Genomic DNA, 144179 nt, shown 5'->3' with positions numbered 1-144179 from the left:
CGGGGCCCGTTCCACTGAAGCTAACCTGGGGGAGCTTGGATTCAGGAAGAGAAACACAGGGTTGAGACAGGGCATTTATTGGCACCAGATGTGGTGGTGATGGACACCATCTCAGAAGGTTCCCCAAGGGGATTGCGCATGTTCATGGAGATCTGAGCTATCCTTGGCTACTAACTTTAAACACCTTGCACCATCCTGGAATCAGTCACTGCCCATAAAATGTCGCCCATGGGGGCAAAAAGGGGGCTGAGACTGCCATGCCCTTCCTAGTGATCCTGGTGAGCAGTTTGGGTTGAACACGTATTGTATTGTATTGTATTGTATTGTATTGTATTGTATTGTATTGTATTGTATTGTATTGTTGTATTGTATTGTATTGTATTGTATTGTATTGTATTGTATTGTATTGTATTGTATTGTATTGTATTGTATTGTATTGTATTGTATTGTATTGTATTGTATTGTATTGTATTGTATTATTTGTATGCTGCCCTTCTCCGGGAGGACTCAGGGCGGCGAACAATTCAAGGGGGGAAAAAGGGGAACATAAAAAACAAAATACAGATAATTAAAATAAGCAAGAGTCGCACAACCATACATGTCGAGAGGGGAGGAGAACTCATCACCCCCAGGCCTGCCAGCAAAGCCAGGTTTTGACGGCTTTCCGGAAGGCCTGGAGAGAGGTGAGGGTCCGAATCCCTGCGGGGAGTTCATTCCAAAGGGCCGGAGCTGCCACAGAGAAGGCCCTCCCCCGGGTAATAGCCAGGTGGCATTGGCTGGTAGACGGCACCCGGAGGAGGCCAACCTGTGAGATCTAATGGGTCTGTGGGAGGTAATTGGCAGCAGGCGGTCTCTCAAGTACCCAGGTCCAATACCATGAAGGGCTGCAACCCAAAACTGCTCCAAGAAGATTAGTCTCAACTTGGTTTTCACCGAGCCGCCGACGGCGCGTCAGGAGCTGCCATAAAACTCCCTTGTCCTCGCGTGGCCCGCGAATACCACGCTCCCATCCAAGCTCGGGAGGACGGCTCTTCTCTGCCACATTCGGCCTCCGCCGGAAGATTCATATCCCCCCAGCCACCGCTTGAGAGTCATTTACCAGAGAGCTGTTATTCTACCATTTGTGTACAAGGACGTCTCGAACATCTGTTTGCGCTTAATAGCTGAGGTAGGTAGGGCGGAGGGGAGCGTGAGAGAAAGGGACCTCCCCTAATTGCAGTTTTCGTATTTTGTCTCCTTCTTCCAGCACCAAACGAAAGAACAGATGGCTCGCCACAATCTCCAGCCGAGGATGGACGGCGCAGGGCAACATTAGCGGACTGCTGAGATGTCGTTTCCACACCGCACGTGGCTGGACGCCCGTGGAGGCTTCCCAGACTCAAATCCAGTCTCGGGATTTGGGTCACATGGCAGCTACTCTCAAAACGAAACGGGGCTCGAGAAGAAGCTTCCTCAGACGACCTCAGCAGACCCGTGACCCGTCAAAACCGCGGTCCACTAAAGCGCGCCCGATCAAAGCGCGTACGTGACGTCATCAGCAGCGCGACAAATAAAATTAAAAATAAATTAAATTAAAATTAAAATAAAATTAAAGCAAGCCGATTCACGTAAAGGTAAAGGTTAGGGTTAGGTTTAGGGTTAGGTTAAGGGTTAGCGTTAGGTTTAGCGTTAAGGGTTAGGCTTAGGGTTAGGTTTAGGGTTAGGTTTGGGGGGGTTAGGTTTTAGATTTACGCGTTCATTTTAAGTTTACCGCTCACAGCGTGCTGTTTTCGTCGCGCTGTGATGACGTCATGTACGCGCTTTCGTCGAGCGCGCTTTAGTCTACCGCGGTTTTGTGGTGGAACCAGCAGACCAGCCTTCCTTCAGGGGGGGATTGGGTGGGCTGCTCACACCAGGAAGCAGGAAGAGAAGAGTTTTAGGGTCTCCCCTGGGCTCCTGCACCCTCTTCCTGGCTCCCTCCGGGGGTGGGTTGGTGCCGCCGTTGCTGCTGGTTTGCTGCCTCAAAAACTTTGCGCGCACATTTGCAAATAAAAAGGCCTGTCCATGCACAAAACCTTAAAAACGGGGGGGGGGATTTTTCCCACTGAAAATTGTTCTCTGCATGTGCAGAACTGAAAAACAAGATGGTGGTCCCGTAGGAGAACCGGTTTGGGGCTGTGCCGGTTCCAGAGACCCAGGCCGCCAACCCAGTTACTATCGGTTGGGCTGAACTGGTCTGAACTGGGAGGAAACCACTTCTGGCTCCCTCCCACTGCAGTTCAAAAAGGGGTTTTCAGTGGACAGGCTCAGCTGGGTCCATGTTGTCTTCTCTTTGGAAATGAGCTTTGCTTTAAAGCAGAAAGTCGACTTCTGCACCACTCAGGAAGGAGCTTCTGGGACATCCGGTTTTAAATTATCCAGTTAGAAGGTGATGCCTCCTTGCTCCGTCGCCTTTTCCCATCTGGCAGACTTTGGAGAAGAACACAATCGCTTCCGGGTTGGATAGAGGGATCTTCGTTGTCAGCCATTCCATCCTTCAGCTGCACAATTGCAACGGTCTCCTTTAGAACAGGGGTCCCCAAAATTGGCAACTTTTAAGACTTGTGGATTTTAACCTCCAGAATTCTTCAGGCAGCTGGAAGTTGTCCACAAGTCTTAAAGTTGCCAAGTTTGAAGACCTCTGCTTTAGAGAGAGGCAGTCAAGTCTTGGATGTTCCTTGTGCAATTATTCAAAAAGCAGAAAATCTACTCCGTCGGTGTCTCCCGAAGGGTAAATGCGAAGAGCGTTTCCTGGGCTTGCCAGGAAAACATTCTCTGATCAATCGATTTAACTGACGAAGGTTCAAATTCTGCAGCCCCAATTATCTTTTCTGCCTGGAAGGCTCAAATACCTGTTGTCTAACTTCACAATACCCATTAATATCTGTGTTCGCTCTTGCCGAGCGGGGCTGCTGCAGCAGCGCCCCCACCTCCCCACACACCCCCACCCCCGGCCCTCCTCCCCAGCCACGAACCAGACAAGGAGTGTTTCTTGGAAAGGAATCTTCGCCTCTCCTCCGGGCCAAGATGGGGCCTCCGCATCATCTCAGCCGCAGCCAAGGACATTGTTGGTGACAAAGAAGCCATCCGCGGGCTGCTGCCTCTCTCCAGAGAGGTGGCTTCGCCCAAGATAGTTTTCGACTTTGGCTCCCTCCTGAAACCGGAACTGGGCCTCTGCGGGGAAACAAAGCCGTAAATAACACTGAAAGCCATCAGCAGGCCAAAAGGAGGAAGATTTCTCTGTCGTGATGGGGGAAGATCGGTCCGGCTCCCATCTGTTCCTTTCTGCTTTCAGGGTGAGGATGAGGCTCAGCTGGGTGCTTCTGGAAGCAGAGCCAGGGAACAGGGGCTCCGTGGGCTGAGAAGATGCAGCAGCCATCAGCAGAAATCAGGTCCTCTCGTGGGGTAGGAGTGCACCTGCGCACCTGCGCTCCTCTTCAGCGTCTTCGGTGTGGAAGGACAAGGAGCAGCTGCCCAACGAATGGAGCGCTAAGAGTTTCCCCGAGGAGACAATTTCAGGGGCCGCTGCCTTCTTCTATGGGGCCTGAACACCACCCCTCGTAGTTAGTCTGTCCGTCAATTCCATGTCCTTTGGTCCTTTTCCCCAGTGGGCGGAAGAAGTTCCCAGAAATGGGTTTCAGTGGGGATGTGTAGAGAGTTGGAAAATAAACAGAAATGGTTCCTCACACAAAAAGGGCTGAAATATTTTTTAAGCCAAGAAGTATGAGATAACAACTGGGCCAGACAGACACCCCCTTAATTCACCAAAGTATAAGAAGGGGGAAAGGGGTGTTGGGGGGGAGGGTGGAGGGAGGGAGGGATATATATACTAGGTTAGATACGATGTGCTAGATTTCAATGCAATGCGACTTCACATGTATACTGTTTTTCTTTAATGTCTCTGTACAAATAGGATAAGTTAAGTACATTGACATATAGTGGAAATACACCAAGGGGAGGAGGAGTGGGATAGAAGAAAGATGGGTAGAGAGAGGATGGGAGGGAGGGTGAGAAGGAAGGGAGGGACTTGGAGAGAGGGGGAGGGGAAGTAGGGTAGAGGGGAATGATGGAGGGAAGATGGAAAGTTGGAGGGGGGCGAAAGAAAGAGGTGTATGGAGGGTCGAAGAGGTATATTGGGTTTCTATTTTTTGGGCTATTGTTGACAAGAGGAATTGCTGTGATTATTGTTTAATGTTGTATGGCTCCGGCTATGCACAGTATATATGTGAGTGTATGAAAATGAAAAAATGGAAAATAAAAACCTTTTTCAACATAAAAAAAAAAAGAAGGGGGAAAGAGGTTCGGCACAATCTGATTTGTGAGATTCTGGCAGCCAATCGCAACGGAAACGGTTTCAGCTTTCCTGGGCAGCTGATTTCCTAGTCTGATCTTCCTGCTGGGGTTGGCAAGCTCACCTCCAGCAAGGGAGACGTCTGCGCTACGGCAATCCTGCATCTTCCAAAGTCTTCCTCTGCCTCTGGAAAGCTAAGCCCACCCTCTGGAGACCCCACCGGTCCGACGAGGGCAAGGAAGACTTTTGAGAAGGAACCCAAACTTTGGGGAAACCGTTTTTCAACCGGAGCTCCTTACGGACTGTTTGCGGAGAGGGACAAGTGGACAAAGGAGGCCAGAAGTGCTTGCAGCAGATGTTTCATTGCCCCCACTAGGTAACATCTGGGAGACTTTTGCTCATTTTTTTCCAAGAGCCATTCAGATCCCTCCAGGGGCTTCCTAGAGCTAAAGGAAATCCACCTGCAGACGTGTTCAAAGGGAAGTTGAAATTGGTTCTTAATTTGCATTTCTTCCCCTGTTTCCATTCCCAGGAAGATAGCTCCTCTGGAATCAAGACAATCATCTCAACTGCCCAAAATCTCCTGACCCAATGCTTTATTTATTTATTTATTTGTTTGTTTGTTTGTTTATTTGTTTATTTATTTTGCAGAGACATCCGTGGTTTCCAAGAGCTGGATAGCAATAGCAATGGCACTTATTTCCCGCTTTATAGTACTTTACAGCCGAGGTAAGAGCCGAGGTGGCGCAGTGGTTAAATGCAGCACTGCAGGCTACTTCAGCTGACTGCATTTCTGCAGTTCGGCTGTTCAAATCTCACCGGCTCAAGGTTGACTCAGCCTTCCATCCTTCCGAGGTGAGTGAAATGAGGACCCAGACTGTGGGGGTGATATGCTGACTCTGTAAACCGCTTAGAGGGGGCTGAAAGCCCTATGAAGCGGTATATAAGTCTAACTGCTATTGCTAACTGCTATTGCTACTGGTTCGCACCAGTTCAGTAGAACCGGTTCGTCAAATCTACTGAACCGGTTAGAAGAGGTTCCACCAGTGGACCCGGAAAGCAGGCCACACCTACAGAAGAGGTTCCAAAAATTTTTGAAACCCACCACTGGTCCTTGGATGTGATTATTCTACACTATCATGCTCATATTTATAAAACTCAGGGCCTCTGTGAAAGGTAAGGGTGACACATTGTTTGTGGTGCAATCAGAACATTGCGTGTTGTTGAAGTTGTTTTAATGCAAACCAAAGATGCCTTTTAAAAAACAAGTTTACATCATATTCTTATGCATGCCAGTGCTGTGTGTCAGGTCATTTAAGGTGGTTCTGACAAGTGTCGTCGGCATCTTCATATCCGGTCACATGGGCGGCAAGCCACTCCCATCCTATCACATGGGTGGCAAGCCACACCCACAAAGGAGGCCACACCCACAGAGTAGGTTCGAACAATTTTTGAAACCCACCACTGGGTCACGTGGTTGTTAGGTGAATCTGGCCTCCCTTTTGATTTTGCTAGCTGGAAGGTCACCAAGGGGGGGTCAGAGGACCCCGGGACACACGTCACAAATAGGAGGCAGTCACCAAGTGCCTGGATTTCGACCACATGACCCTGGGGACGCTGCGATAGTCTTGTGTGTGAGAAACAGTTCTAAATCACTTTTTTCCCCCAGTGTCGTCACAACTTCGAACAGCCACTGAACAATGGTTATAAGCTGAACAATGAGCCGAGGTGGCGCAGTGGTTAAATGCAGCACTGCAGGCTACTTCAGCTGACTGCAGATCTGCAGTTCAGCTGTTCAAATCTCACTGGCTCAGGGTTGACTCAGCCTTCCAACCTTCCAAGGTGGGTAAAATGAGGACCCAGATTGTTGTTGGGGGCGATATGCTGACTCTGTAAACCACTTAGAGAGGGCTGAAAGCCCTATGAAGCGGTATATAAGTCTAACTGCTATTGCTATTGCTATTGCTATTGCTATAAGTTGAGGACCACCTATATAAATTCTAATTTCGGAGGAGGTAGAAAAGCCGAGAGCCCAAGGCTTCTTCACCCCCCAGTTGCTTAAGGGCTGCGAAGGAAGCGGCTGCCGGGAGCCTCTTGGAAGGAAGCAAAAGTGGGAACTGAACAGGATCCACACAGCAAACGCTTTATTTTCTGAGGCAGAAGCCCAATTTCATTTTGCTGTAAATCAAGGGCCATAAAAATTAACTTTGAGCGGAGAAGCTGTTGCCAGATTGGAAATTTATTCTTATTTTTTCAGGTTGCCAATTTTTACTTTTCTAACTGTCTGGAACAATTCTCAGCTCAACGTGGTCTGCGTTCTCTCCACATACGCAGGGGGACACACAAAGACAGACACACACAGGAATCCCGAGTTACGTCCCTTCTTTTGGTTCATTTCTCCTTCTTAACAACCCTGGAAGGTAGGAAGAAAAGCCTAAGCCAGTAAATAAGCTTCAGGACTGGAAAAGTTTAATTTCCATTAGATTGTTGGCTTTTATTATTCCAACACGTAGCCGGACTTCTTTCTAAAGGTGAAAAATATAATAATTGGAATGAAACTTTAGGTTCAAGGCTGTCCAACCATAGTTACTTGTGGACTTCAAGCATGGCTGGCTGGGGAATTCTGGGAGTTGAAGTCCGAAAAGAGCCGAGGTGGCACAGTGGTTAAATGCAGCACTGCAGGCTACTTCAGCTGACTGCAATTCAGCAGTTCAGCGGTTCTAATCTCACCGGCTCAAGGTTGACTCAGCCTTCCATCCGTCCGAGGTGGGTGAAATGAGGACCCGGATTGTTGTTGGGGGCGATATGCTGACTCTGTAAACCGCTTAGAGAGGGCTGAAAGCCCTGTGAAGCGGTATATAAGTCTAACTGCTATTGCTATTGCTATTGCTCTTTAAAGTTTGGAGAGCCCTAGTTTAAGTGGATTTTTAATGACGGGACCAAATGTTTAAATGTCTAACCTTTGGCTTCCCAAGAGCAGGCCAAAGTTATTTTCGGCGTTAAATCCAAAGTACTACCGAACTCCCAAGCGTACGACTGAGAAATAATCATATGGCTTACATTAAATTTTAATTAAGCGGAAATAGAAATGAAATTTAGTTTAGTCTTGGTCCCACCCACTGCTTGTGAATGGACAAGCGCCAAGATGTCAGCCAAAGGCCCCATGCAACCACCAACTGGAAACAGTTGTGCACCTCCAAAAGAAGAAGGCAAGCAGGGAAGGGAACCAGCGACCGAAGAGGAATCTCGACAGGCAGTGAGAAAGGCTTGTATTTGGCAGACAAAATTCAGAAAGTGTGTGTTGGGGTGTGTGTGTGTATTTAAGGACCTGATGGAAACCTGTTTAGAAGGCAACGGAGTATAAATTGGTGCACAAATCAGGGGGAGAAAATGTCAAAACAGGAGACAGAATCGACCCGCGATTTCCTTATAAGAAAAAACCGTTATCTAAAATGGACAACTGGGCTCAAAATAATTGAGGAAAAGTCTTGATCTAAAAAAAAAACACAAGAGATGCAGAACGAGGCAAACGTTCGTTCTGCATCTCTGTGTCTTTCAGATCTAGATTTTCCCCAAATTATTCTGAGCCCACGAAAAAAAGAATTGCCCGTTCCTGTTTTACGTAAGGCATTTGGTAAGCCAGTGTTTTTCAACCTTGGCAACTTGAAGATGTCTGGACTTCAACTCCCAGAATTCCCCAGCCAGCGAATGCTGGCTGGGGAATTCTGGGAATTGAAGTCCAGACATCTTCAAGTTGCCAAGGTTGAGAAACACTGTGGTAAGCGATTCCCCCCAAGACCAGATTTTGAACCGAGGGTCCCAATTTGTGCCTAATATAATTTTGGAAAGCAAGCATATCTGCCTGTGTATTTATGGCCCTCTGGCACATTGCTAGTGATGCTTAAAAAAAGACTAACGTGATTATTATTTATGAACACCCCTTGCCTCTTTTTGCTTAGGTGGAAGGATGAATCAGATTCTCTCTCTCTCTCTCCTCTGCTTGCTTTGGTTCCCCTCAAATATGCTCACACCAGGAAATTAAGTTCCTTGCCGTTCCAGCTGCTTGTACACATTATGAAAATCCATCCTGCAGCGATAAACGGTTCCAGAATATGGAAGTCCTCTATCATTAACAGCGCAACTCCCCAGTCAAGAGTTTAATGGCACAGCCAGGCCATGACATGTCTACGAAACTAAACCTTTGGCAAATCTCAAAAATATTAGCAGCCAAGAAGTCCGGCTAATTCGTCCAACGGGAAATCAGTGGACATTCTTGTGAAGCCACATGTCTGTTGCAATGCAGCACACAAGAGGCGGTTTTAAGCGGCGGAAACGTCCGAGGGAGGCTGATATGTGTTTTGAGAAAGGAAGCAGAAATTGGCAAGCTGGTAAGAACGACGGTTGAGTTTCTCTTGCCAAGCAGATAAGAAGGAAGTTGGGACCAAAGTAGAATTTTTTCCATCTGAAAAGCCAGCAAACTGGCATGTTGCTGCTTCCCATCCTAAGCCACCATCCGGAGACGAACGGTCTTAGCAATAGCAATAGCAGTTAGACTTATACACCGCTTCATAGGGCTTTCAGCCCTCTCTAAGCGGTTTACAGAGTCAGCATATCGCCCCCAACAACAATCCGGGTCCTCATTTTACCCACCTCGGAAGGATGGAAGGCTGAGTCAACCCTGAGCCGGTGAGATTTGAACCGCCAAACTGCAGAACTAGCAGTCAGCTGAGGTAGCCTGCAGTGCTGCACTCTAACCACTGCACCACCTCGGCTCTCTGCAATTAGACTTATATACTGCTTCATAGGGCTTTCAGCCCTCTCTAAGCGGTTTACAGAGTCAGCATATCGCCCCCAACAACAATCCGGGTCCTCATTTCACCCACCTCGGAAGGATGGAAGGCTGAGTCAACCTTGAGCCAGTGAGATTTGAACAGCCGAACTGCAGATAACAGTCAGCTGAAGTGGCTGCAGTACAGCACTCTAACCACTGCGCCACCACCTGGCCTGGTCCCAGAGCAGGTGAGGAGATGGTGCCAGGGCCCTTGGCTGAATGGGTGCCCAAGGGGGGGCAGGATCTCTGAGGGACCCATTAAGGAGGCAGGGGGAGGCCAGGGATTCAAGCCACCGGGAAGGAAAAGTGATCAGGCAGTGTCATCCCTCGTGTTGCAAGCCTGTGGGAAAGCGAAAACGGCCGTGTCATCTAAGGCGGCTGTCCTCATGTCATCGCTGGGAGAGACGAGGCAGCCACCCCCACCCCCCGGCCAAGTTCCCGTCACTTGCAAGTCGTAGATTAATACGTCTTTTAATAGGCAGAGATATTCTGGCCTCCCTCCTCTGCAGTGTAACCCAGCTAAGAGGCATCGTTGGGGGAAAAAGACCATTGCGAGGTGCAATTTAGGGTTATTAAATCAAGAAGTGTCATGAAAAATAACACAAATGACTTATTGTTAACTTGCTCCTTTAAAAAAACAAAACTCCCTCTCTTCTTGAATAGCCGGAAAGTTTGCCTGCGGAGCATCCGCGTATGGAGAGGAAGATGGAAGACGTTGGCTGAAAGCTTGACATTTTTGGGAGTCGTATCTTCAGGGAGGTCCACAAGGAGTGGTCAAAGAAGAGAAGCTGGCTAGACTTCCACTGGAAACAGCTGTTTGAGGCCCTGGGGGTGTGGGACTGCAGAGACCCCCTGCTCCCAACCCACCTGGACTTCCTCAGCTATTAAGAACTGGGCCCTCCCCTTTGGGTGACATCATTGGGAGCTCTTGAAACCCCGCCAAATGGGAGAAGGCGGACTTACCCTTCCACAATTGGCCCCGCCATCGTACCAGCGTCCCCCAGTATCTCCCATCCATGCAGAGACACGGGAGAGGTCCCAGCTTCACCGCTGACGCAAACGGTAGGGCCGAAGGAAGGGTTTGTATGGAAAGAAAGAGATTCGTGAAACGCTCCCAAGACAAGCGCCATCGACTCAGAGCGGATCCTACCAGCCAGGCTGGGGGGGGGAGCTGGGGGGGGCGTGGGAATGAAAGTCTTGCAGAGTTGAAACACGCCGTTTTTTTTTTGAAAAAGGTACTTTGAGGGATTAGCCTGCAATGAAGTGATTTTGCAACGAGCGATGCTCCTTCCCGGATTTTTCAAAGTTTCTTGTCCAAAACTTTCCGCCTTACTGAGGACAACAAAGGGATCACTTAGGAAACTAAACACGTCTTGCAAGTTTTTTTTTTAAAAAAACGCGAGAAACAGAGACACACAAACTCTCCCTCCGCCTTCCCTCCCTCCCACCCCAAAGAATATTTCCGATCAAAGGATAAAATTAAGTTGGAAAAGATTTCCAATTTTGGCACTCTCCCTCCTCATCTTTTCCATCTGTCCTTGAGGACTACAAGATAGAAAAACGCTAGTTGGAATAAGGACAATATTTAAAACCCAATATAAATATAGTTGACATTCCCTGCGATGCCTCACTCACCGAGGCGAATGCGCTTCATATTAATCATCTCCCTGCTCTTTTGCCAGGGGTATCTTATCTTGGATCGCTCCCTCTGCTCACCAGAGAGGGCCACCTGTCCCCGCCTGCGGTTGCCCCAATAAAATATGAATCCAACTGATAAATATTTAACGGATGGACACAAAGCACGTGTCCCCAGGGGCCGGATTTCTGCTGCACACAACAGCCTGCCTTGCCTTTTAGCAATAGCAGTTAGACTTATATGCCGCTTCATAGGGCTTTCAGCCCTCTCTAAGCGGTTTACAGAGAGTCAGCATATCGCCCCCAACAACAATCCGGGTCCTCATTTTACCCACCTCGGAAGGATGGAAGGCTGAGTCAACCCTGAGCCGGTGAGATTTGAACAGCCGAACTGCAGAACTGCAATCAGCTGAAGTAGCCTGCAGTGCTGCACTCTAACCACTGCGCCACCTTGGCTCTATCTATCTATCTATCTATCTATCTATCTATCTATCTATCTATCTATCTATCTATCTATCTATCATCTAATCTATGTATCTACCTACCTACCTATTTCTATTTATCTATCTATCTATCTATCTATCTATCTATCTATCTATCTATCTATCTATCTATCTATCATCTAATCTATCTACCTACCTACCTACCTATTTCTATTTCTCTATCTATCTATTTAGCAATAGCAGTTAGACTTATATAGCGCTTCATAGGGCTTTCAGCCCTCTCTAAGCGGTTTACAGAGTCAGCATATCGCCCCCAACAACAATCCGGGTCCTCATTTTACCCACCTCGGAAGGATGGAAGGCTGAGTCAACCCTGAGCCAGTGGGATTTGAACAGCCGAACTGCAGAACTACAGTCAGCTGAAATAGCCTGCAGTGCTGCATTTAACCACTGTGCCACCTCGGTTCTTGACCTCTCCCCTCCGTTCTGCCTAGGAAATTCGGCCGGGGGGTCGGGTCAATCTCAACAGCCCCACCTTTGCACCTGTGGGCTCCAAGGTATTTCTGAGACGGTGCAGAAGAAGAGAACCCTGGATCTCCAATTTCGCAAACCTCAAGAACCCTGAAAAGGGTTATTAATCCATCCGCGTCTCAACCGCCTCTCAACACATCCAGGCTCTGCGCGCGGAAGACAGGACGGGTTGCTTCCTAGATCTCAAGGGGTCTCCCTGAGATTTGGGTGGTCATTGGAATCTTGGCAAGAAGCCTTAAGAAAGGGGAGCCTTGCTTTCCACGCTAGGCCCAACCTCAAGCTTTTCCATCACGTTCTACGGTCCAAGGGGAGAGTGTGCCATTCAAACTGTCTAAACATTGCAGTAATTATTATAAACTGTTATGCCACAGACCATCAGCCGCCCCCCCTGCTAAAACAAACATAGGAAACGATCTTACAAGCAAGCCGAAATCTGTTTTTAATATTCACCTCACTTCAGAGGAGGGGCTCTTCCTTCTCCCCGGCTTTGACAAATGCAAAGCCCTCAGCATGCCTCCCTCCAAGCTCGCTCCGTGAGTCAAGTTCGGAGGGAAGTCCTTGACTTACGGCCACCATTGAGCCTAAAATTTCTGTGGCTAAGTGAGACTCTGGCTCAGCGGATTTTGCCCCATGCTGTTGGCCACAGACAGTCGTTAGGTGAATTGCCGCAGTTGTTAAGTTAGTAACACGGTTGTTAAGTGAATCTGCGTTCGGACAGGTTTGGAGAACAAGAGTAGAAAGGAATGGGGGCAGAGGTGGGTTCCTACCAGTTCGCACCTATTCGGTAGAACCGGTTCGTCAAATCTACCGAACCGGTTAGAAGAGGTTCCACCAGTGGACCCGGAAAGCAGGCCACACCTACAGAAGAGGATCCAAACTTTTTTGAAACCCACCACTGGTCCTTGGATATGATTATTCTACACTATCATGCTCATATTTATAAAACTCAGTGCCTCTGTGAAAGGTAAGGATGACTACTGCGTTTGTGGTGCAATCAGAACATTGCGTGTGTTGGAGTTGTTTTAACGCAAACCAAAGATGCCTTTTAAAAAAACACGTTTACATCCTATTCTTATGCATGCCAGTGCTGTGTGTGACGTAATTTAAGGTGGTTCTGACAAGTGTCGTCGGCATCTTCATATCCGGTCACATGGGCGGCAAGCCACTCCCATCCGGTCACATGGGCAGCAGGCCACTCCCACAAAGGAGGCCACACCCACAGAGTAGGTTCCAACAATTGTTGAAACCCACCACTGAATGGGGGGGACGGAGGGGGATGAACCAGGATGGTTTCAAAGCCAGAGGGGAGGGGGAAGGGGGAGCCAGCATTGCTAGGACGAAGAACCAAAAAGTCTTCTGCAAGGAACTATCAGAAGCTGATTTATCTCAGCTTTGAACTTGACGGCCATGTTTGAAAAAAAATCCACATGTTGACGAGGAGAAAGCTTGGTTCTAAGCAGAGTTAAATAGAGACCTTCAGAGCTGAAGAAGCTTCTTGGATGAGACGCGAAACGTCTTCAAAAGAAAAAAAACAACAACAAGAAAGTCCAGTTGTCTCCTGAAAAAGCGCCTTTGGGACAAACCCTGACCTGGAGGACTGAGAATCTCTACAGACTTTTAGCAATTTGGGATGAAGACCCTTGGAATGGGGGGTGGGAGCAGGAATGAACTTCCAGAGGAAAAATTTGCGGACTACGGGAACCATTTGCACCACTCAGGTGACCCTGAAGAGACAGAGAAACCTCCAAGTGGCCTCAATGACCCTCTAAAAGGATGCAAACAACCAGCTGTCTGAAAGGAGATTAAATCCTTCCTTTCCCCACCATCCAGTCAGAGCTGAAGAAGCTTCTTGGATGAGAAGCGAAACTTCTTCAAAGAAAAAGCAAGGAAGTCCTGTTGCCTCCTGAAAAAGAAAACTTTGGGACAGCCTTGGAGGACTGAGAAGACTTTTAGAGACCTGGACGTTGGATACAAAACTGTAGCATGCAACATCCTTCCTAGATTTGGAGCCCAGAGTGCTTCTCAGCAGGAGACCAAGGAGATATTTCTAGGAGGAGCCGTTATGGTTATGTTAAGACCCAGAGACAACGGCACATCTGACATCTGGAAGGAAAGTAGAACAACGGCTCAACATTCCAGAGCATTTATGGGACTAGCAGATGTTCTGCAGGTCTGCAGTTGATGGGTTGAATCCGTTCCTTCTGGACTTCCTGTGTTGACACAACAGCGAGGATGCTACCTGACCTTCCAAAATGCCTAAGCACGGTGGAGCAAGGTTTGAAAAAGGCTGACTGGGCTAGCCTGAGCCCAAAACCTTTCTGTTGCTGTCAACGTCTTAAGATTTCTTCAGAGAACAATCAAGTCCTCCGAAAGTTTCATCGATATTTGGTTGACTATTCTGGAAACAGCCAATCCGAATCGACGTTAATTCTGTTGGGTAACAAGATTCCCCATCATTATTCAGTAGAGGAAAACCAGATTCCCATCTATCTGAGAGCCCTTGACTTATCTGCACCCCTCTCCATGGGTTTCGGAGCCTGCCTCTTGAAGATGGAATGGAAATGATCCTTTGGTCACTTAAGAGGCTGCAAATGAAATGCATAGCAAATTAAGTCGCTCTGTCACTGTCAGTTGAAGTTCATCCTCGGAGGGCATTCCAATTCCAGCAGTCCATCAAGAGAAGCGGAGAGATTTATTTCCACGGGTACTGCAAAAATATATATATATATATATATTTTAAAAAAACAGACCTTCGTGCTTACAATGGAGAAACAGAAGTAGCATGGCCAGTGAGAGGGGAGATTGGGGGAGGCACATTGGCTGCCCTTGGTGTCCTCTGATGGAAGAGGTCATCGGGTTCAACCTTTCCAACGTAGTAAAATACAAAAATAAGCTCCATGTTGACCAAGCTCGGTTAATAAGCAAAAATTAAAATGGGAAGCTATTTTTTGCTTGAAGTTCCGAACTGTGCCAGCTCCGCTTTTCATCTATGGCAGTGTTTCTCAACCTTGGTCACTTGAAGATGTCTGGACTTCAAATCCCAGAATTCCCCAGCCAGCAAATGCTGGCTGGGGAATTCTGGGAGTTGAAGTCCAGACATCTTCAAGTGGCCAAGGTTGAGAAACAACTGATCTACGGACTTAAGAGTAGCATAAATAGAATTCTGGGAGTTGAAGTCCAGACATCTTCAAGTGGCCAAGGTTGAGAAACAACTGATCTACGGACTTAAGAGTAGCATAAATAGAATTCTGGGAGTTGAAGTCCAGACATCTGCAAGTGGCCAAGGTTGAGAAACACTGATCTACGGACTTAAGAGTAGCATAAATAGAATTCTGGGAGTTGAAGTCCAGACATCTTCAAGTGGCCAAGGTTGAGAAACACTGATCTACAGACTTAAGAGTAGCATAAATAGAATTCTGGGAGTTGAAGTCCAGACATCTTCAAGTGGCCAAGGTTGAGAAACACTGATCTACGGACTTAAGAGTAGCATAAATAGAATTCTTCACTGAAGAAAAAGGTTTGTAAGGAGTCTTGTACTTTCACAGATGCATCGTAAGAGGCACGCTGCCTGGCTAATCAATAATACATCCATAAAAATGTCTTTCTTCCCCAACACCGGAACAAAGAGGAGGAGGAGGACAGATCGGGATGAGCAGAATTGATCTCTTGTCTGCCTTTGACTTTGGGTAACGCCTACATTCTCTCCATGCTTGGCTCTCCAGTTGCTGCCTCAGCCTTGAACTCTTCGCCTGCCCGGCAATGGAGTCCAACTCTCTTGTGTAAGATAACCTTGATGAGGTGCCAACGGCATCATGGCGAGAGCTGGGGGGGGGGGGGATTAATACCGCAAGGTCCTTTGGGAAGGGAGATCTCCAAATATTTCTTCTGCCTTCCGTCAACTGGGGATGTCAAGAGGAGAGAAGATGGGCTTGGTTCGGTTGCATGAGTGAACATTTGGACGCGGGAAGCAGCCCGCGGAGAGGGGGAGAACCAGCAGATTCCAATAAAGTTGCACAAGAAAATAAATTGTCAGCCAAGGGAGAAGAATCAATTTCATCTGCTCGGTATTTTCGATGCTGCAAAAGGGCGCACGCCTCCCCCCTTCCCCTTTGAAGACCCCACCCTGGGGCCCGTCCTTGTGCCAGGATCTAAAGCAGCTTCACCAACATCTGGAAACAGAGCCAAAAACCATTTATGCCCGTGCCTGCCATATTTCTCAATGGGGTAAAAGCAAGGGATGACGTCAAAGAGTCTTCTGCTTGCGGGAACCTGCTCCTCAGTGATTTTCAACTTGAGGTGCTGATCTTAAAAGGGGAGAAGAGTGGGATTGCATGATGTTCCTTCACAAGGGGATTTCCCCCATTTTAAGAGGCTTGCTTTGAACGTGAAGCTTCGCACCCTTGGCAGGGAGTCTCTCCTCTATTTTACAAGCCAACCAGGCTCAGGGTTGAATTAAGGGTGGCTACGGTTTACCACCACGGAAAGAGAGGATACGCATTGAAGGAGCGAAATCATAGAGATCTCCCGGAAGAGGGATGCGTTACAGTCCTTGACAAGAGAAGAACAGACACATTCCCAACGGGGATTTCAACAGAGACGGGGAGATAAAAGTCAGAAGCTGCAATCCCTGCAGCCAGAGGAACTGCTGAGCAGGGAACTTGTGAGGGCAAGGAAAGAGCCAAACACGTGGCCACCTGCTGTTGCAAGACCCGATGGAAATCAAGCCACTCCTTAACGCAAGAGCAGGCTGAATTGAGAGATGATTCGGGAACAGTCAGGATCACGGCAAGGATTCCAAGCAACAGCCAAGGGTATCCTGAGCCATCCGTGAAATCAGTGATGGAGATCTAGTTATCTCTGCTGGTGGGGTTTGGGGGGAGGGTGGGGGGTGGGAACTAAACATTTGTAAAAGTTTGTGTTTTTTCTTTTTTCAAAAATGTTCAATTAAAAAAAAAAGACTAGCTTGCACCTGCAAAGACTATTACAATTTCTTGCTTCCCATCTCTTCAACTCATGGCAAATATTTAAGGGGGGAGGACAGACATTGGCATAATCTATCTTTTTTTAAAAAAAATCTAATAGATACCTTTCACCCTGGCTTCGCTGATAACGGATAAGAGCCTGTGGCCTAATGGCTAAGATGTCTGCCTAGTATGTAATATAGCCCAGGTTCAAATCCCAGTAAGGGTATGGCTAGCTGATGAGAGCTAAATAGCTTGAAATAGATCTATACTAGTCTCCCTTTATTTATTTATCAGCACAGATATATATATATATCTTTCAGTCTCCATCACATTTTGTGTCCAAGCTGATCAAGTGTTTGGCTTTGTAGAGAGAGGAAGAAGGTAGATCTCCCGACAAGCCCACATAATTAAGCCCTCCCCAGCAGTGTTTACGCTGACCCTTTTATAAGCCTGGTGCTCTGAGCCAAAGAACAACGCAGCCAGCCCAAGAAGGAGGTGGAAACACAACCCAGCTCACTCCAAGAGGTTTGACGAGCCTCAATAAAAAACGATATCTAATCGAAAACACCTCAAGTGTGACGGGAGCTGGATTAGCTGGGAGGGAGAAGCACAACCTGGAAGGGAGATTTTCTAGGCCGGCCCAGGGCCTCAATCGAAGGAAATCAATTACAGCCACGGAGGTGCCAGAGAGAAGGCAACAGAGCATGACCAGTGAATCCGGGCAGTCACACAAACAAACAGACACACAACCTCGGCAGAGTTCCTAGGATGAACAAATGTAACCCATGCAACGCTATTGTGTGGCCCACTTGCCAGCGCGTCTTGTAGGAGAGCCAGAAATGTGGCTCGCATCTATGGAAGCAGCCAGAATCGTGTGAGCGAATGTGCGAGGCGTCGTTTTGACTTGGAAAGGTTGTGGCTCCAAAAGTCAGCCATGCTGGAGCACCAAAGGGCTTCCTTGCGCTAAACTATCCCACAGGGCATCCTAGAGGCCTGGAGTCTTCGGGCTTGAGGCCCTTCCGAAGGTTTCCAACCCATACGGCCCTGAGCTTTCGTTTGCCAGTTGGGTCCACCATACTTGCTGATGTCCAGAATGCAGCCGCGCGAGCGATCGTGGGTACACCTCGGTACATGCACGTCACACCTATCCTCCGCGAGCTGCACTGGCTGCCTATCGGTCTCCGGATACGCTTCAAGGCGCTAGTCGTCACTTATAAAGCCCTTCATGGTATTGGATCTGAATACTTGAGAGACCGCCTGCTGCCAATTACCTCCAACAGACCGATTAGATCCCACAGATTAGGCCTCCTCCGAATTCCATCTGCCGGCCAATGCCACCGGGAGGAGGGCCTTCTCTGTGGCTGCTCCGGCCCTTTGGAACGAGCTCCCCGTGGAGATTCGGACCCTCACCACCCTTCAGGCTTTCCGCAAAGCCCTTAAAACCTGGCTGTTCCGGCAGGCCTGGGGCTGATGAGTTCCCGTCCCCGCTCGAATGGTGTGCTTGCTGATTGTTTTTAAATTGTTGTGTTGTTTGTCCGTTGTCTTTTTTCCTGTTTGTATCCCCCCCCCCCCCGCCTTACTTGGTTTGTGAGCCGCCCTGAGTCCCTCTGGGAATAGGGCGGCATAGAAATACAATCAAATCAAATCAAATCAAATGATGTGGTTGATCCATCTTGTTTCAGGACTCTTTCACGGATGCTTTTGATCCAGTGGGATCAGTGGTGAAATTCAATTTTTTTTCCACTACCGGTTCTGTGGGCGTGGCTTGGTGGGCGTGGCAGGGGAAGGATACTGCAAAATCTCCATTCTCTCCCCACTCTGGGGCCAGCCAGAGGTGGCATTGGCCGGTTCTCCAAACTACTCAAAATTTCCACCACCGGTTCTCCAGAACCTGTCAGAACCTGCTGGATTTCACCCCTGAGTGGGATCCATTCTATGACGGCCTTGGTCCACCAGCCCTCAGTTCTTCTTGCTATGAGACCAGCCCGTTTCCATTTAAATTCTTTCACTCCCTGGACGGCATCGTATACTTTCGCTTGTTCTCTAATCCATGTACAGTTCTTTCTATCTTGCCTTGTAATACCAAGCATGTATCTTTCCATGACTCTTTGACACACACACACACACACACACACACACACACATCACCACCATCATCATCATTAATACCACTTTATAAGGCCTTGGTAAAGCCACACTTGAAATGCTGCATCCAGCTTTGGACACCACGATGTAGAAAAGATGTGGAGACTCTGGAAAGAGTGCAGAGAAGAGCAACAAAGAGGATCGGGGACTGGAGGCTAAAACATATGAAGAAAGGTTGCAGGAACTGGGTATGTCCAGTTTAATGAAAAGAAGGACTAGGGGAGACAGGATAGCAGCCTTCCAATATCTCAGGGGCTGCCACAAAGAAGAGGGAGTCAAGCTATTCTCCAAGTCACCTGAAGGCAAGACAAGAAGCAATGGGTGGAAACTAATCAAGGAGAGAAGCAACTTAGAACTATTAGAACAATTGATCCATGGAACAACTTGCCTCCAGAAGTTGTGAATGCCCCAACACTGGAGGTTTTTAAGAAGATGTGGAGACTCTAGAAAGAGTGCAGAGAAGAGCAACAAAGAGGATTAGGGCACTGGAGGCTAAAACATATGATGAACGGTTGCAGGAACTGGGTATGTCTAGTTTAATGAAAAGAAGGACTAGGGGAGACACGATAGCAGTGTTCCAATATCTCAGGGGCTGCCACAAAGAAGAGGGAGTCAAGCTACTCTCCAAGGCACCTGAGGGTAGAACAAGGAGCAATGGGTGGAAACTAATCAAGGAGAGAAGCAACTTAGAAGTGAGGAGAAATTTCCTGACAGTGAGAACAATGAATCAGTGGGACAGAAGTTGTCAATGCCCCAACACTGGAAGTCTTTCAGAAGATGTTGGATAGCCATTTGTCTGAAACGGTGTAGGGTTTCCTGCCTAGGCAGGGGGTTGGACTAGAAAATCTCCAAGGTCCCTTCCAACTCTCCTATTGTATTTGTATTTATATCTGTATCATCATCATCATCATCTTATTTCTAAATTGCCCATCTTCCTTTCCTATCCTGATCCACATCAGGGGCTGAGTGGCGTTTTATCATCTGTTAATAGACAACACAGAGGCTCATTTGCATGCCACATAAATCATTAGGCACGCTCTTTTAATATGATCCCTACCCCATGCCATTGATAAAAAGCCATTCAATCTGGTGAGACTTCCCACCATGACTAACCCATGAAATGGATTCATTTCGCCTTCTCCACATGTACACAGGCTTCAGGGGAGGAGGGAGGGAGAGAGAAAGAAAGAGAGAGAATGCGTGCAAAAAAATGCATAACTAAATAAATATTTGGGAAGAGGACCAGGATAATTGGGAAAGCCTCATTTCTTACAGACCTGTCTGCTAACGCTTGATTGTTGAACGTTTGTCTAACGCCACACGCGCGTGATTAAGTGCACCAAAGTTGTCGGTGTCCCCGCTTTGTATACGAAGGAGAAGAGCATGGAAAAGTTGGCCATTAAAGGATTTTTCCTCTTGGGCTCCTGTGGAAGCTTGTGGGGACGGAGGCCGCAAAGCTTTACACGGTTTGATTTTTGACTTAGATGATAGATCAATCCAGCCACTGAAATTCGCAAATCGTAGATTACAAGAGTGCTTCTCAACCTTGGCTCCTTGAAGGTGTGTGGACTCCAACTCCCAGAATTCCCCAGCCATTGGTTTACGACAAATGGATTTAAGGTGCAAGGAAATTAGGAAGCCGGGGATCAGTCCAAACGCATGAAATAAGTAGAATACACCCCATGTGGAAATTTCCTATTTTTTTATCCTGAAGATGGCGAGGATATGATGTATACACTTATGCCCATTTTTGTTCTTTTCCTATTTCAATATGGCGGGCAATTGTTATTGACTTTTATCATTTACAACAGAAGAGGCTCCCCCCAAAATTTAAGGGACTCCTATGTGTCCTGGGGGGGGGTGTATGCTCAGAGAGACCCCAACCTTACCCTGTGTGCATTGAGTGCTACATCGGACCATTGTGGTGTGCCCCACAAGCCACCAGCTTGGCAGCGTAGCTTGGTGAAATGTGCAAGAGCCGAGGTGGCGCAGTGGTTAGGGTGCAGTACTGCAGGCCACTTCAGCTGACTGTTATCTGCAGTTCAGCGGTTCAAATCTCACCGGCTCAAGGTTGACTCAGTCTTCCATCCTTCCGAGGTGGGTGAAATGAGGACCCAGACTGGGGGGGGGGGGCATATGCTGACTCTGTAAACCGCTTAGAGAGGGATGAAAGCCCTATGAAGCGCTATATAAGTCTAACTGCTATTTCTATTGCTAAGCTCACATCAACTGAGTTAAACTGACTCTGCATTCTGGCTTGTTGACTTAAGAATTAACAGCCAATTTGTATCATCACTGCGGACGGGAAAGCTTTTAAGTTTTGGGAACGCATCTGCTGTCTTTCTGAGCTCCGTTTCATTTCCATCTGGACGGAGAGTAACACAAACATCAGATTGTAAATAAAACGAAGAGCCTCTAAAATCATTTGGAAACATTTTACATCTCCATGACGGAAACAAGACGCCTCTCTTGAATCTTTTCCTGCGTCCCCCAAGGAAGACCACACCGAAGGGAGCCTCCCCCGACCATCAATCTACCTGCTTTGGTGCCGCCTTCCCTCTTTCCCTTGAAACATCCTGCCGAAATGAATAATTTTGAGGAAGGGGTGGGAGGGACATATTTAGGCTCGGAAAATGTGACCGTCCTTTTGGTCTCTCTCAAAGCTTTGTAATGGAAAACAGGCGCTTAACTCAAGCAAGATGGAGCAGAGAGCAGGGAAATCAAAACCAGGCACCACACTGAGAGAAAGAGAGAGAGAGAGAAAGATGCTGAATCTTGAAAACAGAACAATTATGGGAAATGGGCAGAACGTGGTACAATCAGATATCAGGAGAGGCGCAAGTGGCAATTGGAATTTTTTGGGGGGGAAGAAGGGGTTTTAAAAACATAGTGGTGAGAGGGGCAGGCGGGGAGAATTCTACCAAGAAAACCTCCAGAAAAAATTATTGTGGGAAGAGACGAAAAGTGCTGAAAAAGCTTCTGCCTTATCCAGCCAAAGCAGCATCTAATGGGGCATCTTGGTTCCACACCAGGAAAGCAAACCTGTGCCAGAAGCCCTCATGCAGGAGAATCTTGGGAATTGGCACAGAATCCCACAGTGCCTTCACTTTCAGAGATTCCCAGGAAGAGATCCTGCACATCTTGACTCTTAAATTACTAAAATTACGAAAAAACAACAGCGTGCTAGACAAATTAGCACAAGCCTATTCGTTTGCTTCCTCAAATCAGAAGGAGGGCCTCAAAACAACACCCCCACACACACACCTTGTGCATAGTCTCCCATGTTCCTGACCCTTCAGTAGGTTTTTAAACCTGCCCATTTTCCGGTCTCCCTTTGCAGTTTTAAGGCTTGTCCAAATAATCCTTCGTTCTGGCTGAATATGGAAGAGAGCGAGGGTTTGGGGAGGGGGGGATAGCATCCCAAGATTAAACTCCATCAAATGAGACAAAACAGGACAGCTTGCAGAATGAATTTAAATGATGCTGAAACTGAACCCCTCAATAGATCCGAAAGAGACCCCTAGAAATGAACAGTTCGGAAATGAGAGCATCAATGCACTCAAGAGACGTGCCCACAACTAAACCTTGGTGCACATTTCTGGAGGCGTGTGCATCAGGGTGGAGAGGAGATGCTAACATCCTTTCCTTCTATAGGATGATGAGCAAGATTTTCCCCTCCCTCTCTGGCGCTTCTTCAGACGGCACATGCACGCCCATCTCCATCACTCCCCCCCCTCCCCACCATCAAGGATGATGCCTTGCCATCATCTCCCCCTTCCAAGGAGATGCCTGGTCATAAGCAGAAGATTTCAGCTCACAGAGCGGCAGTGCCTTCCCCCACAAACCAAAACCATCCGAAGCTTTGTGGAGAGATGGCCAGGACACGCACAGATTAAGGGGGCCTTGCTTTTTCCCCACTTTCTTTCTTTTTAAATTCCCAGCAAGTGTCAGGAGCCTGGGCTGCCAGAGGGCCAGAGTGTTTGTGCAGAGGGCAAGGGGGTTAAAGTTTTGTGCTGGAGCCACAGATGCCACACAGCCTCCGCTTTGAAAGCTGTTTCCTCCCTCGCTGGAGGGGCCCAAAGAGAGCCGCATGTTTTGGCTCTTTCTTTTCTTGCAATGCTACTTCAGAGACTGACGCGTTTCCTACTCACCGGCGTCGGAAGTGATGGCATTACATCTCTCTATCCTCAGCGGTGCCGCAGCCCTCCTCGGTGCGCCTTCGGCAGGCTTCCTTTGACCCGGCAGCCGAGAGCAGCGAGGAGGGTTGTGACGTCCGCCCGCATCTCTCTCTCTCTCTCCCCGCTCTCAGCTGGAAGGTCTCAAGTTCCAGAATAGGGATTCCCTTCCTCTTCGCACATGTTTAACCCTCCTTGGGCTGGGAAACAAACAGGAAACACCCTCTTGTCCATTTCCAAAGAGGAGGAGAAAGGACCAAGATCTCCCTGCTTTGCGAATCCGGCCTCTCCAAGAGAAACGGTTGGGTTCTCCACGGCTGGATTAAATTGGGTTGCCGAATTAACCCATCTTCTGCATTCATATATTCAATCGGACCCTTACGGGACCAAATCCGCTCTGATCTCAAGTTACATCATAAGTAACCCAAAACTCAAGGTTCGCCTTTTGTACAAATTTAGCTTTCGGCTCCTTGGCCTGAATTTGAGACAAATATCTCAAAAACTGCCTTGAAGTCACAGCAATTTTTGTTGTTGTTGTTGTTGGCAGTCCCAGGAACAAAACCCCTTCCCGCATTGTAACATCTGCATTCTTGTTTAATTTTGCAGCATCTTTTTTGCTACAAACTGTAAGCTGGTGTAAAGGAGTTGTAAACCGGGTTGTAAGAACAGGACTAGGAAGGCTTCCCAGAGAAGGGGAAAAAATGGGAGTTCTACGAGGGGAGTCCTGAGTCCATCTTAGCCTGGCCTCTTCTGGATCCGTTTCAGGAAAGAGAGAGAAGCTTAATTTGGATAAATTGATTTCCTTTCCAAAGAAAAATATGGAATGATTAATCACAGGTTAAGGAAAAAGCTTTGGAAAGAGAGAGAAAATGCCAGATGACCAGATTCTACCATAACTTGAAAGAGCCGAGGTGGCGCAGTGGTTAGGGGTGAAGTACTGGAGGCCACTTCAGCTGACTGCGATCTGCAGTTCGGCGGTTCAAATCTCACCGGCTCAAGGTTGACTCAGCCTTCCATCCTTCCGAGGTGGGTGAAATGAGGACCCAGACTGTGGGGGCAAGTTGCTGACTCAATTTGCTAAAAAATTTGTAAACTGCTTAGAGAGGGCTGAAAGCCCTATTAAGCGTTATAGAAGTCTAATAAATAAATAAATAAAATAAAATAACTTTCTGAATCTTGCCAGCCATCAGGGGATTTTTAACTGTTTCCAGGATTCTGGGGTAGCTTTTTCAAAGTTTTTTCCAGGTGATGTTTTAGGGAGCATCACCTGTGTCTTGATTAACTGAAGCCTGGTATTCTTGATACACCCTTGTTGTTCACACAACCAGTTCAGGTAGATCTCAATCTACAACAGTTCATTTAGTAAACCGTTCAAAGTTACACCACCACTGAAAGAAGGGACTTATGACCATTTTTTCAAACTTACGACGGTTGCAGCATCCCCAAGGTCACACGATCCAAGTTCAGACAGTTGGCGAACTGACTCACATTTATGACGGTTGCAGTATCAGGTAATCCCGCTTCTGAGAAGCAAAGTCGACGAGGAAGCCCGATTCACTTAACAACCGTGTTCATAACTTAAGAACTGCAATGACTCACTTAGCAACTGTGGCAAAGGACGTCGTAAAATGGGGCAAAGTACCCTTAACAAGTGTTTCGCTTAGCAACCGAAGTTTGGAGCTCAGTTGCAGTCGTAAGTCGAGGGCCACAGAGCAGACCATGCCTCACTTCCGTTTCAAAGAAGAGGATTTTGAGTCCTTGGGGGAAATGGTGGCATCCCAGATCAAACAGAGAGCCGAGGTGGCGTGGTGGTTAAATGCAGCTGACTGCAGTTCTGTAGTTCGGCTGTTCAAATCTCACCGACTCAAGGTTGACTCAGCCTTCCATCCTTCCGAGGTGGGTGAAATGAGGACCCAGACTGTGGGGGCAATTTGCTGACTCTGTAAACCGCTTAGAGAGGGCTGAAAGCCCTATGAAGCGGTAGATAAGTCTAACTGCTATTGCTATTGCTAACAGGAAAAGGCACACCTGGCAGAGGGCGTCTCTTTATCTCGGCTTCTCCTAAATTAGGGTTTTTATCAATCCTTCAGATTGGCTCCGTCTGATTCCTCCACTGAAAACAGAGTGATAATTTATGACGGAGAACCCTAGGGGGGAAAAAAAATTAATCACCACAGGGCTGCCAAGCCCTGGACTTAAATTTTCCTTCGGTCAAATAAATTTTCTGCTTGATTGCAATTTCCCCCCGCATTTATCTGCACTTAAGAGCTAAGTGTTTGCACAAAAAGAAGGAAAACTATCTCCTAGCCAAAGCGCGGAAGACAACACTAAAAATTCCTGAGATGTTTTTAGAAGGATTGGAGGGGGTGGGTGGGCTAATTCGGGCCTTCTGCTACCTAACGCTCCTTCGCCCTGGCAGTGACGTTTCCTTTGCAACGTTGCCACCGTCATTCCACCACCACGCGTGACACAGTTTGGTGCCAATTCATAGCCTTGGCTACCGAAATAATTAGCCTTGCTGAAGTAAGGAGGCTGGGATGATGCCCCCACCGAGCTTTGCTCCCTCATTCCCGTCCGTTGCAAAGGCTCTCGGGTTCCAGGACTCGTCCTTTGCATGCGTGACTATTTCTTGTTCAGAGCAAACAAAAAACAAAAAACTCAAAGCCAAAACTCCTATTTAACAAATTGCCTTGGGAACGATAGAAGCGAGAATTGATTTGGAGCCCAAGTTGAGGATCCAAGTTCTTCTGTGTTCGCAAGAAACCTTCTCCTCCAGAATCACTTTGCATTAGGGTATTTCCTGCCGTTTTCTTCCTCTTCCTCTGACATAAGAAAAAGACAAAGGGGTGCATTGCCCTAAATTAGGGTTACGCTAGCTAAACACTCCCCTTTTCATGACCCTGTAATCCCCAATATGGAAGGACAAACAAACCAGGATAACCCTTAGCACGGTTTCTCCCCGCAGCCTGTCCTTCCCTCCCATCGCTGGTTCTTTAGAGAGGGAAGCGAAGAAAGAGGCAGTTGGAGAAGCCCAGAAAGGATCTAATGTGTGTCAAGAGAAACAAGCCGTGTGAGTTGTGTCAGGGCAGGCTGAAGCTGCCACGCCTAAGGACGGAGCAGGTACATAAGTGGGGTGGAAATAAAAGTCGGGGTTCTTGTCTAAGAGGCTCCTCCGGGCTGGCGCTTAAGAAGAAGCCAAACTGGGAAGGAGACAAAGACGTCACCTGAACCAGGAAAAATAAGTCGCACTTCAGCACACAGGAACTTCCCGCTCAAGTCCCGTCCACAAGCTACCAATCTTCTCAATCAACAAAGACAGGATTTGAGGGGGATAAAAGGGCCCGCGAAGCCCACCACCAACTCTTAAGAGTCATCTTTGGGTGCAGGCTTGGTGGCTTCCATCCCACAGGAACACACAGAGAGAGAGGGAGGGAGGGAGGGAGGAGAGAATGGATGAAGAAAGAGAAAGAGAGGGGAGAAGAGAGAGAGTGGGAGAAAGAGAGAAAGAGAGAGAGTGTGTTAGGGAGAAAGAGAGAGAAACACACACACAGCCAGAAAGACACAGCGAGACACACAGAGAGAGAGGGAGGAGAGAATGGATGAAGAAAGAGAAAGAGAGGGGGGAAGAGAGAGAGAGAGGGAGAGAGAGTGTGTTAGGGGGAGAGAGAGAGAAAAACACACACACAGAGGGAGAAAGACACAAAGAGGGGGGGAGGGAGAGAATGGATGAAGAAAGAGAAAGAGAGGGGGGGAAAGAGAGAGAGAGAAAGAGAGTGTGTGTTAGGGGGAGAGAGAGAGAGAAACACACACACACAGAGGGAGAGAGAGAGAGAAAGACACACACACACACAGAGAGGGAGAGAATGGATGAAGACAGAGAAAGAGAGGGGGAAAGAGAGAGAGAGGGAGAGAGAGAGATGTGAGAAAAGTGAGGTGACTGTGATTGTTGACCAGAGCTGTGGGTGTGTTGAGTGAGGGACCATAAGTGTGTGTAACACCTCAGGGAGGAATTTTCAGAATGGTCTTCATAAATACACATTTATTTCTTTAGAAATGCATAATTACAGTGGTGGAGAGCAGTTTTTCCCCTTTTAAAAAAGTAGTTGGAAGAAAACCCATCCCCCCCCAAAGAGGCAACGTTTCTGCTTGTAAGTTTTTTTTCCTTTTTTTTTAGGATTACACTGAAATGGGAAAAACCAGCAGCAAAAAAGAAGCTAACATGTATGATCCTGGGCCTGCCTCCCCCCCCCCTACTTCCATTTGTTTTGTTTTTTTAAATACATCTTTCTTTCTCTCTCTCTCTTTGTTATTACAAACATAGCAAATTAAAAAAAAAAGACCTCTTTCCACAGCAAAATATATTTGCACTCGTGATTCTTTCTGAGTAACAAGGTTTGCGTTGCGGGGAAAAAATCCCTGTCTCTGAGAAGACGTCTAGGGACATTTTGCAGGGGGGACTCTGGGAGGAGAAGAAACGGTGGCGCATTACATCACTCGAAAGAGTCGCGAACGTTAGCTGGGTTCTTCCCTCCCGCAAGGCTGATTTTTCCCCCCCCTCCCCTCAAGTTAAACCACGGATCCCAGGAACGGAGTGGAAGGATGGCATTTCCACGGCGCCACGACTTGGTCCAAGCCATCGGATCGCCCAGCGGCTCCATACAAACCAGGTCGGAGGAGACCGACCCCACCCAGAGATGTGCAGGAGAAGGTATCTGGAAACGTCCTGCAGGCTGAGCAGAAACGGCTGAGCTGGCTCTGCGACCGGCATCCTTAGCTGTCGTCCACGGATTGAGAGGGTGGCGGCCACATCCCCTCCTCCTCCTCCTCCTCCTCCTCTTCCTACTGAATCTGAATGGCTCCGTGCTCTATTTGCATTTCTGGCTGGATGGCTGAGTGAAGGGAGTCTGTGTTCTGCACGAGAGCGAGACAGAGAGACAAACACACCAGAGTTTACCACCACCGGAGGGCTGGGCTGACCCTTCAGGGGTCGCGGCTTTTGGCTGGCAGGGCGAATAAGCAACCACACTCTAAACGAAGTTCAACTGCCATTAAAGAAAGGGATTCCGTGCTGAGTCTGAACCAAACTCTCCATGCGAGAGACAGAGAGAGAGAGAGAGAGAGAGGGAGGGAGGGAGGGAGGGAGGGAGGGAGAGGGAGAAGGGAGAGAGAGAGGGAGAGAGGGAGAGAGGGAGAGAGATGGGGAGAGAGAGTGAGGCAGGCAGGGAGGGAGGGAGAGAGGGAGGGAGAGAGGGAGAGAGTGGGAGGGATGGAGAGAGAGGGGCAGCCAGGGAGGGAGGGAGAGGGAGAGAGATGGGGGAGAGAGAGAGGCAGGCAGGCAGGGAGGGAGGGAGTTGGGGGAGAGAGAGAGGCAGGGAGGGAGAGAGAGAGGGGGGGAGGGAGAGAGGGGGCAAGCAGGGAGGGAGAGAGAGAGGAGAGAGATGGGGGAAAGAGAGAGAGGCAGGCAGGGAGAGAGGGAGAGAGAGGGGGAGGGAGGGAGAGAGAGGGGGGGCAGGCAGGCAGGCAGGGAGAGAGGGAGAGGGATGGGGGCATGGAGGGAGGGAGGGAGAGGGGGAGGGAGGGAGAGAGAGGGGGGAGGGAGAGGGAGAGGGAGGGAGAGGGAGGGAAGAGAGAGGGAGAGAGGGGGAGGGAGGGAGAGAGGGGGAGAGGGGGAGAGAGAGGGAGGGAGGGAAGAGAGGGAAGGGAGAGGTAGGAGAGAGGTAGAGAGAGAGCAAGAGAGGAGAGGGAGAGAGAGAGAGAGAGAGAGAGAGGAGAGAGGGAGGGAGAGGTAGAGAGAGAGGTAGAGAGAGAGCAAGAGAGAGAGAGAGAGAGAGAGAGAGAGAGAGAGAGAGAGAGAGAGAGAAAGAAAGAAAGAAAGAAAGAAAGAAAGAAAGAAAGAAAGAAAGAAAGAAAGAAAGAAAGAAAGAAAGAAAGGAATTGCTAAAATAAATAGTCCCTCCTCAAGGGCTGGGTTAATTATCCCACGTTTAACCAGATGTGGAAGGCTTTAAGAGGCAAACGTTTCCTCTCTTGCAACGGTTTCAGCCGAAGGAAGGAAAAACAAATCTTGGGTGGCACTTCAGTGTTATGACTGTAATTTAACATGTCAGGGAGCATTAGAGGATCTGGAGGGGAGGAATGCAATCAGCGCAAGAAAATAAACATCAGCGGAGGTGAGCCCTGGCACACCCTTTCGGCCCAAGGCCCTCTGGGCTGGCCCTGCCTCCCAAGGGTGCTACCTGGTAGCCATCCAAGGACCTCACCTGGGTCCAACCTCTGCTCCTCGGGAGGCTGGGCATCGCTGCGCAGGAGAATCGTACCACCAGCATCATGGTGGGAGATCCTCAGAGCTGATCCCACCTTCCTGGCATTGTAGCATGAGAGGGCAGGTGGTCCTCAATTTACAACCGCAACTGGGGTCAGAACCTCCATGGCTAAGCGAGGCGGGGGGTTCCCGGAGCCGTGCCCAGTTTTATGATTCCTTTTCCCGCATAGTAAAGCGAATCGCTGAAGTTTTTAAAGTGAAAAATGGGGCCGTTAAGTGGATCTGGCTCCCCCTGATTGTTGGAAGGTCACAAGCGGGGATCGCACGACTCCCCCAAAGGTGCTGCAACCATGCCGAGCACCTAAATTTGGATCCCGTGGCCATGGCCAGGCCGTGACAGCCATAAGGGTGAGGACCAGCCCCCTATTTCAGTGCACTGTTAACAATTGCTAAAGGAAGGGTTGTAAAATGAGGACCACCTACATCATCCAGCAATCCTCCGTCAGCATGGAGGCATGGAAGCCTCTGAGCTAGGCAGCATTGCCTGAGTAGCGTGGCACGACAAAACCGCGCTCGACTAAAGCGCGCCCGATTAAACCGCGTCGCTGACGTCATCAGCAGGGCGACAACAGCGAGCGCGGAGAAAGAAGGGCGCTTTAAATAGCGCTTTGAAAGCAAGCCGATTCAAGTTAAGGTAAGGGTTAGGTTTAGGGTTAGGTTTAGGGTTAGGTTAAGGGTTAGGGTTAGCTTTAGCGTTAGGTTTAGGGTTAGGTTTAGGGTTAGGTTAAGGTTTAGGTTTAGGGTTAGGTTTAGGATTAGGTTTAGGGGGGTTAGGTTTAGGTTTAAGGGTTAATTTTAGCTTTAGCGTTTACAGCGTGCTTTTTTCTCCGCGCTGTTGTCGCGCTGTGATGATGTCAGCTACGCGGTTTCGTCGAGCGCCCTTTAGTCGAACGCGGTTTTGTGGTGGAACCCCTGAGTAGCACAGGGGTGTGCTAGCCACGCGGAGAGCTTTGTACGCAAGCCTAGTCCTGATCTCTCACAGCAACTGGATCTGATCTGAGCATGGATAACTGGATGCTTCCAGCTGTTCACCACCTGGGCACCAAGCACAGGAAGGAACGAAACACACTGCGATGCTTTCTCCCAGGAGCTTCCCGTTCGCTCCATCCTCAAACAGACTTCCTTTTTATGCTCTTGTCTTCCTTCTTCCCTATTCAGCAATCAGTCAGATCAGCTCCAGTGTCCCCCCCCTCTCCCTCCCTCCCTTCTCTCTCTCCCTCCCCCCCCCTCTCATCTGCAGTTTTGCGTATCCTCGTCCGTCCTTTAAGTGCCAGCATTCCTATAGGCTGATCCTGCAGCATGGCATGAATCTCTGTGGTTAACCACAATATTAAAAGCTAACACGGGGCAAAGTGTCTGAAAGGGAGGCATTCCATCCTGGCTGCCAAGAAGACGTAAAGATTTATCGCTGGGCTCAACACAGAAGCTCCCGTTCAATGCGTGCGGGGAGAGGCCAAAGGAGAGGGGGTGGGCAGTTTGCCTCCCCATGGAGGAAAGGTGTGGCAAGAGAGGCGGAGGGCTTTCGCCAGGAGGCCAGTGCTGTTGCTGTGGCTATTTGGTTTTAACAAAAGGAGTGGATGCGCTTAGAAGAAGAACAGAGAGTGCTGGGTCTTGTGTCATGGAAGCTGTGAGGTCCCTCTGCCCATCCCCCATTCATGAACAGGAGTGGTCTACGCACTGGATTAGCAGCCGAGTGGTCTGTCACGGGGGCCAGCTGGACGTACTGAACCTGGATATCGCTCCCTTGAAGTGGGGATCCATCGACACCAGCAGCTGCAGGATCAGAAGAAGCAACTGCAATCAGCTGGGCACCTTGAAGCACCTGTAGGCCAAGGGGGAGAGAGAGAGAGGGAGGGAGGGAGGGGGAGAGAGAGAGAGAGAGAATGCATCATCAGTTGGCATCCTTGCAAAGACATAGTCACGAAACATTGGTCACAGATCCGTCCACAAAATTTCCCTTTATCCAATTGTCAGTGAAACTACTGAAGTGAACAAGATTGTCTCCAGAAAATACCAAAGAAATCAAAATGTGTTTATTTGATGTAACATTCACCTTGGAAGGAAAAAAAAAAGGCATTCTATCCCCCTTATTGTAACGTTCCCGTGGTTCGTCCATGAGGCCAATGTGGAGAAAAGACAGGACATGATCTTTCTCGGGATGGAGCAACCCAGATTGGGGGTCTGAGAGCCCCTTTTATTGAGATAGGACAAAGGCAGGAGGAGCAATAGCATGTGATTAAAGACAGCCTGTAAAAGTACAATTTCTAATCTACTGCTCAGGGAAGTTCTGTCTATATATGGTCAAATCCTGGGCGTCATTGGTAGGGCACATCTCAGGATGTTATGTTATGCACTATCAGGATGTCATGGAGCACTATCAGGATGTTATGTTATGTAGGAGTTTGTTTTTTCCTATGTGGTTCAGCGTGGCTCTGCATGCCCCGTTATGCACTGGGCCATGGGTGACCCACACCTACACAAGGAGTTCTATTACAACACCTTATGTTGCTTTGTTCTTAAAGCTAGTGTATTATAACGTCCACATTAGGACATTTAACAAAGTAGATTGCTGAATGGGGAATTCTGGGAGTTGAAGTCTTCTCCCCTTAAAGTTCTAAAGTTGAGAAACTCTGCCTTGGATTTCCAAAAGCCAGACCAGCAACTGAGTTGGTGGAATTTGGAACGCTACTTTGTGTTAAATCAGCAGAAAAGACGTGTAAAATATATTTTCCCCTTCTCATCTGCCACTTATAACTGCACAGGTTCTTAACAAAAACCTCTCACCTAAATCTATTCCCTTCTCAAGTATTTTTAAAACTTGGTCCAACCTCTGAACTAAGCAAATTCTCTTAGACATCTGAGGAAACAATGGCTAATGACCTTCTCTGCAGAAAATAACCCAGCTTCACACTTTTCCCACTGAGTATATCTCTGTAGGTAGGTGTTGATTTTATCAGTCCAACTTTTATTTAAATTCCAAAAGGCCAGGAAGATTATTAAAGTAGAAAATAGAGATCCAATTTCCTTTTATGGTTTTTTGTTTTTTTAATGAAAAAGAACACGAACAGACTCTCTTTTGTGTTTAGCCTGGCAAAAGAAGCAAGTGTGATTGTGACAGTTGCACCATCTCTTGTCTAGGGAGAGGAAAGGTGTATTCTATAAACCAGGGATGTCCAACCTTGGCAACTTTAAGACCTGTGAATTTCAACTCCTGTTGTGCACCATTGAAGGATGGTGGTTAGGGAAAAACTTCGTCTAGGTGTCAGTAAAAATCAATACCGACTTGATCGCACGCAATCCATCAATTGCATTACTCTCGAGGAAGAATCTATTTTCCATAGCAACAGCTTTCCCTTCGCGTGGCCATCCCTAAAGAATGGATCGTGAGCACCGTCTTTGGAGATATGCAAATATTTTTTTTAAATTTTATTTTATCAATTTCATATATACATTCACAATTATATGATCTCATAACTGTTATTAATAACATGTATTTATAACAATTTTTCCCTACTGTTGACAATATACTTGAAGATTGCTTTTTTAACATCCCATAGATCCATCTTATCTTACAACGGTCCTACTTCTTCTTCCCTCCCTCCCTCTTTCCTTCCCCCGTTTCTTCTCTCCTACTCCCCTTCCTTCCCTCCCTCCTTCCCCTTCCCTCCTTCTCTCCTTCCCTCCTTCCTTCCCTTTCTTTTCTCCTTCTCTCCTTCCTTTCCCCCTTCCTTTCCTCCTTCCTTCCCCCCTTCCTTCTCTCCTACATTCCCTCCTTCCTTCCCTCCTTCCTTCTCTCCTTCTCTCCTTCCTTCCCTCCTTCCTAAATATTTTGTTGAAACACAACATCCCAGAGCTGTTTGTAAGCACCACAGAACAAGAGAAAAATGCCGAGAATTGCTTGTAGATGTCGCCCACTCCCTTCCCTCCACAAAATGAATTTGCTCCCCGGCTGAAAGTGTTTACAGTTTTTTTTTCTCTTTTAAATGGCCCAAGAGTTAGGGAGCATGAAAAGCAAACCCATCGTAGAGAAAAATAGATGGATGGATTAAGGGATCCAAATGAGGTTAGAGGAGGAAGGATTCAGGTCTTCAAATTAAATTTAGTCCAATCTGGGTCTCGGCCGCATTGTCGTCCGAGCTTTCGGATTCATGCTGGAGGGAACATCTTTCTATGCTCTGGGCTCTTCTGTGTATGGCAGTGGTTCCCAAACTTGGCAACTTTAAGACTTGTGGACTTCAACTCTCAGAATTCTCCAGCCTGGGAGTTGAAGTCCACAAGTCTTAAAGTTGCCAAGTTTGGGAACCACTGGTGTATGGTGTTGATAGGATGGCTGTTGTGTGATGTGCGATTTCTCCGTGGGTCGCCCATGAGGCCAATGATGAAGGAAGACTCGGAGGCAGGTCTTTCTCGGGATGAGACGACCCAGAGCATAGTCTGGATGACTCTTTTATTGAGCATACACAAAGAAAGGGTGGAGTCACATGGTCTATGTGGACCAATCATGGTTGTACAAGTCTATGGTATATGTAACTCATTTACTACCATGTAGACCTCTGAACCTAGAGAATGCCCATAGTCAGCAAATAAATCTTTTAGTAGCATGCAAACTTCTGACCCCTAATTAATACTGCAAAGTCAGCATGCAAACTTTTGACCCCTACTTAGTGCTGAGAGTTAACAGGTTGTGACCTCTGAGCCAAGGTGGCGCAGTGGTTAAAATGCAGCACTGCAGGCTACTGCTAGATCAGCAGGTCAGCGGTTCAAATCTCACCGGCTCAGGGTTGACTCAGCCTTCCATCCTTCCGAGGTGGGTAAAATGAGGACCCAGATTGTTGGGGGCAATATGCTGACTCTCTGTAAACCGCTTAGAGAGGCCTGAAAGGCCTATGAAGCGGTATATAAGTCTACTGCTATTGCTATTGCTCTGACCTTATGGTAAGTGATTACTGCTGATTCGCATAGTGTTCCAGCATACCTTTGCATGCCTACACTTATGTTACAACATGATGCTTTTTAGATGTAGATCCAGTCATTAACTTAATAGCCTGTTAGCAGCACCGCAGTCTAAAAAGCAACACACACACACACACAACACAGATTGGATCCTGAAACATTATCCTGGGACGTGTGTATTTGCCTTCATTCGTAAAATAAATCTCATTTATTTAATAGCTTCCATTCAAAACGACCGTCTCGCCTGGAGAGTTATTATCAGACGAGATAAACACGTTGGTAAACAACAGAGTTCTTTCCCCTCCAACTTGTTCTTTTAAAAAGAATCTGAAAAAGAAGCCAACGGAGAACGATTGTGTATTATTTTTAAACGTTCTTAGTCAAAGCACGGGCCAGCCCAGGCCACATCACATCACAACTCAGTACAGTTTGCTTTCTCTCCAGCTGGCTTTTTTTATCAACCAACAAACGGGATCCAAAACCATCACTTGACCAGCCAGACAACACCAGTCATCTCTGGGTTCTGCAAAGAAGTTTATCCCAATAACCCATTTGCTTCGCTCTTCATCCTAAAGGCCAAGGGTCTCCAAAAAAGGTGGGGGGGGGGCAACTTTGAGGCTTGTGGACTTCAACTCCCAGAATTCCCCAGCCAACGTATTTTCTACCACCCATAAAATCTTGCCACGGGCCTGAATTTTTTAAACTTCTACAGGCGGGTCCTGGATTGGCTGGCAGGTCATCTCGGAGGAGTGACATTTGCAGAGTAAATAAGGGAGCTTATAGAGCCGAGGTGGCGCAGTGGTTAGGGTGCAGCACTGCAGGCCACTTCAGCTGACTGTTATCTGCAGTTCGGCGGTTCTAATCTCACCGGCTCAGGGTTGACTCAGCCTTCCATCCTTCCGAGGTGGGTGAAATGAGGACCCAGATTGTGGGGGGCGATATGCTGACTCTATAAACCGCTTAGAGAGGGCTGAAAGCCCTATGAAGCGGTATATAAGTCTAACTGCCATTGCTATTGCTAGCTCAGGCGTTGCAAGGGTGGAACGGCAGCTACTGGATTTGCTATCAATTTTTCCATTTTCCAGCTGATCATTATTCCTACCATTTTGCACGTTGAGGGGGAGGGGAAAAAAAGACAATGAGTGAAAGACATCTACAATCCACTCCTTCCCTCCCCCCTTTTTCCCCCCTTTCATTTACAGAGAAAAATGCAATTCTCAGCCCTTTCCCCAGCTTTCCTCCATTCGGGAGGCCAATTTTGAGCCTCCGCAGTAGAGCAATTTCTGGCATGCCCACCTGAATGATTTAACTGGGATTAATTTTAGTGCTTTTAATGTTTTTTTATACTACTGTAAGCCTCCCAAAAGTCCCTAGAGAGAGTGAGATGTGTGGTGTATACATTTAAACAAACACACAAACGTTTATCCCAGGCAGCTGAGAGGTGAATCCCACGCTCTTCCCTTTTCTTGCAAAAAGGAAAAAATGCAAAAATGTCCTGTTAAAGAGCCACAGCAAAGGTGCTCCATTCATGCACCTTTGCACACGCTGCTCGTCGTGGGAAGGTAACACACCTGCTTCATGAACTTTGCATCGCGCACAAGGGTTGTTAGTGATACTTATTCTGCTCTCATTCGGCCGTCAAGGTTCGCCCTGTTTTAACAACTTGCATCGGCAACTTGAGCCGAGGTGGCGCAGTGGTTAGGGTGCAGTACTGCAGGCCACTTCAGCTGACTGCTATCTGCAGTTCGGCGGTTCTAATCTCACCGGCTCAAAGGTTGACTCAGCCTTCCATCCTTCCGAGGTGGGTGAAATGAGGACCCAGACTGTGGGGGCGACATGCTGACTCTGTAAACCGCTTAGAGAGGGCTGAAAGCCCTATGAAGCGGTATATAAGTCTAACTGCTATTGCTATTGCTATTGTGTGTGTAGTGGAAGTGTTGGGGTGAAGAGAGAGGGAGAGGGAGAGAAAGAGAAAGAGAGAGAGAGAAAGTCACAGGAAGGTTGAAAGAAAGAAAAAAAGGAAGGGAGGGAGGAGGGAAGGAGGAAATGAGAAGGGAATGAGAAAGGAATAACAGGAAGGGAGGAAGAGAGCCAAGGTGGCACAGTGGTTAAATGCAGCACTGCAGGCCACTTCAGCTGACTGTTATCTGCAGTTCAGCGGTTCTAATCTCACCGGCTCAAGGTTGACTCAGCCTTCCATCCTTCCGAGGTGGGTAAAATGAGAACCCGGATTGTTGTTGGGGGCGATATGCTGACTCTGTAAACCGCTTAGAGAGGGCTGGAAGCCCTATGAAGCGGTATATAAGTCTAACTGCTATTGCTAATTCTATCTCCCAATTAGCACTTCATTATTATAGCAGGGGGGGGGGGACTATTAAAAGATTTTTCCCCCCTTTCTTGTGCCCATCCTTTTTTCTGCCCCTCCTAAGGCGTAGAGTTTCCAAGCTCAGTAAATTCTCAGGTCACATTCTTCCTTCATTACCATTTATTGCTCATGGTTGATTTTCCGGAATTCGCCGTCTCTATGGCTTACGCTTGACATTAAATATTTTCCATTCCGGAAAGTCTTTTCAAAAAGCAAAACCATCTTCCCTTGAAGTAGAGAGATTCTTCCAAGGATACCGTGAAATAGGCTTTGATTTACTGCCATTCGGGGTATTGGTGTGTGTTTAAGTAATTAGGGCTGGGCAAATCCTAGGAGGCAGAACGTTAATTTCAAACTGACTCTGCGCGCAGAAGGGCTGTTGACCAATCGGTCGCTGCTAAAATACGCTGTCCTCTCACACTCAGAGGATGAATGCAGAGCATTCGAAGGAAGAAGCTGTTGTAAAAGAAACAGGAAAATACTGTGAATTGCCAATTTGATTAGGGGACCTAAAAAATTGATCCTCCCCTATCTCGAATGGTATGATTGTTGCGTGTTTTAAATTATGTATTGTTTTGTGTTTAAGAGCCGAGGTGGCGCAGTGGTTAAATCTAGATCAGCAGTTCAGCGGTTCAAATCTCACCGGCTCAGGGTTGACTCAGCCTTCCATCCTTCCGAGGTGGGTAAAATGAGGACCCGGATTGTTGTTGGGGGCAATATGCTGACTCTCTGTAAACCGCTTAGAGAGGGCTGAAAGCCCTATGAAGCGGTATATAAGTCTAACTGCTATTGTTAATTTGTCTGTATCCCCCTTCCCTGGTTTGAGTAGTGAGCCGCCCTGAGTCCCCCTTCGGGGGAAAAAGGGCGGCATACAAATGAAATAAACATTCAAACATTAAACATTCATTCGAATGGGAAACGTTCTTCAACAAACAAAAAAAAACACCAGCTCTCGTTGTTAGTAAGATTCAAGTGCTGGATCCACGAAACACCCACATTTTGAGTTAAATGACCGCAACCCAATTTCTTTCTCTTCCCTCCTCAAAAAGGGCTACCCTGAAATAACCGGAAGTGTCCAAATCCAGCGGTTGGGTGGGAAACATCTGTGACACGATGAAGCCAAAGGACTGAAGGATGACATCATATTCCAAGGTCAAGGAAAGGCGATTCTCCTTGTATATATATATATTTATATGCGAATGCCTCCTAAACCAATAAAAAGCGAATAACGGGCCAGGGCTTCATGCTGTCTCGCTAATCGGCCTCTGGAGAGGAATTCTTGATTAAATTAACTCCATCGGAGTGCGAGGAACGTGAACGCCTGCCAAAAGTGCTGTGCAAAGTTCGGGAGGGAGCGTCCCACCAGCAAAAACCTATTACACACATCTGATGGGAAGAGAGGAGAGAGAGGCAGCTCGGAGCCAGGTCTCGGTGGCTTGGGGCCAGGAGTTCCTAGGGCAGACCCAGGTCAGATCCTCTCCTCAACGAAGGAAGAAGAAAATGCAAGGCAGAGGTGTAGCACCACAGGGTTAAAGCCCGGCTGCGAACCAGCAGAAGGTAGAGGACAAGGATCCCAAATTAAGTTTCAGGAAATCTGTGGATTGTCTCCCTGCCACTCAATGGACTTTTTGGCAAATTTAGTTTTCTCTAGATAGCTGTAGCACGGTTAAAGAGTTCATTGAATAGCATAGTTCCAAAGTAATTTCAGGAAAAGGACTTCAAGTGACTGGTCTATTTAAATATCTATCTGTCTGTCTGTCTGTCTGTCTGCCTTCCTGCCTATCTATCTATCTATCTATCTATCTATCTATCTATCTATCTATCTATCTATCTATCTATCTTCTATCTATCTCCCTCTCTATCATCTATTCTATCTATCTATCTATCATCTATTCTATCTATCTATCTATCAATCATCTATTCTATCTATCTATCTATCTATCTATCATCTATTCTTTCTATCTATCTATCTATCTATCTATCTATCTATCTATCGTCTATCTATCTCCCTCTCTATCATCTATTCTATCTATCTATCTATCTATCTATCTATCTATCTATCTATCTATCTATTATCTATTATCTATCTATCTATCTATCATCTATTCTATCTATCTATCTATCTATCTATCTATCTATCTATCTATCTATCTTCTATCTATCTCCCTCTCTCCCTCCCTATCTATCTATCCATCTATCTATCATCTATCTATCTATCTATCGTCTATCTATCTTCTATCTCCCTCCCTCCCTCCCTCCCTCCCTCCCTATCTATCTATCTATCTATCTATCTATCTATCTATCATCTATCTGTCTGTCTGTCTGTCTGTCTGTCTGTCTATCTATCTATCTATCATCTATTTTAGGAGTACCCAGGTCCTAGTTAGTATTAAGAGAGAAAACCATCTCTCTCTGCTTCTCTTTCCTATGTTTCTTGATATACTTGTGTCATGTCACTTCTTGCTCTCCAAAGTCAAGGGAGAAATGTGCTTCAGCTAGTTCCACATTTCTTACTTTTTTGCTTTGGAAGACATCCAAATTGTGTTTATTTTTTCCTGCTGGGCCTTCCATAAAGAAATGAAAGCACCTGTCATTCGCTGAATCTACTTAGAATCCAGTTAAATTTTTACAACCCAGAGTTGTGTCGATCTTCAAAGGGCCACTAGAATCGCTTGGGTATAATGTCCTGTTTTGTATTCCCTGAGTTTATATTCAAAACATCCCTTCTTTGCCAAATCCCATCACTTTTGGGGGAGGCGGGGGACAGAAACAAATAGTAAAACTAAACAAACTTTACGAATGTTTTAATTTATGATATAACTCACAGCAAGAGTTTTTCCAAAAAGGAACTGCAAGCAAAAACGTGACTTTTGTTGCCAAAGTAACAAAACATTGTTGTAACCCCAAGCTGCAAAACTTGGAAATGAGTAGAACTATGAATGGAGAAAAGGACTGATACCGTTACAGATCTTGCACTAAAACAACAATAACAACAGATTAGGGGACGGGCCTCCTACCCTTTCATGATCAAGATAGACGAGATCGCATTGGCCCCTGCGCTTCATCGTCATCCTTCCAGTTGAGATCTTAAGAAACAAGCCAGCTTCACTGACCAGACCACAATGTAGAGACAAAGGGCTATCATAGTCTACAACAGTGTTTCTCAACCTTGTCAACTTGAAGTCCTGTGGACTTCAACTCCCAGAATTCCCCAGCCAGCTATGCTGGCTGGGGGATTCTGGGAGTTGAAGTCCACAGGACTTCAAGTTGACAAGGTTGAAAAACACTGGTCTACAAGACACATTTGGCTAAAAAAACCCGAGCAGTTACAAAAACCACGAACCCAGCAAGTTATGGCTTCCTAAACACACCCATGTTTCTTAGATTAAGGCACTGTTTGTTTCTAATTACCAAACATTTAAAAGCTATCTCTCTCTCTCTCCACACATACCCTCCTTGCAATAATGAAAATGGAGCGGAGCAGGATTTATTAAACCAAATCTGTGCTTCTACATTTAGACTTTCCTTCTCAGAAGGTTCTGACGGTCCTTTTAATCAGGCAGAACGAAAGCAGAAGCACCTAAGAGACTTTAACATTCCAGGCTCAGGATTTTACAGGGATGGTGACCACAAGCCCGAAATTAAGAGTTCTTTTGCTGCTTGGGATAAAGGCCACGACAAAATGCGGATGTGCGCTTTCACTGTCAACGCAGGCCAGGGCTTTCTAAGTTTCGAGTTTTTGCCAGTTCTCAAAAGAAATGAGCAAGAGTGGATCCATAGCCACCTCCACTAGTTCCTCCAGCGCCCAAAAATGTAATTGATATGGTGTTAGAGACTTTAATTCTTTTCATTAGTTCTCTTCTACTCTTTCACCTGGCTGTCCTCATTTCAGCTCCCTCCTTCTCCAAAGGGCTTAATGATGAATAGAAAAGAATAGAATAACAGAGATGGAAGGGACCTTGGAGGTCTTCTAGTCCAACCCCCTGCTTAGGTAGGAAACCCTACAGCACTTCAGACAAATGGTTCTCCAATCTCTTCTTGGAAAACCTCCACTGATGGAGCACCCAGAGCTTCTGGAGGTTCCACTGATTAATTCTTCTAACTGCCAGGAAATTTCTCCTTAGTTCTAGGCTGCTTCTCTCTTTGATGAGTTTCCACCCATTGCTTCTTGTCCTGCCCTCAGGTGCTTTGGAAAATAGCTTGACTCCCTCTTCTTTGGGGCAGCCCCTGAGATATTAGAATACCATCCTCACGTCTCCCCTAGTTCTTCTTTTCATCAAACTAGCCATACCCAACTCCAGCAACCGTTCTTTATATGTTTCAGCCTCCAGTTCCCCTCATCCTCTTTGTTGCTCTTCTCTGCACTCTTTCTAGAGTCTCAGCATCTTTTTTACATCACGGTGACCAAAACTGAATGCCGTATTCCAAGCGTGGCCTTATCAAGGCCTTATAAAGTGGCATTAGCACGTTACGTGATCTTGGTCAAGCCTCCATTTCCCTCTCAGAGAAGACCGTCTTTGTGGAAAACCTGCCATTCCAGTCTTTCTCTGCAGCTGCAGGAGACCCACCAGGGTTAAGGGCTCCTCTGCGCCATCCCAAGGACAATCGTGGTGTGCAGCTCCACCTCATTTTACTATAGGCGTTTTGCAGTGATCAAATGACAATCTCGGTCAGCTATTCCTGCCCTGTGGCTGACCTTCAGATGTCTCCTCTCTACAGCAATATATTTTGCTACCAAGCTGCAGGAACGGGGCAGCCAAAGTCCACTTTCCTCTGCTCATCCTTACAGCGTCCTGCACAAGTGTTAACTTTCTCTACCAGCAGATGAACTTGCTTTTAAAAAAAATGGTTTTTTGAATGCTGCCCAGTTTCTTTATGGGAAGCAAAGACGTTTCTTTATGGTGTGTAAATCTCAATTTATGTTAAGTTAGGGACCTAAAACATTTCATTTTGAGTACACATCTGGTGTCCCCAGTAGACTGCCAGTTCTATAACTCCGCTGAATACCCTACTGGGAAATCTGTAGAGCTATAACCCCAAATCGTGTCTGTTTAGATTTGAGCAATGCTTCCCAGCGCTTAGCTTCACAAACTAGGTTTATCTTTTCTCACGAAGGCTGTATCAATGAAAATAAACCTGGGCCACATCATCCATAAAAATCAGAAATGGAATCTAGGAAACGTTTTAGCAAAAGACAGCCCAAAAAGAAAGTGTCAGTCCCAAGGGTGCTTTTTCAAAAAGCAACTGGACTTTTCCCCCCTGTTTTTCCTCAAAGATGTTTCGCTTCTCATCCAAGACTGAATCGGTAGATTTGACGAACCGCTTCTACCAAATAGGTGTGAACTGGTAGGAACCCACTTCTGGGCCACTCCTTCCAGGCTGAATGGTGGGAACTGAAGAAGCTTCTTGGATGAGAAGCGAAAGGTCTTCAAAGAAAAACAAAGTCCAGTTTGCCTTTTGAAAAGACAACCATGACCTGGATGGAGGACTGAGAAATTCCCTAGACACCGTCCTGGGAAAATTAGATTTAGAAAATGAAAGAGGAGAATAAATGCAAAACAAAAAGAAAGCCTTTCCAAACTGAAACTGAGAATTGCTAAGGAGATCATTAACTGGAAAAATAAGTCATCTTCGGCTGGCCTCAGCTTCCCGTACGTGTCAGAAAATATTATGTTCTTTAAAGCAATTACAGCTCAATGAAAATTGAATTGCTGTTCATTCACGGTTATGAAGTTTAAGGATAGACTTCTTTAAAAAAGGGGGGAAAAGCTGATGTTAAGAATGAAGACACATTTACGTGTCCCGGAGTAAGGTTGCAGGATCCAATCTGGGTCGGTGACCAAGACCAGAATTTTAGTCTTCCGAGTGTTTGGACTCGTGCTGGAGCCCATCCTCAGGGAACGCGGGAGGGGGGGCTCCTTATGTTCTTCATGCTCTTCCTTAGAAAAGATGCTGCTTCCAAAGGGTTCTGCTTTTCAGGAGCTTCTGCTGGCTCGCTTGGTACGTCAAGGGCTGCATGAAAGGCCTGGTTTCTGGTGACTGCCGTCTCCGACATCTGGAAGGCGTAATCATGTTCCACCTCATGGAGTGGCAGGAACAAGCACAACACTTCATAAAAGGGCCTCCGAGTGATATGTGCTACTAATTTTGAGTATATGGCTCCTGAGGAAATTCACCATGCATGAAACTCTCCTTTATAGTTCATGCTTTTATGACTAAGGCCTCTCGCAAGTTTACGAATATTTGACACGTGGGACCTTCTGGGCGACTGTGATTATTTTAACACTGCATTTCATCTGCTTCCCTTCCAGCATCTGCTTCCCACGTGCAGCATGGATTCAGGGATGGGCCCCTGATGGCTTTTCCCTATTCGCTCCACCAGTTATCGCAAGGTCTTCTGTCCACGTAACTTGAAGAAAAACGCCCTAGATGCGCTCTGCCCAGGTCAGTGAAGATTCCCAGTCATCCAGGTAGAGTGGTCTGGAAGTGGAGTCATGGACTTCTTTTCTTGTTGGGTTGAAACATTTCGCTGCTTATCCAAAGAGCTTCTTCAAGCCGAGTAAGTTGGTTAGGAGGACCCCCCCATATGATGGTGTTCTCCATTCAGTCGTGTCTGACTCTTGGCGGTTGTGGTGGCCGTCTCTCTCTCCACATCTTCCAATCTTTAATTGCATCTTTGAGTTGTTCTATGCTCCGAGAGACCGCCTGCTGCCAATTACATGGACTTCGGACATTCAGCTTTGGGAGGCTTGGACATTATTTCTCCGGCCTCCTGGATTATGTAATTGCTCGGACTACGCAGACCCATAATTTTTTATACACCTGTAATACACCTCCCCTCTTGACATGTATGGTTGTGCGACTGTTGTTTACTTTTATTATTTGTATTTTGTTTTTTATGTTCCCCCTTTTTTCCCCTTGAATTGTTCGCCGCCCTGAGTCCTCCCGGAGAAGGGCGGCATACAAATAATAAAATTCCAATTCCAATTCCAATTACCTCCAACAGACCGATTAGATCCCACAGATTAGGCCTCCTCCGAATTCCATCCACTGGCCAATGCCGACTGGTGACCACCCGGAGGAGGGCCTTCTCTGTGGCTGCTCTGGCCCTCTGGAACGAGCTCCCCGTGGAGATTCGGACCCTCACCACCCTCCAGGCTTTCCGCAAAGCCCTTAAAACGTGGCTGTTCCGACAGTCCTGGGGCTGATGACTTCCTGTCCCCGCTCGAATAGTGTGGCTGTTGATTGTTTTTAAATTGTGGTGTTGTTTGTCCATTGTCTTCTTTTTTTTCCTGTTTGTATCCCACCCCCCACCCCCTTACTTGGTTTGTGAGCCGTCCTGAGTCCCTCTGGGAATAGGGCGGCATAGAAATACAATTAAATCATAAATCATGATTGGTGTCAACTTTAATGGTGTCCAGCCACCTGGTTTCCTTTTACCGCTAACTCTTCCCAACACCATTGCTTTCTCCAGTGAATTTCCCAGCATGACATGGCCAAAATACATGAGATCCCCATATATGCCTGCCTAAATGTCCGGAGGATAACATAAAACAGAGAGAAAGCAGGGCAGAAGGTGGGAGGATGACTTTAATCAATCGGTTGGCTAAATAGAGCCAAAGGGTTTGAGACAGGAATGAAAGGCCTTCACTACTTGAATATTTAATCCTTTCCAAACGTTGAATGATTCTTTTTAATGTACAACATGGAAGATATACAGTACATGCAGTGCGAACTATCTGACTTTTCAAACATCTTTGGTAGAAGCAACACCGCTTAAGTCCCGGGTATGATATAGTAGGGATAATGTAGAATTAAAGTCCCTATTTTCTTCCATTAAGAACTAGAGCAGTGTTTCTCAACCTTGGCAACTTGAAGATGTCTGGACTTCAACTCCCAGAATTCCCCAGCCAGCATTCGCTGGCTGGGGAATTCTGGGAGTTGAAATCCAGACATCTTCAAGTTGCCAAGGTTGAGAAACACTGAATTAGAAGATTAAATGAGGGTTGAAAAAAACAAGTGTTTCCCACACAATTGATGTCATTTCTTGATTGCCACACAGAGGACTCTCACTGAAAGTTGGTCCAGCCCAAATCCTCTTAATGATGAAGAGGAATTCTGGGAATTGAAGTCCAGACATCTTGAAGTTGCCAAGGTTGAGAAACACTGAACTAGAGGATGGGTTACCATTCCTGCACATGGTACGTGGGCCTTGCCATGGAAAAACCTAGCTGTAGCAAATGCCAACAAGGGACACATTACAGAATGAACCTTTGAGGACCTCTGATATTTCTGCCCCGAGTTCCAAATTTGCCCAAGTGTTAATTCCCACTCGTACGCACACTTTCTCTCTGTCTGTGCAGATAATTGCGCTCTGCTCCTAGTGACATTTACTGTGTTCTCACAAGGGCCTGCTCCACGCTCACGAAATGCTTTCTCTACATACAAAGAATGCCTTTGATAGCAGAAGCCAAGTTGCACGGATTTGAAATGCTTTTCAAGTTAAGGTTTCAACATGGAAAAATAGGGCCCTCGCCCTTGACGTTCAAGAAGGACGAGTTGATCAAAACGTGCATAAAATGTTATGGAAAACAATGCAGACGGGATGCAGTGGAGGATGACAAAAGCAGACACAATTGGTTGGGGGGGGGAAGGAGGCATTCCAGATACGTTTCTCTGCATTTTGCGCAGCAGTTTTATTCCGAGATCTGGAATTAGGAATGCGAATATACCGCAAATATATCATCATGTTTATGAACACAATTTGGGATTATTTGAATATTTTTTTTAATAGCAGTAGACTTAGCAGTAGACTTATATACCGCTTCATAGGGCTTTCAGCCCTCTCTAAGCGGTTTACAGAGAGTCAGCATATTGCCCCCAACAATCCGGGTCCTCATTTTACCCACCTCGGAAGGATGGAAGGCTGAGTCAACTCTGAGCCGGTGAGATTTGAACCGCTGAACTGCTGATCTAGCAGTAGCCTGCAGTGCTGCATTTAACCACTGCGCCACCTCGGCTCTCGTTGTCCTGAATGGCTTAAATTCTCCTAAAATTAATTCAGGTTAGCAAACAGAAGAGTCGTAGATATCTCCACTGAAATGAGATAAAATGCAAAAAGAAGTTTCTCCCAAGTAAACTCAAAATTGTTTCTCCGCAATGTACAAATATGTACAAGGTTGGAAACAGAATCACGAGAGAACAAAATCTTGATCTTGATGCGATCGTAGATAGCTTTTCACATCCAGATTATCCTCCTGCTGAGAAACAAGAGCCATCTGAGGCATGAACGAAGCCAAAGTCATCCAGCCTTCTGGTTCTCTCTACATACAGGGACGATAATGGGAAACATGTGTACATCCCCGATTCTTTTTTTTTCTTTTTAATTTACAGGATTTCCCCCCCTCATTTTCCAAAACAATTACCATGACAACAAATCTCACTGAAAAGAGTAGGAAGAGGCAGTGGGCTGCTACTGGAGCCTCGAAGAGCCGAGCCGCCGGCTGATAATGGACATGATTATTTCTAGCACAATCGGTTCAATCAACTTCCTAGTAGGCAGATGTGTCTGTAATCCACATCTGCAAGCACAAAAGACACCGTTGGGAGTAGAGGAAGTTTACACAGACTTCACATCCCAATGTGCAACACGCCTTCACAAGCCATCCCAAGCTTTGGTTGAAGCCAAAAGAAGTCCTATAGAAATGGATACCGCACTGATATGGATGTGATTTAGAAGGATAGATAAAGCTTTTAAAAAGCTGAGGTCTTTTAACTCCTCTCATATTTATGTGCTGTGTTTTCTTTACTTCATTATTATAGAATTTGTGCCACTTCAGATAAAATAAAACCCAGAGTAGCTGAAAGGTTCAGCTATAAGGATCGCACATACATTTGGTAGTTTATTGCTCGTTATTACGCACTTTATCCCACCCTGCCATCAATTGCTTCCTAATGGACAGAAATAAATTAAATCCGTAATATTATATCTATACTTCATGTTAGGTTTGGGTTGTCATTGAGATTCCCAAAGGAACTTTCATTAGCTCTGGGTCTAGAAGCATAATTACACAGACCATGGTTTATAGGAAAACAATGGTGGCTATTAATAATCCTCTAAATTCATCCTGTGATCAAGGTTTCCAGATCTTATGCCAAATATTATACTTAGCTTATTCTCTCTCTCTCTCTCTCTCTCTCTCCCCCTCCCTCCCTCCCTCCCTCTTCTTTCCTCTCTTCTCTCTCTCATCCATCCACATAATTTCTTTCTGTAAAGTTTAGGGCAGAGTGCAACTCACTATTTGAGTTGTTATGTTGTTATGTTGTTAATGCCCCCATTTTATGTTACCCTAGTGTATAATCTTTGTAATGCAACTCACTTCATTGCAAAAAATATATATCTGGTTTTTAAGATTCATTGTGGAGATAGATAGATAGATAGATAGATAGATAGATAGATAGATAGATAGATAGATAGATAGATAGATAGATAGATAGATAGATAGACAGACAGATAGATAGATAAATAGATAATAATAATGATGATGATAGAGATAGATAGATAATGATGATAGATAGATAGATAGATAGATAGATAGATATGATAGATAGATAGATAGATAGATAGATAGATAGATAGATAGATAGATAGATAATGATGATGATGATAGATAGAGATAGATAGATAATGATGATAGATAGAGATAGATAGATAGATAGATAGATAGATAGATAGATAGATAGATAGATAGATATGATAGATAGATGGAGAGAGAGATGATAGATAGATAGATAGATAGATAGATAGATAGATAGATAGATAGATAGATAGATAGATAGATAGATAGATAGACAAACAGACACAATGAATCTTAAAAACCAAACACACACACACACTCATTCATATCTGTATGCACGTAAGAATGAAGATAATTAGTAATGGAGTACAAAATATAGGTTATTGTATTTTAGATGGATGATTAAAGAGACTGGGCTGGATTTCAATTCGGTGTTGTTCAGCTGAAATCATGTTAAATCGTTTTTTTCTCAGAATTACTGAACCGGACAACAGTAAATACTTAAATGGTTCTTTTAAGTTGAATTGCTGGAAAACTTACATTGTGGCATATTTTAATGACCTTGGTTCTTTGTGGCTAGAAAGCGCTTTGGCTTTGAAAGGCCATATAGAAATGCTGAAATAAAGAATGGGATTTCACTTCAGTTGAGTCCGGTGGAGCAATTTCCCATAGGTGAGGAGGGAATTTAGTGCAGTGTTTCTCAACTTTGGCCACTTGAAGATGTCCGGACTTCAACTCCCAGAATTCCCCAGCCAGCATTCGCTGGCTGGGGAATTCTGGGAGTTGAAGTCCGGACATCTTCAAGTTGCCAAGGTTGAGAAACACTGAATTAGTGTCTCTGCTGTGAATAATCCCGCTGGCAGCTGTTGCAACAGTGTGTGTTTGTTTGTTTGTTCTGGCGTGCCTGTTTTTATCTCACTTAATATAATTGATCGCATTTAGGATTCTGTGGGGAAAAATTAAACATTTTTCTTTGGATCCCGAGACTGCTAATTCTGCCAAAGGGAGGAAGGAAGGAAGGAAGGAAGGAGGAGATATTCTTTTGAAAGGAATTCCTCGTTTTCTAGAAAGAAGGAAATGAAACAAAGGCTTGAAAAGGAAATTAACTTTTAAGAGAAACCGAGAAAAGTGCATTTAAGATTTTGGAGAAAATAGATAGCTGCGGTAAAAAGAACCTGCAACTTCTTTCAAATGGGCTCCAATCAAAGCTTCCAAATATGATGGGTGTGTCCAGATAGGAAGTTCCGTTCAGAACTGATCGATAGGCTCCACTCCACGTTAAAAAAAAAGTGTTTGGAAATGGGAAAGAAAGATTTTTCTCACCCTCAGGGAGCAAACTTTTCTTTACAAAATAAGTGATGTAATGTGTAATCCCTACGACTGTATTTTCCTTCCTTCCTTCCTTCCTTCCTTCCTTCCTTCCTTCCCTCTTTCCTTCCTTCCTTCCTTCCTTCCTTCCTTCCTTCCTTCCTTCCTTCCTTCCTTCCCTCCCTCTTGTAAAAATATCCTTAACGGCCTAAGTCTATCAAGATTCTCAATCTTCCAGGTCAGAGTTCTCCCAAAGGTGCTTTTTTCCAAAGACAACTGGACTTTCTTTTTTCCTTGAAAACATTTCACTTCTCATCCAAGACGTTTCTGATTGAAGCTTCTTGGATGTGGAGTGAAATGTCTTCAAGGAAAAAAAAAACAAGAAAATCCAGTTTCCTTTGGAAAAAGCACCTCTGGGACTTAATGCCCCATATAAACTTCATTTTCCAGATTCCCTTCCATTTCTTTACCTCTTCCAAGCTGTCACGTCCAAGCGAGGTGGGAAAAGGTACCGAAGGCAGAAAGTACAGAAAGAGGGAAGGAGGGAGGGGGGGGTTTCTGTCTGGAATCCGAAAGGGATATTATTTCCATTACCGAGTGGCTGAATTTTATTTTCAACATTCTTTCACACGCACGCCTTCCTCTTGGTGAGCAAAATGGAACGGAGTACAATCAAAGCCATTGGAAACGCCTCTTGTGCAAGATCCTTCTCCAGCACAATAGCCTTCCATTTCCATGGGTCCAACTTCCATTTTTATTTTTATTTTTATGGGCTCTCTCTTCCAAGCCTCCCCTTCCTCCTGATCCGCACGAGAGGTCCAAGGGGCCTTTCTACTTCTCTCCGATTTGGCCTCACTCACGCTTGTCCTGCGGACTCGGTCCATCCCTCTGCATTTTTCTCACACATTTTTCCCCCCCGATACGCCCGCAGGCCTGCCAGAGAGGAAACCATTATGGCTGAAAGGGAGCCGCTGCCGAGGGATCAGACAAACTCTTGGCAGGGTGTGAGAAATAACAGGAACTTGCTGTGACTGGAGGGTTAGCCTTACACTCTACTGGGCTTCATCATCTCCCATCAGATCCTGAGAATAGAAGGGTAACTCCAAGAAAGCCGAGGGAAGCAGACATCAGATTGGAAAGGTTTTCTCCCCCTTCGCCTCTATAGAGGAATATTTCCATAGCCTTTTTGCTGGGTGTGTCTGACACTATAGAGCAGTGTTTCTCAACCTTGGCAACTTGAAGATGTCTGGACGTCAAGTCCCAGAATTCCCCAGCCAGCAAATGCTGGCTGGGGAATTCTGGGAGTTGAAGTCCGGACATCTTCAAGTTGTCAAGGTTGAGAAACACTGGTCTAGACGCTGTCCTAACCACCTTACTGCGCAATCTTGGCTGCCCAATCCCACCAGCTGCTGGCATTGTTCGAGTGACACGGAATCCCGGTCTCATAGGATTGGCAGCCACCCTAAAGAAACACCCGGGAAGCAAAATGGGACCTCAGAAGACAGAACGAAGAAGCCTGGTTAACTGGACAGAAGCACTTCAACCACCAAACGACATCCAAGGAAGGAAGCCCACGGACTGGAAGAAGCGGCCCCAACTGGCAGATGTGGGTCCAGGGTGAGCTGCTTGTCATCCCTGGCTTTCCATGCTCCCTCTGGATCAGCCCTGCTCGTAGGGGTTGAGTCTCGATTTCCCGAAGGCAATAAACGGATATCGAGATATGGTTCCACCACAAAACCGCGGACGACAAAATCGCGCTTGACGAAAGCGCGTACGTGACGTCATCACAGCGTGACGAAAACATTGCGCTGTGAACGATAAATGTAAAAATAAAGCGAAAACCTTACCCTAACCCCCCCAAACCTAACCCTAAACCTAACCCTTAACCTAACCCTAAATCTAACCCTAAACCTAACCCTTAACCTAACGCTAAACCTAACGCTAACCCTTAACCTAACGCTAAACGTAACCCTAACGCTCTAACCCTAACCCTAACCCTAACCCTAACCCTAACCCTTACCTTTATGTGAATCGGCTTGCTTTAATTTTATTTTTATTTCAATTTTTAATTTTTTTCGTCGCGCTGTGATGACGTCAAATGCGCGCTTTCGTCGAGCGCGCTTTTGTGGACCGCGGTTTTGACGGGTCACGTCGAGATATATTTCAGCCACGCTGTATTAAATCCTTATCTAAAGGGCCAGATAAGGATTCAGAGAAGAACGTCAAGGGTACCTTAAATGTGCGTGCCCATGCAAGAAAACACACCAAGAACTCTGCTCACACTCAGTGAAGTCGACAAACCCAACTTGAAGAAACCTTTTGTGTTATTTAAGCAGCAAGGGCTTCACAACACAACTGACAAGGCATGGTCCGCACACTCTGAGAAGCGCGAAGAAAAAGCTGGGCAGGATGGAGACACGTCCGCATAATCCTGGATTTATTTTTTATTTTTAGGATTTTATTTATGATTTATAGGCCGCCCTTTTCCCTGAGGGGACTCAGGGCGGCTTATAATACATGGGAAGGAGGGTGCAAAACAAAAACATAAGACAGTGCATAAATAAAAATAAAGCAATAAAACGCAACTTTCATTCAACATTCGGGTGGGGCGAATTAGAATCTTATCCCCAGGCCTGACGGGATAGCCAGATCCTAAGGGCTGTGCGGAAGGTCTGGACGGTGGTGAGGGTGCGAATCTCCACGGGGATGAGAAACTCACAGAGAAACTCACAGACAAGAGTATCTCTGCTTTAAAAAAAAATTAAAAACCCTCACAGTCAACCTTTGTCTTGATGAGAAGAAGAGAAACGGAATACATCAGATAAATACAACGCAGTGGGCAGGACACGAAATAGTGAAGAATAACAGCATTATTTTTTTTATGATGTACCAACCCGGAGTTCTGCTCAGCCTTTTAAAGAAATGAATCATCCCCTCCATCCTGTGTTTCGTTGTCCTTTAGGGCTACATAAAACGAGGGCCAAAAGTCTAAGACAGAACTCAACGGGCCTCTTTGGGCCAAGGTTGTCCCTGGGGCCAAACTTCAGTTCGGGCTCATCTTTTAACAGGATTTTGCTGGGATGTTCCTTGAAGCTGATCTATCCCCCAAACCCTTCAATTTACCTTTTCCCATCTGCAATTGATATTTCCCATTTTTTTTTTCTGAGTAGGTTTTTTTTCCCATGCAGGACTGATAAATGCCAAACCCCCTATTTTGTTGTGCCTCCAACAAATAATAATTTTATAAGGCACAACTGAGCAGGGTTTTTATGGAGCTGTTGATCTAACAAATATCAAAAACATTTTTCCTTCCAAGGGAGCCGAGAGAGGAAAAATAGCTACAAGGAGGGTGGGAGAAGGATCTTTTGATTATTCAAATCATATAACACCTTTGTTCTTATTTGATCTAATGTGTGTATTATATTTCCAGTCTACACTTCCAACGAAGGTGTTAGCCTTGTTGTAAACACTGCAAAGGAACAAGGTTATGAATGCCAAGTTTATTGCTTCAAATGGCATGAAAAAATAGGTTTCTCTTGTAAGGAAGGATCTTGGGTTTCCCCAGTCACCCTTTTTTTCTTGGTTTGGAGGATTCTCTCTTTGATTTATTGCCCAAAGGAAGGAGGAGACAAAGGATTCTGGGCAGATCTCCATGTATCAGATGGAGATCTTCACCATCAAGAACAGCCATCGTATTTTCCTAAGCTTGAGAGAGATGAACTCCAAATGGCAAACGTTTGTGGGACCTGGTAAGATTATCAACCTTGTTTCTAGGTTTTACTAATGATAGTCATCTCAACACAAGCTGTGAGAGAGATCCTACTCTGTAGGACACACGGATGTGCTGCCCAAGCGCATGTGCTTCTGTCCCAGTCTAATCAGCTGGACAGAGGTTAGTAATGTGGGACAAGAGGAAACAACATGGAAAGGAACTTGTCAACATGGTTGAACTAGACCAGTGACGGCGAACCTTTTAGAGACCAAGTGCCCAAACTGCAACCCAAAACCCACTTATTTATCACAAAGTGCCAACATGGCAATTTAGCAATAGCAATAGCAGTTATATACCGCTTCATAGGGCTTTCAGCCCTCTCTAAGCAGTTTACAGAGTCAGCATATTGCCCCCAACAACAATCCGGGTCCTCATTTCACCCACCTCAGAAGGATGGAAGGCTGAGTCAACCCTGAGCCGGTGAGATTTGAACAGCCGAACTGCTGAACTGCAGTCAGCTGAAGTAGCCTGCAGTGCTGCATTTAACCACTGCACCACCTTGGCTCTAAATTTAACCTGAATATTGATGTTTTACTACCTAAAATAACAATAAACAAGGCAGCTAATTGTTCTAAGAAAAAATGTGATAAATGCACTTTTACACCCCTTCATTTTTCCTGCTCTTGAAATATTACATTTAGCAACAATAAAAAATAAAAACTTTTGTAATATCATTTCTCTTTCCCTCCCTCACTCCCTCTCTCCCCCCCGCCCGTGGGAGAAACGCAATGGAGCTGGCCTGGGACAATGGCACATGTGCCCACAGAGAGGGCTCTGAATGACATAAGTTCACCACCACTGAAGTAGACCGTATCCAGGAATGACCTAGATCCTAACAACAACACACTGACCAACGGAGGGAAAATAGCAGTAGACTTATATACCGCTTCATAGGCCTTTCAGGCCTCTCTAAGCGGTTTACAAAGAGTCAGCATATCGCCCCCAACAATCTGGGTCCTCATTTTACCCACCTCGGAAGGATGGAAGGCTGAGTCAACCCTGAGCCGGTGGGATTTGAACCGCTGAACTGCTGATCTAGCAGTAGCTTGCAGTGCTGCATTTAACCACTGCGCCACCTTGGCTCAAAATAGCCAGACCACCAAGCAAGCTTCAAAATAATGGAGCCCCCCCCCCACCCACCCAAATCATCTGCTGTTGCTCGATGGTCAAATAAACTTCTGCACTAGCTGATCTCCAGAGGGTCTTGTGGGATTGGTTCTTCCACTCAATGTGGCCACAGCTGGTTCTAGCACAGCCTTGTCTTGATAAGTGAAATGTTCCCACGGTCGTGTTTTATGATACGGGAACATTAAATGGGGCCGCTCCAATATCAAACCCAGCATTGACCTCAAAGTGTAAAAGTGACGGGAACAGCCCAGATGAATTGGCTAACCGGAGGCAGATAAAATTAATCATTCTTAATAAAAGATATGAGCAAGAAAAGATCCCTGGTGAGCTGTTTTGCCCCCTCGGTTGATCCAGGCCGTTGATAAGGGGGGCTGCTGAAGCTCCCTCCCACCCTAGGAAGGCTGTTTGCTTTAAGAACTCTTACCAATGGCTCCCGGGGTGAACACCCAGGGACCGCTGATAAAATACATTGTAGAAACGGCTTGTTTGCAAAGTACAAATATTAGCACAACTTTAGTGCTGCAGCCCTGACCTCGGAAAAATATTGTTTTAAAGGAAATGTTTGAATTTCCACGGGCCCAATTGCTAGGACAGCCTGAGATGCGAGGCTTACGGCTGGCTTCCAAGACAGATAATTTGCCGGTTTCTGGCAGCCCCAGCCGTGTGAAGGGGGGGGCAAGGGGGGCAATGAAGAGAACCCCCACTTTTCCTGCCCAAAGGAAAACTCTCCCCCCCCACAACAATGTGCAAACACGCAAGCACGCGTTTGAGTCTCGGCGGAAGTGGGCAGCCTTTCGCCATTGTCTGCATGCTGACCGAGGCTGGTAAAACCATAGAAGCAAATAAAGATAAAGGCTCATGTTCAGCCATGTCTCACTCTAGTGGAGGGTGCTCATCTCTGCTTCTTAGCTTCTGTGGCCATGTGGCCGGCATAACCCTACAGCAAGGCGCATGCAAAGCCGTCACCTTCCCACCAAAGTGGTAGCTACTTATCTACTCGCACTTGCATGCTTTGGAACTGGTAGGCGGGCAGAAGCTGGGCCAAGTAAACTGGAGCTCACCCCGTCACGCGGCGCTTGGCTCTTGAACCCGGGATTCCAGCTGACGAGCTCAGTGTCTTTAACCCCTGAGCCATCACCGCCACCCCCATAGAAGTAAATAAAGAACATCCAATGGGCGAGAAAAATCAACACCACACCCACCGTCCTTGTATCGGAGAAGCCAAGAACATTCCTGATATCTAAAGAGGTTCCACGATGGACCTCGTGCTTCCCTGGACTGCCTGCTCGTCTCCATCCATCGAGATTCCTCCTTTGCTGGGAAGCTTTAGAGAGAATGGCAGATCCTGAGCATAGGATCTTTTCGCAACCACAGAACACCCCAAATGGAAGTGACGCCCACGGAAGTTCGAAAAGAGGAAAGCAAATCGCAGAGAAAGAGGAGCTACGTTGGGATGACTCTGCTTGACTCTGCTCCTGCCCGCTGCTGACATTATCCCTCGGAGAACGCAGCCCTTGAACATAAACAGTTTTCTCACTCCTTCCCTGAGGTTGTTGCAGCTGAGCATGCTTAAGTATATGCACATGACTTTTGGGGGGGCGAGGAATGTGTGGCTGTGTGCCGCCTTGCTGAAACTTCTTGGTTCTAGGAACGGACCTCGCTCTAACCTCACGTGCCCCCGATGAGAAATCACAAGCTACTTGATAGTCATGAGAGTATTCAACCTGGGCATTTTTCTTTAAAATCCAGCCTGTGACTTCCAAAAAGCCAACTTTTAAAATACCAAATGAAATATTAAGTTGCCCCTTCCATCTTTGCTTATTCGGGGAGGTTAGCAAACCCAGCTGGATCTCAGACTGTCATCAAAAAAGCATTTGATATGTTGGAGGTGTGGTTCTCTCGATGCTACATATTATCATATATGGTGGACCTGCCAAAAGGTTAAGGCATTCTGGATAAAAATATGGTGGGTTATGCAAAATATCTTTAAAAGAAGGATAAAGTTTACTCCTCAGCTATTTTTACTAGGTATAAGTATTGACTTTACAGTGGTAGAGACTAACTTGATTTTGCACCTAATAACTGCAGCAAGACTGTTGGTGGCGCAATACTGGAAGAAGGAAGACTTGCCTACAATCCAAGAATGGACATTGAAAGTCACAAACTTAGCCGAGATGGCTAAAATATCGGCATATCTTAAAGATCACTCAAATGAGAGATATAAACGAGACTGGGAAAAATGGATTGACTATATACAAAATAAATACGGGACCAAGAAATTCCAGTTAGCCTATGCTTAAGATCAGAAATGATTTAAACTGTTTAAAGTTAGTTCAGTAAGAAGAAGCTAAGATCAATGTAGAGATGTCATTAACTTCTTTATTTCTTTTTTCTCAATAGATTTTAGACTGTGTTAGTTAAAAATCCATACCGTGTACGGGTTCTGGGAAGTTGTGGGGGGGGAGGAGGAGGGGGGTTGGGGGGAGTGGAGGGAGGGAGGGGCATACAAAAAAAATTGTACTTCAATGTTTTAATGATTGACGAATGATGAAATATTTGTGTTTTTTTAAAAGAAATAAAACCTTAAAAAAAAAAGCATTTGATAACCGGGCAGTCAAATGTCTAAAAATAAAGGAAGTGTTTGCCATTTGGAGGATAATTTTTAGGATCCCGCAATGGGCAGCAGCTTTAGAAAAACAATAGAAATAAAATGCTCGGACGGAAGACCACACAGTTCTTTAAAAGCAACAGTTTGCTGTTTCCCCAAACGTAACGCAGACAACTGGCTCCCATGAATATCTGATGCGTAAGGGTTCAGGAGACGAGCCTTTTCTGCTGTGGCCCCCCGCCCTCTAGACTATCCCCCCTGCTGGAGGTGAGCCCTGCCCTGCCCTTCCCACAAGACCTGGAAACCTGGCTCTGCCCCCTGGCCTGGGGTCTACTGCAATGAGGGTGGCTGATGGGGTCGATAAGATCCTTGCCCCCAGGCCGCCTGTCATCTTGGTTTTGAGTTTTTCTTTTTTCCAAATGTTAATTGCCTTGAATTACCTTTTTTTTGTTTTTTATTGTGTTATCCCAAAGTCGCTATGTCAGCATAAAACAAATAAACTATCTGGAGCAATGGATGGTTATCATGGAAGATAGCAAGTTTATAGTGTTGTAATATTCCACTTTCCCCGTTGGAGCACGTTGACGGTTGAGCTCAGGTCAATATTCCACAGCTGTGAGATGGACAAAGGGATGCAAATGGCAAAGCTGCTCTTCCACTTCCAATTTTTTGTAAACAGAGGCTTCGTGTAATCATTTTTACGTCCTACTGTGGCCAAAACTGCTCCATCCCAAAAGTAATTCTGGCCCCAAAGGTGCTTGGATTTTTTGTTTATTAAACTTTTGTAGTTTATGACAGGAAGTCTCAAAGAAAAGGCCCACACTTCCTTCCAAAGTTTGCCAACAGAATCCTTCCTTGAAAGGCATCCAAGACAAATTTGCTTTATTTCAAGGCGACCATCTAAACAAGCTCTACAAAGGAAGCCTCTGTCTTGATACGCAGAGAGCCAAATTGGAGCAACATGTGAACCTTCCCAGCACTCTAGACAAAATATTCAGAACTCCGAATGTGAAAAGTGCGGCTCGACCTTTTTTTTCTGCTTCACTTTTTTTTTCTTCCACAGATAAAGCGATGGAAAAAATGCTCTCAATCAGCCAAGCACACACTTGGTTGCGCAGAGGCCCCGGGGTTCAATCCAAGCCGTATGCAGCGAAAAAGAGTCGGGCGAGAGAGATGGAAAATCTGTGCTGGACCTGCAAAAGCCATTGGCCGTAGGGGGGAAAAGTACTTTCTCCAGGGTGGAACCCTGAGCTAAGTGGAGAAATAATCGGAAGAACCCATGTCTTCATCAAAGCTCTCTATTCCCGCCCACTTCCCATTTCTGATGGGTTTTTTTCTCTAGCCTGGTGTTTCTCAACCGTGGCAACTTATTTATTTATTTATTTTACTTATTTATTTGTCTTGTATGCCGCCCACTCCCGGAGGACTCCGGGCGGCTTACAAAAGACAAGGGAGAGGGGGGAAACGAGACAAAGACAACATATTAAAAACAAAACCAACATTCACAATTTCCGTGGAGGTAAATGCTTCTCAGCTCCCCCCCAGCCTGCTGGAACAGCCAGGACTTGGTGGCTTTGCGGAAAGCCAGGAGGGTAGTAAGGGTCCGGATCTCAACAGGGAGCTCGTTCCAGAGGGCTGGAGCTGCAACAGAGAAGGCTCTCCCCCGGGGAGTCGCCAGCCGACATTGGCTGGCAGATGGAATCCGGAGGAGACCCAACCTGTGCGATCTAATTGGTCTGAGAGAGGTAAACTTGAAGATGGATGGACTTCAACTCCCAGAATTCTCCAGCCAGGCTCCCATCTGATCTGACCCAGACAATATATTGAGTGATGGGTAGACAATGAGAAAGGATTACGGTTGGCTTCATGCTATGCCATCCGGTAGAAAGAGCTCAGGATGCCTACAGATTTTGGAAATCCTGAGATTGAACGAGGCAGAAGAGAAGCTGGATGCTGCTGAAGAGAGGAAAGGAGAGGAGGAAAGAAGAAAGGAGAGAAGAAGCAAGGGAAGGAGAAAAGGAGAGGGGGAGGAAAAGTAGGGTTGTGATAAAACAAGATGGATGTATGGGATGGCAGGTAAGGCCATCCCGATTACATATTTAAATCGTTAGATGGAGAAATGAATTGATATAAATGTTAAAAGATAACACCCAATATTAATAATAACTACAAGAATGTATATTTGTGAACATATGTATGAAGAATAAAAATAAACTTTTTTCACAAAAAAAGAAGAAGAAATGAATTGTTATCAGTGTCTGGGATGCAGGCAAATTGGCCGTTTGTGCAAGATAACAACGGGACCTTCTAAAACGGACAAGATCAACAAAAAATAAAATCCAAAAAAAGAGTGTTTATGTTGGAAGACTACAACTTACATCTGACTTACAGAATGTATATTTGCGAATGTATATATGAAGAATAAAAATACAAAAAAAACCTTATGCCATCCGGGAGAAAGAGCTCAGGATCCCTACAGATTTTGGAAATCTTGAGATAGAAAGAGGCAGAAGAGAAACCGGCTGTTGCTGGAATCCTTCACAACTAGCACAATGTTCTTCATGACATTTTAACTAGACCCAAAAGGTGCTTTTCCAAAAGGCGAATGGATTTCCTTGGTTTGCCCCTTCGAAAACGTTTCGCTCCTCATCTGAGCAGCTTCTTCAGTTCTGGTGGGGAAATGGAAGGATTTATAGCCTTCACAGTCATCTACTCCGAAGGTGGGACGCTCTCTGGGAGCTGTTGAGGCCGTTTGGGGGTTTATCTGTATCCTCGGAGTCACCTCAATCTGAGTGTAAACGGGTGTGGAACAGTTCTTCGGTTAGAGCGGAAGAAACTTCTTGGTATTGGTATTGGTATTGGTATTTTATTATTTGTATGCCGCCCTTCTCCGGGAGGACTCAGGGCAGCGAACAATTCAAGGGGGAAAAGGGGAACATAAAAAAACAAAATACAAATAATAAAAGTAGACAACAGTCGCACAACCATACAAGTCGAGAGGGGAGGGGAACTCATCACCCCCAGGCCTGCCGGCAAAGCCAGGTTTTGACGGCTTTTCGGAAGGCCTGGAGAGAGGTGAGGGTCCGAATCCCTGCGGGGAGTTCATTCCAGAGGGCCGGAGCTGCCACAGAGAAGGCCCTCCCCTGGGTAATAGCCAGGTGGCATTGGCTGGTAGATGGAACCCGGAGGAGGCCAACCCTGTGAGATCTAATGGGTCTGTGGGAGGTAATTGGCAGCAGGCGGTCTCTCAAGTACTCTCAAGTGGATGAGAAGCGCAACGTTTTCACGGGAAAAAAACCAAGGATACTCCTGTTGCCTTTTGGGAAAAAGCCCCTTTGGGGGCGACCACGATTGAGAAGCTCCACAGGCATTCTACTCAAACCGTTGTCAAATAGTCAACTAAACCATGACAGCAGTTTACAAAATAAAGTGGGGGCGGAGATAAGCTGGTTTTTCCTCTTATACACAAATATTTTCAAAACGTTAATAGAAGCACTAGGAGACAAAAGAGCGGAAGAGACATTAAAATGATTTATAAAAGGTTCATTATTAAGTGCACAACGTAGCAATGAAATGAGCAATGTTCTGCAAGAAAAAGAATGTGTCACTTTGCCCCCTTCTTGGAAGAGAGATAATTTTAATACACAGAAATGGTTTTTTTTTTAAAAAAAATGAACAAATGAACAACAGCACATCAATTAATATAATCCTAGTATGTCTGGCTTGGCAAACAGCTGAAAACTGATGCCCATCTTTCCTCACAAGACAAATGTGTTCTTCATTTGCAGAATGTTCTGTTATATTTTAATTAACAAGAAAGCATTTCCCATCTCTCAAGCAACCTCCCCTGCATTAAAAAAAAAAAAACACCCCAATTATTTCATGAGAAATATTATCCCCAGAGTTTCTTGGATGCTCAAATAAGTTTCAGGGTTTGTCTACTTTGGAAATTAGAAAGGTGAAAGAAATTAATTGGAATGTGTTATGCTTTCGTTGGCTTTGAAGAAAATCCCAACAAGGCTAGTTAGTATCCCCACAACCCTTTGGGATCGTGGCCGCCATAACCTTTCATGATGAGTCAGATGGAGTTGCTGCACGTCAACACAAATCAGAGACTAATCCTGGATGAATAAAAAAGTCCTTCCTTCTTCCATCTCTCCCATATTTTTCCTCTTATCTTTCCTTCTTTCTTTCATTAATTCCTTCCTTCCTTCCTCATTTGTCTCTCATTGCTTCCTTTCTTCCTTTCTTCCATCTCTCCCATACCTTTCCTTTTCTCTTTCCTGCTTTCTTTCATTAATTCTTTTTTCCTTCCTCGTTTGTCTCTCGTTGCTTCCTTCCTTCCCTCCTTCCTTCTTCCATCTTTCCCATATCTTTCCTTTTCTCTTTCCTTCTTTCTTTCATTCATTCCTTTTTTCTTCCTCATTTGTCTCTCATTGCTTCCGTCCTTCTTCCTTCTCTCCCATATTTTTCCTCTTATCTTTCCTTCCTTCTTTCTTTCATTCATTCCTTTTTTCTTCCTCATTTGTCTCTCATTGCTTCCTTTCTTCCTTTCTTCCTTCTTCCTTCTCTCCCATATTTTTCCTCTTATCTTTCCTTCTTTCTTTCATTAATTCCTTCCTTCCTTTCTCATTTGTCTCTCATTGCTTCCTTTCTTCCTTCTTCCTTCTCTCCCATATCTTTCCTCTTTCCTTCTTTCTTTCTTTCATTAATTCCTTTTTTCCTTCCTCATTTGTCTCTCATTGCTTCCTTTCTTCCTTCTTCCATCTCTACCATATCTTTCCTTTTCTCTTTCCTTTCCTTTTTCCCTCTTTCTTTCATTAATTCCTTCCTTCCTTCCTCATTTGCCTCTGCTTCCTTCCTTCCTCCTTCCGGTGCACTTGTGTGCATCTGTTCTGCCATCCCTCACCGAAATTCTTTCACTCGGTCACGTACCATCGCAGAATAACATGCTATCCAATAACAGGCAATGCTGCACGACACACCTAAAGTATCATAGAGTCATAGGTTGTGAGGGGTTTTCTGCATGAATGGCTGGGAAGAAGCTAAAGTCCAATTATGTTGGCATTGAAGCCTCTCTTAAATCGTCACCATGAGCAAAACGTGCGGTGCACACCCCAGGCATCCTGGCACAACAGAAACAAAAACGTGGCCATTGGGATTTGGGCCATGCTAGAAGCCACGTCCGACATTAAAGAAGTCTAAGATAATGACGAAAGCAGAGAATCCGAAAGTGAACTGGAAATACTCATTCAGGCCAGAGGTTCTTCACTCTTTACCTGCTGAGCCATTTCCAAGACCTAGAATGTAAATTGAAACAACCTTCCTAGAAGGAGAGATTTGGTTGCTCACTCTGCCTTCCTGCCATATCAAGACAGCAGCAGTCAACAGCCGGGTCGTCCTTGCACGGATCAGATTTGGGGAAAGCATCGGTGCTATTTCATTTTTCATTTTCATTTATTTAACATTTATAGGCCGCCCTTTTCCCTAAGGGGACTCAGGGCGGCTTACAATTTGTAGGAAGGGAGTGCAAGACAAAACACAAAAAGAAAATGTGGAATATAATAAAATAAAACAATAAAACACAACATTCATTCAGCATTCGGGTGGGGCGAGATTAGGGTCTTATCCCCAGGCCTGACGGGATAGCCAGGTCTTGAGGGCTGTGCGGAAGGTCTGGACGGTGGTGAGGGTACGAATCTCCACGGCGAGATCGTTCCAAAGCGTCGGAGCTGCTACTGAGAAGGCTCTCCTCCGCGTAGTCGCCAGTCGGCACTGACTGGCGGATGGAATTCGGAGGAGGCCTACTCTATTACAGAAAGGCTAAGTGACCCCACAGTGGTACCGTTCGTAACACCGCAGCCGGTTTAGGAATATAATTGGATGTGCCTCTGCAGCTCGGAAGTGGTCCCAGGCCAAAATGATATCAGAGTGCAACGTGTCCACTTTCTCGTGTGGAGAAAGCAGAGAAAGAGGCAGAATCACTAACAGCACGGGGAAAGCATAGGGTCGGCTGCAAAGATAGTTAAAAAGGGGAGGGGGAGATGCAGAAGTTGAAAGATGTCAGTCTTTGGGGCAAAAGGGAGAGGACCCGCACCTCCTTATTGAAAAAGGGTTGAGGGCAATGATCCTCTGAGCCTCACCAATGATTAACATTTAAGAATGAGAAAATTCTGCAGCGCACGCAAAAGATTACTTAAGAGATTTCCCGAGAAAAATACAAAGAAAAGTTTTTTTATTATAAGTGGGGAGCTTTTATTACATGCACAGATTTGTAAAGAGATGGAGCCTGGGCCGAGGAAAGCACTTTGGAAAGCAAAGAAAATGGTTTTCCATTCATTGGAAAGATTATTGTGCCTTATCACGTCTTGCCTTATTAGGTCCGCAGGAATATTAAAACAAGGTCTGAGTGAATAAAGAACGGAATAGACTTTGCATAAAGGAGAGACCCTTCAAAGGACGGTTAATATGCCTGGTTGTGTGAACGGGATTTCTATGGACCGATACATCCTCTCACTACAATGGCCCCCAAATGAACAAATGAATTAACCAACGATTATCCCTTTCCAAAAAGTTATTTATTCTGCCATCCCAGAATACTTTTTCACTCAGGAAGTTTACCCAATTAAACCACCTGGAAGGTATCAATAGCAAAAGCACTTAGACTTATATACCGCTTCCCAATGCTTTTACAGCCCTCTCTAAACTGTTTGTAAAGTCAGGCCTCTTGCCCTCAATAATCTGGGTCCTCATTTTACCCACCTTGGGAGGATGGAAGGCTGAGTCAACTTTGAGCCGGTCAGGATCGAATTGCTGATGGCAGTCGCCAGCCAGCAGAATTAGCCTGCAGTAGTACTGCATTCTAACCACGGTTCATTAGATGGAGAGCAATGGATGTTTTCTATGGAATTAACTTTGAACTTTAATAAAATTTGTATGCCACCCACTCCCTTGGGACTCTGGGCGGCTCACAACAAAGTAAAAACATTTAAAATATTTAAAAATACAATGTTAAAAATTAATACAACATCCATTCCATCAGGTGGGGCTGGAAATTAATCCACAGCCCCAGGCCTGCCGGAACAGCCAGATGTTGGTCAGTTTACGGAAGGCTAGGAGAGTGGTGAGGGTCCGGATCGCTGCAGGTAGCTCGTTCCACAAGGCCGGTGCAGCTACAGAGAAGGCCCTCCCTCGGGGAGCCGCCAGCCGGCATTGTCCGGTCGACGGCACCCGGAGGAGGCCCAACCTGTGTGATCTTATTGGTCGTTGGGAGGTGAATGGCAGGAGGCGGTCTCTCAGGTAGCCAGGTCCAATACCATGTAGGGCTTTAAAAGTAACAACTAGCACCTTGAAGCGGGTCCGGAGACCTATGGGAAGCCAGTGCAGCTCGCGGAGGATAGGTGTAACGTGGGTGTATCTAGGTACACCCATTATCGCTCGCGCGGCTGTATTCTGGACCAGCTGTAGTCTTCGGACACTCTTCAGGGGCAGCCCCATGTAGAGTGCAATTAACTATGTGCCCAAGGCATTAGAGGTTCTCCAGGGCACCCAGAAGAATGCAGGAAGTTTTATTGTTCATTAAAAAATAAAATCTGTCCCATATGTGTCTTTGTACATATCTCCAAAGAAATATGGAAGATTAGACATCTTTGCCTTACAGGGGGAAGATACTTTAGGAAAAAAAAATATTTGAGGTGACACCACAATGAATTACGGCTTCGTCCTGCTTTCCTAGAAGGCTTGAGGCTTGGTAACCTTCGAGGCATAATACTTCATGAGTTACAAAATGTAGTAACTGTATTTTAACATTTAAAAAATTACCAAGGAATGAAAGTAGGAAGATTATATAGGGAGAAAAATGAAAACAAGAATCATAGTTTCTCAAAACGTCATTCCATCACGTTGACTTAGAAGTATTAAGATGTAATTAAATTTTAAAACGTGCTTATATGTGAAGAAGAAGATTACAAAAGTGACTGAGATTTTTCACTTTGTGAAAAAGGGGGACTAATTAATGAGAATACGCTACCAATCGGGTGTCAAAGAGCAATAGAAAAACTCTCTCACACAAATCCTTACTCTTCAGTGAAAAGATTTCAGTGGAAGAAAAACTATAGCAATAGCAGTTAGACTTATATTCCACTTCATAGGGCTTTCAGCCCTCTCTAAGCGGTTCACAGAGTCAGCATATTGCCCCCACAGTCTGGGTCCTCATTTCACCCACCTCGGAAGGATGGAAGGCTGAGTCAACCCTGAGCCGGTGAGATTTGAACCGCTGAACTGCAGATAACAGTCAGCTCAAGTGGCCTGCAGTACTGCACCTTAACCACTGCGCCACCTCGGCTCTAAGCAGTAAGGACAAGAGGGTTGATATTATAAAAACAGAAGGCAACTGTTGACATCTGGAACTGGAAGAATCGATTCCATCTTACAGAAAAACTGTCCCCTCTTTAATGCATTTCAGCCTAATTACCGCTTAACACTCTCATTCATCTTAGACCAGGGATGTCCAAACATGGGAACTTTAAGACTTGTGGACTTCAAATTCCCCAGCATTGGCTGGCTGGAGAATTCTGGGAATTGAAATCCACAAGTCTTAAACTTCCCAAGTTTGGACACCCCTGTCTTAGACTAATGACCATGCTGGCTGAGGCTGATGGGTGAAGACCAACCATATCCGCCAAGACCTGCTTGTAGTCGTGGCACGACATAACCGCGAACGTCAAAAGCGCGCCGACAAAACTGCGGCGCTAAAACCGTGATGTCAAAAGCGCGCCGACAACAGCGCGCCGACAGAAGCGCGATTTAAGTTAAGGTAAGGTTTAGGGTTAGGGTTAAGTTTAGGGTTAGGTTTAGGGTTAGGTTTAGGGTTAGGTTTAGGGTTAGGTTTAGGGTTAGGTTTAGGGTTAGGTTTAGGGTTAGGTTTAGGGTTAGGTTTAGGGTTAGGTTTAGGGTTATGTTACAGCGCGCTTCTGTCGGCGCGCTTCAGCGCTCATTCGTCTCCGCGGTTTTGACGGCGCGGTTTTGTCACCGCGGTTTAGTCACACGCGCTTTTGTCGTACGCGCATTTGTGGTGGAACCGCTTGTAGTACTAGTGATACTAATTTCTCTGCTTTGGCACTTCCAAACGAAAAAGAGGGAAAAAAGAATAACTTTTGGATTTCCAGTGTATAGAGTTTAGTGGTTCCCTTTGTTGTGCTTCTAACAATCTTGTTTGTTTCTGACTCTCGATTATTTAAAGCAGATGTTCTGAAACAGAAGACGAGCGCATGGCATGGCGCAGCTGCTGCAGAAGTATAGCACAAAAGAACGAGTCGGTCTCTCTCAGTGGTGTGGTAGGAAAAATCCCCTTCCGAATGCCTCCTAATGTCCCGGGTTTATCTTCCTGATTCCCTCTGCCTTCTCTCAAAATCTCAAACACTGTCCCCATCACAGATTGTTTTTCCGTAACGTAAGAGATATTATCATTTGATTACACTGCAATCAAGGTTATGGTTTTGCCAGTTGCAATGGATGACTGTGAAAGTTGGGCCATAAGGAAGGCTGAGCGCCAAAGAATGGAGGCCTTTGAACTCTGGTGCTGGAGAAGAAGACTCCTGCATTGAGTCCCTTGGACTGCAAGGCCATCCAACTGGTCTGTCCTAGAGGAGATCAACCCTGGTTGCTCTTTAGAAGGCCAGATCCTGAAGAGGAAACTCAAATCCTTTGGCCACTTCATGAGAAGGAAGAAGGACTCCCTGGGGAAGACTCCTGCATTGAGTCCCTTGGACTGCAAGGCCATCCAACCGGTCAGTCCTAGAGGAGATCAATCCTGGCTGCTCTTTAGAAGGCCAGATCCTGAAGAGGAAACTCAAAGACTTTGGACACCTAATGAGAAGGAAGGACTCACTGGAGAAGAGTCCAATGCTGGGAAAGATGGTGGGCAAAAGAATGGGACGGCAGAGAATGAGTTTGCTGGATGGAGTCACTGAAGCAGTAGGCCTGAGCTTAAATGGACTCCAGAGGATGGTAGAGGACAGGAAGGCCTGGAGATCCATGGGGTCGCAATGGGTCGGATACGACTTCACAACTAACAACAACACTGCAGTGGGTCAAGATATTATTATATACTTTATTCATTAAACATGAAACTCAACCAACTGAACATTGAAAAATTCATTACAAATACCAGTGACTGGTGCTAATGGTTGATACAGTTTGCTGCCAGCGTCCTAGGTATCAACTATTATTATTATTATTATTATTATACAATTGTATCACGGCGGCCAGTTGTTTCACCAGATTTGGCATTGGTTACTAGTCGGGCCCCACCCAGGGGCCTAGGACGTCGTAACGTATTTTCGTAATATGGGTGCAGATCCAAGCAGTGCAGCTTTTTGCATTTGACTGATGGTGATTTTGTCAATTTTTAACTGTTTTAAATGTAATTCCAGTGCTTTTGGAATAGCACCCAGTGTGCCAATTACCACTGGAATTACCACTGCTGGTTTGTGCCATAGTCGTTGAATTTCGATTTTTAAGTCCTGGTATCTTGCGATTTTTTCATGTTCCTTCTCGGCGACCCTGCTATCACCTGGTATTGCGATGTCTATGATTGTGACCTTATTTTTCTCAACCAGTGTGATGTCTGGTGTATTATGCACCAGTATATTGTCGGTTTGTATATGGAAATCCCACAAGATCTTGACCATCTGATTTTCGGTGATTTTTTCAGGCTGATGTTCCCACCAGTTTGTTGCTGTTTTAATATTATAATTTTTGCACAAATTCCAATGGATCATTTGTGCTACTGAATTGTGCCGCAATTTATAATCAGTCTGTGCGATTTTTTTACAGCAGCTGAGCATGTGATCAACAGTTTCATCAGCTTCTTTGCAAAGTCTGCATTTGGCACTACTACTACTACTACTCTGTCTTGATAGAAAAACAAACATACCCAGTTAGAAAAGAGAATGAAAGGCACCATATTTGCATATTGAGCAACCTCACTGTTCTCTTAAAACACATGGTTAGCTGCAGATGGATTCCCCATGAACAAGGCATTTCGGCAGATATATTTAATATATTGGGTCTCAGCTGAAGTTTCTTTGGGTGTTTGTTGCAATGAGGGCCTTCCACCAAAGCTGCCATCTTAAAAGATGTTTTAAGTTTTCCCAGTTTGGGAAACGGTTGCCTACAGACTACCGAAATGTGGGATCTGTAAGAGGACACCCGTTTTTAGGACATAAAAATAGAATGATATAATTCTTGGACACTGATCCTCCTGAACACTCACTGCAAGAAATCTTCCCCTATACGTGTCCCTCCAACTTCATTATTTATAAGTGGTTTTTAAGCTGCAAAGTTTGAACTGCTTCAGCCCTGTAACCTAACACGTCTCTGAAAGCCCTTGTATGTTTTGAGTATCTTACACAACCAGAGGTCAAGATTACCTCACTGGACAGGAGGGCGGGAGGAGGAAGAAGAACGCTGCCGCTGAATAGGCCCTTCTAATCAGATCCTCTCTGGATGAAGAAGTTTGGGGTGGAGTGAGTGGATCTTGAATCAAAGAAGGATAGAGTAAAACGGGGTCTCCAAACTTGGCAACTTTAAGACTTGCGGATGTCAACTCCCAGAATTCTCCAGCCAGCAGAGCTGGCTGGAGAATTCTGAGAGTTGACGTCCGCAAGTCTTAAAGTTGCCAAGTTTGAAGACCTCTGGAGTAAACACAGAGTGTCCTTGTGCCCAGGATCTCCACAAGGAGGCCTCTACCTTCATAGATCATTGGGGCTTTTCGTTAAAATAAAAATAAAATAAAATCCATGTAGGATGTTTGATTTAAATCTGACAGCCCTACGCTATTGCATAAACAGACGGAACAAAACAGATATTTGCGTCTGGAAAGCAATTTCAATTAAAAAAAAGAAGTCTGGTTGATTTTTTCTTTTTGAACCCAGAAACTATTCCATGCACTACTTCAACTTCTATCAGTTCTTCGCATCAGCCAAATCTGCTTTAAAAAAAAAATGCTAAAGCTGGAATGGGGTCCAAGCCCCCCCACCCCACCCCCACCACCACAACTGCAACAAGCCCGTGACTTTGGGTCATGCCAGATCTCAACCGGACTTCAATCAATTTGATCGGTTCTGACAACAGCTAATAAAAGGCGACCGACCAGCTGGAAGGAAGAACGCGGATCCCGCGTCACGGAAAACTCGTTCTGAAGTCAGGTTGGAGGGAGGATTTCCCGTGAAAAATTGGGCCTCTCCATCAACAGGCACGTTTGCCTCTTGGCAGGAGCTAATTAGGAATAAACACACATTAAAACGATTTGGGCAGCGCTGGGAATCTCAGGAACCTTTCGGGGCAATTATTTTGGTTATTTATTTTTTTCATTTTCCTTTCCCGAAAACGTACAAATTGTCCTGTAACCAGAAGTGGACAGGGAGGTTAGCAATAGCAATAGCAATGGCAGTTAGACTTATATACCGCTTCATAGGGCTTTCAGACCTCTCTAAGCGGTTTTTACAGAGTCAGCATATCGTGGTTAGGGTGCAGTACTGCAGGCCACTTCAGCTGACTGTTATCTGCAGTTCGGCGGTTCAAATCTCACCGGCTCAAGGTTGACTCAGCCTTCCATCCTTCCAAGGTGGGTAAAATGAGGACCCAGACTGTGGGGGTGATATGCTGACTCTGTAAACCACTTAGAGAGGGCTAAAAGCCCTATGAAGCGGTATATAAGTCGAACTGCTATTGCTATTGCTATTAAATATATTTATATGCCACCCAATCCCGAAGGACTCTAAATCCGCCCCTCTTCATGTCGCCGCTGCTGAGAAACGCTGCTTTAGAGGAAGAGCCGAAGGAGGAAAAGAACGAGAGGAGAATCAACCCCTCTGAGAATCTACCCCTCTGGCCAACAGAAGCCCCTCCCCTCCTTCTGAGGACTCTCATCATCTACATTAGTCCAAACAGAAAGTTTTAATTATTTCTACATTTCAGCCTTCCTAATAAACATGGCCTGAAACACGAAACGTCGAGCTAATAGAACCCATGTGGAGAGTGACTCTAGATCAGTGTTTCTCAACCTTGGCAACTTGAAGATGTCCGGACTTCAACTCCCAGAATTCCCCAGCCAGCGAATGCTGGCTGGGGAATTCTGGGAGTTGAAGTCCGGACATCTTCAAGTTGCCAAGGTTGAGAAACACTGCTCTAGATCACTACCAGGGTGGAGTGTGCCAGAGAAACCAGCCCTTGATCCAACAGAGTCACCCAGACAAAACAGTCGAGAAGCCAAAGGCGAGGAGGGAAAGGGAGAGCCATCGGCAAGACACCGCGGAGGTCAAAGGCTGAAGTTTGGGAGAGACGCAGGAAGGGAGCCCGTTGGGTCTAATGGCCAAGGCACCCTAGAAACCGGGAGACTGGGAGCTCTAGTCCCACTTTAGCCGTGGAAAAACCACAGCTGGGTGACTCTCAGCCTCTGCTTCGCTACTGGCTTTCGGCTGCCATTGAAACGGGGAGGGGCGGGCATGGTATTTGGGTGGGGAAGTATTCAATACAGGAGTGATTGTGAAAAGGGAGTTGCTGGCTGGCAACTACGCGGAGGAGAGCCTTCTCGGTAGCAGCTCCAACCCTATGGAACGATCTCCCCGTGGAGATTCGTACCCTCACCACCCTCCAGACCTTCCGCACAGCCCTTAAAATCTGGCTGTCCCGACAGGCCTGGGGTTAAAGATATTGACTCCACCCGAATTGTATGAATGTTGTGCTTTTAATTATGTATTGTTTTACGTGTTAAATGTTTGTTTCCCCCCCCCCCTTGAGTTGTAAGCCGCCCTGAGTCCCCCCAGGGAAAAGGGCGGCATATAAATAAACTTTCATAACTTTCATAACTCACGTTCTCACCATCTACTGCGCGTGCTGCAGATAATGGATTTGCCACCAAGGCCAACTGTCCGGCATACCAACCTGATGATGTTTTTGGAAGATGTCTCCCACATGACACCTGAGGGATGTGCGGATTGGACTATGGGATGAGGTTACCAAGGGGAGAGGGTTGGGTCACATATTGATATCTATGATTTGCCTCAGATCTTGCTTTGCTTAGCTGCTATCTACTCATGGCCAGTAAAAGTACTCTTAATTCTGCAAAATGGAGTTGAGCGGTTTCTTTCTTGGTTACTGAGGGAGGCCGCCTTGACAGTGACTTTGGGCCAACCGTTGGGAGACGGAGAGTTCTAGTCCTGCCTTAGGCATGAAAGCAGCCTGGGTGCCTTTTGGCCAATCGCCGGGAGACTGTGAGTTGTAGTCCTGCCTCAGGTATCAAAGCCAACTGGGGGGGATCTTGGGCCAGTCACTCTCTGTCTCAGTCCAACCCACCTCATAGGGATATTGCTGTGGGGGAAAATAGGGGAAGGCGTGTTGGGGATGTTCTCTGCCTTGAGTTGTTTGTGAAAATGATACAAGTAGAACACAAATAAATAAATAATCATGCTTAAGATTCTTTAAAAACATCCTAAGGTACATCGTAATAGAGGTTTGATCTTAAGGCAAGAGAGGAGAAGAGGAACAGCCCCGGACTGTCATTGGCGAAAGGTTGGGGAATTCTTCACCACCAGTTGCCATTGGCCATCAGGAGAGGGCAGATGTTACAATGAAAACCAGAAGCGAAGTGCTTTTTCAGCCAAGACCATACCCATCCTGGAAGGAGGGCGCCTGAGCATAAGCAAAGAGCCTCCCGGTCCTCCACCTGAACCATGCCACCATGTGCCCGAGACAGAGAGTGGGCACAGTTCCTGGGAGGTGGTGGGAAATGCCTCTTTCGCACAACGATGAAGCCGAGGGCCTGTTATCGGCGAACATCTCCGTTGTCTGCACATTCCTGGAGCGCGCGTGTCCATGCCGACAGTGTCGGATAAGAAAAGGGCAATTTAGCACAATGACGAGGGAGCCAAAACTCAACCAAGTTTAAGATAAACACACGCAAGGATATTAGATAAGCATCCTTGCCAGGAAATCAGCTGAATTCACAACTCTTCCAAAAATAATAACAAACAACCTCCCCCGTGCCAATCGTTCTATTCTGCCCAGTTTTAGGGAATTGCAAGGATCAGATGGTTCGCATTAATCAACGTCGGCAGAGCTGAAATGTTAAAACCGGAGCGGGATTCCCTACCTGTCCGTCCTGCCCCACGTGAACCTGATGAATCTGCAAGTTACCCTGTGAAAGAAAGAAAGAAACGTGTTGATTTACTTAATGCAACTGAAGAAGCTTCCTGGGGGAGAAGTGAAACGCCTTCAGGAAAGATCAAGGAAGTCCGCCGGCCTTTTCAAAAAGCGCCTTTGGGACAGCCATGATCTGGACGGCTGAGAGCGTCCGTAGACGCTTATTTAATCCAAGTTGTGGGTTGGTTCGATTTTTTAACCCAAAACAAAAGTTCTGCTCCTATAAAGAAAATTATGCTTTTGCAACGATAATTAGAGCTGTGTTGGTGTATTCAAGACAACTGTCCAATTCTCTCTTTTTTCCTCCTCTTTCTATGCCAAGAGCTTTAACAAGGAGAAAAAGGACAGGACTTCTGCTGCCTCTGACATGAAAGAGCTCCTGGAAGGAAAAATAAAAATAAAAAAATTGCTGAACAATAAACAGGACAAGCTTTTCACATGCTAGCAATGGATCTGATTTGCAAATGTGGAGGCATTCCTGAATTTAAAACCCCTCTCAGCCTAAAATTAGGAGAGCAAGAGGGTGTCCTTTTGGCCATCCCAGCATCCAACTTTCTGAACGGGTACGATATCTGCAAACTTTAATGCTGGCATTTCCATGGAAAGGCCTTTTCTTTTATCGCAGTTCAGACTCGGAGGCAAAGAAAAACTCCACTGAGCAATGGCAAAGGTATCCATTTCCAAATATTTTGATTGTTGTGGCCAATCTTGGAGAAGCTTCTGAGTCTAGAAGTATGAAGAAAGCATGAAAAAAAAGTCTTCTTTCCTTTGTAACTAGTGATATCTCTCCGAAACCCGAGTAATAGAAAAATTAATTTCATACCAAGAAATTCACACAGAGGATGCAAAAGGAAGTTATAAGGGGATCCATTTTTCATATCTGCTATAAACATCAGGCTGTCGACAACCACTCTGGCTCCATCCAAGAGACTACAAATTGGAATTAGCTCCTATCCAGATGTTATCTATCCAACTGGACAAAAGATGGACCTGATCTTGCTTCCCTTCACATCCAAGGTTACGCCCTCTGAAGTCATAAGGGTGTGCAAACACAGCCGTTGCTTCCTGCAATCTGCATTCCTCGCTTTTCGCCTTTCTCAGCCAATTCCGGGTAGCTTGTCTGCCACCTCGGGCAGATTTTGAAATTGTGTGGCATGAATTTTTATTCTCACGTTTCTTATTCTCCCGTTTTATCTTCAAGCAAAACACAGCAGATCAGATCTTCCAGAGAGAAACACAGGCAGTCCTCAACTTACAACCACAATTGAGATTGAAATTTTAGTTACACGGTAACTAAATACCAGATTACCACCTGGTAGTGGTAATCTTTTTTTTTTAAACTGTTATTAATAATATGTATTTATAACAATTTTTTCCCTACAGTTGACAATATACTTGAAAATTGCTTTCTTACCATCCCATAGATCCATCTTATCTTACAACGGTCCTACTTCTTCTTCCCTCCCTCTTTCCTTCCCTCGTTTCTTCTCTCCTACTCTCCTTCCTTCCCTCCCTCCTTCCCCCTTCCCTCCCTCCTTCCCTCTCTCCTTCTCTCCTTCCTTCCCTCCTTCCTTCCCTCCTTTCTTCTCTCCTTCTCTCCTTCCTTTCCCCTTCCTTTCCTCCTTCCTTCCCCTGTTCCTTCTCTTCTACATTCCCTCCTTCCTCCTCTTCTCTCCTACTCTCCTTCCTTCCCTTCCTCCTTCCCCCTTCCCTCCCTCCTTCCCTCTCTCCTTCTCTCCTTCCCTCCTTCCTTCCCTCCTTCCTTCCCTCCTTTCTTCTCTCCTTCTCTCCTTCCTTTCCCCCTTCCTTTCCTCCTTCCTTCCCCCCTTCCTTCTCTCCTACATTCCCTCCTTCCTTCCCTCCTTCCTTGTCTCCTTCTCTCCTTCCTTCCTTGGTAGTGGTAATCTTGCCTGGGTCGTAGAACCGGCAGCGGCCCAGGCTGGCCATGCCCCTGAACCAGTTCCCCGGTCTCCATTGCCACTGCTCGCATCTTTTTTGTTATCTTGTAATGGTTTTCACGCATGAGCAGAACCATTTACAGCGAACTGTGCATGCGTGAGCAACGCAAAGCGCATGCGAAGCGAAACAGTACCGATTCACATAGGAACCCACCCCTGCAGTAAGTCCTTGCAATCATTAGTCGGGACACCACAAGACCAGACTCAATTTTACCACCATTTCCCCATAGTTTTTAATCAGGTTGCAGTGGTTGTTAAACAAACCACATGGACGTAAGTGCAAATCCATTTTACCCATGGGCATTTTTCCTTGTGGTTTTTCCTGCTTCACAGTGGGTAGTCGCTGTCAATGTTTTCGGCTGCAAAAGGGCAAACACTATCGCGAAATCGCGATTGTGTGAATGTGGGATGCTGCAACCGGTTGTGAATGTGAACTGATTGCCGAGTGCCCCAAAATGCAACCCCATGACTATGGAAGGTGGCATGGCAGTTGTAACTTCAAGGGACAGGTTGTAACTTTTTTGAGCCTGTTGTAACTTCATACAGTTTTTAAGCTGCTGGTTGTAACTTGAGGGCTGCCTGTAATAACACCTCGGCAGAAATAGTACATTTCAGCAGGAAAGCATGCCCCTGCTACGCATTATAACATGTGCACACCTCAATAGGTAAGCGTGGATTTGCCTTTGACATATCGGCCACCATCCTACTCCAATTTAAAATTAGCTAGGAACTGCAGATGTACTTGTACATTTTCTTCTGAACGGTTTTTGAATATTGGTAGCTTGGGTTGGTAATTATGTTGTTGGTTTGAGCTCCGAGCCCTGGCAATTTGGTTGCAACCAAATTGCCATGCTGGGCACTCAAACCGACAACATAACATCTTCTTCTCCCTATGTGGCCCCAGAGGCGAAGAGGAAGACACCGCTGTTCCTTACACCCTTACACATTCCACTTAATGCTTTTCGTCTTTTCCATGGAAGACCAAGGACTGGAAGTTGGCGCCTCCCAGGTAAGTCTGCTGTGAAGGCTCTCACCTCGCTGTCTTGCGTGATCTGGACCTGCTCTCCTTGTGGCACCTGTGCTATGTGGAGATGTCCCTGTGGGATCCATGAATTTTAAAAGAAAGAAAGAAAGAAAGAGAGGAGAAAGAGGAGAAGCATTAGTGAAAACCTTACGAATGCTGCCAGCTTAAAACAATATCGCTCAGTGGTGGGAGAAGCAGGAGCAAATAAATCAACACTTCTTGCTGCACCTGGGAAACTTTTCTTGCTAAAAGAGGAGGAAAGCTCACTTCAGGGAAGTGTGCAGCTTACTTTCCAAGGTTGTTTACTTTTTATGTTTTTTTTTCTTTGACTGTTCTCCGCATCTGGGGATTTTCTAACTCTGGAGGTAACGGGAAAAGTATAATTAACATGTTTATAGAGTGCTACAGTTGTCCTCCTGCTATATTGCTTGGAATATATATATAGCTTCCTCCCATAATTGGGGCTTACCAGGGGTTGTGACACTAATATATACCTTCTTCCCTGGCTTCAGCTGATAAGGAGGAGACCTGTGGCTTGATGGCTAAGACGTTTGCCTAAGATGCAATACAGCACAGGTTTGAATCCCAGTAAGGGTATGGCTAGCTGATGAGAGCTAAATAGCTTGAAATAGATCTATACTAGTCTCCCTTTATTTATTTATCAGCACAAATAAAAACACAAATATAACAAAAGGCAACAGTAAAAATATTGGGTTTCTGTCGTGATGGACTCTTGTGACGAGCCGATTGACAGATGTTGGAAGCAGTTAGACTTTTGTAAAATAAACAAACCCTTCTACTTGGGTGGAGGAAGCAATACCCCCCAGAAAAGATAAGTTTTTCTCTGCCAGGGAATCGCCCTGGGTTTGCAGCTGCTCCCAAGGGAAGTTATGCCAACGGAGGAAAGCAGAGAATTGCGCCTGGAGGGCTTAATAAAAAGACCACTGCCTGTTACAATGGCTGCCTGGTTGAAAAAGGAGGGGAAATGATCAAGGGAAGTGGGGGGGGGGGAGAATTGCACCCAGGCTCTGATGGAGATTTACCTGCTGTTCACAAGCTGCAATTTGACTTCTTCAAATACTTTGGGGCACATTTTTGTGCTGTTGGGTAAGAGCCCAAAATTAAATGCATCCACCAGGAAGATCTGTCAAAGACCTCCTTTTTTCTTATAAAGCCCTCAAAAACTTCACATGAATTTCAAAGAAATACCGATCCTCCTATTTTAAATAGTTTCATTTCCTTTGGAAGGAAACTGCCTATTTATAGCGGGGAAGCAGCAGGGCCAAATATCCAAATGACAATAGGAGCCGTATATAAAATAAGGCCACGGAGCCAATCCCGGCTGAAATTATAAGCAGGTGGCCTTCCCTTCCAAACACCAAATCCTCATCAGCTTTTAGGGAACAGCTGGCCAGCTTTGGTTAAAAAAAAAAGGGGAGGGGGTACGCTGTTTGCAAATTAAGGGAATGCTTCCAGTGCAGCCAGAAAAGGCAAGTTCTTCTACCTCTGTGTCCCCTTTCCATCCCATAAACAGGTTAACAAGTTCCACGAACTACCTGGAATTTAAAAGATGAAGCATGAAATGAGAAAACATAACACTCAAAAAAAAAAATGGTCCGAAATAGGAATTGCCGTGGAACCGCAGTGGAAAAGAGCCTGCCCAGATTGTGGGATGCGAGGAGCGAATAAATTTCATAAATAAATGAATGAATAAAAGCGTCATCACTGTCTCTTTACATGCTGGACTTGCCAGATGTGTTTCGTTGGTTACTGGTTGCCTTGCCCGCTGCTGCGTCTCCATGGGCCACAGAACACAAAATAGGTAGGGCCTTTTCCTCTGGTTCCCTCTGAGATACCATTAATGTTCTTAGACCATTCACGGTGCTTCCTTTTACCTCTCCACTCCATAGATATGGAGCGGAAGCAAGACTGAAGCAACCAGGAAGGCGTCTGGCCCAGACTTCGAAGGGGAATGGATTGAAAATAGGTAGCTGTGCTGTGACAAAAAGCCTAGCTGGAGTTTGGGGTAGTTCTCTTGAGTTGTCTTGGAATGAGATACCCCCAGAGATCCGGACCTTGCCCACTCTCATGGCCTTCAGAAAAGCGGTTAAAACCTGGCTGTTCCGGCAGGCCTGGGGGCTGTTGACCTCACGGTTGAGGTCCAGCCTCGATCAGATCGAGTGCCATGTGTGATGTTTTTAAATTTGTCTTTCCTTTACTTTTTTTTTTACTTTTGCTTTGTAAGCCGCATGGAGTCCTTTGGGATTGAGCGGCCTATAAATTTTATTAATAAATAAATAAATAAATAAATAAATACGGTCTAAATCAAGTAAATTCCAAAAAGAATCCTTCGTATGCAACAAGTGGAGATTTGGGGTGAATGATACTGGCTTCAATTTCAAGATCAAGCTAACCTCGTTTGCCTTTCCAGAACAAACATAGAAGCTCAGATGCCATCGGTCCAGAGCCTTTGGCACACGGAACCCAGTTCCAGGTTCTCCACGCCCTTCCAGGGAAATCCTTCAAGGAAAGTCTGAGTAACAGCAGAAGTGCCACACTCCGAGTGTTTAAACTTCCTGCCTTCTGCATCTTTTGGGGTCAAAGTGTTAACTTTGCTTAAACTTTTTAAAAGAAGAGAATTTAATGCCAATGTTTATAAACCGGGCTTATGTACACAAATTTAACCATATACATATGGAAGAAATTCAGCTAACAGATGTCCCAAAAAAATTCTTCGGAAAGCACTTTGGGAAAAAAAATGAGGGCAAACGGTTTGCTAGTCTCGCTCGGGAGAGGCTTATGTATAATCCATCACGACTGCATCCTGCACGGAATGGGACAATGGGAAGCAACGGTCGGCATGCAAACCCATGCGTGCAGAAGCAGTGGCTGCAGAGCCTAGCTTCAATGGTGTATTTTTACACACATACCACCACACACAACATCAAGGACCACACGAGAAAGCTGATTTTCTTTTCCCCCCCAAACACATACGGACATGCCTTAAATTATATCGTATTTTGGGAGCAGAGGAAAAACCGAGCCTGAACTGCGCGCGGGGAAAGCAGTTGTAGAGCACCAAAGGGCCAGTCAAGAATGAATACTTACTACTTGCACTTGGCCGTCCTCTCCTATCTGGTGAATCTGGACTTGCTGGGCGTTGGCCAAAGCATAATGAAGCGCCTGGGGTTGGCTGGCCTGGATTTCACTCGGGGCCGACACGCTGCTCTGCGCACTCTCTGCAAAACAAAGCAAAATTCCCGGGGTTTATCACAACACAATCCCCATCTCTCATCAGACCCAACGTCCAGAGTAGATTTCTGCAACTTGGAGCATTCTGAGAGGAGAAGCGTCCCCAGCTCTGGGGAAGATGAGGCTGGAGAGGCATAGAAAGTCATGTCATACGTGCTGCGGCGAAACAGAAGTGATCCATCGCTTATTATTAAAAAGACCAAAGTGTGAACCTTTCCATGTGTTACTTCATTATTAAATGATAAACTGCGGTGTTACTGAAATCCAGGGATAACATCGGCAACATCTTTTAGAAGGCAAGGTGTGTTTTGTATCTGCAGGTGGCACAGTGGTTAAATGCAGCACTGCAGGCTACTTCAGCTGACTGCAGTTCTGCAGTTCGGCTGTTCAAATCTCACCGGCTCAAGGTTGACTCAGCCTTCCATCCTTCCGAGGTGGGTAAAATGAGGACCCGGATTGTTGTTGGGGACAATATGCTGACTCTGTAAACCGCTTAGAGAGGGCTGAAGCCCTATGAAGCGGTATATAAGTCTAACTGCTATTGCATGTGAGAGAGAGATACACAAATATCCTTTAACTCCATGGCAGGAGCTGAATTCCCCCCGCCCCAACTTTGTTTTATTAACCTAGAAATGGTTCCAGGTTAATTAGCAAAGTTTCCAACTGGGAAAGCGGGACTTTTCCCCTCGGCCCTAACCTTCCTTTTCAGCTCACTGATTGCCTTGAATCCATCCAATTGTGACTTCATTTTTCCAACGGGCTGTTCAAATGTTTTCCACGAATTAACAGTTAATCTGGAGGCCCAAATCTGTAGTTCCGAATATTATTTCTCTCCCCTCACTCTGCAACCGAGGACCAAACAAACAGAACTGAATTAAGGGCATCAAGAAAGTGCCTACTTCTTCAAAGAACTGTCATTTTTAAAGAGTCCATTTATTTGAACAGCTGGATAAGATGAAGGGGGAAAAGAAGGCGAGGCTTAATAAGACCCCATTTGCAAGGCATGAGCTACCTAAAGTGGTCCATTGTAACATATAATTCTCTCATTTTATTCCCAATATGTCTCTGGCCCTCCTAGATTTTCAAAAGCCTTGATGTTCCATATAGGAACAAGCTTTGAGAGTTCATCCACAAATCTCCATGCCTGATTCTTACTATTAAAAAAAAACTTTGCCTGCATAGTGCCTGCATAGAGCCGAGGTGGCGCAGTGGTTAAATGCAGCACTGCAGGCTACTTCAGCTGACTGCAGTTCGGCGGTTCAAATCTCACCGGCTCAAGGTTGACTCAGCCTTCCATCCTTTCAAGGTGGGTAAAATGAGGACCTGGATTGTTGTTGGGGGCGATATGCTGACTCTGTAAACCGCTTAGAGAGGGCTGAAAGCCCTATGAAGCGGTATATAAGTCTAACTGCTATTGCTATTGCTATTGCAGTTCGGCGGTTCAAATCTCACCGGCTCAAGGTTGACTCAGCCTTCCATCCTTCCGAGGTGGGTGAAATGAGGACCCAGACTGTGGGGGTGATATGCTGACTCTGTAAACCGCTTAGAGAGGGCTGAAAGCCCTATGAAGCGGTATATAAGTCTAACTGCTATTGCTATAGTGGTGAGTCGTGCACTTTTGTTCAAATATGCCAGGGAAGGACAGGGCCTTAGAGCGATGGATGCCGCAGACCCAGTCCAACGTTGCGTGTCATGTTGCCGAAACCTGTATATGAATGAGTGGGAATGGTGCGTATGGTATTTTGGGACTGAACACACACCAGGAAAGGAATGCAAAGCACCAGCAATGCAGAGCTTTACTTGATTATATTTCTGTCACATAGTTTTAAAATGCTTCGTGTCAACATTGCCAATTTTCCCTTTGCTGAGGCCTTCTTATTTTGGACCCTGTGGAGAAGAGGTGGGCAGGATGACCCCAACCGAGGATGGCTAGGAATCAAAGCAATTAGACTCCAGAATGCAGCCGCGCGAGCGATTGTGGGTGCACCAAGGTACACCCACGTTACACCTATCCTCCGCGAGCTGCACTGGCTACCTATTAGTCTCCGAATCCGCTTCAAGGTGCTGGTCGCTACCTATAAAGCCCTACATGGCATCGGACCTGGGTACCTGAGAGACCGCCTCCTGCCGATTACCTCTCTCAGACCAATGAGATCGCACAGGTTGGGTCTCCTCCGGATTCCATCTGCCAGCCAATGTCGGCTGGCGACTCCCCGGGGGAGGGCCTTCTCTGTTGCAGCTCCGGCCCTCTGGAACGAGCTCCCTGTTGAGATCCGGACCCTTAGTACCCTCCTGGCCTTCTGCAAAGCCACCAAGTCCTGGCTGTTCCAGCAGGCTGGGGGGAGCTGAGAAGTATCTACCTCCACGGAAATTGTGAATGTTGGTTTTGTTTTTAATATGTTGTCTTTGTCTCGTTTCCCCCCTTTCCCTTGTCTTTTGTGAGCCGCCCGGAGTCCTCCGGGAGTGGGCGGCATACAAGACAAATAATAAATGGAAGAGCCGAGGTGGCGCAGTGGTTAAATGCAGCACTGCAGGCTACTTCAGCTGACTGCAGTTCTGGAGTTCGGCTGTTCAAATCTCACCGGCTCAGGGTTGACTCAGCCTTCCATCCTTCCGAGGTGGGTAAAATGAGGACCCGGATTGTTGTTGGGGGCGATAGGCTGACTCTGTAAACCGCTTAGAGAGGGCTGAAAGCCCTAGGAAGCGGTATATAAGTCTAAGTCTAACTGCTAAATAAACAAATAAATAAACAAACAATACAAAAGGAATTGCTTTCAATATCCAGCAAATCTCCCCTTCCTGCTTCCATGCTACTTGAGCTCGCAAGCCTAGGAAGCATCGTGATCCAACTTCAATTAGAAATATGGTCCCTCGAGTGCCTACTGGCCAAAAACCGTCCCAGGGACGGATGGATGGACGGACGGATGCTTTTCAGTAACGGCATTGGAGCAACCCTGCGCGTTTGTTTGCAATGGAACAACACAGGCTCCTGTTTGTCCCTGGCCAGCTGCTTCCTTTACAGATGTTAAAAGGCTATTTTTACATCTGCCAAGTGAACCGAGGGACTGCTGAATACCACAGGCATAACACTCACACTAATGTCACGCGGCCAACAACGGCCCTCTCCCGAGAAGCAAGCCTGCTCATAAACAGAAAACTTTTCGGCATCTGGCTGCGGAGTCGCGACCTCAAGATAGGAAGGGGAAGAAAAGGCTTTAGTGGGATCTAAACCCCAAAAATCATCATCCATCATTTCGGAGATAACTGCCAGATGCAACAGCACCTTTGAAAATAAAAAGAGCTGTTCGTGCGTTATTTTAGTATAAACAGAAGATAACCGCGCGAGAGAAGGATACGCCCAGAGATGTAGAATGCAAACTATCTAACCTTCCTTTTTTTAAAAAATAAAATAAAATGTTGAGGTGTTAAGAGAATTCGTGACTCGTATGAAGGCCATGGGTTGAGCATGGGTTGAAACACTCATTCTGCAGGAATCCTCCGTTCAGCTGACTGCAGTTCTGCAGTTCGGCGGTTCAAATCCCACTGGCTCAGGGTTGACTCAGCCTTCCATCCTTCCGAGGTGGGTGAAATGAGGACCCGGATTGTTGTTGGGGGCGATATGCTGACTCTGTAAACCGCTTAGAGAGGTCTGAAAGCCCTGTGAAGCGGTATATAAGTCTAACTGCTATTGCTATAATCAAGCCAATGTCCCAAAAAACTCAGCCTTGTGCCCTAATGGTGGTGCATTTAATAATTTTTTTAATAATCTGTAGCGTCATTCCTTCTGGGTAAGTGCTGGATACTCAGAATAATCAAACAATTGCGCAGTGAACTCTTTGATTCCAAAATGAGAGGATAAATTTCTCCTAAATCAGTGTTTCTCAACCTTGGCCACTTGAAGATGTCCGGACTTCAACTCCCAGAATTCCCCAGCCAGCGAATGATGGCTGGGGAATTCTGGGAGTTGAAGTCCGGACATCTTCAAGTGGCCAAGGTTGAGAAACCCTGTCCTAAATTCTAGGTTGGATCTCTCTCTGACAAGTTTCCATCCATTACTTCTTGTCCTTCCCTCTGGGGCTTTTGATATTAGGCTGACCCCCTTCTTCTCTGCATCAGCGAAATGTGATCAGCGGAATGCACATTCACATCAGTGAAATGTGCATTCCGGTTTGGGCACTTGGTGCCGAAAAGGTTCGCCGTCCCTGGACTACACGTCCTGAGGTTCCTCAACCTTTCGCCAGATGGTTTAGTCTCCTGGTCATCTCTGTGGCTCTTCTCGGCCCTCTTTCTAGAGGCCCAACATCAGGCCTCCAACAGAATCTCAAGGCAAGAAGGGAAAGGAGAGGAGGAAGGAAGGAAGGAGAGAAGAAAGAGGGGAAGGAAGGAGGGAATGAAGGAGAGAAGAAAGGAGGGAAGGAAGGAGGGAATGAAGGAGAGAAGGAAGGAGAGAAGGAGAGAAGGAAGGAGAGAAGGAAGGGGGGAAGGAAGGAGGGAAGGAAGGAGGGAAGGAAGGAGAGAAGAAAGGAGGGAAGGAAGGAGGGAATGAAGGAGAGAAGAAAGAAGGAAGGAGGGAATGAAGGAGAGAAGGAAGGAGGGAATGAAGGAGAGAAGGAAGGGGGGAAGGAAGGAGGGAATGAAGGAGAGAAGGAAGGGGGAAGGAAGGAGGGAAGGAAGGAGGGAAGGAAGGAGAGAAGGAGAGAAGGAAGGAGAGAAGGAAGGGGGGAAGGAAGGAAGGAGGAAAGGAAGGAGAGAAGGAAGGAGGGAAGGAAGGAGGGAAGGAAGGAGGGAAGGAAGGAGGGAAGGAGAGAAGGAAGGAGGGAAGGAAGGAGGGAAGGAGAGAAGGAAAGAAGAAAGGAGGGAGGGAAGGAGGGAAGGAAGGAAGGAAGGAAGAAGAAGTAGGATTGTTGTAAGATAAGATTGGTTTATGGGAGGGTAAGGAAGCAATTTCAAGTATATTGTCAACTGTAGGGGAGAATAATTGTTACAAATACATATTATTAATATCAGTATCAGATCATATAATTGTGAATGTATATATGAGAAATAAAAATTTTAAAATTAAAAAAAAAAAAGAATCTCAAGGCAAACATGCGGCCAGCCTTAAGGCATTATCTCCTCCTCTCCATGGCTTCAATTTTTATTGGAGACAGCGGGGTTGGCAGGCCAGGCTGAAGAACTGAACTTCAGCTGGTAGAATAGAAAAGGGGAGGGGAAGAGGCTAAGGCCAAGGGGTGGGGGGGCTTTGGGAGAATGTTGGAATGTTTAAAATAAGACAGGAAAGGAGATAGTAAGGAGAGCAGAGTCAGCCGCCTGAGATCTGTTCCTGACTCCTGGAAAGGGCATCTGGGGAACCAGTGCCAGCCAGCCCCGGTGCCAGCTTCCTGCCTCGAAAGGGCATCTGGGGAACCAGTGCCAGCCAGCCCCGATGCCAGATCCCTGCCTCGAAAGGGCATCTGGGGAACCAGTGCCAGCCAGCCCCGGTGCCAGCTCCTTGCCAGCCTCCTCTGGAAAACCATGAAAATCGAAACGCAGGAGGAGGCTGAAGCTGCGGCAGGCTGAATCGACTCCTCCAAGCACAGAGTGGAGCCTATTTTTTTTTTTTAGAACTGGCAAGGGAGCCAAAAGAAATGTGGGGGAACTTTCATTAGTTACCGCAAAAAAACTAGTACATTGTGTGACGGTTGCAAAGCTGCTCAGCCAATTAAGCACAGAGCGGCCCTTAATTAGTGTCCTGGGCTTGTGGGAGGAAGACGGGAGGAGGCTTGAAAGTTGTAAAGCAGGCAAAATAAAATAAAATAAATGGTGCTCTTCAATCTCTGCTTCCTGCCCGGAGCGTGGAGGTTTTTACAATTCGTTTAGTGACTGGTTTGAAGTCACAACGGCACAACGGAAAAGTGGCTTATGACCATTTTCACACATTTTCAGACTGTTGCAGCGTCTCCATGGTCCCGTGATTAAAATTCAGACTCTGGGCAGCTGACTCGTACTTATGACGGTTGCGGTGTCCCCTGGGGCCCTGCGATCCCCTTTTGCGGCCTTCTGATTCACGTAACAACCGCGGGACTAACTTAACAACTGCAGGGATTCACTTGAACAACTTTGGCAGGTAAGGGCATTAAACGGGGCCACGCTCAACCTTAACAAGTGTCGCGCTTAGCGACAGGAATTTTGGGCTCAAGGTCGTAAGTCGAGGACTACCTGCATGGTCTCTTTTGCCCTGGGATGTCCACAGGATGAGGACGAAAGGGCCAGGGGGGGCGGCCGTAACCGTTGAATCAAAGCTTGGCCTGCTTATGTGCGCATTGCCGTCTTGAGTTTTGAGCCCTCCCTGCAGATGCTCCGTCCCGCTGGTCCCTTCCAGGCCTCCTCTGAGCTAGATCGGCTCTCAAGGGAGGCTGGGATAGAAACGCAGGAGCTTCTGAGTTATGCCAGGCGCCCTTTCCCTCAACCCGTGATGGCGAGCCTATGGCACGCGTGCCCAAAGTGGCACACGGAACCATGTTGCCTGGCCTGCGTGGCCCCGCCTCTTCCTCTTCCGGGTTTCTGGCGTGCTTGCGCGTGTCACGATCAGCTGGCCTTTGCGCATCCCGCAGGGTCAGAAACCGGAAGAGCTGGGCTTCCATTTTCCGGTGTGAGCATGCACGCTGGCCAGCCGATTGGTGCGTGCCCATGCGCGGCAGTAACCGGAAGACTTGCTGGCCAGGAGTTCATTTTCCAGCGCACGCATGGCCCCTGGGCGGCTCCTCTTCCTGGCTGTGGCTCAGATAGCAATAGCAATAGCAGTTAGACTTATATAGCGCTTCATAGGGCTTTCAGCCCTCTCTAAGCGGTTTACAGAGTCAGCATATTTCCCCCAACAACAATCCGGGTCCTCATTTCACCCACCTCGGAAGGATGGAAGGCTGAGTCAACCCTGAGCCGGTGAGATTTGAACCGCCGAACTGCAGAACTGCAGTCAGCTGAAGTAGCCTGCAGTGCTGCATTTAACCACTGCGCCACCTTGGCTCTCTGCAGTTAGACTTATATCCCGCTTCATAGGGCTTTCAGCCCACTCTAAGCGGTTTACAGAGTCAGCATATTGCCCCCAACAACAATCCGGGTCCTCATTTCACCCACCTCGGAAGGATGGAAGGCTGAGTCAACCTTGAGCCGGTGAGATTTGAACCGCCGAACTGCAGAACTGCAGTCAGCTGAAGTAGCCTGCAGTGCTGCATTTAACCACTGCGCCACTGCGCACGGCTCCCTTTTCTGCACTCGGTGCCGAAAAGGTTTGCCGTCACCTCCCTTCAGCGGTGCTGCCGCCCATCTCAAGGGGCAAAAGACCACGGCTGCTTCCAGGCTCCTGAGAAAGAACTCTTGAAATGCACCACCTGCATTCGACCCGTTAAAAGCAATTTGGGACATGGATCCTTTCAGGAAAGGAGGGAACCCGACTGAGGTTCCGATGTCGGCACAAGCATTTCTCTCGCGTTTCCCTGCAGCCGCACCACAGGGTCAGGCGGCTCCGACCGTGGCGTCCTTCTAGGAAACAAGGGAAGTTCCCTTTACACGACAGGCGGACGAAAGATCCCGAGTCCCCTGGCAAGGGAGCCGTTTGGCTGAGCCCCAGTCCACATCAAAGACGTGGGCCGGGATAAGTATTTTTCATTTATTGCTCATATGCATGCATTTTTATTTGCTGTGCGGACTGGAGCTCAACCAGCTCTTTTGTTCTCTTGCAAAGCTCATTTCCAAGGCTGAGTGAGATTTCCAAAATATTTCCGATCAAACCGTTCTTCCTCCCTGTCCAAAGTGGTCACCACGAGTTCAGTCTAACTGGCTGGGAGATCAATGCTGGAAGATGATAAAACGAAGGGAGAGGAGGAACAAGGGCAACCTCACCGGCTCACTGAGGGCAGGCAAATTGGGATGTGGGGTGGACTAAATCAGAGGACAAGACCTCCGACCCACAGACCTGCCCTCATGGGGTCCCAGATCCCCTACACTATGCTAGCATCTAAATACTGTAGGGCAGTGGTCTCCAATCTTGGCAACTTTAAGACCTGTGGACTTCCACTAGACCAATTAGATCCCACAGACTAGGCCTCCTCCGAATTCCATCCGCCGGCCAGTGTTGACTGGCGAGTACCCGGAGGAGAGCCTTCTCTGTGGCTGCTCCGACCCTCTGGAATGAACTCCCCGTGGAGATTCGTACCCTCACCACCCTCCAGGCCTTCCGCAAAGCCCTTAAAACCTGGCTGTTCCAACAGGCCTGGGGCTAAAGATTCGCTGCCCCTATCTCGAATGGTATGATTATTGTGCTTTTAACTATGTATAGTTTTGTGTTCTTGTTAAACTGTTTGCATCCCCCCCCCCTTCCCTTTGAGTTGTGAGCCGCCCTGAGTCCCCTTAGGGAAAAGGGCGGCATACAAATGAAATAAAACTCAAACTCAAACTCAAACTTCAACTCCCAGAGTTCCTCAGCCAGCAAGGCTGTCTGAGGAACTCTGGGAGTTGAAGTCCACAGGTCTTAAAGTTGCCAAGGTTGGAGACCACTGCTGTAGGGGATGACCAGGCTGAGTGGAGTCAAATGTGTTATCAGTTTGGAATCTCTACACCCTGTAAGAGTCTTAAGTTCTCCTCCACCACCTCTCCCCCCCTTGAAGTCCATTGGCTCTTATTTGGAGCCAATTTGCCTTGAACTGTTAGTAGTTCAGATTCTTGTAAGTAGCCGGAAATAAACTTGCAGCGCTTTTGAACTCTATCCTGGTTCCAGGTACGGAGAAATATGAGATTCTCCAGCTTCAGGGTGTCTTTAAAATTGCACACCACACCTTTCGCTGAGAAACCAAATTAGGAAGGGAAGAAGGGCAAGTGGGGAGGGGATTGATTCCACTGCTGTTTCTATCTATCTATCTATCTATCTATCTATCTATCTATCTATCTATCTATCTATCTATCTATCTATCTATCTATCTATCTATTTCTACGATTTATAGGCTGCCCAATCCCGGAGGACTCCGAGCAGCTTACAACGAAGAAGGAAAAGGTAATAAAAAAAATGAAAGTAAAAAAAAATTAAAATCAACACGCATACATTCGTTATGATCGGGGCTGGACCTCAACAATGAGGTCAACAGCCCCAGGCCTGCCGGAACAGCCAGGTTTTCACAGCTTTTCTGAAGGCCATGACAGTGGGTATGGTCTGGATCTCCGGGGGTAGCTCATTCCAAAGGGTCGGAGCAGCCACAGAGTAGGCTCTCCTTCGGGGAGTCGCCAGCCGATATTGTCTGGCTGACGACATCTGAAGGAGGCCCCACCCTGTGGGATCTCACCGGCCGCTGGGAGGAGTGTGGCAGTAGGCGGTCTTGCAGGTATGCTGGCCCTAAGCCATGTAAGGCTTTAAAGGTGATAACCAACACCTTGAATTGCGTCCGGAGACCAATGGGGAGCCAGTACAGCTCATGGAGCACAGGTGTAACATGGGTGTACCTAGGTACACCCAATATCGCCCGCGCGGCTGCATTCTCATTGCAGTCTCCAAACACTTTTCAAGGGTAGCCCCATGTAGAGTGCGTAAATGGCAACTATCAGGTTATAACAGTTTCCAGTGGAAGCTATTTGGCTCATTCCTCGCCTCCAATACATGGGGGGGGGGGGGAATGATTATTTAGAAATATACCCCAAAACAAGAAGGCCAGTGAGCCTTTGGATGGGAAAAGAGGGGTGGAGGTGTGGGAATATTACCTGAGCCGCTGTACGAGGAAGAAGAGGGTGTCCGTCGCGAAAAGCTTTTTACGGCCAGGCTTTGGCCTCGCTGTTTCCGCCGCCAGGCCGTCCGGCATTTCGAGTCTATACTCTGCTTAATCCGGTACCAGTCAGACTCTGTGATGCCGAATTTATAGAAAAGGTGACCTGGAAGGCAAAGAAAATAGACTGATAGCAATAGCAGTTAGACTTATATACCGCTTCATAGGGCTTTCAGCCCTCTCTAAGCGGTTTACAGAGTCAGCATATCGCCTCCAACAACAATCCGGGTCCTCATTTTACCCACCTCGGAAGGATGGAAGGCTGAGTCAACCCTGAGCCGGTGAGATTAGAACCGCTGAACTAGCAATAGCAGTTAGACTTATATACCGCTTCATAGGGCTTCCAGCCCTCTCTAAGCGGTTTACAGAGTCAGCATATCGCCCCCAACAACAATCCGGGTCCTCATTTTACCCACCTTGGAAGGATGGAAGGCTGAGTCAACCCTGAGCCGGTGAGATTTGAACAGCCGAACTGCAGAACTGCAGTCAGCTGAAGTGGCCTGCAGTGCTGCATTTAACCACTGCGCCACCTCGGCTCTTCCCCACAATTGTGCTTGGTGTCTCCGCTGTACAATTCAACAACTGGAAAAAAATCATTATTCCCTCTCTAATTCTGAGTCTTAAAATGATGACGGAATTGTTCACTACTCTACAGGGAATAAAATTGGGGGCCTTTGAAAATATGCCCAGAAAATTGGAGAGAAACCACTAGAAGAATTCAACCTCCAATGTTAGAAAGGGATGGTTCTACAGGATACCAAGCAGCCCTTGAAACGCCCGGACACAAAATGGTTATTTTGCATGTATTATAGGAGGGGATTTCGACATTTGCAAGCGGGAGTATCCAGGCTTAATTGACAATGTTCTTGTTCTCATTTAATGTAACCCGAATCGCTGATTTATGGGAGCAAGTTGGCGATTGGCTGGAGGTTGGGAAAGGATGCTGAAAAAGCATTTTCATTAAAAGGAGAGAGCTGATTAATGTGAGGACCGCTTTGGTTTTGGCGCAGGGATAAAACCCAAGTGTTTCATGCTCTGTGAGTGTTATGGCTTCGAAATGGCCAGCCGGCAGCTTCGTTAGCTTAGCTTAAAATTTCTCATTAGAGCTCATCGGGAGGGGCCGTTATGAAAAAGCTCATAACAGTTTCCAGATTTAACACTCAGGCTCAATATTAGCAATACGAGCCTGGCAATGTTCAGCCCCCGCATCGATAGCTTTTATTAGTTAATTTCTCTGCCGGAGGGGAATAAATATTTTGGAGCCGACACAAAAATAAAACACCCAGAAAATACGACCGGAAATTTTAGCGTTCAATATGAGAAACGCACCGAGGTATTCCAAGCAGTTCACGCAGCAGGACCCCCGCGCAATAGGGGAGCCGAGAAAATGATAAGAACTGAGAGGCCGGATTACGACAATTCTTTGGAAGGGTTCTGGCTTTTCGGGTGACACAATGTCAGTTATCAGAAGAATAAATGCCGTAGTCACATATTGAGAGCTGGAGTGGTCAAGCGTCCCTCTCTTTGAGGCGGGAGGGGACGTTCCTTTGATCGACTAATCTCAACTGGATGAATCCTGCAGCTGCAACTCACCCCTCAGCTTCCACAGCTGGAGTTCCCACAAGGCGAAAATTAACACAGGCAGCCCTCGGTTCACGACCGCAATCAAGCCCAAAATTTATGCCGTTAAGTGAGTTTTGCCCCATTTTTAGGACCTTTCTTGCCACATTGGTTAAGTGAATCACTGCAGCTGATAAACCGTGTTAGTAACTCGGTTGTTAAGCGAATCTGGCTTCATCAGAAGGTCGCAACCTTGGGGCACAGCAACGGTCGTAAGTGTGAATTTCGATCACTTTTTTTTCCCGGTGCTGTTGTCCCTTTGAACGGTCACTAAATGAACGTTGTAAGTCGAGGACTACCTGTAAGGAGGGGGAAAGCAGAAAGCGAGCAGATGAAGGGAAAGAGGCTTCTTTCCGGCCAACCCAATTCCAAGACGTTCCCCATTAAGCCCATCGAGGTGGGAGGTGGGCAACTGTGGCCCCTTTACAACCTAAGGACTTCAACTCCCAGAATTCTTCAGCCATGCTGGCTCAGGAATTCTGGGAGTTGAAGTCCCCAGGTCTGCTTCTCCATCCTAAAGTCAGCAAGGGAAGGGCCAATCCCACCTGACAGGTTAGGTGTGTGTTATTTCGGGGAGAATTGCATGGCCAAGAAAACCAGGTTTTATTTTATTTTATTTTATTTTGCCCTCTGCTCTTCGGTCCACCAAGCGTCCGCTGTTCCGTTTTGCTCTCCGGAGAAGAGACGGTTTCCCAACATGTGCAAATCGCGAGCTTTCGGATGAAGTTCGTCTTGCGTTAACCAGAAACAGAAACCTGCTTCCTTTTTCCTTGTTCTGTTTTGATAGGTTTGCATAATCTGTTTTAGGTTGCAGCCCTCTCTGTCTGGGCTATTTTAAACCCTGATGGGTTCCAGATGAGGCAGACCCTCTCGCTGATGAATTAAACTGATAGCAGGTTCACAGAGGACACGGCCCGGCTACCACACTTTCTATCCTGGTAGGGATTCGGCATCGCGTGAAAAGTGGGTTTGAATGAGAACCGGCTGCTCCTGGGGCCCCTCCTGAGAAAGGTCCCTCTGGATTTCTGCCCAGTTTTGGCCCCCAAACAATCCCGCCCTAATTCTGCTGGCGCTCCCATTGCCCCTCCCACAGCCGTTCCGTTTCTACAACCGTCCATTTGGGAGGAAAAAACAAGCTCTACTCCCGTGATGGCGAACTCATGGCAAGCGTGCCAAAGGTGGCATGGGGAGCCCTCTCTGTGGGCACATGCGCCCTTGCCAGCTGCTCTTCTGGCTTCCGGAAAGCACATGCACAGCTGGTCTTCATGGGCGCTGGAGCGCCAGAAAACAGCCAGAAAACGGCCCAAAAACCAGCCAAAAACCAGGCCGTTTTCTGGGCTGATTTTCAGGTCATTTTCAGGCCGTGTTCAGGCCAAAAACAGCCTGGAAAATGGCCTGAAAACGGCCAAAAAAATAGGCATGCGTGCGCCAGCCAGCTGGTTTTTGGGTTTCCAGTCCTTCGGCGCACAAAGACTAGCTGGCCAAAGATCAGCCGACTGCTGCGTACATGCTGTGGAGTGCGGAGATGCATGCATCTTCTGGTTTGGCCACTCGCTGCCGAAAGGTTCACCATTATTTGTTCTACTCTATTGCTTTTCCATTATTTCTTTGGCCCAAGGGCTAATTTGGGGATGGACGGACGGACGGACGGGACTGGGTCTCTGTTTCTGAACATGCTTGAGAGAGGGAGCTTTTCATCCCCCCTGCGGTGTGTCAGCCCAAGGATAGGTGAATGACCGGCATCCCAGCCCACCTGCATTTCACCATCACCAGACGCCAGTTCTCTGCCATCGAGAGGCGCTTGGGTAAGCTGCCCAAGGATAAAATCCCCGTGAAGTCCCAGGGGAAAGATGTGCTGAAATCCGATATCAGTGTTTCTCAACCTTGGCAACTTGAAGATGTCCGGACTTCAACTCCCAGAGTTCCCCAGCCAGCATTCGCTGGCTGGGGAATTCTGGGAGTTGAAGTCCGGACATCTTCAAGTTGCCAAGGTTGAGAAACACTGATTTAAGTTGTTCAAGAAGAGCATTACTGGACTGGAGGCTAAAACATGTGAAGAACGGTTGTAAGTACCTGGCATGGCTAGTCTAGGGAAGAGAAGGACCAGGGGAGACATGATGATAACAATGTTCCAGTCACTTAAATGTTCGCTACAGGTACATGAAGTTGAGCGCACATTTCCTTCTCTTGACTAAGACATTCACGAAATGCGGAATGTTCCTTTAGGTTGACTGGCAGTAACTAAAAGAACGTTGAGTGTGGTATCTACCAAGGCCATCTTCTAGAATGGGGCTGAAGACACGACGAGATTCTGGCAATTTATGGAATTGCTTCTAGGGGGTATTTTTGGGGCTGGCATTTTTGGAATTGTTGCCTTCAGGGAGGTGGAAAAAGCTTGTCTGGCTGGGGAATTCTGGGAGTTGGAAGTCCGGACATCTTCAAGTTGCCAAGGTTTGAGAAACACTGTCCTATATCTTCTGGCAGCCCAGCGGGAAAGCTCCTATCCTCCCTCCTTGGCTGTATTTTTCTCTGGCGCCCTAAGCGAAGGCTGGACCCGGTCCCACTTCCTCCAGATAAGAAGCGGTACCCTTGCTCAAAAGCCGTTGGGAATTTTTCGGTCCGGGGGGGGGGGTGTACATTATTCACAGAACTTGGCGGACGGAGGAACTGTTGGTCCAGGAGTCAACCCCTTCCCGGCATCTTCCTTGAATAAAAATAAATCAGCGCAAGGAATATATGCATTTCCCAGCAATATCAAGAAATCGGTAATTCGCACAAAAACACCCCTCGGCCTTTCAGCTGGGCTTTGGATACATCTCCGCCTGCACTGACAAAGTCTGTCTTGTGACACAGGGAGTCCTCGACTTACAACGATTCATTGAGTGACTGTTCAAAGTTACGACGGCACTCAAAAGGGGGGCTTAGGTCCGTTTTTTCATACTTAGTTTTAGGTTTATTAGATTTATATGCCGCCCTTCTCCCAAGGGACTCAGGGCGGCGTACAACATTAAAAGAAACACATAATACAAAAGTAAAAAAAAAAAAAATTAAATGGAATATCCCAAACTCAATTAAAATTGACAATGACATTTAAAAAAAATAATTCGAATTAAAATTAACAGTGATCGATAATTTATTTTGTTTTTGTTCAGGCCACTGCAGCATCCCCAGGACTCCACATGATCAAAATTCAGACGCTTGGCAACCGATTCATATTTACGACGGAGTCCTGGAGTCACGCGATCCGCTTTTGTGACCTTCCGGCAAGCCACGTCCACAGGGAAGCCAGATTCACTTTAACGACCACGTTACTAACTTAACAAATGCAACGATTCGCTTAACAACTGTGGCAAGGGAAGCTGTGAAATGGAGCAAACTCACTTAAAGAAATATTTCACTTAAGGACAGAAATGTTGGGCTTCCTTGTTATCATCATCCGAGGACTACCTGACTCTTAGCTTCGAATCATATTAAAAAAGATTAGTCAGAAATGCCCGAGAAAACCTATTTATACTTATGAGAGAGTAAAACTATCTTTTCAGGGACAACCCCCCCCCCCCGTCCCCCTGCTAACCGCTGCCTATTGGATTTCGCTACGCAGGGGAATCTTTCTTGGGTAACCTTGATGGAATGAGCCCTTAACCGGCTCCTTTGCCTGAATCCACCCTTTGCTGATCAACCACCATCCGCTGCCATTATGGGGAGCCACCGAATGAAAATATACACCTCGGAAGATTAATGGCTTGTGGGGAAGCTTATGCACAATATCAAGAATTCCTAATAAGGACTTCCTGTGGGCGTGGCCTGTTGCCGAGGAGGGCTCCACCGAGCTCCTCAGAGATCTGGTCTGTATATCTAAATAAGATCATAGATAGCACCCCTTTTTGGCTAAGAGAGGGGCAGGGAGGATAGCTCCGTAGGTTAGGGTCTATTCGTAAGCCACAGCCTTTTTCTTTTTTTGGCTGTGGAAGAGATTAGATCCAGCCGAAGCGGAGCCTTTATCTCCGGCCAGTTCTTCTCAGCTGCCTTTTTTTTTTTTTTGGCAGCCCCAGACAGGCTAGCCCCCCCCAGGACAAAACAAAGTTTTTTTCAAGCTAGAGTTGATACGGGAGGGTACCACCCCTGTGAGATTTATGCTTTTATTACTATCTTAAATACCAGCACCATTTGTCTTAAAGACTTCTTTGTTTAAATAGACTTTAAAATGGCGATTTCTCTCCGTGGATGATTACTGGATGTACTTAGCCGGGCTTATCTTCCTGCAGACCGCTCCTTAACAAAATAAACTCTTTTTCTTTGGAAATAGAGGGGAGCGAAGCACTGCTTACTTGTTTATCTATTATGGCACCCAGATCAAAGAAACGTCTTGCTACAAATGTGTCTAAAGAATTTAAACAATCTTTTTTGGAAACTCAGCCTTTGTCTCCTACGCCCTCTACTGGAGAAGTTTTAACACAGGAATATCTCTTTAAAATATTTAATGCCCTTAAGCAAGAACTTAAGGAATTTGTATTGCAACTTTATGAGGATCTAAAATCTAAAGTTAATCAAATGAAGGCGAATACGTTTGCAGCCGTGTCTGCCCTGTCAGATTACTCTGCTGAAATAGAGAACAGATTGGAAAGTCTGGAGAAGGCTAATTTTGATTTGACTACCAATATTCAAATTTTACAAGAAAAAATTAGAAATAACGAAGAACAGCTTATGACGCTAAATTTTGATAGGAGGGCATTTTCAATAAGAGTCAGAGGATTCCGTGAAAAGGAGCAAGAGAATTTGAAACAGACATTTGCTGAAGCCTTCAGCCATGCGCTGGGAAGCCCGGGACTTAACTTTGATTGGCAGATTCGGAAAATCTATCGCCAGAACTCTTTGATAGCGGAACAGCGACAGCTCCCGAGGGACATAATTATACATTTCTCTACAAAAGAATCTAGAAACGCGATTGTGCAAAAGTTCCATAATAACAGTCTCCGAGTTGATGACCAGGACGTGATTGTCTTCAAAGATATACCTTTCCAAATGTTGAGAGCAAGAAGGGACTACGCCTTTTTAACTAAAGAGCTTAGGAGTCAACAGATTCGATACAGATGGGAGGCCCCTGCCGGCATCACGGTTACATTTGAGAATCAAAGATTTCGTCTTAACTCTGTTTCGGAAGCTCAAGATTTTTATTGTAGGATTCTGAAGGCGGGACTTCCTGACGCGCTTGGAAGAGAGGAGAGACAAGCGGAAGGAGAAAGCAAACGGCTGGCCATGCGGCTGCAAGATGGAGGGGGTAGCCCCTCCTCCCTCGGAGAAGCAGAAGAACGCAGATCGAGAATTTAGATACTTCAAAAGACTTCCTAAAGTTGAGGACTGAATGGGGGTTTGAGACCTCTCTCCGGTAGAAAAAGTGGACTAATTTTTATCAGAAGGGAAAGCTGGGTGAAACTACTTTGAGCTAGATTCTAAAGTAACGTTAGCATAAATCTGATAGTGGTTAAAAGAATGCGGAATGATTTATGTTGTTTAAACTTTGTTAGATGGGACTATTTTAAAATAGAAGGTTAACTGACTCTTGCTGAAAGCATTATTTGAATATGATCCATGCTATTTAACTTTTATTTGAAGGGAAAGTTGGTTGTAATAGTCCTGAGTTATTTTTCAAATAAACGCTAGTATAAATTTGATAGTGGTAAATATTAGACAAGCAAGAGATGAGGGTAAAATGCATGTGGAATGAACTACGTTATTTGTGGTAAATATCAGACAAGCAAGGGATGAGGGCAAAATTTACGTTGTTTAAAGCTTATTAGAACAGGAAGCCGCTTGGGATTATCTTAAGATAACTGTAAAAAGAATGTGGAATGATTTATGTTGTTTAAACTTTGTTAGAAGCGACTACCTTAAAATAGAAGGTTAACTGAATCTTGCTGAAAGTATTATTGGAATATGTGGAATGATTCATGCTACAAATCGCTCTGAGTTATATTTTAAACAAATGGTAGTACTACGTTATTTGTGATAAATATTAGACAAGCAAGGGATGAGGGCAAAATTTACGTTGTTTAAAGCTTATTAGAACAGGAAGCCGCTTGGGATTATCTTAAGATAACTGTAAAAAGAATGTGGAATGATTTATGTTGTTTAAATTTTGTTAGAAGCGACTACCTTAAAATAGAAGGTTAACTGAATTTTGCTGAAAGTATTATTGGAATATGTGGAAGGATTCATGCTACAAATCGCTCTGAGTTATATTTTAAACAAATGGTAGTACTACGTTATTTGTGATAAATATTAGACAAGCAAGGGATGAGGGCAAAATTTACGTTGTTTAAAGCTTATTAGAACAGGAAGCCGCTTGGGATTATCTTAAGATAACTGTAAAAAGAATGTGGAATGATTTATGTTGTTTAAATTTTGTTAGAAGCGACTACCTTAAAATAGAAGGTTAACTGAATTTTGCTGAAAGTATTATTGGAATATGTGGAAGGATTCATGCTACAAATCGCTCTGAGTTATATTTTAAACAAATGGTAGTATAAATTTGATAGTGGTAAATATCAGACAAGTGGGGGATGAGGGTAAAATACATGTGGAATGAACTAAGTTATTTAAATTCTATTAGAAGGGGAAGTCGGTTGGAATTACAGAAATTGATTCCTGTGTAAAGTAATATCTGATCTACGCTGCTTAACTTTACTAAGAAGGGGAAATCGGGTTAGATTATTTTGAATTACTGTTTGAAAAAGGGGTAAAGAAAGATCATTTACGTTGTTTAAATTTTATTAGATGGGAAAGTTTGATTATTTGTCTGTAAAGTTATATTTGAATATATGGCATAAACTACGCTGCTTAAATCTTACTGGAAGGGATCATGAGGTTTAGGAAGGGAACGGGAGAGTCTACAGAAGGTCGGGGTAAATAGCAAAGAAGTAAGAGATGAGAATAAAATATAGATAGAATGATTTATACTATTTAAGCATAGATAAAGATGGGGGGCTGAGATCAACACAAAGAGTGGTTTCTTTTTTTTCTTTTTTCTCTTTTCTCTTTTCTTTTTTTCCTTTTTTTTTCTTTCTCTGCTTTTCTTTTCTTTTTTTTTCTTTTTTTTTGATATATTACTTTTATTTTTTAATCCATATGTATACAAGATATCTTAGATAGAAGGTAGTGCCAGGTGTGGACCCTGGGAAGTCGGGAGGATTAGGGATGGGGATTGTGGGGGGTGGGGTGGGGGGGTGTTAATATAGTTTTAATAAGAACAAGAATGTATTTATATACGGTGGTTCCTTTTTTTATTATTATTATTATTATTATTATTATTATTATTATTATTTTCCTTGGTTTACTTTACTTTTATCAGATCAAACAACACTTGAACAAAGGCATACACCAAGGAGGGAGGTAGAGGGAAGGAAGAGGGAGGAGTAAGGAAGGAGTAAGGGGAATGTAAGGAGTAAGGGGAATGTAAGGAGGGTGTCTGGGGAGTAAGGGGAGAAGGAAGGCTTGAGGGGAAAGGGAAGTAGGAGGGGAGTGTTAGAGGGAGAAAGGAAAGTTGGAGGGGGTAGATGGGGTGTATGGAGGACGCAAGGGTTAGGTGGGGTTGTGAATGATGAGTTGTGTTTCCTTTTTACTTGTTCGTTTTATTCCCTTTTTCTTTTTTTTTTTTTCTTTTCTTATAGTAAATACCCTGTATATAAATGATTGCAAATGGAATGTGAAAATTGAATAAAATATATTTCCTGAAAAATCAAAAAAAAAAAAAAAAAAAAAAAAAAAAAAAGAATTCCTAATAAGCATATTTCCCCTCATTTTGGAAAGTGCGGCTGCAGAATATTATATACTTTTCAAAATATTTTCTATTAAATACAGACTGGGGTTGGGGCTTTTTTCCCAGAAAGAGAAAAGGATCAACAAGGATCTTTCCACTGACGGGTTGAAAGACGAGACTTAACTGAAACGCAACTTGGCAGTCTTGCGGGGGTGGTTGAAAATAATGCTCGTCCACAGGTTGTTGGAGAAAAGTGGGTGACATATTACTGTATTTTTCAGAGCATAAAATGCACCTTTTTCCCCCAAAAAAGAGGATGAAAATCTGGGTGCGTCTTATATACTGAATACAGCATTTTTGGCCTACTGAAATCCCACCCTCTTTGCAAAAAATGGATGTGCAGAGGGTTTGGGAGGCTTGCAAAGTGCTCCGGGGGGCTGGGGAGGGCAAAAATTACCAAACAACGGGCTGTTTTTGCTTGTTTCCCCCCCCCCCCGGAGCACTCTACAAGCCTTCCAAAGCATCTGCATGCCCCCCTTTTTTTGCAAAATATGAGGCACGCAGAGGGTTTGGGACAGTGGTGAAATTCATTTTTTTTTAACCTGGTTCTGTGGGCGTGGCTTGGTGGGCGTGGCAGGGGAAGAATACTGCAAAATCCCCCTGCCCTCCCCACTCTGGGGCCAGCCAGAGGTGGTATTTGCCTGTTCTCTGAACTACCCAAAATTTCTGCTACCGGTTCTCCAGAACCTGTCAGAATCTGCTGGATTTCACCCCTGGTTTGAGAGGCCTGCAGAGTGCAAAAACTTTTTTTTAAATTTACCTCTTAAAAAATCATAGTGCACCTTATACTCCGGTGTGTCTTATAGTCCGAAAAATACAGTATTCAGTGTGGGGATTGATCAGTGCTTCAGTTCAGACATTAGAGCAAGCTGTGGCTTCCCGAAAACATGACTTCTAATCCAAACCATAACTTGAGCTTCCAGATCGAGATGTATGGTTTAGATCAACCGTCTGACTTGGTTTTCTACCCCAAAATCTTCAATCTTAACTACATCAATCTTCATAAATTCATAACCTCTGGAAAGAACACCATTCTGAACCCTTTATCTCTGATCGCGAAAAGTGGTTCCCCATTCCAAGCATCACAAAGGAATAGACAAAACTTTGTGAACAATATTTTGGAGCGGCACTTATTCGGAATCTTTGCCGTTCTTTTCTCCTAGAACACATCACTTCTGGGCCACATTTAAGTAGGCCCACAAAACCAACACGCACATGGAGAATCTCTGCCACAAGCTTCAACATTTCCTTTCGAAACCAACTTTCCTCTCAAGCTACTCTTAAGATCAATAGATTTCCATCCCAACTGTTGACCGTCGGGGCCAGCTGCCTTATCGCCACTGGAGAATGGAGGGCTATGCCCGAATTCACTTATATTTTTTTCAACATGCAGCAGCACGGAATGAGGAAACTGGATCAGCTCATCTGAAAGACGAATAGCACTGGGGACTTTTCAGCTTTTGCTAACTTAACTCAATAACTGCTGAGTGGCTTCCTCGAGAAAGGGCCTTTTTCCCCCCCAACGCAGATTCTTGCATTTCCTTGGTCCGCTGGAGCAGTTCAGCCACCCCTATAAATCCAAGTCTCCTGAAACCAGACTGGCTTTCTCACTTGTCGGAAAAAGTTAGGCATCCCCTATGTATTTATCTCCAGAGGAACAAAAAAAAAAACCCCCAGAAACCAGCCAATTTCAGACGCCTTCCGTTACAGCGAAGGGAAAACTGTTGGGTAATTTTCCTAGACTGACAAAACTTTTGTGTTAGGACACAGCTGTGTAAATGCGAAGGTTGAATCTCCCTCCCGCCATCCCAGTCAAGCCAAGTAGGTCTTTCCAGCTGATTTCTGTGGGATGGATGCAGCCTGCAGCCTGTCAGGGCAGATCCAAAGGATAGTGGTTCTACCACAAAACCGCGGACGACAAAATCGCGCTCGACGAAAGCGCGTGTGTGACGTCATCACAGCGCGACGAAAAAGATAGAAAAATGTAAAAATAAAGCGAAAACCTTACCCTAACCCCCCCAAACCTAAGCCTAAACCTAAGCCTAAACCTAAGCCTAAACCTAAGCCTAAACCTAAGCCTAAACCTAAGCCTAAACCTAAGCCTTAACATAACGAAAAACCTAACGCTAACCCTTAACCTAACACTAAACGTAACGCTAACGCTCTAACCCTAACCCTAACCCTTAACCTAACCCTAACCCTTAACCTAACCCTAACCCTAACCCTAACCCTTAACCTAACCCTTACCTTTATGTGAATCGGCTTGCTGTAATTTAATTTTTATTTCAATTTTTAGATCTTTTTCGTCGCGTTGTGATGACGTCACATACGCGATTTCGTCGACCGCGCTTTTGTGGAACGCGGTTTTGACGGGTCACGAGGACAGTAGCTGCCCCTCCCCAACCAAAACAAGACTTATCGCCCCCCACCACCACTTGGCCAACCATCTCCCAAATCCTTACAAAGCCCAGGTTTGCCCCCCTCTGCTGTGCCAGTTTGAAAGAGGTGCTTGTGGGGAGAGGTCTCGAGGCCCAAGGAGACCCGGTACTCACAACGGATGCCGTAAATCATGAGAGGGTCGAGTTGCTTCTTGCCGTGTTTCCCTTGGCCGGAGAGGTTAGAGATCGCCTGGATTTCTCGGTGGAAAAGGTAGTCGAGCAAGGTCAGCGCCATCTTCTCGGCCGTCCGGCAATTGGTGCTGATGTGGAGCATGTCTGCCGGGGTGATAGGGGAGCGCACACGCATCTCGGGGTTGTTCTCGTCCCCTAGCCACGTCCCGCTAGGATAATCCTCTAGAAAGAAACACAGGTGAAGAGGGCACTTTACTTCCCGCTGAGGTCATAACGTTGCCCTGAGCCCCAATCTAGAGTGGGCTTATTTTAAGCAGGGGAATAACAAAAAGCCAACCACTGAAAAAAGCGACTTATGACAGTTTTCACAGTTACGACCTTTCCAGCGTTTCCGCGATCCAAATTCAGATGCTCAGCAACTGGCTCATGTTTATGACGGTTATAGAGTCCCCGGGGATGTGTGGGGTGTGTCACATGATCCCTTTTTGCGACCTTCTGACAAGCGAAGTCAGTGGGGAAGCCAGATTCACTTAACGACTGTGGCGAGAAAGGTCGTAAAACAGGGGAAAACCCACTTAACAAATGTCTCGCGTTTGGCCTCAGCTGTGGTCGTGAGTGGGGGACTACCCGTATAAATGGTTACCAGCCTACAAAAACAAGGAGGAGATATCCTTTGAGAGACCAACATCCTTTCTACAGTTCCTGCTATTCCGTTCTTCAAACCCTCAGGAGCCCTTTGAAGGAAACTCACAATTGTCCTTGTGGTCCTCAAGAGCCTTGTAGTCTTGGTGGCTACTCAGGGGGCCTTCCTAAAGGACGCTGAAGCCACAATTGCAACAAGCCAAATTTGCTGCTTGCTCAAAACTGCTCAAGAAGGAAGGGGTATCATGCCAGGCACCGAACGCAGAGCACTGAACCCCAACAGTTGTGGGAAGAAGCTGGACTCAGCATTCGCTAGGAACAACTGGGAAGGTGCAGCATTTGTGAGTACAGAAGAGTGGCCATTTATTTGATTAACTGCACACAGGGCTCATCGAGGGAAGTCACAACCACAGAGTTCCCAAATAGAAATGGATTTTTTTTTCATATATATATTTTATTTATTTATCAGCATAAATATAACATATATATATATATATTTAAAGTCACAACCCCTGGTATGCCCAAATATGGAAGGTCACACTTCCACTCTCTGTCTTCGGCTCGTCACAAGAGACCATCCAGACAGAAACCCAATATTTTTTACTGTTGCCTTTTTATTACATTTGTTATATTTATGCTGATAAATAAATAAAGGGAGACTAGTATAGATCTATTTCAAGCTATTTAGCTCTCATCAGCTAGCCACACCCTTGCTGGGAATCTTATCTGCCTTAGAGGCAATAGAGCACAGGTTCGATTCCCAGTAAGGGTGTGGCTAGCTGATGAGAGCTAAATAGCTTGAAATAGATCTATATATATATATATATATATATATATATATATATATATATATATATATATATATATATATATATATATATATATATATATATATATATATATATATATATATATATATATATATATATATATATATATATATATATATATATATATATATATATATATATATATATATATATATATATATATATATATATATTGTACTACTGGAAAGGAAGTTCTGCATTGTTTCTCAAGCCTTGGCCAAACGGGGTTGATTTACCTAACCTAGGAATGAATCGCTTTGGTGATGAAGAGCACTAATTTTTATTTTTGTTTTATTACACAGGCGCATGGTTTTTTTAAACATGTCAACACTACCAACAATTTACGTCCAGGGCAAGAGAAACTCAAACGACTCCACCCACCCAGCTGAAAAATGTGGAACTTCCATTCCTAAAGTTTAGAGGGTTATTTGTTGAAGGGAAATTTGCTGAATGGGCCGCGGCTGGCATCTACAGCCCATGAAATTGCTGACTCACCCCAACCCAGAATCAAATTACTTCTTAGCTGCCTGATTAAGGAATCTTCAAAGCAGCACAGATGGCCCAATTCTCTCCGCTGATACCCAAGGGGACGCAACTTGTCACCTCTCTCTGGATTGAGGCCACAGCAGCTAGAAGAGCTGAAATCCTGTCTACGGTTTAGGGGGTAGATGTAACCACAATGCAGAACCATCCGTGTCACCGCCTTCCTGTTGCCTTTGCCCGGAAACACTGAGCTGTCTGTTACTGATGGGAGTCGAAATAATATTAGTGTGAACTTGCCACACTATTTAGTTTCTCCATGTCAAAAACACTCTCTGGGTGATAGGAGGGCTCCCCTAATGGCTGACAAGAGATCTGGAAAGAATTACCAAAGGATCAAACTCTTCTTTTTTCCCCCCCAGAACTGAAAAAAAAGACTCTCTCAAACTATACAGCATGATAGAAGGCAGTTTTCTTGCACTCAACATGCAAACCATTCCTTCGGTGATTCTCTTCCCCAAGGATAAAAAGAGAGAGAATTCTACTCTCCTGGGGTAAGATTAATGCTTTCCTTGGGCTTAGCTTGGAATAAACAATCCTGAGCATTCATCAAAGGCGCAAAGTACATCCAAGCATCAGAAGAAGTCTGTCTCCAGTCGTGCCTTCAATGAAGCATTCATCACAGTGCCACATTGAGAGAGAAAAGTAGCTAAATACCCCCCATTCAGTAGACCCACATTTATGGAGTTCTCGGTGGTCTCTGAGCATGGTTGTTGGACTGCAGCATCAGTGCCCTGATGATGTTCCCTAGTTGGGTCATGAAACATCTGCAAGGAAACCACCAAGCTCAGAGAGCACCAAGGACCCCACAGTTCAACCCCGAGCTACAGATATTCTCTTCTGTTGGAAGATTCATATTTCCCAAACCCAAGAACGTGGACAGCGCACACGTTCCTCTCCATCTGAAACCTGGATCGGGCATCCTCTGTTGTTTCGCACAAATAAAACATTTTTTTGCACGGAAAATCCTTTGTGGATGCATCCCTTTTTTTGTGTGTGTTTAATATATTTTTATTTTATACACATAAGCACATCAACAGAAACAAACACATAACTTAAAAACAACGTAGGAACAATAAGTTCCATCGTATATCATACCGCAGCTCCGAATCGGTTTCTTTGCAGTTAATATTTTCCCTACTATACATTTCTATCTTTCATTCATAATCTCCTTATTCGTTATCCATTTTTATCTACAATTCTTTATTTATTTATACTTAGCTACTTATGACCAAATATTATTTACCTATATTGTGCTTTATATTTTTACTGTCATTTATTCTCTTACACACAGTTATAGATATACATTCACACAGTTATTCTTTTTCTTTGCCATTCTTATATTGTTATTATTCCATTTGAAAGGTTATAAGGTATAGTTTGAAATGCTTTGTTTACCATCCTTCGCCCCTGCTATGACACCACCTTATTTTCTCTTTCTTTTCTTTTCTCCCTCCCTTCCTTCTCTACTTCCTTCCTTCCTCGTCTCCTTCCCCTTCTTCCTTCCCTTACCTCTCCGCTACTCCTACCCTCTTTCTTCTCTTTCTTTCTCTTCCTCCCTCCTTCTTTTAATATTCTTTAATCTTCAAGGCCATCTGCTGATTCAACACTCAGATTGCTACTTCTGCCGGAATAGAATACAACTGCGTGATTCTCTGCCGGTAGTCATCCTTTGAACCTACATACCTGATAGACAAGAAGCAGGAACAAGTACTAAAACTAAGAACAAAAACCCTCCAGAGTGCCATCAATCAACTCTGTTAAACAGAGGGAAAGTACAACTGAACATCTGCTTATGTCAATATTTAGAGAATCAGCCGGTTGTGTTTATCAAACACCTGTACGATGAACAGAAACAGCAGAGCCTGATCGCTGCACCAAAGGCAGACAGCGCAGAAATAATAAATTGCTAAAAATATGAGCCCTCCTCTCTGGAGCAATTATGCAAGAGGGCTATTTGTGTGTGTGTGTGTTGTCTACATCCATCAGTTGACTTGACTTTGTGAGGACAGACGAAGAGGCTCTGGGGACGGCTGAAAATTAGCTGCAAAGAATTTATTGTTAAGAAACCCCACAAAGGCTTTTAGGCTTGGCCAAATCAATTTCCCTTCTCACCACGGCAAATCTTTCTTTGGTTCAACTACTCCAAGCTGATACAGAAATCATTAAAAAAACAAAAGACCTCTACTCAAAACCTTTAATGTGTAAGTCTCATCTCTCTGTGTGTGTATGTGTAAACTAGGCACATGTATAAACTTCATACCTTCATTTGGTAAGTTTCCTTCGATACCCGCTAAGCTCATTGGGTTCCCAGCTGAAGTTAAAATACATTTCCTTTTGTTTGTGAACCACATCAAATAATGCTGATTTCAAGCAATTTAAACAACATGTAAATTCCTTTCAGCTGCTTCCTTTCAAAACAGTTGTGATTCTTCTTCCTTTCAAAAACCGCTTTTCATCTGGCCTGATTCTAGTAACAGAAAGCTGTTTTAGGGATACGTGTGGTACTCACGGGATAAACCTTACTTGTTCCCCCCCCCCCCCCCCGTTCTGTGCAAGGAACAAGAACTCTTCTTTATTGTCAGTGAAACAGGTTCTAAAATCAGAGGAAAAAGCCCCCACACTTTCTGAGAGCCTCAAATTTATTTATTTATTTAATTAATTAACTTGTATGCCGCCCACTCTCGGAAGACTCAGGGCGGCTTACAAATAAAGGGAAGAGGGAATATAAAAAATAAAAACAACAATTAAAAATTCAACAACATTCATAACCTAGGATGGGGCTGGATAGTTCAACAGCCCCAGGCCTGCTGGAACAGCCAGGTCTTGGTAGCTTTACGGAAGGCCGGAAGGGTAGTAAGGGTCCGGATCTCCACGGGGAGATCGTTCCATAGGGCCGGAGCAGCCACAGAGAAGGCCCTCCCCCAGGGGGGGTCGCCAGCCGACATTGGCCGGCAGATGGAATCCGGAGGAGGCCTAGTCTGTGCGATCTAATAGGTCTCCGGGAGATAATTGGCAGGAGGCCAATGGTTTCATGAAACTCCACCATATGGCCAGAATCTGGCAAAGCTACGACAATACATCCACTAAAGGAGATATCAAAGTTATTTCCAAGACAAGTAGGAATCGAGGGAGAGAGGGAGGGAGGGAGGGAAAGAAGGAAGGAAGGAAGGAAGGAAGGAAGGAAGGAAGGAAGGAAGGAAGGCAAACAGCCAGTTTACTAGAGAAATCTAAAACTCTAAAGTTCTCCATTCCCATTCTTCAAGCGTGGGATAAGTGTCCGTTTCATAACCACCGCTACAGAGATGGCAAAAGAGCCGCTCTAAACCGTTTCAGATTTTAGGCAGCAATTTTGAGCAGCAGACAGAAAATTGCTATGCCTGCCTAATGTAAGTTGTACTTATCTAATAAAAGCTGTATTTAGCTGTGAGCAGATGACCTAATTTAATCTTGCATCTTCTGCTTTTGGGAAAGAGAGAGTGGTCCACCAAGACAGCCCTAAATATAGGGAGCACCACTGCTTGTTTACTTAGGATATCTTCCCGGTGGAAGGCGGAATTAATTGCAGAAAAGGGCCCCCTGCCCCCCCAGGGGAAGTTGGACGCCAGCTCTGGGAATGCCACAGAAGCTCAGCCAAACGCTTGGCTGGCTGAGAATTTTTTTTGGGGGGGGGGGACAATTCTGGTTCCGCTCATCTGGAGTATGAGGTACCAGCATGGGGATGCTGCCTATCAGTTGACCTGAACCTCCCATCATTAGGACTATTCTATTAATCAAATTATGTATTTATCAAATTATAACAATCTAATTATCTAATCGCTGCAAACCAGAAATGGATTACTGGCCTGTCTCCAAACTCAATATTAAAACATGCAAGATTGCTTGAGGCCCTTCGCGGGTTCTATTTCATGGTTATCTGTGTTGTGAGTTCACATTGAACAGCCCTTCACAGCCCTACCAAGTTCTGCAAGCAAATTGGGCCCCAATATAGGAAGAATTCGGCGCACTTAATAGCAATAGCAATAGCAGTTAGACTTATATAGCGCTTCATAGGGCTTTCAGCCCTCTCTAAGCAGCTTACAGAGTCAGCATATCGCCCCCAACAACAATCCGGGTCCTCATTTCACCCACCTCGGAAGGATGGAAGGCTGAGTCAACCCTGAGCCGGTGAGATTTGAACAGCCGAAGTGCAGAACTGCAGTCAGCTGAAGTAGCCTGCAGTGCTGCATTTAACCACTGCGCCACCTTGGCTCTAAGACCTTACCTTCCAGTTGTTTCAGAGAATCTGAAACAATTGTGACCAGGTGTGACATAGTTCCATTAAAGTCTAGACAGTTTTTACTCTTATACACCCCAAGGATGCTTCCAGCTGTTTCATGCCTTGCAAGTCTTTCTTTGGCTATGCTTTAGCCAATGCAGCTCTTGGGCCTTCATTAGACATAATAAAGTTTCTAGATGTTCCTGAAACACAGTTCCCAAATAGCAATAGCAATAGCAGTTAGACTTATATACCGCTTCATAGGGCTTTCAGCCCCCTCCAAGCGGTTTACAGAGTCAGCATATCGCCCCCAACAACAATCCGGGTCCTCATTTCACCCACCTCGGAAGGATGGAAGGCTGAGTCAACCTTGAGCCGGTGAGATTTGAACAGCCGAACTGCAGAACTGCAGTCAGCTGAAGTAGCCTGCAGTGCTGCATTTAACCACTGCGCCACCTTGGCTCTTATTAAGAATTAGTGTCTGTCTTCCATAGGCATTTCTTTTACGCTTCCAAGTCTCGCCTGCAAACCCACAATTTTCCAATCAGCCAAATGCTAACCAGAGCCTCCCCTGCTTGTTTCAAGATCAGCCCCAGCCAAATAGGCATTGCCATCACTGCAAGAAGACTTCATTGTGGAAAAAATATTGGCAAGTGACCTTTGGAGAGCTGTTGGAAAACTCCCCAACCGATTTACAAAGGGCGGGATGGAATCCATTCCCAACTAATCCATGACCAAATTAAAGTGACACTTTGAAAAGTGAAACAGTGGATGCTGAAGTGAAATCCGTCTATTTCGGGGGGGAAAAGGGTGACAGAATGAAGAATGCTCATTAAAACCGGCTATTAGAAATATCTGAATATTGTAACCGTCCTGGAGCAGAGGAGTCCAGGAACCGCAGAGAAAGGAGCTCTGTTCCCATAGATTGGTTGCAAAAAATTTAAGCATGTAAGTGGCAACACAAGAAACGACAATTACAGAAAGATGTATCCAATTAGAACTAAACGGAATGGAAAAACAATTTAAGAAGCTTAAAAAAAAAAATTGAGGGAGGGAGAGAGAGAGAGGAATGAATCAGGCAAATCCAGAAACACAGAAATTAGCGGGCTACACCAACACAACACTCAGTTTTCTTCACTGTAGGTATGAAGTTGGGTCTGCAAACACACACATACATAGCGGGATCACTGCTCTGGATTCAGAGCAGCCGCCGTGGAGGAGATTCTGAGGGTCTTGACCACCAAAAGTGATACCACTTTTGTCAGGAGAAGCATTATACCCATGAAAGACAGAGAAGGGCTTTTGGCTATAAAGGTAGTCCTCACTGAGTGACTTCTTGTTCAGCAACCATTCGGAGTTACAACAGTGCTCAACCAGAAGACTTATGGCCGGTCCTTGAAGTTGTGGCTGCCGCAGCGTCCCCACAATCACAGGATCGGAGCGCTTGGCAACCTGGCACACAGTTGCAATGGTCACAGCTTCCCACAGTCACGTCCTCCCCCTGCTGTGATCTTCACTGCCAGCTTCCAATAAGCCAAGTCAATGAGGAAACCAGCCGCCACCTGACGTCGTGCTTAATGGCGGCACGTGATTCCTTAACAACCACAAGGAGCCGAGGTGGCGCAGTGGTTAGGGTGCAAGTACTGCAGGCCACTTCAGCTGACTGTGATCTGCAGTTCGGCGGTTCTAATCTCACAAAGCTCAAGGTTGACTCAGCTCTTTCCATCCTTCCGAGGTGGGTGAAATGAGGACCCGGATTGTGGGGGCAATTTGCTGACTCAATTTGCTAAAAATCTGTAAACCGCTTAGAGAGGGCTGAAAGCTCTATGAAGCGGTATATAAGTCTGAATAATAAATAAATAAATAAACAAACCTGAACTGTCATTGTACACTGAAGATGGCCTTCAATGTCGTTGTACGAGGTGCAACGACAATAAATTAAACTAAATTAAACTAAACCAACTCTGGATCCACAGGATCTGTGGGGGCCAACTGAGGGTTGCAGGTTTGAGTCCATTCTAGCAACATTGGTCTTCTCCATCGTCACCCTTTCACATGGAAATTGAGAAAAAACATATGCACCCAGAGAACGCTTTCTGCATGCTATCACCATCACAGAAGAAGTTCTTCCATGAGAGAGACAACTAAATACCTGTGATATAGGAGATTTGGGTAGGAATAGACAGCCTTGACTGAGACAAACATTTGTGTGTGTGTGTGTGTGTGTGTGTACATTTGCACCTGTGTGTGTGCCTGGGAATATTCAAAGTAGAGCAGATGGAAATCAAGCACAATAGTCAACATTCTTTATACTTCTCATGTAAATTTTTTCCCCTTGTTTCTCCCAGACAATAAAAAAGGCTTATCAGAAGATCCTGGGGAAAAAAACACAAGTGGGAGAAAGTAGCTTTATTTCTATTTGAAGTCGCTTAAGCTCTATGCTCCTGCCTGCTCATTCAAATCTCTGCGTGTCAGCTGAATTTTATCACTTCGCTCAGTCTAAGGGCTTTATTTATGCAGCATGAGCTTGATAAAAAAGCCTCAATTTTTATATGTTGAGGCACTGAAATCCAGCATTGTGGCTTGTCGCCGTGACTGGCAAGAAGCTTTGAGACAAGAGATTAGAGACAGCCATGACTGTTTCCATCGCCTCCACTTTTTGAAGCTGTATCTTTGGACAGGTTATATGAAGAGAGGGATTTCCAGGCGCATAATTCATCTAAGGAACAGCTGCATTTTTGCTAAAGCCCAAATCCAGAGATGACAAACTCTGAACATGAGTAATCGGAGCATCTTTGAGCACATCAGGACTTCCTTCCATATTTGACCTGACAGGTCCTGAGCCAATCTGTGGTATGTATGGATAAATCCTTTCCTTCTTGAGACTCTGCACTACCTTTGAAGTAAACATATATGGGAAGAGCCAAGGTGGCGCAGTGGTTAAAAGCAGCACTGCAGGCTACTGCTAGATCAGCAGGTCAGCGGTTCAAATCTCACTGGCTCAGGGTTGACTCAGCCTTCCATCCTTCCGAGGTGGGTAAAATGAGGACCCAGATTGTTGGGGGCAATATGCTGACTCTCTGTAAACCGCTTAGAGAGGCCTGAAAGGCCTATGAAGCGGTATATAAGTCTACTGCTATTGCTGTTTGGTTAACTGAATGTGTTATACAGGAGCAACTTTTTTAAGTGGCTCAATTCCTACACCACAATCCCTTCTCCACAGTTAAATTCTTGGTCCCAGCCAAAGTAGAACTACGGCTTCAAACTCCCATTCCTGCTTAAACGCCTGAACATCCATGTTCAGCACATTAGAAGACCTTCCCTTGATTCCCCCAACGCAGCAAATCCCATTTCTACCATAATGCTGGCTGATGGTTCGCTCAGCATATTATCTTTGGCCAAGAGAAGCTGATTGCTGGGTGCTTCGGTTGTTTTGGATGGTTAGTTTGTTTGTTTTTACATTATGGAGATGATTTATGACGATGACAGATCTTCAGATGCCATCAAGAAAACAAATCCAAGAAAAATGATCTCAATCTTTGGAAGCCGGGAACCGTAAATTATTTTGGCAGAACAAGCGTCACTCAAGGGTTTCTAAGCACATGTAAAAAGTTACCACCAAATGTTCAGGAGAAGGAGAATCATGGCATTCTTGGGAGAGTGGGAATCATTTGCAAGGAAATGGCTTTAGGACATGTAAGGAAAGTCACACAAGAAGAGAAGTTTTTTTTTTTTTTTTTAAAGGCAGGGAAAAACCAGAGAAAACTTTGTTTGAAGGAGTCCCGCAAACCAATCTGTTTCGTGTTGAAGGAACTCCTTTTTCCCCCCATTTATCTGGTGGTCTCTACAGATCATTTAAATAAACATTTATAAAAGATAGTTAAAGAGGTGAGTTGCTTCCTTAATTTTCTTTTTCTTTTTTTTTGGAAATATACTTTTTTGTTTTCCATTTTCATAACATATAATCCACATGTATACTATTACATAGCCAATATCCTATTGTATTAAGTAGTAATTACTTAATTAGTTCCTCTTGTCATCAACGCCCAGAAAGATAACAACCCATTATTGGCTCTTCTGCTTTCCATACACCTCTTTCTTCTACCTCTCTCCTACCTCCTTTCTTCCCTCCATCATCCTTTCCTACACTACTTCCCCTTCCTTTCTCCTCCTCCTCTCTCCCCTTACCACTCCTCCTTATCCTCCTCATCTTCCCCCCTTACCCTCTCTCCTATCCCTCTCTTCCTATCTTTCTTCTCTCCTCTGTTTCCCACTCTTCCTCTCTCCTATCCCTCTCTTCCCATCTTTCTTCTCTCCTCTGCTTCCCACTCTTCCTCCCATTGGTGTATTTCAGCTTCTGAGCAAACTCCATTCTGTGTTGATGGTATTTATGCTTCCCTATCAATATACTTAACATATCTTAGTTTTAAAGAAAAAATAAGAGAAGACAGTATACATCTGCAATCATATTACATTAAAATCTAACACCTCTCGTCAAGCCTAATATTCATCCCCCCTCCCCCCCAGGTGAGTTGCTTCCTTGACTCCTTAGCTCACAACCACACAAGCAGTCTTAGAATAGAATAGAATAACAGAGTTGGAAGGGACCTTGGAGGTCTTCTAGTCCAACCCCCTGCCTAGGCAGGAAACCCTATACCATTTCAGACAAACGGTTATCCAACCTCTTCTTAAAAACTCCCAGTGTTGGAGCACACACAACTTCTGGAGGCAAGTTTTTCCTCTGATTAACCTTAGAACGAAGTCTTAGAACTTTGCTTTCGCTGATCAAGAAGATACCTTGCTGCTCTATTGTGTCAACCTCTGGTCTCTTCCCGCTTTATCAGCAAAATGTGATGACCACCACGAGTATGAGAAAATCATTTCTCCAGCTGAAATGAAGGATTATTTCAAGCATTGTGAAATTCTCCACAGATGGGTTTCTAAATAGCCCAGCTTCCAAGCATGGAGGCTTATATAATAGTTAGGTTCGTCATCCATAAGGCCTGGAATCAATCTGAAAATGCAAGCTGCATTGTTTAATTAACTGCCACTGACTGGCCAAGTTTGTTTCTGAGAACACTAATAACTTTTCCTATTTCGTTAACTTTTTTTTGTTGTTGATTCTGAAAATTATTGTTACTGAATCAATCCCCCGTCCACTCATTTGCATAAATGCAGCCAAGAAATGAACCAAATTTACAGAAGTCGTACAATCTCCATGCCTTGCAGAAAACGCTACACTCTTTAAAATCCTGAAAGAAGAAATTTGGACTTATTCGAAGGACTAAGTCAGTGTTTTTCAACCTTGGCAACTTGAAGATGTCTGGACTTCAACTCCCAGAATTCCCCAGCCAGCGAATGCTGGCTGGGGAATTCTGGGAGTTGAAGTCCAGACATCTTCAAGTTGCCAAGGTTGAAAAACACTGGACTAAGTGACTAAGCTGGAATTCAAAACCCCTGACAACATGATCTAAAATGGAAGGCGAGATGGTCTTTGGTATAAATGGACAGGATTTGTCCGTTGTTGCCTTCAACAACAAGAAGGGAAACCTGAAGATCACTTGAAGATCTTTGATTGTCCATGCTTGGGGAACTCTGCAAGGTTGCAGAAAATTAGGTGATTTGGTATAAATAGACATGCCTAATCTCTGAAAAGGGGGAAGAAGGAGGTCTGACCATCAGCAAAACTGGTAAGTATAAGAAGGCATTGAAATTCAGTTGAACCAAACCGCCTTCTAAATTTATACCAGGACTTTATTAAATTTTTTCCAACTTAAAAGGTACCGCTTTGGGCTGATCAATCAGGAAACCATATATTCTCAAGTCTTTTCCTTTGGTTAAGTCCAGCATTTTTATATATACAATAATCCTATTAAAAAGCCAACATCTGTCTGCCTGTAAATGCGCCAACAAATTATGCTGAAAAGGTCAGGCTGCAACAAAGTCTTTTTTTTACTACATCAAAAACCACTTCTCTTAAATAAACAGCTGAGAAAATGACTCAAAATTATTGCCTTCACTATTATATATATACTGGAGCGAGGAGATTTCATCTGTTGTCCAGCACATACACAATTAAACTACTATTAGGTAATGATTTTAGTTTCCACTGGGAGACAGATAATCCCAGTTACATCTGATGTTTTTTGCAAATAGAACACACTCTCCCACAAATGGTTATTGCTTTAAAACTCTTACACGGTGAAGAATTTGAATTTTTAAAATCTACTCTTGTGCTTGCATTCTTTAAGGGGGGGAAACAAAAGTGAGCTAAGCTGAAGGGAAGCCCTCCAATTTTGCAGCTTTTATAAATGGCATGATCTGCAACCACATCTCCCCGCTTGCTGTCAAAAAAAACAGGAGTTCACCATGTGACTTTTTACCTTCGATGGCTTGACGGTTCAGAATTATGGCATCTCCTTCCCTCTAACAAACTCAGTCCACAATGTCATCTTAACTCTATATTCTTTCCACAGCTGTCTCTGCCCTTGCACTAATGTTTAATTCTGAAGTTTATGTGAATTTAATACGCATCATGAAAGGAGGGAATCATGAGGCATATTCCAAATGGTCGCGTTCCAGCAATGGTGATTTTCTGAGATTTGAAGAGCAGGAGAGAGGCTGGGAGGGTGGGGGGGAAGGCTGGAAACTGATAAATTGCTGACAAGGCTATCGTGTACACAATACATTTTCGATGGGAATTTCCTGTTTTCGAAAATATTGTTTAGAATTGCCAAAGTCCCTGTTTACTCTCAGAAAAGTTCAAGCTCAACCAGAAGGGCATAACATGGTTTCAGCAGGGAGCCCTCTGGCATCATTTGTTGCTTCCTAAAGAAATGCACTCCTTTCCACTGAGCTGGGCTTCCCACATGGAGACCCAACTGCAGAATCAGATCAGAGTTTTGAAAGACTTTGTGTCTTTTTTTAAAATAAAATTAAAAAACAGCAAATGAACACTCTTAATTTGAGGTTCACAGATAGCCCTGGAAATGGATTCTGTTCTAAACATGACTCAAAGATCTATTTAGATCGGTGTTTCTCAACTTAAAAATCTATAGATGTCAACTTCCAGAATTCTCTCGCCAGCATGGGGAATTCCGGGAGCCGAAGTCCATACACTTTAATGTTGACAAGGTTGGAAAACACTGATTTAAATCCATAACAGCAAAGGAAGCTGAAGCCTAGATTTGTCTCTCACTGCATAGATATTAAAATATTCTTCAATATTTATATTATATAATAATATATCAACTCTAGTGATCCTTGGACACGATCTTGCGGTATTCTGGGTTAGAAAGGGATTCTGCACTCTCTTCTTGTGGGAGGTGTCTATGCCTCCCCCACCCCCACCCTCTACAGACAGGGAATGGCCCATCACCCAAAGCTGAGCTTCCAAGCCCAGACAAAGTTGATGCTAAGACAACATCTTGCTTACAACATCTCCTGCTTCGTACCCAACAAAATAGGGTATCTGAATGAAATTAAGACATGAGGGGGCGACATACAACTGGGGTCTTAGCTGTTCGGGTTCAGAATGAGTTTGGGAAGCCATATCTAAGTTTTTGACCTCTCCACGTAGCCCTAAGGCAGGGGTTCCCCAAACCTGGCAACTTTTAAGACTTGTGGACTTCAACTCTTCATTGTAGGTATGAAGTTGGGTTTGCAAACACACTCATACATAGTGGGGGTCACCGCCCTGGGTTCAGAGCAGCCCCCATGGAGGAGATTCTGAGGGTCGATCACCAAAAGTGATACCACTTTCGTCAGGTGAAGCATTAGGCTTTGTCAACCATGAAAGACAGAGAAGGGCTTTTGGCTATACAGGTAGTCCTCACTTAGTGACTTCTTGTTAGAGCCGAGGTGGCGCAGTGGTTAAATGCAGCACTGCAGGCTACTTCAGCTGACTGCTATCTGCAGTTCAGCGGTTCTAATCTCACCGGCTCAAGGTTGACTCAGCCTTCCATCCTTCCGAGGTGGGTAAAATGAGGACCCGGATTATTGTTGGGGGTGATATGCTGACTCTCTAAACCGCTTAGAGAGGGCTGAAAGCCCTATGAAGCGCTATATAAGTCTAATTGCTATTGCTATTGCTATGTTCAGCAACCATTCGAAGTTGAAGTCCACAAGACTTAAGGTTGCCAAGTTTGAAGCCCTCTGCCCCGAAGGCCACAGGCTGTGAGTTTGATTTAAGGAGAAAGCAGAGTCCTCTGGCTTAATGCTCTTCCACGACCTCCAAAGCTTTTACTGACAACTTGGGAAATGAGAGGGCAAAATCTTAGACGCCTACAGCAGAATTTTTGCAACCCCGGACCAAATCAAGCTACGCATGAGATGCTGAAGACCCTGCTTCCTCTTCCGAGGCAAACAAAACATGGCATTTTAAAGAGAAGGCCTAAGATTAAAAGGGCTCCCACACTTTGGGACGAGGCCAAAGGTTTCAAAGACGATTTACTTACCTTCGGAATTCAGTGTAATCAGGGTGACGTTGTTCCCAATATTCTGATTCCCTAGCTGGCCGCTGTTTGAAACCGAGTCGCTAGCTTCAGAACCGCTCTCCCCGTCTTCGTTGTGGCTGTCATCGTGCCCTGGGACTTTGACCACAATGGTGTTCTGCCTCCGCCCGGGAACAGCACTGAGGAGGAGGAGGAGGAAGAAGAGGAAGAAGAAGAAGAAGGAGGAGGAGGAGGAGGAGGAGGAGGAGGAGGAGGAGGAGAAGGAGAAGAAGAAGAAGAAGAAGAAGAAGAAGAAGAAGAAGAAGAAGAAGAAGAAGAAGAAGAAGAAGAAGAAGAAGAAGAAGAGGGTGTCACAGATTTATGCAGGGGTCCACATGTGGAATCTCTTTCTCTCTAGCCCACATTGGGTGTCTTGCAGGAGCCCGGTGGCACAGTGGTTAGAATGCAGGAATGCAGACTAACTTTGCCCATAGCCAGGAGTTCGATCCTGGCCGGCTCAAGGTTGTCTCAGCCTTCCCTCCTTCCGAGGTGAGTAAAATAAGGACCCAGAGTGTTGGGGGCGATAGGCTGACTCTGTAAACCACTTAGAGGGGGGCTGTAAAGCACTGTGAAGCCGTGTCAGGCCTGCAGCCATCTTTTCTTTCGGATCTTTGGCATGCCACACTTTCTGTTATTCTACTATGCATTTTCTATGGTGGGGAAAATGGGAGGGGGGGATTATACGGAGTTAGATGCTATGTAGCCATAATAACATTCTTTCCAGAAAGCCAAGGTCATCTGCACCTCTGCACCAGACCGGAACTGGATGGGTGGAACTGCCAGCATGGCAGTGGGAGATTGGACCATGAGATGGACTTGTGGGTGAGTGGGGGGGCAAGATCTTGAACCTCCAACTGGGTGGGGAAAACCGGGAAGCTTCCACATTTGGGTTTTCCCAGATGTGCCAACGTGGCTCTCTTAATAAATTGGAGCTTTGAGGAATCCTTTGCCTGGGACTCTGATTTAATTTTGGATGCTATTTGGAACGCTGACAAGCAGTATATAAGCCTAAGCACGATTGCTACTACAACGTTCAGCACTCCTACTCTCTGTAGTCCATAGAGACCATCAGGTACCAGCTGGCCCAACCCAAGGGAAGGAGCAGCCAGGAGCTACCCTGAAAAATGGGAAACACATTACCGTGATGTCATATAAGTCAGTGGTCTCCAACCTTGGCAACTTTAAGACTTGTGGACTTCAACTCCCAGAGTTCCTCAGCCAGCAACTCCCAGAGTTCCTGGCTGAGGAACTCTGGGAGTTGAAGTCCACAAGTCTTAAAGTTGCCAAGGTTGGAGACCACTGATATAAGTAGACCTCAACTGATCCTGGGAGACAAGCCAAATTCAAGCCAGTTCCCATCATGGCTCCAAAGACCCCCGGCCTAAAGAGACTCTTAACTCAGGAAAGCCAGTGGATCACGGAGCTATCTGGAGCAACGGTTCAGATGACCTCCATGCAGCTCCCTGTGCATGCAGACGGAAGGAGGGGAGAGATCTCTGCCATTACTAACTTGTTAAGGATATTTTCCAGTGAATCAGCTGCTCGGCTTAACGGCTCCTCCTGCCCCACCATCTTGGCAACGATCGAGTTCTGACGGTCGTTGTTGAGAATGACGGTGGTCTGAGGGACAACACTGCAGAGAGAGTAAACAAGGAGAGGGAGGGGAGGGGTGAAAACCCAGAATAAATGAGATTCAAAAAAGTCCTTTTGCCGTCCATTAAGTCTCACACCTGGCAGTTTAAGCGAGCCGCTCCGTGGAAAGTGTTACGAGCATGGATTTGTGGAAAGGTTTCCCTCCTTTTTTTTGGTTTCAAGGCTGTTTTGTGATGTATTAAATGCGAAAGCTCGTAATCCATCATATTCTGAACTCTGTTCCATTTCTGGAACTCGTAATTCTTTCAAAGAGCTGACTACTTCAGTAGAATTATGTCATGTCCCCTGACCCCTGGCAGAATTATTCCACCTCCTTTCTTTCTTTTTTTTTAGCCAATCCAAGCTATATATGGGGAGAGAGAGAGAATTTAGTCTACTAATTCTTGAAATCAAAGCAAGTGACTCAACTTCCTCTGTTGAAAATAGATGGCCTCTTTTCCCACTCAGCGAAGGAGCTCCACTGTGGGAATAAATGAAAATGTTTTGACTCTGGCCCGTTGGGCAATCCTGAGTGACCTACTTCATTGACCGCTCTAAGCCACGCATCTTGGTTTATGGCTGGGGTCATCACTCGCTCACTCTAAGCCAAGGTCAAGGAGCCCATGACGGTTTGGGATAATCCGGCCACAGCGAAGCCAAAACACGTGTGGTTTCAGTTTGAGCAAAGACTCGTCAAAGGACGCCCAGGCAAGCAAGCAGACCTAACTTCAAACAACACTCTTGCAAGAACGAACTTCTTCCTTCCTTCCTTCCAAAACAGGGCCAGGTTTCACTGCACATCCTGCTAAGGGGACGGGAAAACTCCTCCTTGTACGTTGTTATGCCAAAAGGCCATCTAAGGACACATGGACCAGACTTGGCTGCTCTGCTTCAACACCCTCTCCAGCTCCACTGGGAGGGCTTCACGCGGCGTTTGCAACACCCTCACATTGCCACTTTTTGGGATGCCCTACGGTTGAGCCGAGGTGGCACAGTGGTTAAATGCAGCACTGCAGGCTACTTCAGCTGACTGCAGTTCTGCAGTTCGGCTGTTCAAATCTCACCGGCTCAGGGTTGACTCAGCCTTCCATCCTTCCGAGGTGGGTAAAATGAGGACCCGGATTGTTGTTGCGGGCGATATGCTGACTCTGTAAACCGCTTAGAGAGGGCTGAAAGCCCTATGAAGCGGTATATAAGTCTAACTGCTATTGCTATTGCTATAGACCAGACTTGGCTGCTCTGCTTCAACACACTCTCCAGCTCCACTGGGAGGGCTTCACGCGGCGTTTGCAACACCCTCACATTGCCACTTTTTGGGATGCCCTACGGTTGATCAACCCCCACCCCTCCGTCATGCAGAATGCCTGGCTCCCTTTCCCAGGCTGTCAGTTTAAAGAACCCCCTGAAGAATTCGTGGCAACAAGAGGGGTTCCTGCAATTATAAATGATGGAGAACCCAGGTTTTACTTCATTCTGTAGTTTCCTTTGAATAGAAAAAAAAATTAAATGATGATTGACATAAAATAGCAATAGCAGTAGACTTATATACTGCTTCATAGGCCTTTCAGGCCTCTCTAAGCGGTTTACAGAGAGTCAGCATATTGCCCCCAACAATCTGGGTCCTCATTTTACCCACCTCGGAAGGATGGAAGGCTGAGTCAACCCTGAGCCGGTGAGATTTGAACCGCTGAACTGCTGATCTAGCAGTAGCCTGCAGTGCTGCATTTAACCACTGCGCCACCTTGGCTCTTAATGATGGCCACCTTCTCTTCCTCCTCCTCCTCCTCCTCCTCTTCCTCCTCCCCCTCCTCCTCCTCCTCCTCCTCCTCCTCCTCCTCCTCGTCTGGACCATTTCATTGTGAGCCTTGTGGCATTGAATCAACGTAATAAAGAGGGAAGGCCTGTCTTTGATGTCCACCATTCATAATTCCTGAAGACGCTCAAGAGGGCCCGGACCCCCAACACTGCAGAGAAGGCGTCGTTTCTTTCCCCAAGCCCTGGTTTAGCTCCTGCTTTCCAAAGTGGCCACAATTCCCGTCTTCAACTCAGCCTGGCCAAAAAAGAAAAAGCACTCCAAGGGGACTGGAGCTACGTGCAGGATGCCTTCCCTTAAGAGCTCCCTGTGTACGAACAGAAGTGCCAAGATTCACACGATTATGGAAGCTCCCATGGACGGATGAGTGTCTCAATGCAGCCATTGATAGACACACGGCGCGTGCTGGATTCATTAGGAGCACCGAGGGGGGGAAATGATTTCACTCGAAAGGGCTCCAGATATTAATACCTGAAGCTCAAGGGGGAGTTGCGGGAGGAGAGATTAAGCAGAAGGTTGGAGGGGAAAAAAACGTGTGTCTGTGTGTGTATCTGCGTGCATCTGGCATGCGCGAGTTTTGCTGAGTGGGTGTGGATAAGAAGAAGAGCAGGTTGGGATAAGCCATCCAAAAAAAAATCTGCAAAATAGCCAGGATGACCCTTGTTTGAGAAATGCCTATAACAGATGGACTTGAATTGCTTCTCAGGGATAACTAATAATGGCAGAATAGAATGGAATAGAATAGAATTTTATTATTTGTATGCCGCCCTTCTCCGGGAGGACTCAGGGCGGCGAACAATTCAAGGGGGAAAAGGGGGAACATAAAAAACAAAATACAAATAATAAAAGTAAACAACAGTCGCACAACCACACAAGTCGAGAGGGGAGGGGAACTCATCACCCCCAGGCCTGCCGGCAAAGCCAGGTTTTGACGGCTTTTCGGAAGGCCTGGAGAGAGGTGAGGGTCCGAATCCCTGCGGGGAGTTCGTTCCAGAGGGCCGGAGCTGCCACAGAGAAGGCCCTCCCCCGGGTAGTAGCCAGGTGGCATTGGCTGGTAGATGGCACCCGGAGGAGGCCAACCCTGTGAGATCTAATGGGTCTGTGGGAGGTAATTGGCAGCAGGCGGTCTCTCAAGTACCCAGGTCCAATACCATGAAGGGCTTTATAAGTGACGACTAGCACCTTGAAGCGTATCCGGAGACCGATCGGTAAACCAGTGCAGCTCACGGAGGATAGGTGTAACGTGGGTGTACCGAGGTGCACCCACAATCACTCGCACGACTGTGTTCAGCATAATAGGATGACTTTTTTTTTGCTTCCTCAGAGCTAGAATTCAAAAAGGCTCATCCCAAACAAGCCATGCTTAAAAACTTGAGGGGAATAACAGAATCCCCGGGGTTAAAGTTGTATGTCCGAGCACGGTTAAAGGTTAAGCAGCAAAATCCAGAAATCAAGAGAGGGACCAACCGCTCTAAAACTTCCAAAGCAAAATTTATCAGGGAGTTTGCTCTGTGAATCATTTCATCTAATGTCCTTGATAAAAGGTCCTACTGTCCGAAGGACATCAGGCAACCATCGGTGTTGCCTTGACACTTGGAGGGTCATCTCCCCCTTCGTTCCTGCGCACACAAGCAGCCATGAGCTCTACTCTACTTTCTTTCTGCCATTATTCAATGGCTAGGCAGGATAAGAGCTGAGATTAGCTAAATCAGGGGTGTCAAACTCAATTTCATTGAGGGCCGCATCAGGGTTGCGTTTGACCTTGGGAGGCTGAGTTGGCATGGCCAGCTTGACTTCACTCATCGAGGCTCTATTTTCCGCTGCGATGGCTCCCTGCAGCCCTCTGTTGGGCCGGATCTAAGCACCCTGTGGGCCGGATCCTGCCCGCAGGGCCTTGAGTCTGGCACCCCTGAGCTAAATCATCGCAATATATGAGGACCGATGAGGACTCGACCCCAAGAAAGCAACTCAAGTTCATAGGTCTCTTTGCAAACCATATTATCTTGTAAATGTGTTTGATTTTTCATTTTCATTTTCGTACAGTCACATATATACTGTGCATAACCGGGGCCATATAACATTAAACAATAAACACAGCCATTCCTCTTGTCAACAATACCCCCCAAAATACAAACCCAATGTACCACTTTGACCCTCCATACACCCTTTCTTTCGCCCCCCTCCAACTTTCCTTTCTTCCCTCCAACATTCCCCTCTACCCTACTTCCCCTCCCCCTCTATCACTCCTCTCTCCCAATACACCCCCTCCCTCCCTTCTCACCCTCCCTCCAATCCTCTCTCCCACCCTCTCTACCCCTCTTTCTTCTTTCCCTCTACTCCTCCCTTCGGTGTATTTCTACTATCTATCAATATATTCAGCTTGTCCTATTTTTACACTGGAATTAAAGATTTGCAAACCGTATTGTGAGGAATGCACCATGTATAAAAAAAGGAATGTTTGAACGTTTTCAAATATTCAAAGGACACCTGAATACTTTCTACAGGCAGGCAAAGCCTTAAAAATCGATTTGCTAAACAGAAGGATGCAAATCATCAACCGGGTTAAAGAGCCAAGGTGGCGCAGTGGTTAAATGCAGCACTGCAGGCTACTGCTAGATCAGCAGTTCAGCGGTTCAAATCTCACCGGCTCAGGGTTGACTCAGCCTTCCATCCTTCCGAGGTGGGTAAAATGAGGACCCAGATTGTTGGGGGCGATATGCTGACTCTCTGTAAACCGCTTAGAGAGGCCTGAAAGGCCTATGAAGCGGTATATAAGTCTACTGCTATTGCTATATTGCTATTAAAGAGAATTAGTATCCGGCCTGCCTTTCGCCAGAAGGGGGAAATCTTCATCAGATGAGGATATGGTAACCGTGATGCTTTCTTTTCCATGGAAACTGACCTGCGGGGGGGGGGGGGGGTGTCTTCTTAATACTGTATTTTGGTTTTTACAAATCCACCAACTATGGGAAGACCACTCTGGTCTAGTGAGGCTCAGCCAACCCACGGTATCTGTGACCCAGAACTCACTCAAGACAAGAGAGACCTTTTCCATTCTTCTGCTGAAAAACACAAGAAACTTCTGTTGACTCCGAGATATTAATCACACATACTTTTTGAATTAGTTATGTTCCTATGTTTAAACATGGGGAAGAATTCAAAATAAATCAGCGTTTTTAAAAAATGATTATTTTAATAAAATGATTATTTAAACCCTGAGCAAAGTTATTAATTTCTTAGTGCTTTGGGGATTCCAGTATATATTTTTTTAAAGTGCTCATATCTTGGCCTCCCTTTTTACTGGGCAGAAAAACCATGTTTATTTTTCACCCTTAGATTCCTTCCAGAGTTGACTTTAACTCCTATCCATCACCACTAGCGTCCCGTTTTTCTAGGCCAATGACCTGTCACTCACCCAGGGGGTGGCCAATAAAGAGGGGAGGATTTCTGGGCCCCCTCTCAAATGAACTGCTCTCCTCTTCCTTGAAGTCATATTAAAATGCTCCGAGGGAGGGGAAGGACAGGAACAACCAAATAGACATATATTCAGAAGAAATCAGGCTGACATCTCACCTGCTCCAAGGTAAATGCTCATAAACAGCAGGCAGATGAATATTATGGAAAAGCACAATGTGGAAAAATTGAGACAGGAAAATCTGACTCTACCATGGTCTCGGATCAATGGGATTATTTATAGAAATACTCCGCCCGGGGTGGGGTGGGGGGGTGGAGAGGCAAAGGAGGGGCAGCATCTGGTTTCGAATGAACTTTTCTTCCACTTGTGTAAATATAATCTTACGTGACTTCGCATGAAGAATGTTAACAGATGCCTTTTGCCGAAGATGATGGACAATCCTAGCTATGTCTTAAAAGATTATTTAGAGATGGATATAAATAATTTTATACATTAGCACTTCTCACACAGCACAGTGTTGGGCACGGAGGGAGGAAAGCAACGACTGGCACAATTTGTGTGCGTGATAACCAGAGAATTAATATACTTTTCTGGCACAGGAGACAATTTCCCTATCCTGTAAGGATCACCATAAACCTGCAAATCTCCAAAAACTATCGCTCCTTTGACCAAAAACATTGCCACCTACTTATAAATCTATCTATCTATCTATCTATCTATCTATCTATCTATCTATCTATCTATCTATCTATCTATCTATCTATCTATCTATCTATCTATCTATCTACATCAGTGTTTTTCAACCTTGGCAACTTGAAGATGTCTGGACTTCAAGTCCCAGAACTCCCCAGCCAGCGAATGCTGGCTGGGGAATTCTGGGAGTTGAAGTCCAGACATCTTCAAGTTGCCAAGGTTGAAAAACACTGATCTACATCCATCCATCCATCCATCCATCCATCCGCTAGCTAGCTAGCTAGCTATCAAGCTATCCTTCCTTCCATCCATCTTACAGAGGCAAAGAGAAGTAGATAAATGTGCCCACTATTTAAAATAAAAACATAAAAGAGAGGGGAGAACAGCTGCATGGTAAAACCTCACAGCATCGGCCTGGTGTGCCTGTCCACGCATACCTGGTGTACATAGGCAAAAAACTTCTTGCACTAAGATCTATTTTAGTGCAATTCTTAATTCCACATTAAACATCTCTTTGCCATCTAGAAGCATTATAATGATGATGCTTTTTTGCAAAGTAGATCAAACCAAACCAGCCATCTTACCAGTAGCATTCTTGGACTTGAATTATTTACGAAGTTGTGGGTTCAATTTGCAAAAAGTGGTACTTATTGAAAGAGCAAAAATATGCTGAGCATGCTTTTAAAAAAAATAACCAATTACGTTGCAAAAATTAACAAATTTGTGGGATACATATGTTCTCCACTCTAGTTGTACAAAGAATCCTTGTTAAGGGGAGATTTACTGGTTTCAAGACTAACTTCACCAACCAGCGTCAGTGTCAATAAAATCTGGAATGGATTGTTCTCATTTGGAAGAGACCACCGAACACAGGAGGCTGCCCACTGCATCCATTCATGAAAAAAAGGACCCATGCAGCTACAGAAGTGCTGCTTGCATCGTTTTCTTCAGCCCGCTACAGAAATGCTGCCTTCGACAATGTGAATTAAATTACTTGCATTCATCAATGCAATCGTTGCTGACCAAGTTCATCTCTGATTTCACTTCCCAACTTAAGGGGAACCAGGGGAAGAATGTTTGCATTGTGTTAATTGTGTTAATTCACCGTTCGGTCACCCCCACCTCAATTTCGTACTTACCCACCCATCAAACTCTGCACTCCGCAAGTATTCCAACCACACGGAAGGTTTTTCTCCCGTTCCTCGGTAATAAGATCAAGGGGGGAATGGCAGACCTGAAGATCAGCTTACAAAAACCTTCCTTTGGACTCTTATCGTTTTGAGGAGAGCTTTGGGGACTCCAAGATGGGCCAGGGTTCAAATCCTTCACAAGACACAAGAGTTTGGCTGGCAAGTAATCTCATCTCCAACTGCGCCATTCTAAAATGGAGCCCAGCATCTCTTGTGTCGCTGGCTCATAATGGACAAACGAGGGTACGAGGAGACTGGGGAGATTCTTTGCGATCAGCAAACATGAAGCCCTTCAATCAACATTTGTCTAAAGCCAGAGACGAGATCAGCAGAGAAACACATGGACATTTGGCTGATTGGCCTGTTCCAAAACAATCCTTCGCTGGGAACGAAGCCCAACCACCTTTGGCATGTTGAGTTCAACTTAATGCCTTAATCTCTCCCAAATGAACTCAGCAGAATCCAGGACTCGGCTGACTTTTCAATGCTAAGTTTCTTTAAAACACACATGCCTTTATACTATAGGCAAGGATCTTCTTCAGCCAAATATCTTGAATAAAGGACAGATGTTGTGTATTCCAGATCATCTGGAAAGCCTCATTAGCAACCATATTTATTTAGCATGGGCAATGCTTCGTTGACAACTGCGTACACACACACACATCTCCACCTCAATTCTTTCCAGGTAGAATCTACCTATAGTCTTTGTTTCTTTAAAACACCACCCTCTCTTATGAGTATTTCATAAGGAAGATAGTGCCCCATAGTTGGAATGCTCAACCTGATTTCCATAACTTGTGCAATCCTTTCAATTCTCAGCGTCAAAGACTCCGTTTTATATATAATACTTTTCTGCCCCCTTCTGTCTACTGCAAACCAAACGTGGGGATTTAACAGCAGAGCTTCAAATTATTTCTCAGAGTCTCCAGAACTGTAGTGGGGAGCTGAAATGAACTTCATTCAAATGAAATCGGAATTGAATGAAGTCTCCGAGTTTCAAGAATGCAATCTAGTAGAATCTCTTCTAATTTCAGAACCTAACTAGAATGGCTGAGGGCAAGGAAACAAGGATCTTAATCTAATGAGAAAAAAATGCTTTGCTCATAAGAATGTCTATGGCAGTGTTTCTCAACCTTGGCAACTTGAAGATGTCCGGACTTCAACTCCCAGAATTCCCCAGCCAGCATTCGCTGGCTGGGGAATTCTGGGAGTTGAAGTCCGGACATCTTCAAGTTGCCAAGGTTGAGAAACACTGGTCTATGGAGATTCCCATTCATCCACGTTGTGGTTGTCCCAATGGTGCTTTTTCAAAAGGCAACTAGAGTTTGTTTTCCCTTGAAGATCAGAAATGAAGTCAGAAATGAAGAAGCTTCTTGGATGAGAAGCAAAATGTCTCAAGGGGAAACGAAATCCAGTTACCTTTCAACTGCCGATTACCTCCCACAGACCCATTCGATCCCACAGATTAGGCCTCCTCCGTATTCCATCTGCCAGCCAATGTCGGCTGGCGACTACTCGGAGGAGGGCCTTCTCTGTGGCTGCCCCGGCCCTTTGGAACGAGCTCCCCCCATGGAGATTCGGACCCTCTCCACCCTTCAGGCCTTCCCGGATGGCCGTGAAGACCTGGCTGTCCCAGCAAGCCTGGGGTTGAGTTCCCCCCCCCACTCGAATTTGCTGTGTCTGTTGTGCTTTTAAATTGTTTGTATTGTTTGTTTGTCTTTGTCTCACTTTTTGTAATTTCCCCTCCCTTGGCTTTGTTCAGCCGCCCTGAGTCCCTTCGGGGGAATAGGGCGGCCTACAAATTGAATAAAATCCAAATCCAAATCCAAATCCAACCTTTTGAAAAAGCACCTTTGGGATACTCATAAGGTGGTTTTAAACTTCAAAAAGGATGATTGAATGACAGTATATCTGCCAGTGTGTACTGCATAGAACTGACAATGAGAAAGGATTGAATAAATAAGGGGGAGAGAGAGAGAGAGAGAGAGAGAGAGAGAGAGAGAGAGAGAGAGAGAGAGAGAGAGAGAGAGAGAGAGAGAGAGAGAGAGAGAGAGAGAGAGAGAAGAAAGAAAGAAAGAAAGAAAGAAAGAAAGAAAGAAAGAAAGAAAGAAAGAAAGAAAGAAAGAGAAAAGTATATGTTTAAGGTTACGGCATCACAATTTTTTTGACTCACGGAAAGGGTATCCGGAATGACTCGAATTAAATGGACTTGATGGCATCTACCAAAACATTGCCTTGTTTCTTGCTTCTGAGCTCCAAAGGCATTGCAGCTGGCATGCCAGAGACCAACTGCAGAGTATCTCCCCTCAATCAAAACCCAACCCGCCCAATCTACAAATCATCAGAGACAAGTTATGCTTCGTATCGCCCAGCTACACCTAGAAAAACTCACGGGGGGCCAGAATGCCACTGCAACATCTTTGAAGGGTGACTGCCTAAGTAAGCACCGAGTAGATAAAAATCTGTAAGTGACTCTCAGGGACACTGAGCTGTACGCACGCAAGTTATTAACGCCTTGATGGAACAAGTTTGCCTTACGGGCAGATAAAATCTGAGCAGGAAAGGATGTGCCACTGCCAAACAATTCGGAAGATAGAAGATGGTAAACTTCCCTACTAGGGGAAGAATCCCTCTCGGAACTCCAGAGTGATGGTTCGAGTAATGAGGACCTTTTATTAGGCGAACTCCAGCTGGTTAAGAAAGCAAATAAGTCTTCACCTTCCTAATATATTCCTCCCTTCGTACTCGCCAGCTTATAAAGGACAGAGGAGGCATTACAGAGCCGAGGTGGCGCAGTGGTTAGGGTGCAGTAGTGCAGGCCACTTTAGCTGACTGTGATCTGCAGTTCAGCGGTTCAAATCTCACCGGCTCAAGGTCGACTCAGCCTTCCATCCTTCCGAGGTGGGTAAAATGAGGACCCGGATTGTTGTTGGGGGCAATATGCTGACTCTGTAAACCGCTTAGAGAGGGCTGAAAGCCCTATGAAGCGGTATGTAAGTCTAATAAATAAAATCTGGTTGGATGTCAACTTTAGCACAGAAATCTGAACTTCTGCTTTTTTGCCAAACTAGTGAAGATTCCCAACAGTTAGTCAGTCCTCTTCCTAGTATGAAAGATGTCAAAGTTAATCCGAGGAAGCAGCTCTTTTTTCTTGCTTGACATCCACTTAAAGATTATAATCAGCAAATCGCAATATCCACAAAAAAAATCAGTTAGAAGACATGACCTGGGGTCAGAAGTGACGCACCCAAGGAGCATCCGCCCAGGGGCCGCGTTGGTGGGCCACTTTGGTGAAAGATCGCTTAGGAAAAAACGCAAACCTGTCAGGCAGAGAAGGCTGACTTCACCGTTCTTGCACTGTGGCCCAAAAAGCTGGACCAGAATTCCCAGATCATTAGTCTGGATGCCACAGTGCATTTTCTAACCCACTGTGATGGCTACATCTGATGTCATGCTGAAGCGAAAAAGGCAACATCCTTTGCCAGTTTCCATGCTGGAAGAAACTTCCAGCATATTTTCTTGAAGACTAAGATAATTTTAGAGCCAGACTCCTAAGAAATTAAAGACAACCAGGGCCAGAAAAAATTTATGGGGAGAACAGGCAGACTGGAGGAGGAGGAGGAGGAACAAAGCCGAAATAAACTAGGCAGAGCTGAAAATTTAATGCATACTTAAAGAAAAAAGAACTGAGCACATATGTATCATTTGAGAGTAGCATTAACCTTTGCAAAGGTAGCCACAAGTGTGTTTGTCTTTAGGATGCTGATTTTGCTGCAAAGTAACAAGGTTCTTCTTATCTGTTTTCATCTCAATGTCTCCATTTAGCAATGCAAATAAAAATCTCATTTGTGCCTTCGGACTCAAAGGATGCAAACTTGACTGATGAGAGGGAGAAAATACATGGGCGTAATGTTGTTTATTTTTTAATCGTCTCTGCTTTTTACTTAAACCTCACACATTCTGCATTTTGCTTTCTTGGAGATAAGTTCCTTCCAGCTGCACACTTGTGACCTTATACCAATAAGTCTCCAAACTTGGCAACTTTCAAGACGTGTGGACTTCAACTCCCAGAATTCCTCAGCTAGGGAATCCCCTGCCAGCTGGGGAAATCTGAGGGTTGCACTCCACAAATCTTCAAGCTGCCAAGTTTGACATCGCCTTACAGTGTGCTCAGTCACTTCTTCATCCTCTTTTTCCCCCGTAAGTGCTGAAGGATCAGCCCACCCTCACGCCCCGTGCAAATGAACTAAGCCAGATGAATTAAAGGCAGACATTTCTGTACCAAGGCTCTCCAAACACAATTTATAGTTACCATTTCAGAACTTGAAAGCACCAGTGTCTTTATGTCCTAGGGAAAGGTTCCCCCCCCCACACACACACATATGTGCTAGCCGTTCCCGACTCTAGGTGGTGGTGCTCATCTCCCACCAAAGGTGGTCCCTATTTTTCTACTTGCATTTTTTACGTGCTTTCGAACTGCTAGGTTGGCAGAAGCTGGGACAAGTCACGGGAGCTCCCTCCGTTACGCGGCGCTAGGGATTCGAACCGCCGAACTGCCGACCTTTCTGATCAACAAGCTCAGCGTCTTAGCCACTGAACCACATTCTTTATGTCCTATGAGATGGGAAATTCAGACATTTTGAGAAAAGGGCTTGAAGCAGCTTTCACAGCCTTGTGTCTTTCCAGCAGGCCTCATGGAGGAGAGTATGTCATATATACTGACAAAAACAAGGAGTTTTTCAGCAGTCCAGCTACTTCCAGCTACGATTGCTCTCCCTTTCTGAATGGTGATGATCAAGAAGTAATAGCGAAAATAAAAAAAAATATGTATTTTGCAGTCATACACTACAGACTGGCAAAAAAAAAAATGGATGATGCTTTTGAGTTGTGACTTCTATCTATTTCTCTACCGCAAAGTTGAGTTGCTATCTAAAAAGAATAGCATCTTGGAAGATAAAATCCATAATCAGTTTATTTAGCATAGGGCAAAGCAATTTAGGACTGAATGTAAATCTAAGGGAAGGTTTTAAAAATAAAGCAAGTGCCGTAATTTCCTTCCCCCACCCCCCAAAAGAAAATCTTAGCATTGTTTTGGTTTTAAAGAGCATGCATTTCTATTTTCTCCTTTGGAAACTTTTAATTTTAATAAACTCTTGTTATTACACTAATGATAAACGATGAACCCGTGAAATAACACAGCTGTTAATGGCGACACAAAACCGGAGCAAGACTACACATCGTAATTTATAATCTATAGCTCAAGCTCATTTCACACAACTGTTCAGTGCACCTGGGGGAAAAGCATTTTTCAACAAAAATATTTCTCTTGGTGAGACATAAACAGCTTCGGAATACCCATCAACACTTCATTAGGCAAAATTCAGCCCTGAGGCACAGACCACATCCATCAAAAGTGCAATCAACTCAAATTACTAAAATCTGTGATAACATAACACTCACTGGACACTCACTTTGTTCCCTTTCCAATGAAGGTCAACATATATATATATCAAAACACGTTTTTAGCAAACCCACCAAAGACAAAAACAAAGTGGATTTAAGCACACACCCCATAGGAAAAGTTGCCATTAAAATAACTGCTTTTAATAAGTGTATCCTCCCGCTGATGTTAACATCCCCTGCCATCTGCTTTCTATGAAGTTGAAGAGAAGGATGTGTACATTTTAGCTGGGTTTGGCTGTTTGGCTTTGGTTTCGTATGTTGTGAACACAGCCATCTTTTCAACAAATGGTTTCAACAAACCAAATTTAGCACTCTGAGTGACTCTGTCTTAAAAGTTATCTACAATAAGGAAAGTGAAATTCTAAATATTTTGTTCTAAGGCAGTGTTTCTCAACCTTGGCCACTTGAAGATGTCCGGATTTCAATTCCCAGAATTCCCCAGCCAGCGAATGCTATACAGTATACCACCTATACTGTACCTGTGCATTTCGTTTTTCTTGCCTAAATGTAGAACCTGACTCTTTTCACCATTGAATTTCATTTCATTAGATAGTACCCAATATCCAAATGAATGTATCCAGTTTTTGCATGCTGGAAAAATGAATAATCATGGTTAATTGTGAGGTTATTTCCAAAATCAGGTGGTTTAAAAACATGCTTAAATTCTAAGAAGGTTGAATTTTTTATTCACAAAGTCAAAGCAAAATCCTGGGAGGCCTCTGCCCTAAATCAGTGGTTCCCAAACTTGGCAACTTTAAGACTTGTGGACTTCAACTCCCAGAATTCCCCAGCCAGCAGAGCTCTGAACCACTGCCCTAAATCTAGACAGGCAAAGCTGCTACACCCGCTTATCGATCAAGTCCTGTAGAAACAGACCAAACCAAGCAAAAATGTGGCAGGACCTCCAAATCCCCCATCCCAAGGTAAAGAGGCGTGTTCAGTGGGTCACAGAACAAAGAGCACCGGGTTTTTTTTCTGCCTTCAAGGGGGGAAAAAAAATGTTTGTCATTCAGAGCCGCATGCCAGGTTTCTGCCAGCCAGCCCAAATCTATCCTGCTTGACTGGGGCAGACAATTGATCAGGAGACAGTTGTGTGTTGTGTATTTTAAACTATTTTTTTTAACTTATTTTGCTTTTCTTTTTTTTCTTCTTTCATTGTAAGCCCGCCCGGAGTCCTCCGGGATTGGGCGGCCTATAATTTAATAAATGAAATGAAATGAAATGAAATAAAATGAAATGAAATGACAGCAGAGACGCCCCGCAGTGACCCACGGAGACTTACCATCTCACTTTGTTGCACGTCTGGGTGGCCCCCAGCGGGGACCCCGCCACCATGGGCACCTGGATGGGGCTGTGTTGCTTGTTCATGACAAGGTCCAGTTTCTCTTCCAGGGACTTGCAGGTGGCATCCAGGGCCAGCAGCTTGGCTTCGATGCTATCCAGCCGCAGGCATATCGTTTGGTTGATGGAATAGAGGAAGGACTGGGGAAGAGAAGGAGCAGAGTGAGCTGGGTGTGGTAGCAATAGCAGCAGCAATTAGACTTATATACTGCTTCATAGAGCTTTCAGCCCTCTCTAAGGGGTTTACAGAGTCAGCATATCACCCCTACAGTCTGGGTCCTCATTTTACCCACCTCGGAAGGATGGAAGCCTGAGTCAACCTTGAGCCGGTGAGATTAGAACCGCTGAACTGCAGATAACAGTCAGCTGAAGTGGCCTGCAGTACTGCACCCTAACCACTGCACCACCTCGGCTCTTATGGTGGCAAAGGGAGGTTCTGTTTTATGCTTGCATTTACATAGGCATCTCCAAAAGGGCACCAAAGAACAGCGGAAACACGTGCGACCCCACCAGAGGTGGGTTCCTACCAGTTCGCACCAGTTTGGTAGAACCGGTTCGTCAAATCTACCGAACCGGTTAGAAGAGGTTCCACCAGTGGACCCGGAAAGCAGGCCACACCTACAGAAGAGGTTCCAAAAAGTTTTGAAACCCACCACTGGACCCCACAGCCTGTCTGGGATAAGGAGCGAACTCTTTTGATGGACTATCCAGGGGTTAAAAGGCTCGCCTACATTCTGGGAAGAGAGCCTCTGAATCTATGGTGGCCCCAAGTCAAGAATCTGGTGGCATCCTTTCCAACAAATACATTTGATGCAAGGGAGCGAAGCCCGCATTGTTCCAGCTTGACTATTATTTCAGCTGTCACCCTGGACTCATCTTCAGTTCAAATGATGATTACCTGCTCAAGGGTTTTGCCTCGGGTATTTCTCGGAAACCAGAGCTAAAAAGGAGGGATGGTAAAATATGCTTTAAGTTCTAAAGGGCATACCTAGATAATTTTTAAAAGAGGCATTCCACTCAAAAACATGAGATACTTATTCAGGACAAAATATAGATTTTGCTTTGATTTATAGACTGGGTTTCTTTTAAGATACTTCTTGGGCCCCCTCTGGTGGATATGATCAAAATAATAAAAACAAATTGAATTAAAATGACCTACAAGCTCTGAAGACGGAACACACGATTTTAGAAAACGCTTAATTGTATTTTTAGGCTATTTTTCACTATAACTCAGCAATCTCTAAACTTAACCCGAAACTTTTCCTAATCTTCTTAGTGGAAATTCTGCAGAATATTGAAGATTCGCATTAAGCATATTACTCTCTTACTGTTTTATTTATCTTGCTTTTTTTTTAATTAAAAAGCTGTCAACATAGCCATAAGCCTTGTTGTTTGATACAATCAAAATTTATTTCTAGTACAATAGCAATAGCAATAGCAGTAGACTTATATACCGCTTCATAGGCCTTTCAGGCCTCTCTAAGCGGTTTACAGAGAGTCAGCATATTGCCCCCAACAATCTGGGTCCTCATTTTACCCACCTCGGAAGGATGGAAGGCTGAGTCAACCCTGAGCCGGTGAGATTTGAACCGCTGACCTGCTGATCTAGCAGTAGCCTGCAGTGCTGCATTTAACCACTGCGCCACCTTGGTACATAGGGAAGATCTAAGTAATTCTCACAGAGAGTAAAGGGGAAATACAATTATTAACTTTGAGTCTTATCTGATTCATGGGGAAAAATATTTTCCGCTATACAGTCAGGAGTATTCCGTAATTATGCTAACATGCCTCCTCCCCACTCCTCCCATGTATACATGCCTCTGATATATACACTGGTGACTTGGAAATGGATTTGTGCTGCAGCGATAATATGTGTCAAAAGTGACAGGTAGCTCTTGATTTACAGGAATTACGAGATACTAAGGCATGCCAGTTCCTAAGCAGGTTGACAGGTGACAGACACAATTTTACGACTTTTCTTGCATGGTCATTAAGGGAAATACCCATTGTTAAGCGAACCTGCAGTCATTAAGTAAACACTGCGGTCATTGAGTCAATCCACTGTCCACAATGGGCATTTTTTGCCAGAAACCAACAACATACTGGTTTCCAGCAATAAAACATTATAAACCACAGTCCCATGACCATAGGAGACTGCAAATGCAGGCTGGTTTTGCTAAAGTGCCCAAAATACAATCAGATGACCGCAGGGGGGGGGGAGTCGGTCATCAGAACTTCGACTCTGAATTGTATCTTTTTTTGAGGCCCATCGTCACTTCAAAATGGTCATAAGTCAAGGACTAGCTGTACAAGAGAAGAGGCCTCAGACCTTTCCATGATAAAGTCTATCTCAAACCTTCAGGACACCAAACGGTCCCCCCTCCGAATGTCCTCAAGGACACTCGGTGGGGAAGGATGGTTTAAATCACTTTAAGCCGTCCAAAAAACATCGCTGTTCTCTACCCGATTAGCCGCATTGTGCGAACGAGCGTGGAAATGGCTACAACCTTAATCGAGGGGTCCTGACAATTGATTTCTATCCGCTGCCGTTTCAAAGGAGGGTCTACATCTTCATCGGTCACTTCGTGGTTTTCCAAGACAACTGCAAGCCCAAAAAACAGAAAGAAGAAAACCGTTTTCAGTCGTTCCACCAAAGGCCCTTCGTTATGAAATTAAAAGGAAGAGCCACAAACTGGATGGAGAGAAGCATTCTGGAGCCTTTAACGCGTAGGAAATTCTTCTCCAAAATTTGTTTTCACAGCTAGGTTTACCTAGCTAGTTAAGAGCAGTGTTTCACAACTGTAGGGAAGTTACGTGGACTTCAACTCCCAGAATTCCCCAGCCTACATAGAGGATTTCAGCAGTGAATCAGCAGCCGGATGTTGGACATTTTAATTTCCTTGATAGTCCACCCACCAGATAAAGAAGAGATGAGGATTATGAGAATTAGTTCAACACATCCGGGCGTAAACTAAATTAGAGGATGCTTCCTTAAATAGGTTTGATCCGATGTGGCAGTGCCCTTCGTTTACATTAATTCATCTGCATTGCTTTGTTTTTTGTTTTAAAACAAAGTTGGCAGTGAAATACCAGATTTCCAAAAATTGGAGGCAGTGAAGAAAGCTAAGTGTGAGGTTGCCTCTCTGCTCTTTTACTCAGCGTCACAAAAAAAGAAGTTCTGTTATATTACATCTTTGATTTTCTATGCAACATATGCCACTGAAATTTGTCTGAAATGGTAGAGGGGCTCCTGCCTGAGCAGGGGGTTGGACTAGAAGACCTCCAAGGTCCCTTCCAACTCTGCTATTCTGTTCTCTTCTGTTCTACTCTACTTTCTATTCTATTCTGTGTCTCCCTTACCTTTATGACTGTGCAATAACCTACCTGGATGATCTGGGTTCAAGTCCTCCACAGCTATTTGAACTACATCCGCTAAATCCTGTTCTGTCATCATTCAGAAACAGGGGCGTGGGGGCTGAGCCGAAGGTGGGTCCGTCAGTTCATACAACTCTGATTCTGCGAAAGATCAAAAAACGGGGGGCCCATGAGGATTACAGCATTCACCATTTGACAAAAAGATATGCCCGTTTGATCTTCAATGCATAGGGGGATTCCTCCCACCCACCACCCACCATTGCTTCATCACGGCAGTGGCAAGCAGACCTTAGCAACTGGAGGCTATAGCATCCCTGGTGTGGCTACTCAGACTGACTCAATGCTCACCCGAAAACTCCCCAATTCCACTTGTGCAATGAAGGGAGAGACAGTCTGCTTTTCCCTCAATTTATTGTAAGTGCTAACTCCTAAGTCCATCATATTGACACTTAATACCATTGTACAACTGCAATCCCCTTCGAAGACAGCCCTAAAAGATGAACCAGCAAGAACCGATTTCTTCCAACGCTTGCTCTTTAAATTATCAGAAATCTCGACCATCATTTTAATACCACAGTATAAATCTTTGCATGTCCAGTCACAAGTTCATTCTGACAAAATCCAGTATCTTAAATTACAGGTAAAATGGTCCAGGATTTAAATCGGTTTAAGTTACAGATTTGATAAACAAAACATGTTCTTCCGTCTTTGGAGTATTTATTACCGGGGAAACGTAGCATATCTGTATATGTACCCAATATTCTGTTTGCAATGGTTAGGATTGTTTTAGACCACGTCCCCCCTGGTTATTCTGTGTTTTTAACTGCTTTTGTGTAATCTGCCAGGTATTGCAGCACTGATATTATGGGGGGGACATTTCTAGAGTACCGTAGTTATTCCCTTTTCACTCCTTTGCATTGCAATCTCCTGGATTATATTATATGACCTACTCCAGAACCTGACACTTAACAGAAAGCAAATTTAGGTAACAATAATGCAATTCAACCTATCTAAAAGACAGAGGGCTGGTGAAGACGGTTCCAGGATGGACCAGAATGTAGAAGAGATGGCACCGATATTACACAATTACCAAATGTCCAAGGTGATTTTTTCAAGAGGCAACTGGACTTTTCACTTCTCATCCAAGAAGCTTCTTCAGTTTTGCCTTCAAGGAAAACACACAAAAAAGTCCAGCTGTCTCTTATAAAAATACCTTTGGGAAAACTGTGACATGGATGAGTGAGAATCTCCATAGGCATTTACACAAATGTCCCCTTCCTCGGCTGGAGACCACCGTCATCCTGTCTTTGGGAGAAAGTTTCTCAGGACCGAAATTAACACCCGCATTCAGTTTGGGGTGTCATGTGAGACTTTTTCCTCGTTAGATTTAAGATCAATGCAGTCAAGATGAAGTGGGTTTAGCCACCACTGATTTCATGAGAGTTAAGCACCCTAGAACAGTTAGTGCGCAGCGGTGCTTATGTTGGATTGGATTACGTCTCCTCTTTTTAGCATTTTAATTCATGCTTAAGCCGCATGTTTTCCGTACTCACGAAAAAGCCTTCGTAGGGAAACAGATTTAAGAAATCCCTCTCTCTCTCTCTCTCTCTCTCTCTCTCTCTCTTGTGGTTCAGTTGTGGGATGCAGTTGGAATATGCAGGTGAAGAGTGGACTTCAACTCCCAGAATTCCCCAGCCAGCACGGAAACTTTAAGACTTGTGGACTTCGACTCCCAGAATTCCCCAGCCAGCATGGCAACTTTAAGACTTGTGGACTTCGACTCCCAGAATTTCCCCAGCCAGCATGGCAACTTTAAGACTTGCGGACTTCAACTCCCAGAATTCCCCAGCCAGCATGGCAACTTTAAGACTTGCGGACTTCAACTCCCAGAATTCCCCAGCCAACATGGCAACTTTAAGACTTGTGGAGTTCAACTCCCAGAATCCCCCAGCCAGCACGGAAACTTTTAAGACTTGTGGACTTCAACTCCCAGAATTCCCCAGCCAACATGGCAACTTTAAGACTTGTGGACTTCAACTCCCAGAATTCCCCAGCCAGCACGGAAACTTTTAAGACTTGTGGACTTCAACTCCCAGAATTCCCCAGCCAACATGGCAACTTTAAGACTTGTGGAGTTCAACTCCCAGAATTTCCCCAGCCAGCATGGCAACTTTAAGACTTGTGGACTTCAACTCCCAGAATTCCCCAGCCAGCATGGAAACTTTAAGACTTGTGGACTTCAACTCCCAGAATTCCCCAGCCAGCACGGAAACTTTTAAGACTTGTGGACTTCAACTCCCAGAATTCCCCAGCCAGCACGGAAACTTTAAGACTTGTGGACTTCAACTCCCAGAATTCCCCAGCCAGCACGGAAACTTTAAGACTTGTGGACTTCAACTCCCAGAATTCCCCAGACAGCACGGAAACTTTAAGACTTGTGGACTTCAACTCCCAGAATTCCCCAGCCAGCACGGAAACTTTAAGACTCGTGGACTTCAACTCCCAGACTTCAAATGCTGGGAGTTGAAGACCACAAATCTTAACGTTGCCAAGGTTGGAGACCCCCTGATCTATGACATTGCTTTGAGTTTCCCAGCCAGCCAAGGCAACAGCTGTTCAGCTGCGGGTGGGAGGGGAGGGGGGGTTTAGAAAAAAAAAACCTTTCTGAATTCTTCCTAATGGGGACACTGCAAGAGAAGGAGTTATTTATTCAAGAGGATCTGTCGCCAAGAAAGATTCATTTGAAATTCGGATCGCCGTGAAAGGATTAGGAGCGCGTTTGCGCTGTGCCGAGGGGGCCCAAGTGATCTGGCAAGAGACCGAGGGCATGTGGTTGCCATTTCTCTCCCTTTGGCAAATTAACTTTGCCATTTCTCAGAAGTCTTGGGCCAGGGCCAGCCTTCACATAATAAAACAGCTGTGCGAGGATTACGGTTTCATCGTCTCCCGAACTGCAAATGCAGTTGGAAGCTCGGCAGAGGCCGAAGGGAAAGAATCTTTCGGTCCATAAATTAGGAAAGGGACCCGGCCAAATCGGTTCTCCCCTCCCCACCCACCCCCAGCCCCTTTTCATCTTGGCTTTGCTCAAAGGGAAATCAGAATCATGCACACATTCTGTTAATACAGGTAGTCCTCGATTTACAACCAGCCCGAGATTTCAGTGGCTAAGCGAGACGTTTGTTAAGTGAGTCCTGCTCCCTTTTACGACCTTTCTCGGCCACGGTTGTTAAGTGAATCTGGATTTCCACATTGACTTTGCTCATCAGAAAGTCATAAAAGGGGAATCACGTGACCCCCCCCCGGCACACTGTACCCGTCGTTAAACGTGAACCAGTTGCCAAGCATCTGAATTTTGATCACGTGAGCAGGGAGATGCTGCAAGGGTCATAAGTCACCTTTTTTTCAGGGACGTTGTAAGCTTGAATGGTCACTAAGTGGACTGTCGTAAGTTGAGGATTACCCGTATTACTTATCTCTTTTCAAATTAAGGTGCTATGGGCTTTACGGGTCAAGGAAGTCAGCGCAAGGACAGACTTTTGCCCCAGAACTATCAGTTTTTAGCATTCAATGTGTGACCCCCACCATACACACACACACACACACACACCCAAAAATAAATGACAGCCTGCCCAGGTAGACCAGGCCAAGAAATCAGCTCCATGGGAAGGCTGGAACTCTTTTATTGTGATTGGCTACAATAATAAAATCCTGGAGATCTGATTGTGCTACGCCTCCTCCCCATATATGTGAATGAGGGAAGAGTCTGCCTGAATCGCTTCCAAATATTTATCTATTTGTTGTGGACTTAAAATATGTCATCCCCCCCCCCCCCGTCGTTTCCCTGGCCACAATACATCCCTCCCCTCTCCATCCAGGTCCTTATTCTCTGCATAAACTTTATTGCTGCTCACAATGTTCTGATTAATTTTGCACCTCATGCTAAGCCATACTTTAATCACAGTAGGCCAAATAAATCAAACGGGGGAGATTCACAAACCCTGCTAAGTCATAAAACCAGCATTTAGAAATCACAACCCCTGGTTTATGCAATGCTCGGATTTAAATCCCGTTTGGGCGTAGTGCAAAGGATGAGAGCCCAGCTATCCTGTCTATTAAAGCAGGATCTGCTTCCAAAGGATTCCTGTTCCTATCTCTGTGCATTCAACTAGCAATGGGGCTGTTTGCATTGATGTTCATTCCAAGTATTTTTGGAGAGAGAAACAATTGGGAAAAATAAATCTCAAAAGCTTCATGGCACTGAAAACTAAGTAGGGTTGGGCCCAGCTGGCGTTTGGATGGGTAACCATCAAGGAATCCCAGAATGCTAAACTGAGAAGCCCCAAACTCCCAGAATTAGACCATGGCAAAGTGTCATAGATGTATCCATGAAATAAAAACCAACTCAAACAAAGTTGGTTATCCTGCAAATCTAACTGTAGAATTTTTTAGTATAATCCAGGAAATCTGTTCCTCCTTCAGCTCAATCTTTCCCATCTGCCAGGAGCCTTTTGAACCTTTCTGCAGAAACTTCAGGAGAATGTTATGGTTTCCTGGTCCTTCAAACCTTATTCTGATAGCACTTGCTTGGAACATAAGAACCTGGCCCAAACACATGAGACCTCTCGGACCTCGAGAAAGCCTATCATGGGTCTTTTGCAGGAAGCCAGTTAAACAGAGCATGGATGCAATTGTCCACTCTGGTAAAGAAGCCTTCAGAAGTTGCTGGCCTGCTAGGATCTAACCCTAGTCTCCAACCTTGGCAACTTTAAGACTTTTGGACTCCAACTCCCATGCTGGCTGAGGAATTCTGCGAGTTGAAATCCACAAGTCTTAAAAGCTGCCAAGGTTGGAGACCATTGATCTAACCCAATGGCTAGCTGCTCTCCCTGTTGGATAACTGAAACGTCTCAAGAACTTGCTGGACGTATCCAAGTTTTTCCCTGCCAGCCTTCTTAACTCACTTATAGCCAAATTCTAGTTGGCAAAGTTACTGGGCGATTATTAACATAAACTTTCCTCTGTGGTCTGCAGAAAACGATATGCAGGGGATCGATTGCTTATGGCTTAGGACTGCCAAGAATCCTAACGTCCCTGTGCATGGGAGGTTATCTGGACAACTTTTCCACATGCCCGCTCCGATCTGGAGCAACAGACAAGATAGCTTTGATGCAAAACAGAATGAAAATCAGGTCTTCCGTTACTAGTCAAGCATGCTTGCTCCGTTTATTAAATTATGAAAACTATTCAAGAAAATCATTTTCCTCCTTTTTCATGATAGGATTATTAGAATTATCACGCCTTGCACTGGTTGATCCATTTCAGTTGGGTTTGGTAAGTATGTGGATTGTGAATCACTAGATTTTTCTTCCTTAAAGTGAGGGCTTTGTGGCGGATATACCCGCCAATAAGTTGCTCCAAAGTGACAAAAATAATAGAAGATGAGGAGGAAGACTATATGCTCTTCGGCTTTCGTTTCAACAGAACCGTAAATCATTCCAGTTGCCTTTAGGTGTCCCCAAGGTTGAACAACAAATGGACCAGAGTGTATTTGCAAGCCATCAATTATCCATTCCTCCCAGGTTTGTCAGTTTCCAAATCATATTGGAATGACATAAAATAAATTGAAAATAGCGCCACCCACTGATTTAAATGGAACCAAGTCTTAGTTCAAAGTTCTGAATGTAGTTTTAGAGAAATGGCACAAACGGTCACAAATTCTGCCACTGCTTTATGCCACCTGTTTTTCAGGATCAAAATGACTGCTTACATTTTTAACTTCAGGGAAGGTGTGGCAAAAGGACATCTTCACCTGTGAAAAGAACAAGGATTTGGATAGAATTGTAACTCAATAAATTAGGTGTTTTCTAATGCAACTTCCTCGGAGCTGAGCCCTCGATGTGTGGTGTCCGCGGTTCCCAGAATTCCCAGCCAGTGAAGGCTGTTTAGGAGGAAAAACCCAGAAACGAAATCTGTTAAAAACGGAGGGCATAATAAATTTGCCCATCTGTTGCCTTTGCAAGAAACACAGGAAGGTTGAAAAACTGCGTCTTCTCCTAAAGTTTCCATCTTTTACGAGAAGGAGTAAAACCACAACTGGCAAGAAATCCCAAGTCTCGGTTTGCCGAGGTACTAGAGAACATTAACCTTTCTTCTATTTCTTCAAAGCGTGGATTCCTAAATCTTGTGGCGCTGCCAGCTTGGATTCCGACACGATTTTCCATTCCCACGTCACTCTAGTTTAGTCGGAAAAGCCCTTTCCTTTGAAGAACGGGACGGCCCAAAAGTTCAGAAGACAATGAAGTGGAACGAAGTTCAGCATCATAATCCAGGGATCAGCCATCCAGGCACGAAAGCTGCCTTGGCTGGACTGAAGAGCAAACCCCAATAAAGCCGAGCTAATTGGAAAGAGGCACCTGTCAGGATGCCTTTCCCGGCACTGAAAAAGAACATTTATTTAAGTGGATTAACTTAAAAGTGTCTTCAGAAGCGCATCTCGCATGGTTTCCGACACCACAGATATTTACTGCGTTAAATAAATCTATAAATCCTTTTCCAGTATTAAAAAAAAAAAATTGGACCAGAAACAAACGCAGCGCAAACAGGAATCAGATCAATCTGGAGGACTTCTTCCTGCCTCGTTTGTATTATTTTTGGGTAAGCAAATGTTCTCCAGCTCTTCCACCTTATAGAACCACCCGGGCCCCAAATGCATCTCTCGGTTTCCAGCAGCTCCGAAGGTTCGTTGACAAAACTCCGCGAGGTTGGTTCTTATTTTACAAACCCAAGCTTGGATCCCGTCTACAGACCCACGGGAGGTTTTAATTGTCCGATCCAAGTTCATTGATCCCGGACCAATTGCATCCACATGTAATGCTGATTAATAAGAGTTGCTTAATAGAGCCGAGGTGGCGCAGTGGTTAAATGCAGCACTGCAGGCTACTTCAGCTGACTGCAGTTCTGCAGTTCGGCTGTTCAAATCTCACCGGCTCAGGGTTGACTCAGCCTTCCATCCTTCCGAGGTGGGTAAAATGAGGACCCAGATTGTGGGGGCGATATGCTGACTCTGTAAAACCGCTTAGAGAGGGCTGAAAGCCCTATGAAGCGGTATATAAGTCTAACTGCTATTGCTATTGCTTATTGAAAATAAAACGGGGCTATTAGTAAGGAAAGATCAAGGGGAGAATATAAAGCGTGGTCTTCTATTTCCCAAACTTTGCGTGTGAGTAAAGATTCTGGCATGTCCCAAAAGTCCCACTTGGATTCTGCACAGCTGTTTGAGCAGTTCAGATTGGGGGGGGGAAAGGGGGGGCAGAGAAGGTTTGCACCTGATGTGCCTGGAATTGTTTGCAACCCATTTCAAGAAACCCAGTCGTCGATTATGGTATACCTGTGTCCTGTCTTATTTTACTGACATCCTTAAAACCAATTACGCAGAATAGCTCCGAGTTTAAATATTTATTGTGATGGAAGAGTGGCTTTCCAGCAATCCTCCTTGCCTAGAAAACAGAACGCCTATGACGAGAGGGGATTTGGAAGCAGTTGCTCTTGTAATTAAGTCAACTGGGATGCTGGTTTTGTTATCAAGCTGCGGCACACAAGCAGCTGGAATTGCTAAAGGAAGAGCAACGCCTTGTGTTTCTCACCCCCCCCCCCAAAAAATGCATATACCGATCTAGCTGGCTGCTGCAGTCCCTGCCAACTGCAAGCGCTTTATTTTTCCTGCATTAAGTGAATGGATGCAGTGAGAAAGGGAACGAAAGCACGAAAGGAAGGCCAGCGAGAAGGAAACATCCTGACCTGCGAGAAAGGAATTCTACTTTGGCCTCCTTTTCCGAAGGAACATAGAAAGCTTTCTGGTTACAAGAATGGCTAGAGCATTAGAGGTGAACCCTTAGTGATATGCGTTTAATGAAAACATAGCAACAGAGATAGTCTCTAAATCTGTTCTGTATTTAGAGAGATTAGCGGACGATCCCATTTATGCCCAGAATTTCCAATCTGTTTTACCATTCAGTTCGACTGCTCTGGTCCTCTTGAAAGACAGACAGGCCATTCAGGGATCAGAGCCCCCCACAAATTCAATTATCATCCCTGAATGTGCCATCAAGATTGGAGCACTTATGACTCCAGTACCTGCTAACTCCACTTTCCTCTGCTGCTTTTCTTCTCCTGCCTGCGTGGAATCTCTTTTCGTTTATGTAAACGTACATATCATTCATATTCATATATTGTGATCCAAGCAGCTCAGCCAACTACTAAAAGCTCCCTGCCATCTAATTGCAAATACAGATTAAAGAAAATGCCATTTAAAATGCCCAAACTTTTGTTCAAGCAATCCAAGCAATATGGTTATGCATTTAATTAAAAACAGCCAATCCAAATTTCAAAATATGCGTAAGTCATATGTGCATACCTCTGGTGTGGCCAAAAACTAAATAGAACTAGCATATACAAATTGCTTGGATTATTACTTACACACTTAATTCAGAAAGCCAGGCCTAACTCCCAAAGAAATGGATATCTATTTAAATTCTTGGAGGGGAATTGATGTTGTTCTGGATATGCAATGTATTTTTCGTTGAGGTTTTGTCTGAATTGTGTCATATCAAAAGATTTCCATTTCCACATGCTAGTAGCTCCAACCCATTTGCACATTTCTTGCACGCAACACATGTGCAACTGCTCAAGTTTCAATCCTTCGATAAGATCTCATTTTGCTTCCACTAAAGCAGGTTGTACAACTTGTTTTTCTTCGATGTGTGCCCTACATCAAAGCACTCCGCTGTCCAAAGAGAGGGCTAAAGTCTTATCAACTGTTCTAAATGTTACCAACTGATTTCAGATTTTCAGTGATGTGAAAACATCAACGTATGTTATATAAACACTCATATGAAGTGAAGGAAACATTATGTACACTCAAATTTTAATGCTTCCTGCTTATTACATTATTATTATTTATGATGATAGTTGCTTTTATCTTAGACTGCCTACAATATTTCAAAGACTACAGCCTGTTAATAAATTGTTCACCGTGCTTTTAAACCACTCAAAATGTCTTTGTTCAGTCTATGTTATGACCTGTTTTAAGTGCCCAGCGATGCCTTGGGACAGGAGCCTGTATACATTTCCCTTTCATTCCCTTTACAGGACTATTTTATTGTCCTAATTGTCCCTGCTCAGAGGATCATCGTACTTACACAACAGTTCATTCACCCAAAGAACATTTATTATTATTATTATTATTATTCAAGCCACGTTCCTATCTCACCCAATTGGGTTCCTGTTTTAAGATGCTGGAGGAATTCAGATCCTTCAAGGAACACCAAACTCCGAAAGGAAACTGAATCCTGCTTTGACCTCTGCGGGGCACCCAGCCCAGCCACCTTTCCCTTCTCAATTCCCTTTTTTTCTCCTTTCCTGCTGTTTACATTTCCCTTCCCTATCTTGGCTGGGCAAAGCAGCCGCTCGGGTATACAGCGGCTAAGAAATTTAGAATTTAATAGAATTTGTATCCCGTGGGACTCAGGGCGGCTTACAGAGCAAGATTAAAAACATTTAAAAATTTAAGACTAAAAATACAGTTGTTAAAAAATTACACACCATCCATTCTATCTAAGTGGGGCTGGACATCGATCAAGAAAGAGAGGTCCTTGCATGGTGGGGGGGGGGAAACAGGGAGGGGGTCCGACTGCATGACCTCGAGGGTCCCTTCAGATTGGGCTTTTCAGTTCTAGCCAGGGGCACTGGCTAAATAAATTTTAAAAAAAGAGGAGAAATTGGGAGGGAGGGAGGGAGGGGGTCTCCGCAATCTTTCAGGCCAACACGTCACAGATACCCAATCTATCAAATTTTGGGTGTGGGACTACAAATCCCATCATGCCCAACCACGAAGCTGGAGCCTTCTCCCCCCCCCCCCGCCCTCGGAGAGGGAGGGAGGGGAGGGCTGGGATCTGAGCGGCCCGCGGGCTGGAGGCTAGCGCCTCGCCTGCTGCGGATGATGGGGGATGTAGTCTCTTGGTGGGCGCGGAGCGGCCTCCTCCTGCCGAAGGGCGGGGCTGAGGGGGGCGCGGGGGGGGGCAGGAGCGAGAGGAGCAAAGCCCCGCCCCTGCGCGGCCCCGCCCCCGCCCCCTCCCGCTGGCGGCCCTGCGGGCTGGGCGCCGTGAGGCGACCCGAGCGAGCCCTCCGTCGTCCTGAGGGGCCGCGCCGGAGCCCTCCAGGCTCCGCGGCCGAGCAGCCGCAGCCTCAGCCGGGAACCCGCGAGAGAAGCGAGGTTACCGTTTGCCTTGCCGAATTCTCGTGGTGTTTGGCCGGGCGGCTGCGATAATGGCGTCCTTCCTCGCGAGAGATCCTCCGGAGTCGGCCGCTGCGCAGGCGCGCTTCGGCTAGCGCGTCCCCTCGCCTTAGAGCCCCGAGAGGGGCGCGCAGGCGCACTCCGCCCTCTTCCCCGCTTGGGAGACGCTTGGGCGCGTCGACAGCCCAAGCAGGGCGGCCGCGAGACGAGCGGGAGGACTCGGAGTCCCAGAGGGCCTTGCGCGCGCGCGATCCCTCGCTGCCCCGTGCCGCCCTTGGCACACTGGGAGATGTAGTACGCCGGGCAGAACTGGCCTTTTTGGTGGTGGGGAAAGCCGGCGGGCTGCAGGATCAAACGAAGGTTTCTCCTGCAGATCTTAGTTTGGGTAGGGGTCTCCTGTGCCAAGCCAATAAAAGGTGCCCCTTCTCAGATAAACCAATATTTTGCAAACTTGGCATCTTGAAAAGGGATGGACTTCCCGAATTCCTCAGCCAGCTTTTCAACTCAGAAAAGTTAGACTAAAAAAAAGATGTTTACCCATGTTGCTAATCCGGATTTTCTGCAACGGTACATGAGCGCATCTAGCAATGCAAACAGCCTGTTGAACAACGTGCTTTATAATGTATACAATTACTAAGGAACAGAACAGAATTTGGAGCAAACTTAAATAGGAGAGATGTCACCCTGTTTATTTAATGTACTATATATGCAGAACACAGCATGGGAAGAAACCAAAACTGGCATTTAAATGGCTGGGAGAAATAGCTATTTAGGTGATGATGCCCCATGGATGGCTGGACAGGAGGAAAAAACTAAAGAATTGTCTGAAAAGTGGAAGAAGAGTTTGCAAAAGTCAACACAAACTCAATGGAAATAATGATATACGCCTAGGCTCCAAAGTTCTGG

General features: G+C 45.5%; 1 protein-coding gene across 2 annotated transcripts; it reads right to left on the bottom strand.

Moving 5' to 3' along the window:
- Positions 1–27057: 27057 nt before the first annotated feature.
- Positions 27058–143379, bottom strand: BANP (BTG3 associated nuclear protein). Of its 2 annotated transcripts, none has more exons than XM_087728603.1 (13): positions 143258–143379; positions 132992–133123; positions 132115–132209; positions 129549–129748; positions 115571–115693; positions 114025–114200; positions 99281–99520; positions 87231–87398; positions 77361–77491; positions 74263–74334; positions 71221–71265; positions 31034–31177; positions 27058–27944 (listed from the first exon to the last, which is right to left on the bottom strand). In XM_087728603.1, the coding sequence occupies exons 2-13, from the start codon at positions 133059–133061 to the stop codon at positions 27873–27875; spliced, it is 1536 nt and encodes a 511-aa protein (XP_087584729.1). In that variant the 5' UTR covers positions 133062–133123; positions 143258–143379; the 3' UTR covers positions 27058–27872. The 2 variants fall into 2 exon arrangements, with proteins under 2 accessions (XP_087584729.1, XP_087584730.1); XM_087728604.1 differs by having other exon boundaries at positions 74263–74325.
- Between the last annotated feature and the right edge of the window lie 800 nt (positions 143380–144179).

This window comes from Thamnophis sirtalis, unplaced genomic scaffold, assembly GCF_051295495.1.
Source record: "Thamnophis sirtalis isolate CommonGarterSnake01/CBP01778 unplaced genomic scaffold, rThaSir2_p1.2 scaffold_14, whole genome shotgun sequence".
Lineage (NCBI taxonomy): Eukaryota > Metazoa > Chordata > Lepidosauria > Squamata > Natricidae > Thamnophis > Thamnophis sirtalis.
Note: the sequence above shows the minus strand (reverse complement) of the source record. Positions and strands in the feature narration are given on the sequence as shown.

Bases quoted from the DNA above. Each gene is read 5' to 3' on its own strand.
- BANP (XM_087728603.1), bottom strand. From the start codon at position 133,061: ATGATGACAGAACAGGATTTAGCGGATGTAGTTCAAATAGCTGTGGAG. The intron at 132,210-132,991 runs GTAGGTTATTGC...TTGGGCTTGCAG, and splicing joins CTTGAACCCAGATCATCCAG to TTGTCTTGGAAAACCACGAA. The intron at 129,749-132,114 runs GTTGTAGCCATT...TCTCTTCCCCAG, and splicing joins GTCAGGACCCCTCGATTAAG to TCCTTCCTCTATTCCATCAA.